Source organism: Silene latifolia, chromosome 4, assembly GCF_048544455.1.
Source record: "Silene latifolia isolate original U9 population chromosome 4, ASM4854445v1, whole genome shotgun sequence".
NCBI lineage: Eukaryota > Viridiplantae > Streptophyta > Magnoliopsida > Caryophyllales > Caryophyllaceae > Silene > Silene latifolia.
Window position 1 is genome coordinate 105,796,510 of NC_133529.1, and position 142,715 is coordinate 105,939,224.

Consider the following 142,715-nt stretch of genomic DNA (forward strand, 5'->3'; position numbering starts at 1 on the left):
TTTAATCCTTTTAGTTTAGAAAACAAATTCAAACCACCCAATTGTTATCGCGACAGACTTAGATAGCAGATAGATATAATAGCCTCCATGTGGAGATCGACCCTACTTCCACTGGCTTCTGTTAGTTGATTTAGGTATTTATTTTTGGTACTAGACGACATGTATCACAAGCCGCGGAAATAATTACTGTCAGACCGGATTCTCGGTCATACTCGGCCGAGTATTCCTGGACAGTAGTGATGACCGGTTTTTGCCGTCACCTCCGGTACCAAAACTATTTGTAAAGTAACCCAATTTAAGTAGTATAAATCGGGGTCGAACCACAAGGATGGTGGGGTTAGGCTACAAGTCTAATGTTTAGTTTCAGTCTAGTCGGTCGATGAGATTGATGTTTAAAATATTCTAAAAGTAACTAAAACAAGAAATGAATGAATAACTAACAAGTAAACAAAGAAAGTAGATATAAAACGACTAATTAAGGGAGTTAGGGGGATTAAGGGGGTTCATGTATCTAATTGAGTTCTCAATGGGGTTTAAAGATTCATTAATCGACAAAGTATAAGTGTTAATTCGAGGTCTTAATACTCTCTCGAGTCACTAAATACCCAACCACCCTATTACTCACTCTCGTGACAATAATAAGAAACGGTCTCACCCTAATGCGCCTAATCAAGTCTCGGGTCTCCCACATCGACTCAATAACAAGGTCAAATAACACTAATCGTCATTAGGGTTACACAACACATTAAAGTACCAATTAAGTGACAAATTAACACAAATGACTTAACGATTAAGGATAAGAATGACTACCCATTAAATGAAATCCCAATTTAATACACTAATCCCTTCCCCCTAACTAATTATTCTACTCTAACATAATTAAGGACACAATAATTAAGCTACCCACTAATAATAAATATGTAATAAACATAATTAAACTAATAAAGAACACACTTAGATTGAATTAACAAGTAAGACTAACATAAATAATGAAATGAAAATGATAAGAACAATAAAAAAGGAGATGAGAAAATTGTACCATATGAAAGGAGATTGCATAAATGGGATAGATCTATAACTTGAATACAAAAAGATTAAACCTTGAACCGAATTGATGAACTAAATTAATATCTAATTAAACTAATAAGGGGGGGAAATAAGAGGAGGTTTTATTTTGAGACCTACTATTCTTCTAACTACAGCCGTCTCCCATTGTTCTCTGCTTCTGCGGGTTGCGTTCTATATTAATACAAGGGTTCCTTTTGTTTTCTGATTTCTTGCGTTTTATATCTCCCCCAACACAAAACGTAAAAATACAAAACTGCCCCTCACTTAAACTCAACAGAATGAGTGATTCCAAGGGCAGCTTTGTCATTTCACGTCTTCTTTCATCAAAAATCACAACTGTTGTGAAATGCAGCAAGGGGATACCGTCTTTTCCCTTTTTCTCATTTCTTTAATCATCAATCAATTAAAGGCAACCAAATTTCTGCGGATTCCATACTCATGAATGGCCCAATTGAGATGATCTCGATGGCTTATGGGCTGTTGAATATTGATGGCCTGAACTCGGGTTTCGAACGGTCGTCGATATTGAGCTTCAGCTGGTCGATTGAATGCAGGACGGAGATGGGTGGCTACCGTGTTAGTGCGGCATGGTGGTTGACGGCATAATGGTGGCATCTGGGTTCAGCCACGGTGACTGATGGTGATGAATGCAGGTTGAATTGATTGGAATTTTGGAGAATTGCTGGTTGTTGTTGTCGATGTTGTTGCTGGGTTTTGACATTGCAGGTGGCGAATGGTGTTGGTGGTGGTGTTGCGTGAATGGAGGAGCAGAGGAGATGCAAAATGATGGTGGCAGGGCACGATAATGGTTATGGTGAACTCAACTCGGGTTTTGGAACGGAGTTGAGGAGCAGGTGAATATGGTGTGTTCCGGGTGTGATTACCGAGCAGATTTGTTACCATGTTAGCTTGTAAAATGATGACTTTGCTTGACTCTTCCTCTCGGCCTCTCCTGAAACAATGAACAAACAGGCGGGGCTTCGGGCGTGCAGATCGAAAGCGAACTCACTCCGACGCTCAAGTCGATAAACTTAAAGGGATTAAGTTGTGTGTTCCTTGGCAAAGTATATTGTAGAGAGATAAGGGAGTATATCACAGGATTAGTATGTTTAATTGATTATTTGCGGATCCTTTCTCAATGAGGGTTGAGGAGTATTTATAGTCTTTCACCTTTTGTCACGTAGTGGCCAAGTGGCCAAGTGAAGCGGTGGAAAGACATTCTACCCTCGGCGAGGAACCCATGGCGGCCGGCGGGCCCTATTGACTCCATGCCGAGGTGTCTTGGATGTGAGTACGCGGATGTATCATTTGGTGATTGACAGTACCGAGACCCAAGTGACAGCCGATAGGGCGTCGGTTAAATTTGTTAATATGTTGACTTCTTTGTCTTTTAGCTTTGACCTTGCTCAATATGTTGACTCGGTCGGGTCGAGAATATGCCCCATCAATTTGCCCCAGCGTAGTCTATGTCGTGGTATGGACCTTCGATGAGTGTTGAGCGTATTCTGCGTAAGTAAAAATTTCGCCCCTGCTTCTTCTACCTCGGCTTGGTTCTCGCTTAGGCCGTACATCAGTATCCCCCTCCACATGGATGTGTAAAGGGCATCAAATGTGGAAAAGAAAATGGCGCCGGCCGAGACCGAGGTTGTGAGTGCCGTGTGCTTTTGATTGCCCCCGGTAGGTCGCCAAGCTTGGTTGAATCGGCGGGCCGTTTTGCAAGTAGATACCAAGGAGCGTGTTGAAGAAGATACGTCGATTGGCATTTTGTCAAGGAGCGTGTTGAAGAAGTTTTGTAACCGTTTGTCGATTGACATTCCATGGCCGCATGCTTGACACGTGGCTCGGCGTTGATTGGTTGACGCTTCATGGGCTTTGCTCTGATTGGTCGGATTGAGTGGGCTTTGCTTTCTATAAATAGGGCGATTAGCCCCTCATTTTGGCCTTCCGCATTTTATTTTCAAAAAATTTTCTCTTGTTAAGCTTTTCTTTTCGCAGAGTTCCTTTCTCTTTCTAATTTCTCGAAGCGTTTACTCGGTGTAACCCTTCCTTCCAAGGTAATCAAACAAATTCTTCAATCTTTTTTCTTGTTAAATATTCATTGTCATGTCTTCGCCGATGTCCGGACCTAGTAATCTGCGTCGGGGGTTCCCCGTCGCCCGATGAAGAGGAGGCACGGCCACCATCCCGATAAGGTCGGGGCCCTAGGCCTCCTTCTCCGAGGTTGATGATTGGTATTTGGATGGTTTCTCGGATGATGATGATGATGTTGATGACGGTGATGATGATGGTGATGATGAGGAAAGGACTCATTCCGACGAGGAGAGGCCGCATCTCTCGGATCACGGCGACGCTGTAAGATCGGCCCGATCGTGCTTGGACCAACAAGTTCGCGATTGTTACGGCCCCGACTTTTTCGAACATCATTTCTCCTTCGGCAGGAGTATAGGATTGTTATTCCTAAAGAGGGAGGGCCGTCTGTTGCCCTCCCAAGTCAGTTGTATCGGCGTATACATGAGACACTGGAGTATGGGCTCGGTTTCCTCTCAATGCATACGTTTTCGCCATAATTAAAGCAATGAACGTCGTTGTGGCACACCGCATCCGTTGGCCATCGGGACGATTGTTGGCTTTGTGTGGCTATGCCAGTTTAAGGGGGAGGCCCCAACGGTGAACCTATTCCGCCGGCTTCATCACCTTCGACTGAATGTTCAAGGTGGCAAGGGGTGGTATAGCATACAGACCGAGCCAGGTTATATCACCGTCCCCAAGCTTACTTCTGCAAGGACCGGAAGGCACGGTGGGTATATGTTGAGGTTCCGGGGATTATCCATCGCCTCGGTCCTTCCAAAGATCTTGTGTCAATTTGCGGTGCGAGAGCAAAGGGGAGCGTGAGAAATATGTCTCCGATAAGCTTAAGACGGATGCCTTGAAGGTCCATCTTAATGCGGACGAACGGCGGGCAATGAAGTCAATTTGAGGCGAGAAGGATGGGACGCCGAAGGGATGGATGCCCCTGATGCAGATCATTCTTCAAGATGAGCCGCTCTGCCACGTCGGCCTCATACCGGCCCTAGCACAGGGTGAGTGGGGTCAGTGTGAGGCCCATCTCTGCTTTTAATGTTTCTGTTTTTTGAACCTTGATTTATTTCTTTTATTTAACTCTTGCTTCGTTTCTTTTATAGACCGTTTTGGCCCGGATCTGTCTGAGGAAATCCTCAAGAAGATGGGACTTGACAAGGACAAGAAAGTTGTTGAGTTGCGTCCGAAGGCCGATACACGTGATCGCAGACCGGCGCCAAATGACCTTATGGATCAGCAGTTGAAGGCCCTAGATGTGACGGCGGCCCAGGCGAAGGTTGCCGGTAACGTTCCGCGCCGGAAGCGAAAAGCAACGTCTTCGGCGGCGACGGCGTCAACTTCAGTTCCACCTCCAATCCCTGCAGTCCAAAAGGAGACGGTGGTGGTCGTCGATATTACCGATGAGGAGACCACCGTGGAAGAGGAATCTCCTCTCTTACGTAAGAGAAAAGAGACTGCTGCTTTGCCGCACAAGCTACTCGCTACCGAGGCCAAACAAAGAAATGGGGGGCCGCCCCTCTGTCTAAGAAGCCCAGGATCGGTACGGATCTAACTCGTGGCTCGATTTATTGGTTCATTAGGCGTTCGATGACAGCTCTCCGCATGTCAATGAATGTTGACATGGATGCTTTGTCCGCATTTTTTGTAGATCAACCGCCGCCGTCTACCGGTCCCTCTGAATGGCGATTAGAGATGCGGCCTGTGCAGACTGATGATAAGAATGCCGCCGTCGTCTCCTCCTCCCCGAAGACTTCCCCCGCCCAGATTAGGAAGATGCTGGCGAAGTGGGCTGACATGACCGGTGCTCATATTATGGAGCAAGAAAAGGTCATGGCCGAAGTTGCCCCACAGCTTGAGCTCGCTGCTGCGAAGAGGGAAGCCGAGAGGGCCAAGGTCGAGGCTGAAAAGGCGGTCCTTGCCGAGCGAAAACTTAGGGAGGACGCTGAAAAGGCGGTCCTTGCTGAGAGAGCCAAGGTTGAGGCTGCGGAGGCTGATGCCGCTAAGCTGCTGGAGGAGCGTGACCACCTTCAGGCTGCCGTCGACTTCACTGCCAAGAAGAGGGAGGAATGGAAGTCCCTGTATACGGCCCAGGCGAAGTCACACAGGAACACAAAAGCAATCCTCACCCAGAGGGAGGAGGACATTGAGACGCTCCAAAGCGTCGTCCTCCCTAACATGTGCGCCCAATACCGAGACCTGGCCGAAGAAGCTGCCAGGGAAGTGATCGGAGAGCTCTTTCCTGAAGGCTTCTTCCCGTGGCAAAGATTTGACGAGCTGTTTGATGATAAGCTTGATGCTAAGGCGAAGGCCGCGGAGGAGAAGGCTGCGGAGGAGGCAAAGGTGAAGAAGGAGGAAGAGGAGGTCTGCGGAGAAGGCGGCCCATGCCGAAAAGGCGAAGGCGGCCGAGGGAGGAAGCGAGATGGCAAAGGGTGGTGAAGCCGCCAAGTCGCCTCACGGGTCGCCCACCAAAGATGATGTCGCGATGTCGCCGGTGGCAGCAAAGAACAGCATCGGGAGACGGGTGGTCGTCACCAGGTTCACCTAAGCATCTCGGATAGCCGGTGTTCGGGGCCAATTATTAAGCCTATCCTCCTGCTATCTTTTGGCACTTCATGTCTTATGTCCGTACCCTTTTGTTGTTCCTTCTTTTTTGTAAACTTTGGTAGGTAGTGTTTAGGCTATCCCTATGGGGACTACGTCGACTTCTTCCTTGTATTTCCGTAAACATTTTCGAAGAGTTTGTTTATTTTGCCTCTGGCTTGGCCGAGGTCTTTTTCTCATTTTTGTCTGAGTTGTCTTCCTTCGTTATTAATTGAGCGCTTTTTTTTCTGTTTCCACCTTCGGCTTTGGCCGAGGCAGTTAGAATGCGTACCTCAACTATACTTAACGTTTTTAAACATGTTTGCGTGTCGGTCGCTTCCTCCACCGCCCGAGGCGGTCAGATTTGCGTTTCCCAACCGCTGTTGTGAACATGTTAGCGTATCGGTCGTTGTGTCCCCGTCACTCTCGGTCTGGCCGAGGCAATCGGGGTTCTGCGCGACAGCGTCAATATCGTAGACGTGTTGATCGCTTCCTCTTTCACTCTCGGTCTAGCCGAGGCGTCCGATTTGCGTTTCTCAACCGTACTTATACGTTCCTAAGCATGTTGAATCAACTGCTGTGGGGCAAGTCGCGTTTCCCTCGTCACTCCCGGCTTTGGCCGAGGTGAACGAGTTTACGTTTTGACTGATGTTGTAAATATCTTGGTATGACTATGGGAGGGACATGTCACTTTGATAGAAAACTTGGAACATTCTTCATTAGATATAATCAAGCGTTGGGGTGCCTACAACGGTCTCGGACACCTCCGCCGCTATACGAAGTATTTTCTAAGATTGTCGGTGTTCCAGTGGCTCATTAGAGGCACTCCCCATGTCTGTCGGCCCGGTATGTACCCGGCCTCATTTCTTCAACCACTTTGTAGGGTCCTTCCCAGTTGGCCGTCATTTTGCCATGGATGTTTCCTTTGTTGGTGGCGGCTGACTTTCTTAGGACTATATCTCCTACTCTTAAGTCTCTTTTGTGGACCCTACGGTTGTATGCTCTTCTCATTCGATTTTGATATACTGCCAAGTTAAGCCGTGCCGTGTCTCGGCTTTCTTCGACCAGGTCTAGGGAGACTCTCAAGCCTTCCTCATTCCCGACTGGGTCAAAGGTTTGCCTTCTGAATGTTGGCACCGATGCTTCAATTGGCAGGACGACTTCAGATCCATAGACCAGGTGGAATGGACTGTACCCCGTCGCTTCTTTCTCCGTGGTTCTAAGGGACCACAGGACGCCGGGTAGTTCATCAACCCACCTTCCCTTTAGATCTTCAACTTTCTTTTTCAGCCCGTTTAGGATTGTTTTATTAGCTGCCTCCGCCTGCCCATTGCTCTGAGGGTGGCAGACGGAAGAGTATGCAAACTTGATACCGAGCTCTTCTAGCCAGTTCATCACTATGTCACTCCAAAACTCTCGGCCGTGGTCAAACACCATGACTTGGGGTAACCCAAATCGAGTTATGACGTTCTCCCAGATTACCTTTCTTACGGCCGCCGTCGTCTTGGCGTGTACCGCGACGCCTTCGACCCATTTGGTGAAGTAGTCGACGGCGACAATCAGATACTTTCTTCCTCCGGAGGCCGTTGGAAATGGCCCCAATAAATCCATCCCCATTTGTGCAAAAGGAAGGGGACTAAGCACCGGTTGCATGTCTCGGGAAGGTGCATGTATCACCGGAGCATGCATCTGACAATTTTTACACTTCTTGGTCTTAGCTCTGGAATCCTCAAGCATGGTAGGCCAGAAGTAGCCGGCTCGGAGAGCTTTGTGGGCTAGTGTTCTTGCCCCCATGTGATGTCCACAGATGCCTTCGTGAATCTCTGTCAGTATGAGCTCTGCGTCACCGGGCCGATACATTTTAGTGGCCTTATTACGGACCTTCTATACAACTCTCCTTCAAACACCAAGTACCTTGCGGCGATCCTTTTTATCTTCTGGGAGAGACTGCGTGCCTCCGGTAACTCATTTGTCAGTTTGTACTTCATTATCGGAGTCATCCACGTCGTCTCGGCTTCTATGTCGCCCACCATGCCGACGGTCTCAGTGATGCTTTTAGCATTCCGATATCCACCAAAGACGGTCCGGTGACATTCTTGATGGTAGAACTCGCAAGTTTTGAGAGAGCGTCGGCTCGGTTGTTCTCAGACCTAGGAATGCATTGGATTTGGAAAGATTTCAATTTTCTTTGTGTCGCTTTTACCCTTTCCGGGTATCTTACCATCCCGTCGTCCGAGCCTCAAACTCTCCTCGATTTGGTTAGTAACCAATAGTGAGTCCTGTCTTCAACACAATGTGTTCGCACCGGCAAGCTCTAGCTAGCTCGACTCCGATTATCACCGCCTCGTATTCGGATTCATTGTTTGAGGCCGAGAAGGTAAATTTCAAGGCGTACTCAAACTCGTCCCCGTTTGGGCTGATGATAAGGATGCGGCTCGAGCCTGTTCGCCGTGGAGGACCCGTCGGTGTATACTTCCCATACTCCGGGGTTTGGTTCTCTTGATATGCACACTCGGCCACGAAGTCTGCAAGTGCCTGCTTCTTTATCGAGGGCCTCGGCTTGTATTGAATGCCGAAGCGGATAGCTCTCTACCGCCCATTTGATGAGCTCACGGATTGTTCAAATTTTTCCAATGCTTTCTCCAATGGTTGGTCGGTTAAGACCGTCACGGGATGTGCATCGAAGTAAGGTTTTAGTTTCCTTGCGGCAACGATGACGAAGAAAGGTCGCTTTTTCAATCGTGGGTAATTTCTTTTCGGCGAGGCAACAATGTATGGTGACAAAGTAGATTAGTCTTCTTGTTTGTCTTCTTCTCGATGATCACGTCACCGACCGTGGCGAGATAATCGCTATGTATAGATATAGCGTCTCCCAAAGATCGGCCGGACGGGGTTGGGAGAGTTTGAAGATGAGCTTTCGATTGCACGAAAGCGTGCTCGTTCCTCCCCGGATGAAGTCTTTATTCCCCTTCAACACTTTGAAGAATGGGGTGCTCTTGTCGGCTGACCGAGAGATGAAACGGGCAAGAGCCGCCATCCTCCCGGTCAACATCATAACCTCTTTTCGATTCCTCGGCTCCGGTAGGTCCAGTATTGCTTGGACTTTCTCTGGATTGGCATCAATTCCTCTGGCACTGACAAGCATGCCGAGGCACTTACCTGCCCGGACACCGAAGTTGCATTTCATTGGGTTAAGTTTCATCTTGTATTTCCTTAGTGAACAAAACGTTTCGCTCAAGTCGGCCAAGTGCTCGCCGTCGGACTTGCTTTTTACAATAGCATCGTCGACGTAAGCCTCGATGTTTCGCCCTTTTGACCTTGAAACACTTTGTCCACCAGCCTAGTGTAAGTTGCGCCAGCGTTTTTCAAACCGAACGACATCATTTTATACATGTATGTGCCGTGTATGGTGATGAATGCGCACTTAGGCATGTCTTCTTCGGCCATGAATACCGATGGTACCCGAAAAGGCGTCGAGCGAGGCTCAAAGATAGTGTAGCTTTGCCGTTGCGTCTATTAAACTATCTATTCGAGGCAAGGGATAACAATCTTTAGGACATGCTTTATTAAGATTTGTAAAATCCACACACATCCTCCACCCCCCAGATGACTTCCTCACCATTACAACATTTGCTAGCCACTCGGGGTAAGTACAAGGCATGATAAAGCCTGCCTCTAATAGTTTGTCTACCTCGGCCTTGATGGCCTCATCTTTCTCGGCCGAGGAGTTCTTCATCTTGTTTGATGGGCGAGCGTTGGAGAGCACGTTCGGCTTGTGAACGATCACCTCTCGGCTCACTCCCGGCATTTCGGCGGCCGAGTACGCGAAGACGTCTTTATTCTTCCTCGCAGTCAAGGAGATCGGCTCGAACTTTGGCTCCGGCCGACAAGCGATTACGGTGCGTCCCGGGTCAATTTCCACTTGCTCGGTCTCGGCCCCCTCGACCATGCTGACGGTGTTGGTGCTCATCGGATCACCCTCCTGTCGTAAGGATGGGCTTTTCCCCTTCTCCGATTTCTTCGCCACTTTGAGGGACTGCATGTTGCACCCTCTGGCGGATACTTGGACATTGACAATTTCGTCTTTCTCGTCCTTTGAGACGAGCTTTTGTGCCTCCCTCCGGTCCGAGACATACATCAATGTCAGGGCCCGGATGGACATTACAGCATCGGCCTCGCTCAGAGTGACTCGGCCTATAAGGACATTGTAGGCAGACGAACCATCAATGACCACGAACTCAGACCAAACATTCTTAGCCGCATATTCTTGGCCAAACATCACCGTGAACTTGATTGATCCCGGGGGCACCAGGCGGCCCCGAGAAGTCTGTATAGTGGGTTGGTACAGGGGCTTAGGTCCTCAATCTTCAGACCGAGATTGAGGAAGCATTCCCTGAACATGATGTTTGTATAGGCGCCTCTATCAATTAGGCACCTCTTAACCAAGTGGTTGGCTATGTCTAGGTGGACCACCAGCGGATCGCTGAGTGGGGCTACGACTCCTTCGTATTCTTTCTTTCCGATGGTTATATCGGGGACGGTGGAAGCGGGGATCGCTGTGGCGGGCACAAAGTTGATGGCTTGGTAAAGCTCATTTAGGTGCCGTTTATGCCCATTAGCGGACCCTCCGTTCTCGTTACCTCCGGTAACCATCTGGATCACTCCTATCCTCTGGAACACCGATTTCCTATTTGCCCCGTCGGAGCTTGATTCCGGGGCCCTAGCTACATACTTGCTGAGGGCCCCCTTTCGGATCAGCTCCTCGATGGCGTTCTTCAGATGCCGACAATCGTCGGTCTTATGGCCGGTCTGGCCGTGGTAATCGCAAAATTGGCTTGCGTCGCCTTCCCCCTTCATCTTGGGGGGTCTTGCCCATTTCTGCCCTTCGTTCTTGCTCAGGGCGAAGACCTCGGCCGGTGATTTGACCAGAGGGGTGGGACCGCTGTACCGCTTATGGGTGTATGGTCCCGAACTCCCCCGCGCCCGCCGAGTTCATTTCTGTTAGATCTTTCAGCCGTGACCTATTACATCGTCACGGCGACCTTCATCGATATTCTCCGCGGCTCCTCCTTTCTTGGTGCCCAGCTTCAATGTGGCCTACCCAGGTCTTGTGGTAATCCTCCACCTTTACGGCTTGGTCCGCCATCCTTCTGGCGGAGTCCAAGTTGAGGACCTCGCACTTGATCAGCTCATTTTTTAGGTCGCCTTTCGGCAGGCCTTTCATTAGTGCGAAGGCCGCCAATTCACTGTTTAGCTCACGGATCTGCTGAGCTTTTGCGTCGAATCTCTTCACGTAGCTCCGGAGGGACTCGTCTTCCCCCTGTCGGATAGTGAGGAGATCGAATGTCTCCACGGCCCTCCTCTTGTTGCAAGAGTACTGGGCTATGAAGTTGTCTCTTAGGTCGGCATAGCAATATACCGAACCATTGGGTAGCCCCTTGTACCAACTCTGGGCCATCCCATGAAGGGTTGTTGGGAAGACTCGGCACCATACCTCATCTGGCGGCTCCCATACCGACATGTAAGACTCGAAAGCCTCGGCGTGGTCGGTTGGGTCACTCTCCCCTTTGTATGACAAGGACGGCAGCTTCAGTTTGGTCGGCACGGAGACGTAGAGGACATAGGCACTAAGGGGCTGTCTGACCACGTGTCGAATGACACGTGGCGATCGGCTCCTCGCAGCCCTAGTCCGGCTTCTCTCCCCGTGGCGGGAAGGGCTTCTTGGTGTCCGACTTTCGAGAGTCGGACTCCTTTCTTCGTTTCTTCGGGGGTGACCTCGTTGACGCGGCGACGCTGTCCTCCCACGAGTGGGGGAAGGACTTTGGTCTGCCGCTGACAGTATGGGCTCCGCCGGTGTCCTAGTATGCACGGCTCCTTGTATCGCCCCAGACAAGTTGTTCGGGGTCACTTTATGGGCCCTGGTCACCTACGGGTGTGTTGCCGTCACCGTCGTTGCGGCGGGGGTGATCGGCTTATTACCCATCAGGTCCAGGAGCAGCTTCAGTTTGGCTGCATCGACCACATGTCCCATGATAGTGACATGGCCGGCGGGCAGCGGTGTTTCTGGTATTATTGGCATCCCGTACGCCGGTTGAATTACTCGGCCGGTGGGGATCGCCCAATGTCGAATTGTGGGTCGTGTCATCCTGATAGAATGCAGTTTCGTCGGTCACAATTGCTTCTTGTTGTTTTGACATCTTCTTAGCTTGTTGGGTGGGTTTTGTTTTGTGTTTTTTTTTTGTAAGGGATTTGACTAGCTTTTAGTATGGCTCTCCACAGACGGCGCCAATTGTTCCGGGTGTGATTACGGAGCAGATTTGTTACCACGTAAGCTTGTAGAATGATGACTTTGCTTGACTCTTCCTCTCGGCCTCTCCTCAAACAATGAACAAACTAAGGGCTCGGCTTGGTACCGAGCGAACTCACTCCGACGCTCAAGTCAGTAAACTTAAAGGGATTAAGTTGTGTGTTACTTGGCAAAGTATATTGTAGAGAGATAAGGGAGTATATACCAGATTAGTATGTTTAATTGATTATTTGCGGATCCTTTCCTCAATGAGGGTTGAGGAGTATTTATAGTCTTTCACCTTTTGTCACGTAGTGGCCAAGTGGCCAAGTGGCGGAGCGGTGGAAAGACCATTCTACCCCGGCCGAGGAACCCATGGCGGCCGGCGGGCCCGTTGACTCCATGCCGAGGGGTCTTGGATGTGAGTACGCGGATGTGTATCGGTGGTGATTGACAGCCGAGACCCAGTGACAGCCGACAATGTCGCTGCGTCGGTTGTTAATATGTTGACTTGCTGTCTTTTAGCTTTGACCTTGCTCAATATGTTGACTCGGTCAGCGGGTGCAGAATATGCCCCATCATGGTGATTAATCTGTGATGGTTGAATGAAATGGGGTTTAATGGTGGCATTGAATGATGGTTCTGGGACGATGGTAGGGTGATGATGAAGGTGGAGGTGGATGAATTGGTTGATAATGTCGGGCTGCTGCTTGATGTTGCTCTTTGTTGAAGATGGAGCAGCAGGCCAGTGTTGGCAGTGATTGATTGGGGTTGGAGGATGAACATGGTGATGATGACGAGTTGACTTTGATAAAGTCAAAGATTGACTTTGTTCTTGCCATTCTTTATATCGTCTCAAACTCCGTCTTGCTTTCCCGTTTCACCTACACATTAAATTAGAATAATAATAATAATAATAATAATAATAATAATAATAATAATAATAATAATAATAATAATAATAATAATAATAATAATAATAATAATAATAATAATAATAATAATAATAATAATAATAATAATAATAATAATAATAATAATAATAATAATAATAATAATAATAATAATAATAATAATAATAATAATAATAATAATAATAATAATAATAATAATAATAATAATAAAAGCTGCTCGCATTTTATAATAATAATAATAATAATAATAATAATAATAATAATAATAATAATAATATTATATAAAACTAATATTATATAAAACCGACTAATTATTAAATATAACTAAGACACCTAATTATTATAAATTAGTTAATAAATGAGCTTTTTAATCATTTAAGCACGCAAAATCGAGTCGAAATAAAGTATAAATGAGGGGTAAAATGTGACCAAAATACTACTCATCAAGTAGCTTGACCAGAAATACACGACGCATACTCGGCCGAGTAAGCCATATTCGGCCGAGTAGCTCGATGTAGGAGGAATACTATAATTTTTATTGCTGATATTTTAATTAGGAGTTTAATAAAGGTTTCCTAAAAACCATAGAACTAGTTTATTTCCTAATTAGATTATTACTAGTTTATTTATTTCCTAGTTTCAGAATAATAGAATAAGGTAATTGTATAAGTCGGGTTTTAGGAAAATATTAACTTGTGAAGCAAGGCAGCACTAGGTCGTTTATTTTCTAGTATAAATAGAAGTCGTTGTATGTTATTTTCAGATAGATTATGATATTGAATTAAAATCAAAGTTGTTGCTTTGTTTATGTTTGCAAGTTCTGTAAACATAGGATCGACGTGTTTCGTTCCGAAACTGTTATTGTTTGACGCGTTTTCAAACTCTAACCCGATTGATAGCAATAGGTCTTGCGATTCAATCACCATTGTTCGATCTATAGGTCTAGATCGCGCAAATATCCCATTGTTTCGATTTCAAGATGATTTGAAGCAAATATCCCTTTTTCATTATTGTTCTTTATCCTTTGAAACCGCTTCCGCGCAAATTTCGTATCATAAGTGGTATCAGAGCTTCGGCTCTTGATTTCCCTAAATCTAGACGGTCCTAGGCGTGTCAAAGCCAAGTTGTTAGTTGAATTTCTGATTGCGATTGGAATTCAAGGGTTAAACTCAAGCAGGTAGTTTGAGGGTTAATCGGTTTTGCATCTCAAGAGCAAGTTTCTAGTAACTTTTGCTACTCAAGGCGTGAAGGTTACAAAAAAAAAAAAAAAAAAAAAAAAGTTACTGTTCACGCGCGGTACTGTTCATCCGAAAAAAAAAAAAAAAAAAAAAAAAAAAATTAAACATGTCGGGAGTATTCTCAAGTCAAAGCACCTACGAGGAGAATGTTAAGTTTGATCCGACATCACCTCCTATCTTTGATGAATATGATCATGAGGAGGCGTGGTACTTTATTGAGATTAAGGAACTTTTGAATTTTAGGATGGTTGATTTTCAAATAGAGGAGCATGATAGAAGTGTTGAGAAGTTGTTCTTTCAAGTTGAATCTGTTATCAAAACGATTCATAACAATCAGGCTGATAGAGAATTTTCAAGACTTGTGCATGGAGGGAGGAGGGGTGGTAGGCACATGCAGTTATGGCACAAGAGGATGCTGAAATTAAGAGGAATGAACGAGATGAGGCTTGGCGTCGAAGGTGTGTTCGTTTTTGATCCTGGCGGATTAAGTTACATGAATTGAGGACAATTCCTTTCAAAGGGGGAGGGGATGATCCGAAAATGGTTAGCTCGATGTAGGAGGAATACTATAATTTTTATTGCTGATATTTTAATTAGGAGTTTAATAAAGGTTTCCTAAAAACCATAGAACTAGTTTATTTCCTAATTAGATTATTACTAGTTTATTTATTTCCTAGTTTCAGAATAATAGAATAAGGTAATTGTATAAGTCGGGTTTTAGGAAAATATTAACTTGTGAAGCAAGGCAGCACTAGGTCGTTTATTTTCTAGTATAAATAGAAGTCGTTGTATGTTATTTTCAGATAGATTATGATATTGAATTAAAATCAAAGTTGTTGCTTTGTTTATGTTTGCAAGTTCTGTAAACATAGGATCGACGTGTTTCGTTCCGAAACTGTTATTGTTTGACGCGTTTTCAAACTCTAACCCGATTGATAGCAATAGGTCTTGCGATTCAATCACCATTGTTCGATCTATAGGTCTAGATCGCGCAAATATCCCATTGTTTCGATTTCAAGACAGATTTCGAAGCAAATATCCCTTTTTCATTATTGTTCTTTATCCTTTGAAACCGCTTCCGCGCAAATTTCGTATCAGTAACAGACTTAGAAAACCGTAGTATTACATACATCCTCAGTCATCATCATCAATAAGGCAATTGGACATACAAGGGTGCTACAAGTCACACGGCACCAATACCAAAGCGTGCTACAAATCACACGGCAATACGTTTTACTCAAATCACACGGCGAACTACCCTCCTCGAATACTAAATTTGCATAGCACCTTTGTGGCGGGCCCACAAGAGGAAACTCCGCGCGGCCCTCTGCGTATGACGGTGCCCTAGGAACTCGGTTACCCGTAGCGATCCCCAACAACAGGTCCAATGCCAACTCAATACCATATCCACCATAATCATCCATAATCACATAATCTCATAGGTGATAGGACACTGTCAAAATCTCAACAATAAATCATAATCATCACATATTGACATAATCCCAGGAATTGAGTAGTGAAAATCTCTACCTTTAGTCAAGATCACCAAGCAAGCAAGATCAAAAGTGCTTCTCTAAAAATTCGGCTCCTAAACAAACATAATAACACATAATCAAAGACTATTTGCAATCAATTTACCCAATTACATACGACTTCCTAAAATTCTTAATTTCTAGGTCAAGATTCAAGAACTCGTTAACTTAAGAAAAAATCCTTCAATTCTTTAGTCTTAATCCTCATAAAAGTGGTTAAGATATGAATAGAGAACAAAATCTCAGAATTTTGGATGAAGATTGGATGCAAAATTACAAAGGATTAATTAAGGATGCAGAATTTCCTTTAGGTCTCAAATCTCCCTTCTTAGTAAATAATAAGATGGTAATAGTATGATAATAGGGTTTTAGGGTGAGTTTCAATGTAGAAGTTTGACAATGATGGCTACTAAGGTATTTATAAGAACCCCTCAACCCTTAGTGTAAAAACAAAAGAAAACCGAATAAACTTTTCAGACCGACGCGACCCGACCAAGTCTCGGGACTCAATCGGCGAGTAGCCCCTACTCGATCGAGTACTACCCTCGTACTCGGCCGAGTGACACAAATCAGAAGGTGCCCAGATTGGGCACTCGGTCGAGTACCACTAACACCCCCACCCCACCCCCCACCCCCCCGATCGAGTCCCACCTACCCGGTCGAGTACTAACCTCGTACTCGGCCGAGTCTGTAACACCCCCATATATCAAGGTGTCTTACCAAGGACCACCCTAGCATGAGAAGCTATTACCATCTTGGTTTCCCGAGGTTAGTATATCAAAAGTAACCATTCCAAAACATCTATTAAAGTATACAGTTAACGATTACATTGTCTCAAAACCAAACCAAAAGAAATGTATATAAATCTCAATACAACTGATATCAAAAACAGCTAAACTCGTAACAGTAGAAGATAGACTCGAAGTGATGACATCCCATCTTGTCCCCGTAGCTAAAGACAACCATCACCTGTCACAATCTGCTCACATCCTCGATAGATCACCACAGTTTTACAAAAAAACAACGAGGTCAGTTCACTGCATAATTAAGATAAGCAAAATACAACAATATCGATAACAACTATTTCACAACCATACTCCATTCCCAATCATGTCACATAACTGACTACACACTTAAGTGTGTAGTCCTGCCAGATTACTGCCGCGACGGATAATCCTCACCGCCAGTGGGGAACCTCAGCCTTGTCCACCTAAGCCCCGCTCATCGCAACGAGCAACAACCCATGTTCCTTAATATGCACATCCCCTCTTGTGGCGGGTTCCACAAGGGGAAAATCAAGGACGTAAAGCCACTCCCGTAAGGGACTCCACTCAGCCGAGGACACACCTCACAATCATAATCAATCCATCACAACTCCAATACTGTAGAATACAATCAACCACAATATTATCATATCAATTAAATCACAACATCACATCTTAAATCAATTACGCAATCAACTGAGTAGGGAATCCCTACCTTAGCACAAATCCGATTACCAGTCAACAAGGAAGCTAGAACTGCTCTTCTACGAATTGTCCACCAAACAACAATCATACAATCCAATCACAACATGCAAAACATCCCTTTTTCCCAATTTCCAACACTAGGTTAAAACTCTGAAAGACAAAACTGACAAAGCTATAAGACTAGTGACTTACCGACGCAAGAGAGAAATGAACAAGGACTCCCGAACAATCGACGATCTTGGGAGAGATTAGAGATGATTAGATTTACGTAGGAATGTTTTAAGTTTTGGTAAAAGTGAAAAGTGAAACTGTTAATCGTAATTTATAACTCTAATCATCTTTAATCAAACCGCGGAAATAATTCCCGCCAGACCGGATACTCGGTCGAGTATTGAGTATACTCGACCGAGTATTCTTGGATAGTAGACTGACCAGAAACACACGACGCATTACTCGGCCGAGTAAGCCCTATTTGACCGAGTAACAGGACATAGAAAAATGTGGTATTACAGAGTCTCCTTAGAAAATACGGATTATTACAATCTTTCCCTCTTAAAATGTTTTGCACACTCATCCTTATAGCCAACAACATAATTTGATAATGCAATGCTCGGTTCTGATCACAACCAACTTCTAATCCCGCAACGACAATACCAACTTGACTATCCAACTATACATATTCATAATACACTTCTAAAAACAACAAGACTAACAAATTTTTTTGCGGTTATTATATCCTAACCCTCCAAAAATAAGATTACGTCCACCGAACATAGATTATACCTCGTGAAAAGATGCGAGAATCGCCTTTCATGGACTCCTCGGGCTCCAAAGTTGCTTCCTCCAGGTCATGATTAGTCCAAAGTACCTTCACCAATATGGTCTCTCCACTCCTTGTCTTCTTCACTTTTCGATCTAAGGTCTCCTTTGCTACCTCTTCATAGGTTAGTGAATTATCCAATTGCACCATTTCCGTCTCTATGATATGCGACGGGTCACTTACATATTTCCTCAGTTGCACCGTATATTGGTGAACCTATGTCTAGAGTTAGGTTCGGCCACACCTCCCCAAAAGTCGACACTCACGACTTACAAAAATGAGTCAACACCGAGAGGCTGTCCACTCTCTTCTCAGTCTACCCTAAGTGTTTTTTTAAAACGTGTATGTCATTCTGTCTATTTTGGCATAAGCCCGTGCCAAGGCCGAGATGTAATGTGAAGTGTTTTCTCCTAGATAATGGCCCCCCACCTTAGCAAGCTCGGATGCCACTATCAACCAACCTAACCAAGGAATGAGCAATGCACAACTAGCTCACTTGCTCGCTCCTCTCAAAGTCACAATCAATCACATGGTGTGGACAGCAGGCCGCCCACGGGGGCGCTTGGTGAGAAACGGGACAAGCGTTTGCATTTTGTATGGAGTCGCCACCAATTTTTATGGGAAATTGGAACCGTTCGAATACCTCGTGTCATGTCAAGACACAAAGTAGTGACATGAACACTAAGCAATCGTTACCCTTAGCATTCTATGTCTAGAATGACTCTCGTGGATGCCAATGAACACGGGTGCTCACGGAGATCTGGAGTAAGGGGTGAGGGTACGTATTAGGAAGCTCTTTTGATCGAACACCTAATCCCGCCCGCCTCGATAGCGGCCTCTACTAATGATTAGGGAAGTTATTCGTACTCGATATATCGTCGGCTATATGCATGCAATGCAACATCCATAGATTAATCCTAGCATGTGAGACCTTAACTAAGTCGGTTGACACGTAATTAGCAAACAATTGGGGTCGAAGTAGGAATTAATGCTCATTTGCATGTGAAAGCATACAAACAATAAAAGAAATACAATAAATTACAATAATTACAATGGAATAGGCGATTTATGTCGAAAATACCGCTAAAACGGATGATTTGAGAAAAAAAGAATTAAAAGAATAAAAGAATAAAATAAATTAACGAACAGGAATCAGAAGGTGATAATACGGATATTAGTTAATTAATACGTAGCATAATTAATTACGTCAAGGCAGAAAAAGAGTTCAGAGGCAGAACTCATCCTGGAACAAAGCAAGAGACCGCGCCCTCGGAAGAGGCGCGCAGACGCCGCGTCTGCATTTCCAAGGGTGAATCTGGCCGTGAAGCCGAATCGCAAACCGTTAATGTCGATTGGTAAATTTAATGATTGATTGATAATATTTACTCGGATGAAAGTGATTAACAGATTAATTACATGTGAATGATGGTCATAAAAGCGATAAAACACGGATGAGACGGAATATGACGAATTAATGAAGCGATGTTAATGAATGAGTCCTCTGTTGAAATCAATTAACTAGTCTAAACATGATGAATATACAACGAATATACGACAAACATGTGAATAAACAAACGAAAACTATATCAATGACGAATCCTTTAAAACCCAATATGAACAAATTGAATCTCTGAAATCCGGGTTTGAATTTAATGACGAAAACCCGTAAATATGGATTATTTAGGATTTAAGTCGGACTTATGATGATTAAAACGAGTTAATGATGATGATTAATATGATACAATATGCATGTGAATTATCAATGGCGATTATATCAAAGAATTAACGGACGAACAAATAACAAAGCGAATTGCAGAGGACGAGGAAGAAGAAAAGAAGCGAGAGCTGCGGCAGCCTCACGAAGAGGCGCAGCAGAATCGCGCTCCTTCAAGAGGCGCGATTCTTTGCGTCTTTTCTCGACGTCAATCGTCTCTCGGAAATCCGCAAAAACAGGTTTTAACAAAGGATTTTAGAAATCGATTTTAACGGTATTTTCGACATAAACCTTACAATGATGATACGATAAATAAAATACAATAAATAAAAGAGGATTATTACACCCTCAGACTTACATGTTGACGAAACGAGAAGAACTAAGATATCGATTAGTGAATGCTCGACGCGAATGCAAAGAGAGTGCCCTCGTAAGAGGAAAACGATTGATTAATTAAAGTTGATTGAGTGTAGTTGGTCAAATTGGTCGGTCATGCAACGGAGAGGGTGGTACCGGAAGATCCGAGCTTACGTGGTCGGAAGTCCAAGCACGTAGGCGCCAATTAGTAAGAACGAAGTCTAGAATGCAAAGGGAGAAGAGAAGGGCAGACACTCGCGTGAGAAATATGAGGAACGAAAGCTCCTATTTATACTAATCACGTGAAGGAATAGGGTTTCGGAGACTCTTTGGAAGTGAATCTCGGAAAGATATGAAAAAGATACGTAAATCATGCAAAGAAGGGCCTGGGAAGAGGCGCAGCTAGCCCATCGCGTCTCTTGGAAGAGGCGCAAAGACTGCTGCGTCTATTCCCGTGGAGGTTTCCTCCCGTCAAGAAAGATTTCCGCGTTTGAGTTATGGTAGGACGGAAATAATTCGATTATCTTATGAATATTACGGGATATTATTTGCCAAAAGATAAAATTTATGAAATATGGAATAGAAATATCCGGAACATTCCAGAATATTCTGACTCGGGATTTAACAGTTATCAGAAATGGAGACGGTTTTTGACCCGGACTCCGAATGTACTCTAATTACTGCCAAAACGACCGTATCAGGACGTAGATGACAACTAAGAGGTCGACATTAATATTTGAGCAAACACTTGACGATAATCTCACGAACTGTCACAAATCGCTCCGCGTATCAAACATGCGGCCCAATCATCACCGGGTGGTTTGCGGGAGGTGCAGAAATGAGGTATCTACACATGGAAACCCATATCAATATTATGGAAAACAAAACTGGTGGAGGACTTGTTCCATCTACTTTGACTGAAACTGAGAAGAGGCTAAAACTTCTTGAAGAGAACCTCATGGCTCAAGGAAACAATATCCAACTGGAGAACAACCGACGATTTAAACCCGTTGGTGATCAACTGTCAAAAAACTTCACCCTCACTTACATTCCTAAGTTTAAGGAGGTCGAAGACCTGCTGAATCACATAATGGTCAAAGATTATATTTCCACTATGGGAGTCAAGCCTAAGGGTTCATCCAGAGCTTCCTGTCATCTCTGAAAGAAATCCCTCATCAATGATTCTATTCACTAGACCTTAAGAAGTTCACCATTCGGAATGAAGTTGTTGTCGAGTTCGCGGAACAATATGTAGACACTTTGAAATTCGAGCCAATACCCGTACGCCGGAGGTACTGACACAAAATGAGAACGAAGGATTTACTGAGTTCTCCACTCGATGGAGGAGGGTGAGTAATCAACCTGTTAGCAAGCCTAGCGATCCCTGGCGTGCCTCCCTTCATCGTGAAATAAGGCGGTTTTGTGGGCGAGTGTCGTCGTGTCCCAGGTGGCGTGGTCCACGATTTGGCGACTTCGCTGGAGATGATACGAAACTTGAACGGGATTGGGGTTTAATTTGTGTTTTAAAATTATCCATTTTCATTCGCGGTCTTCATAATATGTATGTTCTAGCCTTTCTAAACTTCGACTCTACCAGTCTATCTAATTTCACCAATTATTTCGTCTCAAATTCTTATTTTCTCCAAATATTTTGGTCTTGTATACCGAAACTTGGGATTAAAACAGTCCCTAGTGGATTAGTGAGGAAGAGGGGATGAGCGACCAACCAAGAATTGACAAGGGAGTGTGCGGACATAGAAATAGAAATAGAAAAGAAAAGAAAAAGGAAGGAAGATATGAGAAACACAAGGCTGTTCCTGCTTCAGCTGCTGGATCCCCAATTTCACTCTCAACCTGAGTAACACCCTTCTTCCATTTCTCCATCATCATCTTCTTCTTCTTTTTCTTCTTCTCCTCTCTTCTCTCTCTGGTACATTTCTTTCTGTCAATCTTTTTTTTTTCTGAAGTTTGATTTACTAATCCATGTATGTCTTTTTGCAATCTTATATTCTCAGTGATTGTTTCTAACTTTGTATACACATTTTAGTTGGTAATCCACTAATATTATTGTTCAATTTCCATCAATTATTTGCGATTTCATCTGATTTTAAAACAGACAACAGTTTCTAATTTTGATCCCCTACTGATTTGCAGCTTAAATAGACAGTTATGAACCAACACAACATTTCTTGTAACGCATGGACAAACAACTCAATCATAACATCACTAATGTAACACTTTGCTTGACGAGTTGTCAAAGCTCTCACAAATTCTTCCATTTTGATCCTTCAATCCTTAGAGCTAAGAGCAATTATTTTGCCCACCTGCTTTCGTTGCCAAACTCCGCTTCTCGCATTGATATTCACTGCTCCTCCTCTGACTTCAATCATTATGTTGACGTCTTGACTCACCTTCATCTTCCACCTCACTTGCTGCTTGACTCCTGGACTAGTGTTACTTCCGCTATTGGCGTTCTTCAGGTTGCCGTTTCTCTACAATGTCCGGAGATAGTAAAGAGTTGTGTTGATTACTTAGAAGCTTCGCCTTGGGAGGATAAAGAAGAGGAGGAGATACTAAGAGTTGTGCCCATGCTTGGCCATGTAGCTATGCCTATTTTGGCAAGGCTTCAACCTGTAGATTCTAATTCAACTAAAACAGTTTTCCTTGCTGCAGTCCGCTATGCTATGTCCATATCTACCCCTAATCCTCCTTTTGGAGATGAAATTCGAACGTCTGCTCAAGAGCAGATTGAGTACATGCTAGGGGAAGACGATGACACACGCCTAGTAACAGCTGATGAAGAAGTCAAATCTGAGATAAGGATTGGTCTTTGTCGGATGTTTTCCATGTTTCACACAGAGTTATCTGGACTCCTTTTGCAGTCTGACCTGGACTTGGAAACATCCGAGACCAATATACTACACACCTTGTTGGGTTTTGAGTGGTTGTGTAATGTACTCCCAAAAATGAACTTGATGAGAGAGTTTGTGTTCAAATGGGCTGAGATATCAGGAAATATTCAGACGGTGGTTGAACAAAACAAATTCGACTCTGCCATGTGGAGGCTAAAGCTAAAACTAATTGAGATAACAGCGAAAGTATTCGATGCAGTTAGCTATGGGAGTGTGATTGTTGCAGCTGCTAGCAAGGTGCAATTGCTGAAGACATGGCTGCCTTATATTCAGAAAATGAAGCCTGTTTTCGATACTTTGGGTGATGAGGGAGAAGGTATGGTTTACAAGATGGATGAAGACTTATGCCAGATTATACAAGGAGCCATTGTCTCAATGATAGTGACGTTGCCGTCAAATGATCAGGCTGATATACTTGCAGGTTGGATGGAATCTCAGCATTTGGGGTATCCAGACTTAACTGAGGCTTTTGAGATATGGTGTTACAGAACCAAGTCTTCTAAGAGAAGATTGGCAGAGGGGATTGACAGTGTAAGCAATGGCTCTGTCACCTCTGACTTATCTGCCTAATTTTACATTCTGGCTCAAATTTGCCACAAACATGTTCAATGTAAGTTAATTTTTTTTGTTAATTTGTCTGATTCCGTGCAAAACAATAAACTTGGTGTTTAATCTAATTCATATCTGGGATACATTTGATTACCCTTGATGATGCTAGTCGTAATCTTATTTTTGAAGTGGCCAGGGTGGTTCTAATTCCTAACATCCTTTATCTAGATGTATATTGGTTAAATGTTCATGATGTAGGACACTGAGCTAAGAACGTTTTCTTTTTAATCTCTAGAAAAAAAAAGTTACTTGGTCCATCCAAACTATTTGTAGAGAACGAGTCTACTTAGGTCTAGCCAGCTTATTTGTTGCAAAGCTGGTATCGACATTGCCTCGAAGAACGAGAAAAGTGATGTTTTCCTTGAGGTTATAAAACCGTTTTCCCAAGCAATGGTTTTGTCTTCTATAGTCTATACCATAAAACACCTATTCAGTGGTTTGCTCTGCGTGAAGGTGGCAACGGGAGCATTATTTATTCTGGTACAACTAGTTTTTTTTTTTTTTTCGCTTTCACTCCCTTACAGGCTAAAGCTTCTACTATGAAAGACACGCTCAGGTGGGGTATCAAGAAGGGTTTGTATCATTTTTTTTTTTGATTAAAAGGCGGGGTAAACCCCGAGACCTACAGCGAGTAGAGTCCCAAACAAGTTTACAAAATGAAAAACAACACAAAAAAACAAATAAAAAACTTAGCAATTGTCCGCATCAAAACTCAAGTTAGAACTGATTGCTTGGACTTAATTTTGGAGCTTACTGGCTGCACTTCTACTAATCTCAGCGTCAAGTTTATTGCAGAAGATATCCAGGATGTAGTGGTTTATTTCCATTGCTTTGCACTTAGTTTTGTCCTAGGAATCTTATGAGTTGACTAATAATAAAAACCTTGTCAAATCTGGGTTTATCAGCTTGATATTTCATTCTAATTTGAGCTCTTCAAAGATGTTGCTAGATATTGTTAATCATTACTTCTCTTCTGGCCAAAGATCGGTAGACCGCTTCCACCTTTGTCTCCCTTGAGATGCAAGGTAAGTGGAGAGGACATCCTCCCTACACCCAGAGGATTTTACAATATTTAATTCCCATTTTGGTCCTCCTTTGGGTGTAGGGAGGACGTCCTCCGGGAGGATGCGAGTATTTTCCTATGTTTCATGACATTGAATACTTGCCCCAAGTGCTGCCAATGATCCTCCATTGATTTACTATATATCAAAATATCATAAAATAACACTAAGACACACTTCCGCAATAGTGACCTGAATACTTGATTCATCCATCCTTGGAACGAAGTTGGGGCATTTGGAGCAACAGATAAAAGATAGCTGGGACGGTGACTCCGCCCCTTGGGACTCTAGATGGAATTGGAAGAGGATCTGTAAAACTAAAGATGAATTTAGACGGGGATGAAGAAATGGAGAATGGAATGTTACTAGGAAGGATTATACAATCAGAGATGGTTACAAACTTACAATTGAATTGGATCAGGGATAAAAATCCTAAAGTTAATTGGCATGAACAAGTCTGGAATGGATGGGCTTACCCTCAGCATTCCTTTCTGACTTGGCTTATGCTGCAGAATGAACTGAATGTGAGGAACAAGCTGATGCAAATTAGCTGCTGCAGTGATGATAAGATTGCTGTCAGAAACTCAAAGCCACATCTTCTATAACTGTTGCTATAGTTGATGGGGCATATTCTGCACCGCTGACCACAACATATTGAGCAAGGTCAAGGATATCCTTAGCCAAGTAATAACAACTTATCCCTCTAAGTTTACTGACTTGAGCGTCGGAGTGAGTACGCTTGGCACAAAGCCAAGCCCTCAGTTCGTTCATTGTTGCAGGAGGGGCCGAGAGGAACGATAGAGACGAGGAATCCAACTCAAGACATCATTCTACAAGCCACGGGTGGTAACAATACTCGCTCTGGAATTACACCCGGAACAATAGTAACAGAATCATTGAGTTAATTTTCTACTACCTTATTAACCGTCTTTCAGGTTTCAGTTAGTTTTTCAATTTTCAGCTATATTTTTAATTAGTTTTACCAAACTGAGTCATATAGAATGACATGATATCTTGGAACTCAATGTACTATTAGAATGACATGATATGATGATGATGATGATACAAGCTCAAAAATTGGATATTTTGGAACTAATGTATTTTCAATTCCTAACAAAACCCAGCAAATATAGAAAACAGTGTTGTCCTTCTTTTCTGAAGGGTATAAAAGGAGATTCTATAACAGTAGACATACCCAAATGATAGTTTGCCACTCAAAACATGTATAGCAGGCAAGATCCCCCAGTTGTACACAATTACATACCAAAACCTCAAGAAATGAGTGGTTAGAATGTTGTATGTCACCTTAGAGAACATTAGCAGATGGTAAGTTGGTTTCAAAGGCAATGTTGGTATCCTCAACCCAACTCTTGCCGTGCAATTTTGTCACCCCTCTAACTTCCATCAACTTCCTTACGTTCATAGCATCATTCCAACGACCAACTGACTTGTAGACATTAATAAGATGAATATAGCTAAAATGATTACTCGGTTCAAATTCCATCATCTTCCGCGCAATGCGCTCCACGGCAACATAATTTCTGCTGGTTGTGCATGCACCCAATAGTGTTGCCCATAGAGAAGAAGAGTCTTTACATACGGCTTTCTCTATCAGTTCTTCAGCTTCTTTTATCAAACCAGCTCGACCTAACAAATCAACCATACAATTATAGTGCTCGGTTCCTGGTCTGATGCCATATTGTTCGGTCATTGAGGCAAAGTATCTCCTTCCTTCATCGAACAAACCCGTATGACTACAAGCAAAGATGACACCTATACAGTTGATATAATCAGGACTAAAACCTTCTTTAATCATCTGTTCAAATAACCCAATTGCCTCAATACCTCTACCATTCTGTGCGAACCCACATATCATTGAGTTCCAAGATATTGAGTTTCTGATAGGCATCTGAATAAACAATCTCTCAGCATAATCAACGAATCCACATTTTGCATAAAGATCAATCAATGCAGATTCAACAACAACGTGACCTTGACCACCCTTCCTCACGTATTGGCAATGAACCTCCTTCCCATGTCTTACCGCAGTCAAAGCCGTGCAAGCGCGGATAATGGTGCCGAAACTGTACAGGTCAGGATTATCCATTGTCCTGAAAATCCTGAAAACAGACTCATAGTGCCCATTTTGACAGTACCCATTTAACAAGGCACACCAAGAAACCGCATTCTTTTTCCTCATCCTATCAAACACACTTTGTGAGTCTTTAACACGCCCACATTTCCCGTACATATCGACTAGGCTACTCCCAACTACTATATCCCCACCAAGGTCAGTCATAATCACTCTGGCATGCACTTGCTTCCCTTGCTTCAATCTCCCCAAGTTTCCACAAGCAGTCAAAATAGAGCCGTACGTGAATTCATCGGGTACTAGCTTATGTTTCCTCTGCATCAAATAGAAATACGTCAAACCTTCCTCATATAACTCATTCTTGGTCAAGCATGAAATAACGGAAGACCAACAGACCGCGTCTGGTTCAGGCAATTGATCAAACAGATGGCGTACATACATTAGTTGTTCACATTTCCCATACATATCAATCAGTGCGCTAGCAATGACATAATTGAACTCAAACCCACCTTTAAAAACAACTCCATGAAAGCATTTACCAAGCTTAACATCCCCAATCTGAGAACATGCCTTAACACCAGCAGACAAGGTAAAAGCATTGACCTCAATATCATTATTTAACATGTCCCGGAAATAGTCAAGTGCTTTTCTGGGGTTGACTCTTACATAACCAGACATCATTGAAGTCCAAGAAATGACATCTTTGTGAGTCAATTCATCAAACAGTTTGGACGCATGAAACAAACCCGAACCACCGAGTTTAAAATAGAAAGACAATAAGCTATTACCCACGAGACTATTAGCAAGAAGAGAAGATTTAAGGACGTGAGAATGGAGTTGGAAGCCATGATTAAAAGACTTGAGTTTGGTTGCGGTTTGCAAGAGAGAAGCGTAAACCAAGGGTTTAACATTAAGACTGATTTCTGTTGAGTTAGTGATGTTAAGGTGTTTAATGGCTTGGAATAGTAAGCCAGATTTGCAGAAGTTGATGATTTGAGATGAATTGGGTTTGTAATTGCGTTTCATCTAGTCTACTTTTACAATTGTTGTTATTACTTCAATACTTGACATTTTTGTTGCAGCATCGTAGTAGCTTCACTGATGGCCATGTCCAAGAGTGGTGAATTAAATTACAACTCCAGTCATTATTCATGGTGAATTTGAGCTAAATATGACTACTATGACAATTCACACATCAATTTGAACTCGGTCTTTACTGACCGTTACTCAAAGAACCGATGTAAATATGTTAGTCTAGAGCGATCCAAAATTTCGAATATTAAAGCCCTAACTTGAGGACGCGAATTAAACGACCCAACAATGAAATAGAATTACTCTTACCCACTTAGTCCCTCATCCCCTATTTACTAAAGGGTGGTGTTCATTCATGGACGAGTTTTACTCTTTTATGAACGTAAATGACCATAATACCCCTTTTATTTTAATGATTTTTGTTTTAATACTTTTTTTCCTTCTCTCTAACTTCTTCATTTAATCTTTTCTCATCTTAACTACCACCATCTAACCACCACTACCTGTCAGCCACCATTCACCACCCTCACCGCCGCCTCCCTTATACACCGACCGTCTTGACGACCTCCTCAGACAATTTTAAAAAATACAAAACATTTAAAATGAAAAAGAAAAAAGAAAAACGAAAAAATCAAACAAGCAAAAGCAATAATGAGTAACGATGTGTTCATGTACTGCCGATGGGATTCGTACAATACAACTTTAATGGTTTTTAAATTATCACCGAGACTCATTGTTGAATGGTTTTTAAATGTATCACCGATCAGACATTGGACAACAACATTACAAGTATAATGTATCCTCTTTCATGGTCGTCCCTCACCCCTAACGCCGGCGACGGTTTAAACAAACCCTAATTTAATTAGTATAATCAATTCTTTAATTTGATACTTCTATAATATAATTGATAAAATTAAGAATTATTATTACTTGATCAATACGAGAATTAGCATCCATAATTGTCTAATTTGACGGATTTGACTAATTTTGTGGATTTGTTTAGTTTTGTGAGGGAAAGAATTAGAGAGTTCTTTTTTTTTTTCTTTATAGACAAAGGGCATGCTATGGAAAAATAATGAAAAAAAGTCCATGAAAGAGTAAAACTCGTCCATGAATGAGCAACTACGTTACTAAATGAATATGCGAAACTCAAACTTTTCCCGTGTAAAACATATTTCCTAGAATAGTGCTTGGTATTTTTATCATATACTCCGTACTATATAGGTGTGGACATGATAAGTTATAAATGGATACAATCTTTTGTATTTAAATATTTATAACATTTTGTAACCAAAAAAAAAAAATTTATAACATTTAATATTTCACATACACAAATTTATCTCCGATCTTTTTAGGATAAGGAAATTCTTTTTTTTTTTTGAAAGAACTTATTGAGAAAAGTTTATTGACTTTTTATGATAAGAAGTTCCGGCTAAAAAATATAGTATTAGTAAATATTTGTTAAAATTCATTGACTTTTTATAATTAAAATTTGCAGCTTAAAAATATGTTATTAGTAAATATTTGTAAATTAACATCATTAATTTCTCGGTAAAAAAACAAAAAAACACTCATTTTATTACTTCTTACGATTTTAATTTTTATTTATTTCTGTAATCAAAATACATTAAAGAGAAACATGAAAAATAAATGAATTATCAATTTAAATTCTATAAATAATACACTAAAAAGTAAAACTCTATAAATACCGTGTATATATTGCACAGAGTCTATATTAGTAACTGTATAAATACCGTGCATTCATTGCGCGGGATCTAAACTAGTACTATTATCTAACATCTCCCACATTTTCTAAAACGACAAATTTACAAAGATCTTCCACTTTCCTTATTTGTCTATCTGTTGTGGTTATAATAACTTATGACCCCACATTCTCTCTCTTACTTTCATTTATATCCATATATCATCATCCCACTAAATTCTACCCAAAAAACAAATGTGGAATAATATAGAGAATAAAAGGGAGTAATATTTAATTATCAAGGATTTAAGGTTGATTAAAATGAATTCAGAAAAGAATCTCAAAGTCAAAACTAAAAAAATAAAATGAAAATTCTAACCTCCATCAATCAAATTTGGGCCTTCTATCGACTATTGACCGATGGTAAGCTCCCCCAAATAGCTTTATTCATCAATTATTAGTATGAAACTTTATGAATTAATCAATAAAAGCCTCTCTTTTGGTGAGATCTGTTTGTCCGTCTCTATTTTCGGAGTTTTTTCAGTCCTTGTCGTTTTAGGTTTTAGTTCTATTGGAAATATAGATAAGAGCGCCTTGATCGTTCCTCATATGGTGAAGATGCGAAAGATTATTTTCGTAATGGATCGTTATATGGTATTACATATGTTGTCGATTTGTTGGTTGTACTCAATTTGGTTAGATGAAAGCGTCTCTCGTCAAGGCTCAAGATTCTACAATCCTCTTGGGAAAAGCTGTTTGCGGCGATATGATAGAGGATGTGCTTTGGAGCAATTCAAGTTTACAGATCTTTCTTTGAACGAGATTTTATTTTATTTGGTTCTAGTCGAGTTGTATCCGGTCAAATTTGACACATGTTATAAATGTCGTATGACTATTTATTAATGAATTGATCATTTCTTTCAAAAAATAAAATAAAATAAAAACTGAAATTTGACACTCTAATATTACTTATTAGACATCTACAATAAGAACATTGATTTAAAGGAATTCAAACCAACTAATATTATTTGTTATTTAAATGGGTTAACACTTTATAAAAGGTTTAAAAGAAAATAAAACTAAAACTTGTGAAAAGAAATTAAGAAAAGATTTGAAAATAAAATGTAAGTTTGAAACAAAAGAGCCTCGTAATTAGGATGATCCTCGAACAAACATTAAGCGAGCAAGCAAATCGAGACGGAATTTAGAAGGGTAAAACGAATAGATCAGGCTGACCCTTAGAAGACGTGCACCATAATGTGCGTTTCTTCTAAGGAGCGCATCTACCTTTGCGTTCCTTCATTGTGTTAGACAGATTTATGTGTTTAATTAAGACTTAGATTTCACGATTATAAAACCAAAAGAGACCGGGTTTGGAACATGCGATGTACATCACAATATAAACAATAAGAAAACAATAATTACAAGATTAAGGCGGGTTGATAACATCCTCAGACTTACTTGTACGTTAGTGTCGCGAGATTTAACTAAGTCGATTTTAGTGATTATTCGTAACTACGTGGAGAGTGCCCTTGAATTAATCAAGGATTAGTTAACTAGATTGATTGATTGATTGTGAGAGTTGGTCAAATTGATCGATCTAATGCACTATGAAGATACCACAACATGAATTGGGCTTACGTTGATGATTGATCAAGCATGTAATGTCGATGAGTAATACTCACAGCCTAGAATTCAAGAGGTAGAGAGAAGATGAGAGGAAAATCAACTCCAAATGTGTGAAATAATGAAGATCCGAGGCCTCTCTTTATAGCAAAAGACACTACAAGAAAATCTGAAACAGGCGACCGAAATTTGGCGACTGAAATAAGTAGTCGCCAAATTGGCGACTGATTTTTAAATTGGCGACTGAAATTAGTCGCCAATATGGCGACTGACTTTTTCAAAAAAGGAATCAAACTTGGCGATGAAACTTTCAATTTGGCGATCGAATTAGATATAGTCGCCAATTTGGCGATCGAAACTCGATCGCCAAATTGACAATCGATCGCTAAAATTTTTAGTACAAACCATTTGTCATTTTAAAAGGGAATCTTTTTTGATCGACTTATGAAATTTGGCGATTTTTTTCGTCGCTAAATTCAAAAAGTCATCGCCAAATTTTTAATTACTTTCGACCCCCTCTCTCCTACTTTACTCTTTGAAAAAAAAAAAAAAAAAAAAAAGAGTCGAGCAGCGATTTGGCGAACGACGGACGACACCAACCAACAACACCACACAACCACCCTTCCACCGCCATTTCCACCGCCACATCCACCCTCTTTAATTAGGTTTGTTGTTTTTGTTTAATTTCAGTTTATTTAGTTTAATTTATTAGATTAATTTATAGTTAGTTTGATTAATTTGTAGTTAGTTTGATTAATTTGTGGTTAGTTTGTTAGATTTATTTGTAGTTAGTATGTTAGATTAATTTGTAGTTAGATTTAGTTTAATTTGTGTTTGAATTAAAAGGGAATGATTAAGGGGGTTTGTGTTTAGGTTTAGGGTTATGGGTGGGGGTTTGGTCGGCCGTGGGTGGTGGCGGTGGGGGAAGGGTGGCCGTGGGCCACGGTGGTGGCGGTGGGGGAAGGGTGGCCGTGGGTGGTGGCGGTGGGGGAAGGGAATTATTGTTATTATTATTAGTATTAGTATTATTATTAGTATTAGTATTATTATTATTATTGTTATTATTATTATTATTATTATTATAAAATGCGCGCAGCTTTCATTATAATAAAAATAAAAGGTTTACATGAAATTGGTGGGGAGCCGAGAAACAAGCTGGGCTCCCACACCCTTAGCAATAGTAAAGCTAATACGAGTAAAAATGTAAGCGGCTACCCGAGCCCCAAAGATCCGAGATACTGAGAATTTCTGGATCCGCTTGAGCAAGGCAACAGCATCCGAACTCAACTCCCCAAGTGAAGAGAAAGAGAAAGGTAGGAAACCATAACCCGCTACCGCGCACAAATCCCCATACTAATCAAGTAAAACCATAATAATTATTATTATTATTATTATTATTATTATTATTATTATTACTAATTAAACCGCCTTATTATTATTAATGTTAAGCTAAGTGAAACCGTCCTTTGCATTAATGGAATTAGCTAAGTGGAACCGTCTTTTGGATTAAGAGAAATTATCTATTAGCTAAGTAGAACCTTCTTTAGGACTTGATTTTGATAAATTTAGTTTGATAATTCATGTTATTGATGAATTGAGGTAGAATAACCTTGTTATTTTTGTTTTTCTTTTCTCTTTCGGGGTTGTCACCTTGTTTGCTAGGCACCACCGTCACGTGGTAGCTCGTTGCTTCTTGTTTTCTTTTCATTTTTGCTTTTACTTGATTAGGTAACCTTCTCTTACGATTACTTTTTAAATTTACTAATTTTAGTTCAAATTATGTTACGGACTTTAGGATAGAAGCCTTTACTATGTGGTTGAATTGGGCTATTGATTGACTTAATTAATTTAGTACTTGATTGTGTTGTTGTTTGATTTGATGTTGACTTAGTACCCGTTCAAGAATTACTCATTAGGAGTAATTCTTGAATAGTCCCCATTTTGGGATTTGTCTTTGTGCACGTTTCAAGTCATTTAGGTAGTAAACACGTACTTGTGATTTATTAATGAGGAATGAGTTTGGTGGCGATCCCTTTAATGTTCTCCGAATACATGTATATGTGTATTTGGAGAATCAAGGGAATTGTCGCTTAATTTTTCCTCATTAATAAATTACAAGTGTGTTTGCTAGTGACTTGAAACGTACATTGACGGGTTTAGGTTGGAGTGATAAGGACCCCATTCGAAGATGGATTACTTATTGACAATATTTATATATTGTTTTCATATGTTTATTGTATAATGTGGAGTATAATGTTTAAATTTTGTATTTAATATTATTGTTATTTTTTAAAAATGTTTAAATTTCTTTGGGGTCTTCTTTAGATTAAAATGAAGAGATTGGAACGTTCATGGATGTATGAAGGAAGATTAGACCATTCCAATAAGAAAAGACGTCCTACCGCTAGATTTATAAAGGGTGTTAGCGAGTTTATTGAATTTGCTAAACAACAAGATGAATATGACTTGGTAGACAAAAAACTTAGGTGCCCTTGTGCCAAATGCAAAAACCGAAATACCAAACTTGACATTGTAGTAGAAGAACATCTCATTATAAACGGGTTTAAGCCAAATTATTACAATTGGATTTCACATGGAGAAGCATATTCTCCAATTCATGAACAAACTCACACCCAACAAATACAAAATGATGAGAACCCATATAGAGAGATGGTTGTTGATGCTATGGATTCCACTATTTTTAATAGTGATGACCATACAACTATTTCTGAAGAACAACCGCCACACCCACAAGCAAAAGCCTTTCTTGACATGTTAAAAGCCTCAGAAAAACCCTTGTATGAAGGAAGCAGAATGACATTGTTACAAGCCGCTTCTAGGCTAATTACCTTGAAATGTGAGTTCAATATGCCATTTGTTGCTGTTGATGGCATTGCCTCGTTCCTTGAGGAATCTTTCCCCGATGATAATATCATGACCCGAAGTTTCTATACTACCAAAAAAGTAGTTAAAGGTCTTGATTACCGCATGAAAAGATTGATGCATGTCCGAAGGATGTATGCTATTTTGGAAAGATGATGCTTTGCTTGACAAATGTAAAGGTTGTGGGGCGGATAGATATGAGACAAGTGAAGGAGATACAGATTTGGTGTTGAAAAAAGCAACGGTAGTAAGAGGGCCAAAAAGAGTAAGAAACCAATAGCATGTAACCAATTGTTTTACTTTCCTCTCGCACCAAGACTTCAAAGAATCTATGACACCAAAAACATTGCCGAACAAATGAGATGGCACAAAGAAAACCCACGTGCTCCGGGGAAGATGAGTCATCCTAGTGATGGGGAAGAATGGAAACGATTTGATCAGATGTATCCTGATTTTGCCAAGGAACCCCGCAATGTACGACTTGGCTTGTGTACGGATGGATTTGATCCTTTCGGTAATTTTGGGAGGAAGTATTCTTGTTGGCCCGTTATGGTCACACCATACAACTTACCACCTTGGTTATGTATGAAAAGACCATTTATCTTCTTGTCACTTATTGTTCCGGACCAAAAAGCCCGAAACGTAATTTGGATGTTTATTTACAACCATTGGTGGAGGAGTTGAAATATTTGTGGGAAGTTGGGGTGGAAACTTATGATGTGTCTAAAAAACAAAATTTTCAACTTAAAGCTTCCCTTTTGTGGACAATAAATGATTTTCCCGCCTATGGTATGCTATCTGGGTGGACTACACAAGGACAAAAAGCATGTCCTTGTTGCATGGAGGAAAGTAAAGCATTTTGGCTTCCCAATAGCAAGAAAATAAGCTGGTTTGATTGTCATAGATGCTTCTTACGAGAGGGAAATCCACATAGGAAGAACAAGAAAGCTTTCACAAAAGGTAAAGAGGTGCTTGATGCCCCTCCGAAACGAGTGCCTGGGGATGAGATATGGAAGACGGTATGTGATTTACCATCCCCTATTGATGGTACCGAGGAAGAATTTAAAGAATTGAAAAAGCAGAAAAACGGTTGGTTTAAAAGAAGCATTCTTTGGGACCTTCCTTATTGGAAGACAATGTTGATAAGACATAATTTGGATGTAATGCACATAGAAAAGAATTTCTTTGAGCAACTAATTGACATGATCATGGATGTAGAAGGTGAAAAATGTGATAGCATTGCTTCTAGAAAAGATTTGCAGAAATTTTGTCATCGTCCCAAATTACACATTCGCGGCGACGGGTCTAAGCCAACATCCATTTTCACTCTCGACAAAGCTAAGAGAAAAGTATTGTGTGAGTGGTTACAAAATTTGAAGTTTCCTGATGGGTATGCATCAGATTTTAGTCGATGTGTTGATCTTAAGAAGTTGAAGTTGCAAGGCTTGAAAAGTCATGATTGTCATGTATTCATGGAGCGATTATTACCCGTTGCTTTGAAACACCTCGTGCCGACAAACGTTTGGAATGCAGTTGTTGAGATTAGTCAATTCTTCCGAGATTTATGTGCCTCTTCAATATGTGTTGATGACATGATTCGTCTGGAAGAGCAAATACCACGGATATTGTGTAAGCTTGAAATGATCTTTCCTCCTGCATTTTTAACTCCATGGAGCATCTACCGGTTCATTTGCCATATGAAGCCAAAGTTGGGGGACCCGTCAAATATAGGTGGATGTATCCATTTGAAAGGTAATTAAGATAATCTAGCTACTTTTAAATTAAAATTAATAATAATAACTAATCTATTTATTATATGTTAACTTTATTATTAATAAAACTCATCATTAACTTTTATAGGTTTCTTAATCATTTGAAGAAAAAAATTGGTAATAAAGCTAGGGTGGAAGGTTCTATATGCAATGCTTATTTAACGGAAGAGATTGCAAACTTTTGTTCTCTTTACTTTGAAAAACATATAGAAACCAAAGCAAAAAACTTGAATGTTGAGAAACCGGATGAAGTAGACGGAAGTTTACCCGAATTTTTTCAAACTCAAGATGATGAAGGGTGTTCATCAAAGGGGCAAACACGATATTTGGATGATAAAGAGTATAATCGTGCCCACCTTTACGTGCTATCTAATTGTGACCTCTTGGAGCCATACGAAACACGGTTTGTTAATGATTTCATTCAGAGGAATCCTAATATAAGTAAGGATGATGTTTGGGACAAACATGAGGACCAATTTCCATCATGGTTTTAGAAACATGTAATTGAGTTGAATATTCAAGATGATTTGATAAGAAGTTTGGCTTTTGGTCCTTCAAAATGGTAAGAACGTGGAATCGATACTCGGTTAATGGGTTTAATTTTCAAACATTCAACCACGGTAAAGGTAAGGCTAGGTGCAATTGGGGGTTACTATTTCTTCTCTTGATGACAACGAATACTATGGTATAGTTGAAGATATCTTTGAAATTAGTTATAGTGGACGTGGCCGAGCTTATAAAACTGTCTTATTCAAGGTTGACTGGAAGGATAATTTGTGGTGGAATGAGAGTACATGAACAATACAAGCTTGTAGAAGTGAATCGTACTAGAACATACTCTAAGTATGATCCATTTATACTTGCACATCAGGCTCATCAAGTGTATTTTGCTACTTATCCAAGCACAACAAATGATAGAAATCAAAATGCGTGGTGTGCAATCTTTAAGACGAAGGCACGGTCACAAGTTGATACAACTTTTTTCCAAGAAGAAAACGTTTCAAATGAAACGCTTTTGTCTCCACCCGATGAAATCAACTATGAGCATGAGAATAAAGATGGTGAAGACATGGAAGAGGAAGAATTTTATGATGTGGAAGAGAGCGGGGGGGAGGATGAGGCGGAGGAGGAGGAGGAGAGAAGGGAAGAAGAGGAGGAGAGGAGGGGGAAGATGAGGTGAGGAGGAGAAGGGAGGAGGAGAAAAGGAGGAAGGACGAGGGGTTTGGAGATGAAGATGATTATGATGATGATGATGACGATGAGGAAGAGGATGAGGATGAGGACGAGGGGTTTGAAGATGAAGATGATTAAATTGGTATAATTTTGTATTGCTCAAGAGTAAATTATTAAAATTTAGAAGTCTGTATAATTTTCATTTATCATTATTTGTGTTAATTTTTATTTGTATTCTGCAGATGGTCGGGAGCAGGTCGAGGTAGGAAGCGTGGAGGCGGCTCAAGAGGAGGATGAGTACGCGTCCGGAGGGAGGAGGAGTTTGTGCGGGAGGATCCGATGCTGCATGACGGTGACGGTGACGTGGAGTGAGACGACGCTACCGACGAGCCACGGGTGCCGATCGGTACACTTCGAATCATAAGATGATTCTTGAGTAAGCGGGATTATGGTAAGTTTTATTCTTTATTAGTCTACTATTTTGTTTTTTTTGTATTTTTTTTTTTTTAAAATAATAATTGTTTGTAATTTTACATGTTCAAAATAAATGCAGGTTTATGGACGATTGCGTGGTACGAGGTGTCACGAAAAGCACGAAGACTAATTTCGTGGGTCCAATTCCTACATCGTGGACACAAGCTTCTCAAGCACAAAGAGATGCGTGGTTCAATAACTTTCGGGTACATATTTTCCGTAATTCTTTGTTTTAATAACCAAGGTTATACTTTTATAAATACTAATATGAAATTTTGTCGCTTTTTTTTGTAGCAATCATATGCTTGGTCACCGTCTCAAGAACGGAATGTCCGTATCAGGTAACACGCCGTGAACGAGCCTACTCATTTCGCGGGTTCACGATCGTTCTGGAATCGTATGTTGGGGGTAAGTTTGTCTATTATTTCACACTTTTTTTTTGTTTTCAATGCAACATGTTTATTTTATGTTACATTTTTTGTTGATTTTCTAACATGTATGTTTTTTTTTTTCATTCAGAGAGGAAAGAAGAAGTCACGGTACCGATTGCGTCGGTACAGGATCATTTTCGGACACGCATTCCAGGGTTGACCACAAAGGGGTTAGAATTTGGACTAAGCCAAAAGACAAGCAATTATATGTAAGTTTCCGTAACACTTAATTTTTGTTAATTTACTCTCTTTTAAAATGTCGTATATAAGGTGGTTACCATATTAACTTACAACCATTTGTTTAATATTGTAGGAAGCATTTGAACAAGAAAAAACCGCCAATCCAGAAACTCCGGATAATGACATATGGTATAAGTTGGTGGATGGCTTCAAGAAAGGGAATGTGTATGGTACCGGAAGTTCAACACCGGCTTTCTATGAGAAAACGCGTAGGAGATCGACTTCAACAATTCCCAGCAACACGTATCAACCGGGAATTATTAGTCAACTTCAAAGTCAAATAAGAGAGCGTGATGAACGTGATGCCAAACGTGATGAAGAACTTGCCAAACGTGATGAAGAATTAGGAAAATGAAGGAAAGAATGGAAATGTTTGAGAATTGGTGGCAAGGTTGTAACAGGACCTAGATCCAACTACGATCCAAATGATCCGCATGGTCCACATGGGGGAGTGGAGCCGGTGTTGGCTTCCAAGTAAGATGATTTTAGCATGTAAGCTTGTAAGACTTGAACATTTAGACTTGAACATTTAGAATAGTTTAGCTTGTAAAACTTTCATTTTCAATATATGAAATGAAGTTTGAGAAATTGGGAGGTGTTGGGTTGAAATGTATGGTGTTGTGTGTGTTGAAATGGGATGTATGGTGTTGTGGAACATCGGTTTGTATGCAGGTTGTACATTTTTGGCTAGCAATGAAAACGAAAAAATCCACCAAAACTTACAAGTAGCTTTGGCGATCGACATCGATTTGGCGACGAAGTCGACGCCAATTTGGCGATCGATATTAAGGTAGTCGCCAAATTGGCGATCGATTTGTAGTCGCCAAATCTATGAATCGCCGCCAAATGCCTCGATCAAATTGGCTACGTCACCCAAAAATGGCGATCGAATCAAAGATTTGGCGATCATTTCGCCGCCATTATGGCGACTACCTTGGCATCAGTCGCCAAATTGGCGACTACCCTTTCAGTCGCCATTTTTGGTATTTGGCGACTGATTTGCCAGTCGCTAAATTTGGCGACCGACTTTAGTCGCCAAAGCTAAAAAAGGCGACTAAGGTCCGCGACTGACGTTTGGCGACTGATTTCAGTCGCCAAATTGATTTTGGCGACTGATTTCAGTCGCCAAAATCAGTCGCCTGTTTTAATTCTTTTTGTAGTGAGAATAGAAATGATGTGGAAACATACGCAAAGGCAGTGCAACTGACCCGACCCAAAGTAGTGTATATATGTAGAGATCGAAAATGAAATTCAAAATATATCAAAAGTAAATAACTAAATGAAAATTATGTATCACCAAAGTAAATAACTAAATGAAATTCAAAATATATCAAAAGTAATGTCTTTTTGTAGAGATGGAAAATGTAAAAACATTGGTATAATTATACGTATATTTCTGCATTTTCTATTTAGTTTACTTTTTTGTTTTTTTAATTTTTTCGTCTTTTAGTCAAGACCTAGGTTTTATTAGACCTACCTATATATGGACCTGACAAAACTGACTCGACCCGATAAGACCGACCGAAGACCCAAAAATAACCCGTAATGTATGACCCGAAAATGTCTCGATAGACCCGAAGTGACCCGATCCGAAACTGACCCGACCCAAAGTGACTCGGATTGAGTGACCCAAAATGATCTGATTGGCCCAAGATGACTCGAAATGACTTAATTAGGGCAAATCATGGCCTGAAATGACACAAACAATCCATAACAACCCAACCCAAAATAACCCGATCCGAAGTGACTCGAGCCAAAAACGACCCGACCCAAAAATGGCCCAATAAATTATTTACTTGAAAACGACCCGACCCAAAGTAACCTGACCCGAATAACCCATTTACCACCAAGTCGTATAAACATTGTCTAACATGGAGAACTACGAGTATACATTACTGAGTGAGTCCGTGACATACCATTTAAAAATGTTGAATTAATTAATATTGGCAGAGACAAATATTCTCACAATGAGGGCTACTAATTGAATATTAGTCCGTCAAGTTTCTCTCTATCTCTCTTCTCTACTTCAATCCATCATTCTCCCACTCAGACACAGCACATCAAAAGTAGCAAAACTCAGACACTAAGAAAGAGGCCAAATTTTATCTGTTTTTTTCTTGAAATTGAACACTATTAGCGTTTCATCAGCAATAATGGACACAGCTCAATGGCCTCAGGTATTTGGAGACTCAACCAACATCCCACTTCCTTTTTTGTTAGTTCTTTCTTTTGATCCCATCTACCATCTGCATGACATACCCTTTTTTTTCTTTTAAGTTTGGTCTTTTATGTACAATTTTTGTGTTTGTTTGGTTATTTTTATGTAAAATAAACTACTCTATTTTTAAGTGACGAACTAAAGTGTTGAAGCAAGGGCTTCCTTTTCATTTCATGCTTTTAAATTCCTGGGAAAAAGTGTAGAGAAAAGTTAATTACAAGCTAAGGTGGTTGAATTTTGTTCTCTTTGTTATGGACTGGTTTTGTCACACCTATTTTTGTAACTTGTCTTCATATTAATTAATCTGCTCTTTGTTTCTTTGTTTCTTTCTTTGTTTTTGCTTTTGACTTACTTTGTTGGATCTTGAAGTTATATGAATTTTTCTTTTCTTTTGCTTTTTTGTTTTTTCATCTGCTTTATGTCCATTTTCATCTTGCTTTACTTTTTTTTTTTTTTCTAACTTTTGTTTTTTTGTTTGTTGTTACTCCTTTTGGATTTGTTTTTATTAATAGGAGGAGATAATGGTGAAGCCAATAGAAGATAAAGTCTCAAATACAAACTCCAACAACAACAACAACAACAATAATAATAAAGTAGGTTCAACATCTTTAGAGAGAAAAGTTAGGCCAAAACAAGATGAAGGTGCAAACTGTCCAAGATGCAATTCAAGCAACACCAAATTTTGTTATTATAACAATTACAGTCTGACACAACCAAGGTATTTTTGTAAGGCATGTAAGAGGTATTGGACTGCTGGTGGATCTTTGAGAAATATTCCTGTTGGTGGTGCTTCTAGGAAGAACAAGAGATCTTCTTCTTCTTGTTTTACGTCTTCTTCGCCGCCTTCTAGTAAGAGAATTTCTTCTCATGATTTGGTTGCTGCTGCACAAACCCAGTATCTTAACTCAAACCCTAATAATAATAATAATAAGATCCATGCCCAAGATCTCAACTTGGGGTTTCCCACTTCTCAACATCTTCATCAACAACAATTCACAAGCTTTTCTGAGTTCATTCAATTACCATCTATGGTAGTAGCCCCTACAAATAACCCAAAAGAGGAGCCAGTTACTGATAATCATCATAATCAACATTATCATCATTTATCGGCTTTGGAGCTGTTAAACGGGCTTACATCTTCAAGCTATAGGAGTCTGACTCCGTTTATACCAATGGCGGTACCAGATCCGAACAATGAAGGTGAGTATTCATCTGGATACCCAAGTTTGCAAGAGTACAGACCAAGCTTGAATTTTTCCCTAGATGGTATTGGAAATGGGTATGACAGATTGCAAGTGCAAGAACAAGGGCATGTAGAGAACAATGGAGGAAGGCTTTTGTTTCCCTTTGAAGATCTGAACCAAGTGTCAAGTACCACTGTTGATGGTGGTGCTGATCATAATAACACTACTACTACTACTAATAATAATAATAATAATAGTGATAATAATAACAGTAATGAAGAAGAGCAAATTAGAGAAGAGCATGGGGATTCTACTAATGGTTATTGGAGTGGTATGTTGGATGCTGGAGGATCTTGGTGAACAACATGCATCAGCTCATCTTTTGCACAAAGATTAATTATTATTAACCAAGTTTTTTATTTACCTTTTTAACTTTCCCTCTTATACTAGTCTAATTATTATTCTGATCTGTGTTCTTTTTTTCTTTTTTTGTGTGTGTGTGTTTAGATTGGTAATTATATTTTGGGTGGTGATAATTTGGTTTGGAATTAAATTTGAAGTTTTCACAGAACAGATTGGGTTACATGCAATGCAATGCAATGGGTTGTTGGTAATTAAATCATGTTGAGTCTCCCAAGTCAGTTATAGTAAACCTACTAAATGGTGTTTGATGAAACACAGAAGAAAACAAGTAGCCCATGAATTATGGAGGAGTTGGATAATGATGTATGAAGCTATATTCTATTTGTCTTGTATCAGAAGAGGGATTTTTGCAGATGGGCAACTCACCAAAACCCTGTTGTTTTGTTGCTGATTATTTGTTGCTTTGCTATTCATTTACAAAAAACGATAATTACAAATATTAGTTTTGTGATTGTCATTAGAATTATGCTTTGTTGCGCAAAATCAACATGTGCGTACTACTACTACTACCAATTTAGATTCTCTCCATTTCTTCTCCTCTCCATTTCCTATTAATGGTCCGGATTAGATTTTAAAACGATCAAACGGTGCAAGTGAATGATGAGATAAATGTGGAATACTAATATAATATAGGATTGTGAGAGGAAATAGACAAGAAATGGAGAGAAGGAAATGGAGAGGATCCTTACTCTACTACTACTACTACAGAATGATTAGCAAAAATGGAGTTAAATGTGTTAACAGTCTTGATACTCTCATCAAAGCGTCTTGCTTGTGACGGGCTAATCCCGTCACAAAACAAGACTCTCACAAAAAGGAGAGGATAAGGTGGGACCCACGTGTCTTCCCACTCACCTCTCAATGGGTATTTTGTGAGAGGAAATGGTATCTGTCACAAGCTTGTGACGGATATCGCCCGTCTTCAATGAGATTTTGTGTACTCTCATAGTGTCATATACAAGCTCTCAAGAGCAATAATAAGGCGGTAGCCTAGTGGTTAGACGGAGTTAAACTACCGATGATAGAAATAATCCTGTTGTTTATATTGCACTACAAAATCTCATTATAGACGGTAACTATCCGTCTATAATTAAAGACGGGCCAAGTAACATACCACATTACGCATAAGACAAACAACAACTTGCGTGGTGGAGCCCAAAAATGTCACCACTTTAAGAGTATTTGACCCGTCTCTTGTTATAGACGGATATATCCGTCTATAACAAGACTTGCTGATATTGCACTATCCTTCTGCCTTATTTGAGGCTGTGAAAAGTGGTACAAGTTCCATTTTGGGGCCATTAAAACACCATGAAAGAAAGAAATAAAAGAAAAACGTAGACAGGTATGAATGATAACTCATGCTGCATTCACATGGGATTTATAATAAAGAGAAAGAGTTTAGATGTAGGACAGCTCTTCTCTGAAATCAAAGAGAGTAAATAGAAATAGGACGCAGTATTAAATTGCATAGAAACACCGGTTTATCTTTATCTTGTACAGTAGTTGCGTACTCTATACACATTATTCCTGCTGCTGCTGCTTCACCTACTTAATTCCCAAGCATATCATATCATTTGACTTGTTTCTTTGTTTGTTTCCTACTACTAGTATTCCTTGTGTACAGCGTGTGTGCCTCTCACTATTTTTTTTTTTTTTTTTTTTTTTTTTTTTTTATTATGACGAGGGGGTTGAATCCTCCCAGCCTACGCATTCCTCACCACCACACATGGATCATGTAGCCACTCCCTGGGGCTGAGTGGCCAAATGATCATCCTTTTTGTGGTAGTGGAATTCGGGACCTCTCAACTCCTACATTTCTGCAAGCTTTAAGGTTTAACCCGACTACCACTGGACTAACACCACTTGGTTCTCTCACTATTATTTCTCTTTCTTTGTTTAATCGTTTAGTCGGGCGATAGAGATCTGAGACTAAGATCCGACAATGACCTTCCAGTATTTTGGTCTATGAGGTTGGGCCCCACAGGACATTCTCCTAGGCAAGTGTGCTTAGTGGAACAGTCTTGCCCACCTTTATTTGGATCCTTCACTATTTTTACACTAATATAGTCCCTCTATTCAACTTCAAATACACACAACATTTCCTAATGCACCGTTTGTAATTTAAATATTTTTTTGTTTTACATTATGAAAAAATATAAATTTTTTTGTGGGGACGTGTTAAAGACTCACAAAATTGAAAAAAAAAATGATCAATTTCAAAGATTTGGTATCAATACTATGAGAGTGTTTGGTAAACGGCGGATTAGAAAATTTTCAGCATATTCAAGGCTTTTAACATGTTTGACTTACCAATCTACTATTTTGAGTGTTTGGTAAATGACATATTAACAGAGTAGATTAGAGCTCAATCTACTATTTTCCAATATGCTGCTCTACCTAGCATATTCACATTAGTAGATTGTGAAATATGAATCCGTCAATAATTTACACATAAATACAACAATCTATTAACCAAAATCTGCTAATTACCAAACACTTATACTAAATTTGCTAATTGAAATATACTAGTCAAACCTGTTAATCCAATCTGTCATTTATAATCTGCTTGACCAACCTGCTTCTGCTAATATCAATCTGCTGATTACCAAACAAGACCTATATATATTCAGAAACCAAGGGACTTCGATCTAATTAAATAATTGTATACAACTTAATTATACTATATAGTTTTAAATCGACGATACTGTGTGATGGACTCCACCAATGGACTTCAATGTAATATATTATATAATAGTTTTGATTGAAGTATAAATTTAGTGAATATCAAGATATGGTGAGTTTACTTAACATAAACATGCTCCATGATAGGGAAAAGACTAGGTGTCGTAATACTAGAATTAACTACCAAATTAACAATTTATAAGGCTAACTAAACTCTACTAACTTCAACCAATAAAGTAGTAAATTGGCAAGCTACGGTCGAACCCAAGGGAAGGACTTTTGAACCAAGGACTTGAATTTTAACTTTATAGCAACTAATTAGGACTCTATGAACTAATTAAGACACTAACCACAATTAAGACTTACTAATTAAATTTATCAACAAACAATGATTATGAACAATGGTAGTATGACATAAATGGAGAAGGTTTGGTTTTGAAGTAGCATAAGGAAGAATAAAGATGTAATTTTTATCATAGAAGCAAAACAACAAACACTAGATATGCAACAATCAAATATGAGAAAAGGACTTGATGTAATTCTCTCTTAGTAATCCAACAATAATAAAGTTTGACTTTTTTCTCTCTATTATTACCTATCCAATACTATCATCTCAAGAAAATCATAAATTTTTAATTGCTAGTCTTTCACAAATTGTTCTTGTTTACTTTAGAGCTTGTTCGACATTTTTTTGCTCACTCCTAATTAATTAATTAATTAATTAATTACCTTTTTTTTTTTTTTTTTTACAAAATGATTGAGATGGAGGGAGTAATTTGTTAGCGTTTAAAATACGACACTTAGAAACTTAGAAGCTACCAGACATGCATCTAGTCATCTACCAGTAAAGGGTTATTTGTAAAATACCACCTAATATGTTCAAAATTTTACAAATAACCACCTAATATGTTATTTTTTACAAATAACCACCATAGTTTTAACTTAACTAACAAAAGGGTTATTTGTAAAATACCACCTAATATGTTCAAAATTTTACAAATAACCACCTAATATGTTATTTTTTTACAAATAACCACCATAGTTTTAACTTAACTAACAAAATCAACACCTAAATTTAGTTACGTTGACGATTTTACTTAAACCCGACCATTTCACGACTTTACGACTTAAACTTAAGTAAAACTTCCTAAACTACCCTTCATTATTAATCACACCCAACTCACACATACTTCACTTCACTCCCTCAACTCAAAATTCAATTAAACATAAAATCCCCAAATTCAAGTGAGAAAGAACCCTAATTTATCCTCAAATCAATTAAAGCCACTCATACTTCTTCAATCACTACTTCTTCCCTGCTGCATTCACGCATACTCCTTTAGCCCCTTCTAGTTTTTCATTGCAAATCTTGTGGATAAATTAGGGTTTTATGTTTTTTTTATTGGATCTAACATTTTTCTTCTTGAGCATGCTCAAGTATCTCTCTCCAAATCTTGGTTTGCCCAGTTTGGAAAGACAAAGTACAGTAACTAATTTGGAAGTAGCTGCCAATAACCCCTCTAATGATCAATGATGCTTCCAATTTCATTCATAATCCACAAATACAAACAGTTGAGAACAAATAATAGACTAACAGGCATAAGCCAACGCAAGCTTATAGGAACCAAATCAAGCTTTTGTTAAAAGTAAGTTGTACAAAATGAAATTGTTGAAAATCTATACTCAACGAAAAATGGAGTTAAACTATGGCAGGCTGAAAGTCGTATACCTATCGAAGTAAATTTATTTCACTTACTCAACTACACTACTTAAAATAACAATATAATGGTAGTAAGGATCGAACCCACATAAAAGGACAAAGTTAACTAATGTGTATAATAATGCAGAGTAAAGTAACCGAATTGGGAGGAATTTGTTTGTTTGATAAACTAATACTAACTTTACTTTTTTTTTTTTTTCCAGTTAAGGGAGTCAACGTTTAACTTTTACAGTTAAGGGATCGGAAAGTAACACCGTTAACTTCATATATTCATTCACCTAAAATACATGTGTGGGCCAATTTTAACTTCTTTTTTTTAATAAAATAAAGCATCATAAAAAGAACGGAAATTTTCCACGGTACCCCTTAATTTTGTCAGATTTTCCATGGTACCTTGATTTTAAGAATTTGTCTATGGTATCTGTGAGGTTTCATTTTTGTGCCCATAGTACCCCTAAAATGTAATGGTCGTTAATTGGAGGTTATGTTTTGATGACGTGACAATAATTATTAATCAAAAATTACGAAAATTTCTCGTGGTACCCCTTAATTTAGTCAGATTTCTCATGGTACCCCTACTTTTATTTTTATTTCATATTTATTAGTAATTTTTAATTATTAATTCATTGTCACATCATCAAAATTTAACTGTCGTTACATTAGAGGATATCATGGGCACGAAAATGAAACCTCAAGGGTATTATAAATAGATTCTTAAAAACAGGGTACCACAGAAAATCTGAAAAAATTAAGGGGTAACATGGGAAATTTCCGTAAAAAAAAACCTAAATACAAAATCGTTCTCAATATGTTTGTCTTTTTCCATTAAAGCACGGTAGCACTGCTGCACAGGCAGTGGCTAATGCTTCACATTTTCTTCAATTTTCAGCCTATCTATTCTATCTTGGTCATCGTAGAGACCTAGATTACAATGTAAGTGATTAATAACGAACTATGTTTGATTACGATTGTTTTGGTTTTTTTTTTTTTTTTTTTTTTGGCAACCGTAAATAAAGAGTTTTACATTCGCATGGCCCGAGAAGCGAGACCATGTGCTACAAAATTAAGATTTCTAGCAATATAAGCTAAACTTAAACAATGAAAAGACGCATAAAAATCCTTGAGATCCTGCAGAATGCCTTTGATACCATGATGAACTCCTGCAAAACCTGCAATCTGGCAAAGTAAGGGTAGACAATCCGACACTACCTCTAGATGAAAGAATCCCCTACCGACGGCCCATTGAAGAACTTCAGAGATACCTAAGGCCTCCGCTGCAGAGAGTGATTCAGCCTTAGTCTTCGCTTCCGCTCTCAATCATAACCCCATCACTATCATACGCCACCCACCCTATCGCCGCGTCCAAGGTCTTCAACCATCCAAAGATCAACCTTTATCCGTATACCTCTACAATGACCCCGTCTACCAACTATATAAACTGGGTGACCATCCTTAATAGTCTGCATACCATCATCTCCTAACGAATGTGACACTCGTCCTTGCATCTTCTCATTGTGCTCCTTCTCGTTCAGTCTAGATTGTAGATACACCTCAACATTGTTAGCGATTGACTGAAGAAGTACGCACGGCATAACCTGATCTCCTCTGAAGACCACATTGTTACGAGTGGTCCATAGACCCCATAAGGTTGCCAAGAAGACTAAAATTTGACTTTCGCCCCCCTCCAAAGTATCTAAGTACCGGATCCAGTTTATGACCCAATCACCAAGCGGGATCATCGCAGTGCCTTCGACCCGAATCCCAAGGGCCGTCCCTGCCCAAACTCTGGAAGATAAAGGACAATCTCTAAAGATATGCTCAATTGTCTCGCTATGTTGTTGATCCCCTAAGCACATCCGACATGTATGACTCTCTTCAATCGATCGTTTATGAAACTCATAACCTACAGGCAGGGTGTTTGTGACGATCTTCCAGATCAAAACCTTCCATACATTCGGCCCAGGTAAACTCCAAAGGCGGGACTTACAAAAACCCCTCCCTGACATGGTGATCCTGGATTTATCTTTTAGAGTACCATGTTGTTCAAAAAACTCCATGAAGGCAATGCCGTACCCACTCTTCACCGAATAATTTCCATCACTAGTGAGAGGCCAAAAAACTTCATCTAGTCCAAACTAATCGTAGGATTAAATTTGAGAATATCTTTATCATGAGGGGCATTAGGTCATGAGCAATTCAAGATGACAGTGGCAGTGGGTTTCTAGTCGGAAATATTGATGCAATTTGAGTAATCAAGTTGAAGTTTTTGGAGAATGTTTTGGTGAACGATTTGTAATGAGTTGAATTTTTGACTTTTTTTTGTCTATTACTCTGTATGATTTTACGTCTGTGACGAAATTAATCGGTATGTGCTACTATAATTATCTAATTGTTATGAATAATAATGGGTAAGAGGTTCGCATAGTTCTAATTTTATGTTTCAAGTTAAGGGCGTCACTTTCCGATCCTTTAACTGTAAAAGTTAAATGTTGAGTCCCTTAACTCGAAAAATGAGTAAAGTTTGGGTCCTTGTCTTACCCATAACTCAATAAAGATAATAACTTTAGGGGAATTCAGATTACTAAACATGCAATATTAATTCATGTTCCTTCTTAAGAGTAGTCAAATAATCAAGATCACGCCATCCAAAACTCACAAGTTATAATACTCCCTCCGTCCCGGTCATTTGTTGTTCTTTGGTTTTGGTACAAAGACCAAGGAAAGGGAAGGGGCCAATTACTAAACGACAAGTGGAATAAATTCAGTGTGAATTATCAAATTACTCCTCAAATTCATTCTTAAAATAGAAAGGACAACAAATGACTGAGACACCCAAATGTGAAAAAGAACAATAAATGACCGGAACAGAGGGAGTATAAAGCACATATCCATTTAGCAAATTACTTGATAATAAAGCACACAAAAGATGGACTCAGGCCTTCAATTTGCACAAATTCAACCCAATTAACCCCTATACTAAATACGGAATACGTCTTAGTAGAAAAGAAATGAAACAAAACATGCAGCCTGGACGGTCAAATTAAAATGAAGATGTAAATTGGATACATAAGTTTCTTAATTACTCTAACATCCAAACATGAGTAGGTGACGCTCAAAATCAGGCATGCTGTATTATTATTATTATTGTCCATCCTCTTAATTTTGTGGTGTATTTTTGGATAAGTAGCTGCTACTTACTTTGTGATAGCTTGAAGGTGACAATTTGCTCATTTCTTCATCCAATTGTTTTTCGTAAAACTCACAATGCTCGAACCTGTGAGTTTCATTCCATCAGAGATTGAATTAACAAAACAAATAATATCAAATATCAACATGACGACGATATTAGATGTTACCAATAAGCAAGACACTGATATGGTGCATATTTGTCATAAACTTCTTTCACATCTTTTCTCGCACTTCCTTCTTTGCCCTTTTTCTTTCCATGTACCTATATAATACTCCATCAACAAGGGAGCATAATTTGGTATGATTTATGATTCAACTAGACAGAATTACAAGTGTATGTAGAATTTCAGTTTTGAAAGGCAAGAAGATTTTAATTACCAGGCACAAATGATTGATTGTTTCACTATCAATAGGAATGTGACGATAATCCCCTAGACACATAACTATATTTTTAGATGCAAATTGGCCAATTCCCTTAAGCTTCTGAAGCTTTTGAATAACCTTTTTGGACAAAGTTATGTCGAAAACTTCATTCTCAATCTCTTCAAGCTTCAATCGACCCTTCTCCACCATTTCAGCCACCCCAATGATGTATTTTGCCCTATAACCAACATTACAACGACTTCTGAGCATGTTTTCACTTAAGCTCGCCAATTCCTTCGAGGTTGGAAAATTTCCTTCTAGCTTAGATTTATTACCCGTTGGAGTATTTGCCTTTGAAGTACATGTGGTTTTTAGAGTTTTTTCGGAAAAATCATTTCTCGACTCACGCTTTCTTTTACGAAAGAATTCGGCTATGGTTAATTGGCGGCCATCTTGAGCTACGAGTCCATCATTATGGTTAACTGAATAGAGTTGAGCTTGAAGCTCACAAAGAGCTCTGGACATTTGCAGAGTTCTCTCCCACCTGAAAAATACACCACTCCATCTCAATTCTTCTCAAAGAGGAATATAATCAAAGGCGGATCGACCTAGTTATTTTGTTTCCGACACTTAAAACGTTTTATATAAGAAAAATTCTTTGGTACACTGGGTGTACCACGTCAATCGTACACCCTAGCCAATAAAATTATTAGAATTACCCACACTCTCCATAATCTAAAATAAAATATGATTAAAGATTTATCATTAGTTAGGGTGTATGATAATCTTGTACACCCGGTGTACCCAAGAATATATCTTTATACAAATATATTAAGTTGCACTTCCAAATTGAACTATTGGGATACCAATGAATAATTAGCAACGTTAACAAGTTAATGTTACGTTAAAAAGTAAGAGAGACTCGAGTGAAAGCAAGATTGGCTCACGTTGTATTGCATAAAAGGATGCTTTTAATGATATCTTCGAAAACATCAGGGGAACGGAAAAGGCGACCGAAACCCGTTCTCCTTGCCTCGTCATGCATTTCATGGAATTTCTTCACATCGTCTTCATCCTTCTTCGTCATCCTCAACATGCGGACGACTTGTCTCTACGCGTAAAATGAATATGAGATATCACAATTAACATGCAATACTAAACCAATTGGATTTAATGTACTGTAATACAAATACTTGTCCAAAGCGCCGAGTTAAAAATACAAAAGCAAATACCTGAATGGCGTGTTGATCAGATACGTTGAGAGTACGTGCATTTTGTATGTTAATAATAATATTATCTCCGGGATGTGGTTGAGAAATGGAGACGATTACTGAAGATGAACCGTCAGCAAGCCTCAATGGTCTCTCAAGCAACTTGGTGGAAGGGTTCCATTTATTAGGGCTCATCATGAAAAAACCGTGATTACATACTACCTTCTCCAGGTTAAAATCTTGTTTAACTTTGATTTTCAACTCCATTGATTCGTTTTAATCCACTTAATTACTTGAATTAATGTTTATACTGTACTTTACTATAGGAAAATATATGGAACAAAACGAAAAAAACAAACAAATTAAATGTATGGAGATTCTAAAAGCCATTTTTATAAAATCAATTACATAGGTTACGAGTATGTATTATAAATGCTAAATGGAAGTCAAAGCGATGTTTTTGGCATAAACAATACTCTCAACTCTTTCTATTTTCTGGTGCACCAAATTAAGACGGAGTATTTAGGCTTTATTTGGTAAACTAACTGAAAAGATAGTTGAAATATAAAAAGCTAAATGAAAACTTAAAAGCTAAGCTGTTCAGGTAGCTGAAAATTAGAAGCTGATAAGGTAACTGATTATGTAAAAATAATGAGATAGAGTCACCCGGTGGCACGAAATCTCAATACCACCGAGGGCGTTTAAGTAAGGAATTTGTCTGCTATTTTAATTTCCCTCTCTTTCATTTAAAATTCGAAGTTATTCTTCACAAAAGGGCAGTATCGGAACTGTCAGTATCGAAATTGTTTTCAATATGAATCTTGAAGTGAGGAAATCCGTCCCAATTTAATTTTCTAAAATCTTCATTGATTCTGCCCGCGACTATGGTAATTGTTATAAGAATAATTGGATCCTATTAAGTGTTTACGATCTTCAACGGACTAGCAGATTTCCTGTATAATGCATTCGGTGATATGCTTCGACTATAATACAACGAGTCATAATTTTAAGATCCAAAGTAAGTATTAGGGTTCCTAAAATATCATATTTGTTTAGCATTGTTGGATCTTCATTTCCGACTTCAATAAACCATATCAATAATTCACAAGTTTCACATTTCAGAGTCTCTTTGTAAATTGAATCATAAATTTCGTAAGATTTTGAAGTAGAAAATGGACATACTTCTACAGTTTTGCATAATAGAGCATCTATAAATATTATTAAAAGGGTAAACCTTAAAAGCCACGTAGACAATGTCACGTAACATTACTAAATGCCACCTTGCATAACCAAAATTCCACGTCAAATATCACATAATTATACACCATTTATAAAACAATAAATAATTTGTAAATATTAAGAGCAAATAATAACATACTTAACATTAAACATTAATATTGTAATTTTAAAACTAGAATAGGTTAAAAGAAAAATTAAAAATTTACATCACTCTAATTTTAAACTGTTTATATGTGCAACTCCCTCTTAAATCTTATTGAAATAAACTTGCTCAATTTTGTTAAATTTGATAAATAAATAAATAAATAAATCTATAAATATAATTTATAAATAATAGGCAAGGCAAAATATCCACCTCTTTTAGTTTCGTAAGATAACTCCCTAAACAATTCTCATGTAATGTGAATTTTGTAAAAAAAAAAAAAAAAAAGAAAGAAAAAAAAACCTTTTACATTTCTTTCTATTTACTCTATATTTATGTCTATAATAAATATGCTAATAATGAAAACGAATAATGAAAAGTCATGAAACCTTTCTACATATTTATGTATATATTAACTTTGATAATAATAATAAAAAAAGTCTAAAAGTCATAAAATGCATCCTCATTTGGCTATATAAATGTTTTATGGAAAACAACATTTGTGAGCCAAAATTCAAGCCAAAATTGTTTTTATCCCTATTGCCAAAAGAATTGTATCAACATCAAGGTAAGTGTATTAAGGTTTTTAAATTAATACTCCCTCTGTTTTTTTATATATGACTTTCTCACATTTCGAGACACTCCCTTCTCTCGTCAATATCTCTTAAAATATAAGACTAAATATTATGATATGTATACTCATATGAAAGAGTTTTTCGTAAGGAATTTAATGTTACCATTTTTATATTTTTTTGAACAAATATATTTTTGTAAATATTAAAGTCAAAGGCTTACCTCGTAAATGCAAAACGTCATATATAAAAAAATGGAGGGAGTAATATATTTATTTATTTTTAAGTTCGATTGATTTGAAGTAATCTTCACATTTTTAACCTTAATATATATGTAATTTTGTTTTCATTTAGAGACTATCAAGATTTGTGGAGTTTAACTATTCAAAGGTAAATATACTTATATCTTTATAATTCAATGCCTATTTCTTACCTTATTTAAGAGAAAACTTAAATTAATAACGATAAGGTTAATATTACATAAATCAAATTCTACCAATTTATTTGTTATTAATCACCCAGTGGATTTTTTTTGTATGGATAATTAATTGGAGAAAGAAGACTATATGAAGAAGAGAATACTATAATTGCTTAAACAAATACTCCCTCCATTACACCCAATACTATGTTATAAACTAACTACAAGATTGACAACATGAATGTGAATGAGTAATTGTTTTTAGGTTCATAATTTTTTTTTTAATTATTTCAGAAACTTTCCACTGTATGTTTTATTTGGATATGTGTTTTTTTTATTCATCATTTTTTCTTTGAAAAATAGCTCTCGTAGAATGAAATTGGAGTTGTGAGGATCTCAATCGTATTAACAAGTTGGACAAAAAAAACTCTTTTGGTATTGATAATAGCTAAATGTAAATTATTGTCTAATATTTATGCGTACATGTCATATTATCTTGTGTGTATGTCTCATAACACAAATGAGATTGTAATGAGATTTGTAGTAGGCTATCATTTAACTCATTTTATCTTTTATGCAAAATTTTAAAATTTAGGATTTTTGATAAATTGATATAAACGATATATTATCATTTATTAAACTTCATAATTATGCTACTATGAGAAAATATGATTTATGAGAATTAAAAGATTGAGAAGATAAAAAGTCCTATAATTCCATATCTTCTTAACTCCTTACGTTTCGAGATTTATTATTCTCAAAAAAAAAAAGAAAAAAAGGGATCAATAAGTAATTTACTATTTTGTCTTCACGTACTAACTTTATTGGCCTAAATGACAAAGGGACATTCAAGCTTTCACATAGAAAATTTAGTACATAATCTATACAATCTAATTAATAGGTAATCTTAAGCATTTATCATGAATTACTGGACTAATTAAAGGTAATTATTTTTTTAAAACCACATGCTATTAGTATATTAATCAAAATAAACAACTAAAGTACAAATCCTATATAGTTTTGAAAGTAAATCAAAGTTGTCAAAGAAATAAGATACTAACCGACTAACTTTTATGTATTCCAAAACTATATATTTTAAAATGGATCAACTAATTGCTCAGACAAGTATAAATAAAAAGATAAAAATAACAAAATTAAAACAGATAAACCCGTGAATTTCACGGGTCACAAATCTAGTTGTAAAATAATTTGGTAGTTTGACACGGAAGATGAAATCTTTGCAACTTACAACTAGTTTTAAACCCGTGCAAAAAAAAATGCACGGGTCGTAATAATAGACGCTATCATGGATACTGGAGCGTATAAATGAGCCTAATTAAATGTTCAATATCATGACAATACAAATAAGTTTATAATTGAAGACTTGATGTGCATATAATTTTAGTTACTAATTACTGATATCCGATGCAAAGTATGCTACAGATGTATAAGTAATCTAAAACGTTAAAAATACTCGAAAATGCACAGGTTGATATTTAAATTAAATTAATTACGATACTCAAAATATATGTTAATAATAATAATAATAATATTACAAATTAAGGTCGTCCGTTTATAATTGCACGAGATTTAATATACAACAACTTGAGTAAAATAAAAATATAATATAGTAATAAATATATCAGCTGTAATAATTTAGTTACTCTATAATTTAGATAGTCCCATAACTCGGACATAAAAACTCCACATACGTTATATAGTTAAAGCGTATACTACGTGTTTTATATGATGTAGTATACGTGTTTTATTCTCTACAGTAATAATTATTGCATTACTGAAAAATTAGCAACTTATACTTTATAATTTAATATCAATTTTATTTTATTTAATGAAAAAATCATAATTATCAATTTATTTAAAAAATTAGAGTTTATTTATAAGAATATATTCATTGGAAAGATAATAATGTAATGAAAGAAAATTTTATTTATTACCTTATTTAGCTAGATGACTTTTGGAGGGAAAACTAAGAGAATTTTTATTCTCTTAGTAGTAGGGGAGATTAAGAAAATATAGGTATGCCTTACTTATTTGATAAATTACTTGAACAATACATTTCAAATTCACCGGATTTAGGAAGCTCTTTCACAATACTTTAAATTGAAATTTTTAAGCAAATGTATTTTATAACCATGTATACGATAGTCGATAGACATAAAATGTTACAATAAAACACTATTTAAGTTTTATAAACTATATACATTCATCATCATTCATAGTGTTTACTTTATCATGTGCTCTAATTCATCTTCAGATAAATACATTCATATCATTCGTTTGTTTGCTTTGAATTATTTATAGGATACCGCCCAGTTTGAGTTCGAGCACCTTCAGGTTTCTGAGTTCAAGGTTGAGGAGCTCCAGGTTACTCAGTTAGAGGTTACCCAGTTAGAGGTTGCCCAATTAGAGGTTGAGGTTACCGAGTTTGCGGTTCATGAGTTCGAGTTCGAGATTACTGTAGCTACTCGGGTATAGTTCTAATCCAACGTTTTACTTATGTATCTTACTTTGTGATCGTTGTTATATAAACTTATTTGTGTTTGCTCCACTAGTGACTAAAGTGACATTTATCGGTCCATATGTGTATAAGTTTAATTTCTCTATGAACAGTGTTAGAAATTACATTTATTACGTTGTAATGAACGGTAATTCATAATATATAAGTTTTAGATTTAGTACAAAGAGTTTAGAAGACCTAAAATCTATTTGAAAAATTGTTATGGCTACGAAAAAAAAGTTATAAAGAATTTTGTGTATTAATGCCCTTTTAAGTCACGCACACCATAGATAGATGACATCAACATAACAATTTGTAAGGCATTGTTTAAATGATCTGAGGGGATTGTAGACAAAGGGAGGGGAAGGAAAAGAAGGGTTATAAAATATCTTGTTCTGATAACAGAAGTTATAGAGGGAATTGTAGAGGGAGGGAGGGATTTAGGAAAGATTTGGAGGGAAAACTCCCTTTCTCCATTCCCCTTCCCCATTTTGAGTGTGAGGTTTATTTTTGTGTTATGTTTTACTTAATGATATTTAATTTTATAACTAGTTTTATTACCTGTGAAATTCATGGGACTAGCTATGTTGTCACGGTGGTGGTTTTATATAAGGTCGGATTTGCGATAACATTGGGCCCTACGGACAAAAGAGACTCGTAAGAATAAAAAAAATTATTTACCAATATGTATATTGTCATACGTATATTGTGTATAATATATCATCAAAATATATTTATTGTTATGTATATGGCCACAAGTTACTAAACTTTTGTGAAAGTTTATTATTATTTTGTCACGAATATGGCTATGTTTGTGTTTCTGTTTTTGTTTTTGGTTGTTGGTGCGTAGTGAAGTCTTGTGTTATTCTTTCTATATTTTACTTTGTTATTCTATTTTTTTTTGCACGTGATGTGTTTTTTCTTTAATTTTGTACATTTTACATTGTTTTTCTATTTTTCTTTTTATGGGTCACATGATGTGTTTGATATTTTATTTTCTTTGCTTATTATTTTTTCTTCTTGCATTACAGTGCATTTTTTTTGTTTGATATTTTTTTCAGTTATTTTTATCTCTTCGTTTTTATTTGTCTTTATCTTATTCCAATAATAAGCTTGGAACTATAAAATTTAGTATGTATTTTAATTTTTGATTATTGTTTAATTTATTTTAAAATTAAATGACTAAAGTTTAATGTTTATTATGTTATTTATTTGCATTTAATGTTTACAAATTCATTTTTGTTTTCTTTTTTCTTTTCAAAATAAGAAATGGTGATGTGGCTTAATAAATTGTTCTTAAATAGTTGAATGGTGAAATGTAATGCTTTTGATTGTCTTTTTATTATATTTATAGATTAAAATGTTCAAATTTCTTAGTTGCCAAACAGAAAAGTCGCCTACAACTCATAATTTCATAATTAATATATAAATAAGAAAAATATAAGAATGTCGACCTATTTGATGAATTATTTCAAAAATACAATTCAAAGTATCCTGAATTTATGAAGCTCTTTCACCATATTTTTTTATATTGAAATTTTTAAGCAAATGTATTTTGAAACCATGTATACGATCATCGATAGATATAAAATGTTACAATAAACACTCATTAAGTTTTGTTAGCTTATATACATTCAACATCATTCATAGTGTTAACTTTATCTTGTGCTCTAGTTGTGAACTTAAAAAATAACTTGAGATAAATACCCTCATATTATTTGTTTGCATTAAATTATTTGTAGGTTACCACTCAGTTGGAGCAGCAGTTCCAGGAGTTGGAGCAGCCCGAGGAGGAGGAGTTGGAGCAGCCTCAGCCCGTGGAGGAGCCCGATCCTGAGGAGGAGCCGACTGTGGTCAAGCCCGAGCCCGAGCCCGAGCCCGTGGAGGAGGTTGAGGCTGAGCCCATAGAGGAGCCCGAGGAGGCTGAGGCTGAGCCGGAGCAGGCTCAGGACCCCGCGAATGCGGAGGCTGAGGCTGAGGCTGAGCCGGAGCAGGCTAAGGAGCCCGAGGAGGAGCTGGAGCCCGTTGAGGCTGAGGAGCCCGAGGAGGAACCCGAGCCCGAGGAGGCTGAGGCTGAGGCTAAAGCTATTGAGCCTTACACTGGAGCTACTCGAGTATAGTTATAATCCATCTTTTTATTTATTTATCTTAATTTTTGATCACTCGGGTTTTATATTTTTATTATTATAAAATATTTGATTGATAAAAAAAAAATAGTATACTACAGAAATAAACATAATTATTTGTGATGAACATGGGCGGTTATAGGGGCCTGGGTGGGCAAATGCCCACCATGAACTCCTACAAATAAATATTTATGTGTCTTTTAATTGTACAACAAGCTGTGGTGGTTTAGTTGGTAGAGGTGTGTTCATGCAGTTGGAACCTGGAAGGTCTCAGGCTCTTTCATTACTAAGCCAAAAATTGTTAGTAGCGAGAATTGAACTCTTGGACCTCACAATAATATACCAACAACATATCCATTGAACCACTTGTGCTTATTGCTTATATAATTATTAGAACTAGTTTTGTACCCGCGAAAATCGCAGACTTGTTCTATTTGTCCCATTTATTTGCTTTTGTTGACCTCCATCTTTAACTAAAATATAAAATATTTTTTTTTATCGCGAATAAGCTATAAACCAAACATTTGTAAACATTTACTTCTTTTACATTATTTTACAAATCATACTAATATAGATAGAAGTAAATTAATTTGAATTTTATTTCCATATATTTTAATACATGTTAATATTATTCATGAATATTTTGTAGTCAACAATTTAATGTAGCTAAATTTACAACTATAAATGTTTGTTTAAATCTTTTACAAATTTGTTATTTTTATGTATTTATGATGTACGTCATAAATAATTATGTAACACCCGCGAATTTTCCATTTTGACATTTTAAATATATTAAACTGTTCGATTACTTTATTTCATAATTTTGAATTATTCAATTTAAATAATTTTTTGTCAAACACGATTTTTATAAAAGTAATATATAAAAGCTCATTTATATGAAAATACATAATATTAAATTATATTCTTGAGACATAATTTATATAAGAATTTATGTATACATATTTTTGGTCGGTAATAATAATGACAGTAATAATAATAATTTCCGTCTAGCTATAGACCGTCACATTTCTACTTGTGAGACTAATCTTTTCTCGACCTATCCTATATCGATAACACATGTACCTACCCTCTTACACTCTACTTTTATATATATATATATATTTATATATTATTATTATTACTATTATTATATATTATTATTATTATTACATTATTACTACTACCCTACCCGTGTGTCCCCATCCCCACACCCTCTTTCCTTCTTCTTCTTTCTTTTCGAATGAGCAACAACAGCCACAACAAACAAAACAACAGCAACAACCAACAACCATTTCCGTCTTCTTCTACCTCCATTTCCTCCCTTATTTCTCAACCAAACTCCATTATTTTTGTACCATTAGCTTCCTCGTCCCTTCCTCGTTCTTTTAAGGTAAGAAAGTTTCTATTTTGTTGAGGTTTCGAAATACCGTCTTAAATGACAACTCGATTTCTTGTCTTAAACAACTCGTCTCTCCTCCTTTTTAGTTGAAGACCTCGAATACTGAAGAAAACCTCGTGCCTTGGACGTTTTCACTCGGGAATTCGAGAGTTAAAGGTAACGGTGATAGGTTACTCGACAAACATGTCGAAAGTTCCGTCTTACTTGTCGTTCTCTGGTTCTTGTTTAATAAAGTTTAATTCTTTACTCCTTTTATCGTTTGTATAGTGAATTTGTCTCGAATGGGTGTCTGAAATGGACGGTATCGTTCCCTGTTTCTCTGACCGTGATAAGTGCATATTTTATATACTTTCATCCCCTATATTAGCTCCATTTTATTTGATATTTAGCGATTATCATAGTGTCATAAGCTAAAATTTGTTGTTCTAGTGTATTTGCTTGTCTTAATATGTTTTTGTAGGAATCTAAGCATTTAGAGTCTTTTTCTTATCATTTGTACACTAAGTCCACTAAGCTAAACAAGACCTAATATTGGACTAGCATGGAAGTGTTTGAATGGGTGTTTGCATGAAGATTTGTTGGATTAAAGTGAGAATTACAATTGAAGCCTAATGCAAAAATCAAGCCCAAAATGAAGGTCCATAATAAGGTGCAAGCATTGGATACCAAGAAGCTTAGGATGCTAAGAATTTAGAGGATTACCGGGTGATTAAGGAGAATTAAAGCACGAGCATAGAGATTCCTCAAGCAATTAATCAAGAAATTAAGGAATTAACCCGGAAACACACGACCCCGATCGGGGTTGCATGCCTCTTGGTGATTTACGTTTCACTCTCCTCTCCTATAAATAGGAGAGGTATTCCAAGGCTTTGATCATCCAATTTTTACGTCCCATTTCCACTTTACAATAGCCTTAAGCTTTATATTTCTCTCATTAGTTTTCTCATTTTTAGTTTACAAGTTGTTAAGCTTTCCTTAGTTCAATCCTTCAACATTTTGTTCTACAAGTTATTGTTCAAGCATTTCTTATTCAAGCATTTGGTTATTATTTGTTCTTCCATACAAGTTCATCTCTTTAAGGTATTTCTTTTTATAGTTTACATTTCTATTTAGTTTATATTTAGTTTATAATTAAGCACTCCTTTTAGATTACTTTAGTTCTATTTCTTTTACATGTTAAAACATTTAGTTCATATAAATCACTCAACCATGTTTATCATTTCTCTTTATATAGTTTACAATTTACACCTTAGCACGAGTAGCTAAATCTCTTAGTCTAAGGGCTAGGGGAGCCATGCATGCAAATCAAGTATATAACGTGATAAAATAGGTTGATAATAATATTGTTTAAATTGCTTCTATCACATGCTTGTGCCATAACGTTTAATCTTTGTTTAAGGCCTTATTCAATTGATTAAGTTTGTTCATTCGTTCTATAAGTCGAGAGGCACGGAATTGAATTAGACTAAGCATGTATAGTAGGACGACCTAGTCATGGACGAGAGTTTCTCTAGGACCCGGTCTATGGTTGACACTAATATCGTAAGATGGGTGTCTCTAAGCCTAAGCAATTGACAATGTTATTAGTACCGAATTTATCATGATCGTATATTTACCCTTGCATGTGTGACCCGAACCCCTTAGACTCTCCTTTTAATTATATAATTTATATCATAATTTATATTAATCATCAAACCAACAAACCAAAGTAAAATCGAAATCGACCTTGATAAGAATCTACCCATAGCAATTCACGACGTAATTCCCGTTTCCTTGTGGTTCGACCCCTATTTACTACATTTATTTGTGTTTAGGGAATTTATCTTTGCACAGGTACGCGATAAGCCTATCAAATTTTGGCGCCGTTGCCGGGGAAACGGTTTTATTGCTTTTTGAATTGTCGATTTTTATCTTGTTTTCCTTTGTCTTGGGGAACACTTGTTCCTTAAGACCGTTACTTATCATTTTCCTAGAAATTGTTGTCTTATGCCCAGGTCCTCTCGTAGTGGAGAATTGCTTTCACCGGATTCCGATCCCGAGAAAACCTTTAGGAGAAGACGACGTTTTTGGAAGGAAGTGAAAGAAGCCACTTCTCCCGTACAAGTTGAAAGTGCTAGAAAGTCTTACTTAGACGATCTAGAAGCCCTTGAAGAGGAGGAGGTCTCAAGTTCATCATCTCCACCACCATCACCATCTACTACCAAAAAGATGGTGAAACTTTCTGATCATTCAAAGCCCACCGCGGCCATGCTTTCGGCCGGAATGACAACTACTCAAATTACTGCGCCGGAATTCAAGATCAAGCCGGATTTCATTAGCCTTGTGGAGAGGAAGCAATTTGGGGGAAGTCCTTTGGAGGATCCCAATTTGCATGTGCAAAACTTTTGTGACTATTGCTCCATGATTCGTCAAACGGGTGTCACTCAAGCCCAAATAAGGGAAATACTTTTCCCTTTCTCTTTGAAGGATAAGGCCAAGCTTTGGATCAATAGCCTTGACCGCACCGCCATGGGAATCACCAATTGGGAGACTTTGGCTCTAGCCTTCTATCAAAAGTTTTTTCCACCGGAGAAAACTCAAACTTTGAGGAGCCAAATTACAGGATTCCGTCAACAAGCTCTTGAGAGCTTATATGAGGCTTGGGAGAGGTAGAAAGAGCTTCAAAGACAATGCCCACATCATGGGCTAGATGATTGGTTTCTAGCAATAACATTCTACAATGGATGTTGTGCCGAGTCCCGAAGGATTCTTGATTTCGCCAACAATGGGCGGTTTGATCAAATTGACACCGACCTTGCTCATGCAACGATTGAATCTATGGCGGTCCATGCTGCCCAACATGTCAATTCCCGAGTTGTGCCATCCAAAGGTAAAGAAGAATCCTCCAACAACTCCGTTTTACTAGCTCAAATTGCCTTGCTTCAACAACAATTGGCGGAGAGAGATGCTAAAGATTCCCTTCAACAACTCAATGTCGTGTCTTCAACAAGCCAAATCGTTGTTTGTGATGGTTGTGGAGGTTCGGGTCATTATGCCGTTCATTGCCGAGCTCCTATCGAAGAGGTAAATGCTTTTCAAGCTCTAAGACAAAGTTCATATCCACCGGGTACTTTTTCCAACACTTACAACCCGAATTCAAAATTCCATCCGAACTTGTCTTACACTAGCAACAATGTGCTTAATCCTCAACCCCCACCACAACAAAATGCATATGTTCCTCAACAACAAAAGTATATCCCTCCATCAGGTTATCAAAATCAACAAATGCCCCCACAAAACAATTACCAACAAAATCCACCACAAAATACCCAACAAAACAATCAAGGAGTTGGTAAGCTCGAGGGCATGATAATCCAAATGCAAAGGGAACTATTGGCTTAAATTCAAAAGAATGATCAAGCTCATAGTGCCGCGGTCAAGATGTTGGAACAACAAGTGGCTCAATTAGCCGCTTCTAATTCTCAAAGGAAGAATGGTTAACTACCTCCCCAAGGTGAGCAACCACACGAGACCGTCAATTCTATCTCCTTGAGAAGTGGTACTAGCTACGATGGGTCGTCCATGACTTTGGATGAAGAAGTGGTTGTTAAAAAGGCCAAGCTTGGTGGAGATGACGAAAAGAAGGCTAGTGAAGAGCCTCTTGTTAAGGACCGTGTACCATTTCCCCACCGGTTGTTGATGCTAAAAAGGAATAGCAAGCTTGATGGCAAAGTTGTTGAGCACCCTATGCCCGAGAAAAGTGACAAGGTGATTGTTGAAGAAGTCTCTCCTAATGCTAAGGAGAGTAATGCCGTTTCAAAGATGGTGAGTTTTCCCAATGAGAATGAGAATGATAAAGGTGTGGAGGATGCTCCCCCAAGGAAGTTGTTCAAATACCATTTCCTCATCGCCTCGCAAAGCACAAGGACGAAGGTAAGTTCGGTAAGTTCATGGAAATGTGTAAGAATTTACAAGTCACCGTCCCATTTTTAGAATTGCTTACCCAAGTCCCCTCTTACGCAAAGTTTATGAAGGAAATCCTCTCAAAGAAGCGATCCTTCAATGAGGTTGAGACCATTGCTTTCACCGAAGAGTGTAGTGCACTCTTACAAAATAAGTCTCCCCCGAAACTTAAGGATCCCGGTAGCTATTCTATTCCTTGCACTATAGGCACATATACCATTGATAAGGCCCTTTGCGACCTAGGTGCTAGTGTAAGTGTCATGCCTTATTCCCTTTATGAAAAACTTAACATGGGTGCTTTAAAATGCACAAGTACGACATTGCAAATGGCAAACCGTTCTTTAAAACGACCCTTAGGTGTCTTAGAAGACGTACCCGTCAAAGTTGGCAAGTTTTTCATACCCGTTGACTTCCTCATACTTGATATGGCCGAGGACTCACAAACCCCAATTATATTGGGTAGGCCATTTTACTTTTTGCGGGTGCGCTAATTGATGTGAAAAACGGGAAGTTGACATTGGAAGTGGGTGATGACCGGGTCTCCTTTAGCAAAAACAACACCATTAGAAGCCACAAGAGTCTTGTTATTTATTTAGCACTGTGGACTCTTCTCTTGCCTCTACTACACTTGGCTCCTTACTAATGGATCCGTTGGAGGACGATATGGGTGTTGTTTGTTTTGTAGGTGACGATGCTAAAGGCACTATTGCTAAGAGTGCCAAAAAGAAGAAAGGGAAATTTTATTTGAAAATTTTCAAATGGTTGCGGAATGCTAAAGGAGCTATGACATAGAGCTTGGTTGGTGGCAAGCTCAAGAACAAAACTTGAATCAAATAGCTTCTTACGTCGTGCGGGACGTTAAACCAGCGCTTCTTGGGAGGCAACCCAAGCTTTTTATTGCTTTTATTTATTTTTGTTTTTAATTTTCTGCAATTTATTGTTTTTCGTATGATGGGGCATATTCTGCACCCGCTGACCGAGTCAACATATTGACCAAGGTCAAAGCTAAAAGACAACAAGTCAACAAGAAGGACGGCCTAGCCGACGAAGCCTGCCGGCCTGTCACTTGGGTCTCGGTTCGGCAACTAGCCGGCCGAGAGACATATCCGCGTACTCACATCCAGTCCCCTCGGCATGGAGACAACCAGGCCTGCCGGCCTGCCATGGGTCCCTCGGCCGAGGGCAAGACGGTCTTTCCACCTGCTACGCCACTTGGCCACTTGGCCACTACGTGACAAAAGGTGAAAGTCTATAAATACTCATCATCTCTCAACGAGAAAAGGATCTGAAAACTAATCAGAAAATCATCTAAATAATCTCACAATCCAATAATCTAGTATAAACTCCCTTATCTCTCTACAATATACTTTGCCAAGTAACATACAACTTATCTCTCTAAGTTTACTGACTTGAGCGTCGGAGTGAGTACACTTGGCCCCAAGCCGAGTCCTCAGTTTGTTAATCTTTTACAGGAAAGAGTGAAAGGAAGAGACAAGCAACGACATCATTCTACAAGCTTACGTGGTCACAACACTGCTCCGAAATTACACCCGGAACAATTGGCGCCGTCTGTGGGGACACTTACTAAAAGCTAGTCACCTACCTTAAAAAAAAAACCATTCAAAGAGCTAAGAAGATGTCAAAACAACACGAAATTGTGAGTGTAGAAACTGAATTCTACCAGGATGACACAGTCCCTCATTCTGCGATCGGGCAGTCCCCCACCGGCCGGTTCACTGAGCCGGTGAATTACGGGATGCCGAAAGAGCCAGAAACACCGCTGCCCACCGACCAAGTCACTGTCATGGGACATGTGGTTGATGCAGCCAAATTGAAGCTATTCCTGGACCTAATGGGTAGTACGCCGATCACCCCTGTCACGACGGCGGTGACGGCAGCGCACCCAAAGGTGACCAGGGCCCATAAAGTGAACCCGAACAACTTGTCCAGAGCGCTACAAGGAGCTGGGCATGCAAGGACGCCGGCGGAGCCCGTGTTGCCAGTGGCAGACCAGAGTCCGTCTCCCACTCACGGGAGGACAACGTCGCCGCGGCCACAACGAGGCCCGCCCCGAAGAAATGAAAGAAGTCCGACTCACCAAAGTCGGACAAGAAGCCCTTCCCGACAGAGGGAGGTAAGCCGGACTAAAGGTGCGAGGAGCCGATCGCCGAGTGTCATTCGACACGTGGTCAGACAGCCCCTCAGTGCCTATGTCCTCGAAGTCCCTGTGCCGACTAAACTGAAGCTGCCGCCCCTATCATACAAAGGGGATAGCGACCCAACCGACCATGCCGAGGCTTTCGAGTCGTACATGTCGGTATGGGAGCAACCCGATGAGGTGTGGTGCCGAGTCTTCCCAACAACCCTACATGGGATGTCTCAGAGTTGGTACAAGGGGCTACCTAATGGCTCGGTATACTGTTATGCCGACCTGAGGGACAACTTCATAGCCCAGTACGCTTGCAACAAGCGAAGGGCCGTGGAGACATCAGATCTCCTGACTATCCGACAGGGGGAGGACGAGTCCCTCCGGAGCTACGTCAAGAGATTCGACGCTAAGGTTCAGCAGATCCGAGAGCTGAACACTGAACTGGCGGCCTTCGCGCTGATGAAAGGCCTACCGAAAGGCGATTTCAAAAACGAGCTCATCAAGTGCGAGGACCTCAACTTAGACTCCGCCAGAAAGATGGCCGACCGAGCCGTAAAGGTGGAGGACTATCACAAGACCTGGGTAGGCCACAGTGAAGCTGGGCACCCAGAAAGGAGGAGCCGCCGGGACAACGTAGATGAAGGACGCCGTGACGTTAATAGGTCACGGCCCGAGAGATTCAATAGGAAACAGCACTCGGCGGGCGCCGGGGGGAGTTCAGGACCATACACCCCGAAGCGGTACAGCGGTCTCACCCCCCTGGTCAAATCACCGGCCGAGGTCTTTGCCCTAAGCAAGAATGAAGGGCAGAAATGGGCAAGGCCCCCCAAGGCGAGGGGGGACGGTGACCTTAGCCAGTTTTGCGAATACCACGGCCAAACCGGCCATAAGACCGACAACAAGCGTCGGCATCGAGGAACGCCATCGAGGAGCTGATCCGAAAGGGGGCCCTCAGCAAGTATGTAGCTGGAGGCCGAGAAACAAGCTCCGACGGGGCGAATAGAAAATCAGTATTCCAGCGGATGGGAGTGATCCAGGTTGTCATCGGAGGAAACGAGAACGGTGGGTCAACTAATGGGCACAAACGGCACCTAAATGAGCTTTACCAAGCCATCAACTTTGTGCCCACCACAGCGATCCCCGCTTCCACCGTCCCCGATATAACCATCGGAAAGAAGGACTACAAAGGAGTCGTTGCCCCGCACAGCGACCCGCTGGTAGTCCACCTGGACATAGCCAACCACTTGGTCAAGAGGTGCCTTATTGACACAGGCGCCTACACGAACATCATGTTCAGGGAATGCTTTCTCAATCTCGGTCTGAAGATTGGAGACCTGAGCCCCTGCACCAACCCGCTGTACTGACTTCTCGGGGCTCGCTTTGGTACCCCAGGGTCAATCGGGACCGCTCGCCGGTGATGTTCGGCCAAGCCGATGCGGCTAAGAATGTTTTATCTGAGTTCGTGGTTATCGACGGTTCGTCTGCCTACAACGTTCTCATAGGCCGGGTCACTTTGAGCGAGGCCGATGCTGTGATGTCCATCCGGGCCCTGACATTGATGTACGTCTCTGACCGGGGGGAAGCACAAAAGCTCGTCTCAAAGGACGAAAGAGATGAAATCGTCAACATCCAAGTATCTGCCAGAGGGTGCAACATGCAATCCCTCAAAGTGGCGAAGAAGTCGGAGAAAGGAAAGAACCCATCCTTACAGCAGGAGGGCGAGCGGATGGATACTAACGTCGGCATGGTCGAAGGAGCCGAGACCGAGGAAGTGGAAATTGACCCAGAGCGCACCGTAACTATCGGTGCCGACCTGGAGCCAAAATTCAGAGCCGATCTCCTAGACCTGCTGAGGAAGAACAAAGATGTCTTCGCATACTCAGCAGCCGAGATGCCAGGCGTGAGCCGGGAGGTGATCGTTCACAAGCTGAACGTACTCTCCACCGCCGCCTGTCAAGCAGAAGATGAGGAACTCCTCGGCCGAGAAGGATGAGGCCATCAAAGCCGAAGTAGACAAACTATTAGAGGCGGGCTTTATCATGCCTTGTACTTACCCTGAGTGGCTAGCAAATGTTGTAATGGTGAGGAAGTCATCAGGGGCGTGGAGGATGTGTGTTGATTTTACCAATCTTAATAAAGCGTGCCCTAAAGATTACTATCCCTTGCCTCGAATAGATAGTTTAATTAACGCCACGGCAGGTTACACTATGCTGAGCCTGCTAGACGCCTTCTCAGGGTATCATCAGGTATTCATGGCCGAGGAAGATATGCCTAAGTGCGCATTCATCACCATACACGGCACATACATGTATAAAATGATGTCGTTCGGTTTGAAAAACGCTGGCGCAACTTACACTAGGCTGGTGGACAAAGTGTTCCAAAATAAAAAAGGGCGAAACATCGAGGCTTACGTCGACGATGCTATTGTAAAAAGCAAGTCTGACAGCGAGCACTTGGCCGATTTAAGCGAGACATTTTGTTCACTAAGGAAATATAGAATGAAGCTCAACCCAAAGAAATGCAACTTCGGTGTCCGGGCCGGCAAGTTCCTCGGCGTACTTGTCAGTGCCAGGGGAATTGATGCCAATCCGGAGAAAGTCCAAGCAATAATGGACCTACCGGAGCCGAGGAATCGAAAAGAGGTTATGACGCTGACCGGGAGAATGGCGGCTCTTGCCCGCTTCATCTCTCGGTCGGCCGACAAGAGCACACCGTTCTTTAAAGTGCTTTGAAAGGGAATAAAAACTTGGTGGGGGGAGCAACGAGCACGGCTTTCGAGTGCAATCAAAGCTCACCTTCTGACACTGCCGACCCTGTCCAGGCCGATGCTGGGGGAGACGCTATATCTATACTTAGCAGTTACCTCGGCCACGGTCAGTGTCGTGATCGTCAGGGAAGAAAATAAGCAATAATGCCCAATTTACTTTATCAGCCATACACTGCTGGCCGCCGAAAGAAATTACCCACTGATTGAAAAAGCAGCCCTCGCCGTCGTCGTTGCCGCAAGGAAGTTAAAACCCTACTTCGACGCACATCCCGTGACGGTCTTAACCGACCAGCCATTGGAGAAAGCCTTAGAAAAATTCGAAAAATCAAGCAGACTTATCAAATGGGCAGTGGAGCTATCCGGCTTCGGCATTCAGTACAAACCAAGGCCTTCGATAAAGGGGCAAGCGCTTGCAGACTTCCTGGCCGAGTGCACTTATCAAGAAGAATCACATCCCGGGGTGTGGGAAGTATACACCGACGGGTCCTCCACGGCGAACAGCTCAGGAGCCGGCATCCTTATCATCAGCCCAAACGGGGACGAGTTTGAGTACGCCTTGAAGTTTACCTTCTCGGCCTCAAATAACGAATCCGAATACGAGGCGGTGATAACTGGAGTCGAGTTAGCTAGAGCTGCCGGGGCGGAGCATGTTGTGGTGAAAACAGATTCACTCTTAGTGACTAATCAAATCAGAGGAGAGTATGAGACTCGAGACGATGGGATGATAAGGTACCTGGAAAGGGTAAAAGCTGACACCTCAAAATTGAAATCCTTCCAAATACAGTGCATCCCCAGGTCTGAGAACAACCGAGCCGACGCTCTCTCAAAACTTGCCAGTTCAAGCATCAAGAATGTCAGTCGAACCGTGCTGGTGGATATCAGGAATGCTAAAAGCATCACTGAGACCGTCGGCATGGTGGGCGACATCGAAGCCGAGACGACGTGGATGACTCCGATAATGAAATACAAGCTGACAAAAGAGTTACCGGAGGACCGCAGTCTCTCGCAGAAGATAAAAAGGATCGCCGCAAGGTACTTGGTGTTCGAAGGAGAATTATACAGAAGGTCCGTGATAAGGCCACTCTTGAAATGTGTCACGGCCGACGCGGAGCTAATGCGACAGAGATTCACGAAGGCATCTGTGGACATCACATGGGAGCAAGAACGCTAGCCCACAAAGCTCTCCGAGCCGGCTACTTCTGGCCTACCATGCTTGAGGATTCCAGAGCAAAAACCAAGAAGTGCAAGAATTGTCAGATGCATGCTCCGGTGATACATGCTCCTTCCCGAGACCTGCAACCGGTGCTTAGTCCCCTTCCATTTGCACAGTGGGGGATTGATTTATTAGGGCCATTTCCGACGGCCTCCGGAGGAAGAAAGTACCTGATTGTCGCCGTTGACTACTTCACCAAATGGGTCGAAGCTGTCGCGGTACCTGCCAAGACCACGGCGGCCGTAAGAAAAGTGATTTGGGAGAACGTCATAACTCGTTTTGGGCTACCCCAAGTCATGGTATTTGACCACGGCCGAGAGTTTTTGAGCGACATGGTGATGAATTGGTTGGAGGAGCTCGGTATCAAATTTGCATACTCCTCCGTCTGCCACCCTCAGAGCAACGGGCAGGCGGAGGCAGCCAATAAAACAATAATGAACGGGCTAAAGAAGAAGGTTGAAGATCTAAAGGGAAGATGGGCTGATGAACTACCCGGCGTCCTGTGGTCCCTCCGAACCTAGGAGAAAGAAGCAACAGGGTACAGTCCATTCCACCTAGTCTATGGGTCTGAGGCCGTCCTGCCAATTGAAGCATCGGTGCCGACATTCAGAACGCAAACCTTTGACCCAGTCGAAAATGAGGAAGGCCTGAGAGCCTCCCTAGACCTGGTCGAAGAAAGTCGAGACACGGCACGGCTCAACTTGGCAGTGTATCAAAACCGAATGAGAAGAGCCTACAACCGTAGAGTCCACAAAAGGGACTTAAGAGTAGGAGATTTAGTCCTTAGAAAGTCGGCCGCAACCAACAAAGGAAACATCCATGGAAAGATGACGGCCAACTGGGAGGGACCCTACAAAGTGGTTGAAGAAATGAGGCCGGGGACATACCGGCTGACAAACATGGAGGGTGTTCCTCTGATGAGCCATTGGAACACGGACAACCTAAGGAAATACTTCGTATAGCGGCGGAGGTGTCTGAGACCGCTGTGGGCACCCCAACGCATGATTATACCTTATGAAGAATGATCCAAGTTTTCCATCAAAATACTTGTCCCCTCCATAGTCATGCCAAAGTAGACGCCACGGCCAAAGCCGGGCAGTCACGCCAAATGCAGTTGATACTCGCGAAAGCGACCAACATGCTTAGGAACGTATAAGTACAGTTAAGACGCAAATCTGACTGCCTCGGCCAATCGGGGAGTGGCAGAGGAAGCGATCAATATGTCTACAGATACGAACGCTGTCGAGCCGTAACCTCGATTGCCTCGGCCAAAGCCGGGAGTGACGGGGACACAACGACCGATACGCTAATAAGAACGTATAAGTACAGTTGAGACACAAATCTGACTGCCTCGGCCAATCCGGGAGTGGCAGAGGAAGCGATCAATATGTCTACAGATACGAACGCTGTCGAGCCGTAACCCCGATTACCTCGGCCAAAGCCGGGAGCGACGGGGACACAACGATCGATACGCTAACATGTTCACAACAGCAGTTGGGAAGCGCAAATCTGACCGCCTCGGCTAAGACCGGGAGTGGAGGAGGAAGCGACCGACATGCCAACATGTTAAACGTTTAAGTACAATTGAGATGCGCCTTCTAACTGCCTCGGCCAAGCCGAAACCAAAAACGAAAAAGCACTCAATATGTTGAAACGTAAGAAGACAACTGAATGGAGGATCAAAGCCTCGGCCAAGCCGAGGGCGAATAAACAAAACTTTATTGAAAAATGTTTACAGGTGAGGCAAAACAAAGTCGACGGCCGTCCCCATAGGGATAGCCTAAACACAACCTACCAAAGTTTAACAAAAAAACAAAAGGTACAACAAAAGATTACAACATAAGACTTGAAGCGCCAAAAGGATGGCAGGGAGGAAAGGCTCAATAGTTGGCCCCCGAACAGCTGAAGCTGTCCGAAGGGCCGGGTGAATCTGGTGACGACCGCCCGTCTCCCTATGCATTTACGCTCGCCACCGGCAGCAGAGCAAGCATCACCAATGGATGGGCGGCCCAGAAGCCGACTTGGCAGCTTCACCTGCCTTTGCCCTCTCAGCCTCCTCCCTGGCCTCCTTCACCTTAGCATCCCGGGCCGCCTTGGCCTCAGCTTCCTGATCAGCCTTCGCCGCCTTCGCCTCATCCGCAGCCTTGGCCTCCGCAGCAGCCGCCTTCTCATCAAGAAGCCGGTCAAACTCTTGCCACGGGAAGTTACCTTAAGGAAGGAGCTCTTTGATTGCATCCCTGGTAGCATCTTCAGCTTGGTCCCGGTACCGGGCACACATCTCAGGGATGATGACAGTTTTAAGCATCACAATATCCTTCTCCCTCTGAGCAAGGATAGCCTTTGTGTTCTTATGCTCCTTCGCCTCGGTGCCATGCAGGTCCTTCCATCTTCCCCTCTGCTCAACCATGGTCTTATAGCCGCCGTCAAGCTTGTCCTTCTCCTCCCGCAGCTTAGCGGCGTCAGCCAACGCAGACTCAACCTTAGCCCTCTCGACCAGGAACCGCTTCTCTGCTTCCTCCTTAAGCTTTCGCTCAGCGAGGAAGTCCTTCATGGCGGCCTGGAAGTCTTTCTTCGTCGACGCGGCCTCCTTCTTAGCAGCGGCAAGCTCAAGCCTAAGCCGTTCGAGCGCAGGGGCAGATTGAGCCATGACCTTTTCTTGCTCAATAAGCTGATTGCCGGCGGCTTCAGCCCACTTCATCAGCCTTTTGGCCAACTTTACGCCGTCCTCCCTGAGCTGAACACAGGAAGCCTTCTGGGATGAGGAGTCGGCGGTGACATTTTTATCGCCCGTCGGCGCAGGCCGCTTCTCCAATTGCCGTTCAGTGAGAACGACAGCCGGCGACGGTTGATCTATAAAAAACCCAGACAAAGCATCCATGTCAACATTCATTGACATATCAGAAAGCCTGTCATCAGGAATGCCTAAAGAACCTGCTAAATCCGAGCCATGGGTTAGATCCGTACCAGTCTTGACCTTCTTGGATAGAGGGCCGGCTGAGTCCTTCTTTTCCCCTGCCTCGGTAACAGCGGCAGCAGGCGTTGTTTCTTTCCTCTTCTTTGAAGGAGGAGGACCCTCCACAATGGTGACCTCCTCTTCAACATCGACGACCACCTGTACCTTTTGGACTACGGGGATTGAATATTGAGTTGGAGTTGACGCCGTGGCCACCGTAGACGTTGTCTTTGGTCTCCCGCGCGACACGTTACCGCCAATCTCCGCTTGAGTCGCCGCCACATCCATTGCCTTCATCGCCTGCTCCATAAGTTCGTGAGGGGCCGGTCTGCGATCACGTGGCGCGGCCTTAGGATGCAGCTCAACAACTTTCCCGTCCTGGTCAAGTCCCAACTTCTTGAGGATCTCCACAGACAGATCCCGGCCAAATCGATCTGCAAAAGAAACAAAGCAAGAGTTAAACAAAAGAAGTAAACCGAGGCTAAAACATCAAAGCATAAAAAGAGGGGCCTCACACCGACCCTACTCACCCTGGCCGAGGGCCGGTATGAGGCCGACGTGACAAAGCGGCTCGTCTTGAAGGACGATCTGCGTCGGAGGCATCCACCCCTTCGGAGTGCCATCCTTCGTCGCCTCGAACATGCTCATAGCCCGCTCTTCGTCATCCTTAAGATAGACCTTCTTGGCGTCCATCTTAATTTTATTACGGGAGACGTATCTATCATGCTCCCCCTTACTCTCACACCGCAAATTGACGCGGCTCTGGAAGGACCGGGGCAGCGGATAGTCCTCCGGAACCTCGACGTATACCCACCGCCCCTTCCAGTCCTTGCAAGATGTCAGCTTGGAAACGGTAACATAACCCGGCTCGGTCTGAATTAGACCTGGCAAAATGGGTCAGACCCGAATGACCCGACCCGAAATGGCTGACCCGAGACCCGAAAATAACCCGAACTTGCTTGACCCGAATACGACCCGAAACCCGCATTGACCCGACCCGACCCAGACCCGACCCGAACATTGTCTGACCCAATGTTAACCCGACCCGAGGTGACCCAATCCGAAAAGACCCGACTCATAACTGACCTGATCCCAAATGACTTGAAGTGACCCAAAATGACCCGAAACGACTAGTACTAACTCATATTAATACTATATATATCAAAATAAAGTTTCATTGGTTACAATAATCCCTAATAAATAGTTACTTTTGCAAAATAGTATTTCTTAATCAAAATAGTATTAACTTAAGTGCTTAGCCATTAACTCAAAAGCAACCCGACCCAAAATGACCTATACCCGAAAATAACCCGACCCGAAATGACCCGACAACAGGCCACCCGAAATTGACCCGAAACCCGAAAGTGACCCGACCCAACCCGACCCGACCCGAAATATGTGACAGACCCGAAATGACCCGACCCAAACTGACCCGGCCCATACCCGACCCGAGTGACCCGTTTTGCCAGGTCTAGTCTGAATGCTGTACCACCCCGTGCCACCTAGGGTGGTCGGCCGAAGATGGTGGAGCCGGCGGAACAGGTTAACCGTTGGGGCCTCCCCCTTAAAGAGACATAGCCACAGAAAGCCAATAATAGTCCTGATGGCCAACGGATGCAGTTGTGCCACGGCGACGTTCATAGCTTTGATTATGGCCACGACGTGTTCATTTAGAGGAAACCGGAGCCCATACTCCAGGTGTCTGATGTACACGCCGATACAACCTTCGGGAGGGCAACAGACTGCCTGATCACCCTCAGGGACAACAATTCTATACCCCCCGCCGAAGGAGTAATGGTCTTCAAAAAGGTCAGGCCCGGAGACAGAGGCGAACTTGTTTGTCCAAACGCGATCAGGATTGATCGAGCAGGCATCGCCGTGCCACAAGAGATGCGGCCTCTCTGAATCAGATTGGGTCGCCTCATCATCATCATCCTCAAAACCCTCGAGATATTTCTCATCAATTTCCGGAGAAGGCGACTTGGGACCCCCAAACCCTATCGGGGTGACAACCAGTGGCTCCTGCTCATCAGGACGTGACGGTTCGCCCCCCCGGCGCAGAGGTACTGGGTTGAGCATCAGCAGAAGACATGGTGACAATAAATACTTAACAAATAAAAGTTGAAAAATTTGTTTGTTTACCTTGGAAAAAAGTGTTACGCCGAGTAACGCTTCGAAAGATAGAGAAAGAAAGCTCTTCAAAAACTAGAGAGAGAAATTTTTTTGAAGAAATGAAGTTTGCAAGTGAAAAAGAGGGGCACACTGCTCTATTTATCGAGCAAAGCCCATGAAGCGGACCAATCAGAGCAAAGCCCACGAAGCGTCCACTAACCGACACCAGGACACGTGTCAAGCATGCAGCCACGGAATGTCAATCGACATAACAGTTACCAATCTTCTTTGACACGCTCCTTGGTATCTACTTTCCAACGGCCAGCTGATCAACCAAGCTTGGCAGCACCGGCCGGGGGCAATCAAAAGCACACGGCACTCTCAACCTTGGTCTCGGCCAGCGCCTATTTTCTTTTCCACATTCGATGTCCATTACACAACAATGTGGAGGGGGGATATGGTACGGCCTGAACAGAACCAAGAAACAGAACCAAGCCGAGGAAGAAGTTCAACTTGCGCAGAATATACGCTCAACACGCATCGGAGTCCATACCACGGCATAGACTACGCTGGGGGCAAATTGAAGGGGCATATTCTGCACCCGCTGACCGAGTCAACATATTGACCAAGGTCAAATCAAAAAGATAACAGGTCAACAAGAAGGACGGCCTAGCCGACGAAGCCTGTCGGCCTGTCACTTGGGTCTCGGCTCGGCAACTAGCCGGCCGAGAGACATATCCGCGTACTCACATCCAGTCCCCTCGGCATGGAGACAACCAGGCCTGCCGGCCTGCCATGGGTCCCTCGGCCGAGGGCAAGACGGTCTTTCCACCTGCTACGCCACTTGGCCACTTGGCCACTACGTGACAAAAGGTGAAAGTCTATAAATACTCATCATCTCTCAACGAGAAAAGGATCTGAAAACTAATCAGAAAATCATCTAAATAATCTCACAATCCAATAATCTGGTATAAACTCCCTTATCTCTCTACAATATACTTTGCCAAGTAACATACAACTTATCTCTCTAAGTTTACTGACTTGAGCGTCGGAGTGAGTACACTTGGCCCCAAGCCGAATCCTCAGTTTGTTAATCTTTTACAGGAAAGAGTGAAAGGAAGAGACAAGCAACGACATCATTCTACAAGCTTACGTGGTCACAACACTGCTCCGAAATTACACCCGGAACATCGTAGATTAGTAATAAAATACTCGACTTCATAATGTTCCTTTTTGTCTTTTATAGGTAAAAATGGAGAAAAGGGAATCTGGCACGCAGCCCCATGCAAGATCCCCGTTCGGGGACGTGGTTTTCGAGAAACGAGAAGGAATTAAAATCAAATGCGGAAAAGAGTCAAAACCCGAAGAGGAGGTCAACCCCGATCGGGGTTGCCAGCCCTGATCGGGGTTGTGGTTCCGTGAAATTTTGGCCTTTCTTTCTTATGCGGGTAAAGAGTGAATCATTTTATCATTCTTATAGAAACCCGATGGTACCTCCATTCTCTTTCTCTACCATTTTTCTTCACTATTTTTCACCTTTATCACAAGGAAACATCTTCATCCCCCGAGTTCATGCTAGCTTGGGGGAGGCTAGCAAGTCGAGTAAGTTTTTCATTGCTTTGCATATTAGTTTAGATCTTGCAACCCATTAAACGTAATCTCTAGTCCTTCTTGTTTTGTGCTTTGAGCCATTTTTATGGTTTGATTGGGTAATTTGAATTGTTGACTCATTGAGGACAATGTGATGTTTAGCTTGGGGGGAGATATTGCATTTGCATATAGTATAGTTTGCATGTAGTGTAGAAAATTTGAAAAATTTTGAGAGAAATTTTTGCTTTGTGCTTGCTTATAGCCTACTTTCCTCTTTGCTTATCCTAATAATGGCTTATTGCTAATGATTTATTCTTTCATGTTGGGATATTAGCTACATGGGGATGTCTTGACATAGTAGGTGGGAGATGGAGAATGAACCGAATAGGCTTGATCTTGACTTTTGGCAAGCTACAAAATTGGTAAGGTAGAACCTCCTTTAAGGCCATTTCATCTTTATTTGGTCTCTCTTAGGTGAGTGTAGGTGTCTCCTTATAATGTGTGTTTCATCAAAATGCACAAGTATGGTTCTCATGTCATCTCTTGGTAAGCATGCATTGTTTTGTTAAAGCATTTTGGAGCCATTCACATGAATATATTTGCCTTCTTGACCCCTTCACAATCATTTTTTCCTAGCTACATTATAACTTGCCTACCTGGTTGAGCTAGTAGCTTTGTTTTGTTTTGTTTGGGTGCTCAATTGGGATTTGTTTCAAAGTTTGAATATCATGTGAGCTTGGTCTTAATGCTCAAGAAAAAAAAGAAAAAAAATGAAAAGTTGAGAAAAGAAAAGAAAGAAAAAGGAAATGAAAAAAAAAGCATGAAAAAAAATGAGAATGAAATGAAAAAAGAAGAAGTAAGAATTGAAAAGAAAAGAAAGAAGAAGAAAAGATGTGGGAAACTCTCATGCATTATTCACATATTTTGGAGAGTTTTCTTATGATTTGAATTGCAAAATTGGGTTAGAATTGGGATTGGGCATCCTTACATTTGGTTGTTGCTAGCTTGACATTAGCTCCACAATCCATAATTCATTTGTTCCCCCTTCTTACCCATTTGGCTTCTTTATCATGCTTGCATTTGATTGTTTTGGCTTACTAGTTTTGATTGATTACCATATTAGTTTGCGGGCACATTATTATAAGTCGAGGATAGTTGAGTTTTTTTTCACAAAATTGTCCTTTCACATAAAAAGAGTTTGAGTGCCCCGTGAGAGTCCATAAGTCAAAAGATCATGCAAGAGCTTAAAGGTTCATTCAAAGTTTTCTATGCTACGCCGTCGTGTAAATCTCTTCCATGTCTTGCTTTATTCCTTGCCCATGTTGTTTCGGGTTTTTAAATCATTATGCTTACCTTGTTTGGATATTGCAATTGATGAGATTTGGTTTCTTGCTTGGGGACAAGCAAGGGTTTAGCTTGGGGGAGTTTGATAAGTGCATATTTTATATACTTTCATCCCCTATATTAGCTCCATTTTATTTGATATTTAGCACTTATCATAGTGTCATAAGCTAATATTTGTTGTTCTAGTGTATTCGCTTGTCTTAATATGTTTTTGTAGGAATCTAAGCATTTAGAGGCTTTTTCCTATCATTTGTACACTAAGTCCACTAAGCTAAACAAGACCTAATATTGGACTAGCATGGAAGTGTTTGAATGGGTGTTTGCATGAAGATTTGTTGGATTAAAGTGAGAATTACAATTGAAGCCTAATGCAAAAATCAAGCCCAAAATGAAGGTCCATAATAAGGTGCAAGCATTGGATACCAAGAAGCTTAGGATGCTAAGAATTTAGAGGATTACCGGGTGATTAAGGAGCATTAAAGCACGAGCATAGAGATTCCTCAAGCAATTAATCAAGAAATTAAGGAATTAACCCGGAAACACACGACCCCGATCGGGGTTGCATGCCTCTTGGTGATTTACGTTTCACTCTCCTCTCCTATAAATAGGAGAGGTATTCCAAGGCTTTGATCATCCAATTTTTACGTCCCATTTCCACTTTACAATAGCCTTAAGCTTTATATTTCTCTCATTAGTTTTCTCATTTTTAGTTTACAAGTTGTTAAGCTTTCCTTAGTTCAATCCTTCAACATTTTGTTCTACAAGTTATTGTTCAAGCATTTCTTATTCAAGCATTTGGTTATTATTTGTTCTTCCATACAAGTTCATCTCTTTAAGGTATTTCTTTTTATAGTTTACATTTCTATTTAGTTTATATTTAGTTTATAATTAAGCACTCCTTTTAGATTACTTTAGTTCTATTTCTTTTACATGTTAAAACATTTAGTTCATATAAATCACTCAACCATGTTTATCATTTCTCTTTATATAGTTTACAATTTACACCTTAGCACGAGTAGCTAAATCTCTTAGTCTAAGGGCTAGGGGAGCCATGCAAATCAAGTATATAACGTGATAAAATAGGTTGATAATAATATTGTTTAAATTGCTTCTATCACATGCTTGTGCCATAACGTTTAATCTTTGTTTAAGGCCTTATTCAATTGATTAAGTTTGTTCATTCGTTCTATAAGTCGAGAGGCACGGAATTGAATTAGACTAAGCATGTATAGTAGGACGACCTAGTCATGGACGGGAGTTTCTCTAGGACCCGGTCTATGGTTGACACTAATATCGTAAGATGGGTGTCTCTAAGCCTAAGCAATTGACAATGTTATTAGTACCGAATTTATCATGATCGTATGTTTACCCTTGCATGTGTGACCCGAAACCCTTAGACTCTCCTTTTAATTATATAATTTATATCATAATTTCTATTAATCATCAAACCAACAAACCAAAGCAAAATCGAAATCGACCTTGATAAGAATCTACCCATAGCAATTCACGACGTAATTCCCGTTTCCTTGTGGTTCGACCCCTATTAACTACATTTATTTGTGTTTAGGGAATTTATCTTTGCATAGGTACGCGATAAGCCTATCAGACCGTCGTATTAATGGCCACGGGACTGGTGTCGTACGATGGTGGTAGTCGAAATAGTGGCTGTGGGTGACCTGTTACGGTCTCTGTTGGGTCGGGTTTTTTGGTTTTGCAGGTTTGTCCCTCCATGACCGTGCTTGGCACATTTTGGGTGGTTGTTTTGTGAACCCGTTTTGTCTGTCGTGGGTGGCTTACATATTATGCATCAACGACGGGTTAGGGTCATATTAATGATAACAATTCCGTCTAAATTTCGTCTCCAAATGAGCGTCTGTGTCGGGTTTAAGAGAACCCAAAACGGAACTGTTTGAGTCGTGATGGTGGCCGTCTTGCTTAGGTGGTCGTAGGAGGTGGTCGTGGGTTGTATTGGTGGCTGTTTGGGGGCTGAGTGACGTCGTGTGGTCTGGGCAGCGGCTGCCTGGCCTGGTCGTGCCCTGCTTGGCCTAGGTTGTGGCTTGGATGGGTGTATACATATATGTATAATATCCGTCTTAAGCCTGTTCTTATGTCCGTCTTTTGGTTTACATGTGGGTTATTTTGGGTGAGTTGTGGTGGTTGTGAGGAGGCCGGGCAGAAACTGGCCGTGAGCTGTGATGCCGGCCCCGGTTGGTTGGGCGTAATGCTAACCACGGTTGGTGACTCGGGTAGTTTGTCACAGTTGTAATGGGTCGTCTTACTTCCTTTGTCTTCCCTTATGGTAATGGTGTTTATTTGTGATTTGAGCTTGGTGTCATGCTTTATAAATGGGTTGGTTTACATGTTTTATTGTTGGGCCATAGTTTATTGTCTTATAATTGGACTAATTTATATTCTTTTGTTATTGGGCCAACCTCATAGGATGGTGTAGAATTACGAGTGACCCAATTGTTATTAGTTACATTTTATCACGCATATTTCATATAATGTAAATTATTCATTATCATTTATTATATTTTATTTAACCGCCATGTTAAATTAGAAAATGGAATATCTATTAATATAGGACAAGTATGGGTTATTATTATTAAACAGTTATTTGTGAAGCGTCATATTCTTGATCTTATCTTGTATTGTTCTGTTGTGAGAGTCTTGACCCTATCGGATACTAGGGGTGAGCTATAAGCCCTCTAGTTGCGATATGATCGTTGGGATTAATGTTCCCATCTGTACTTATGGTGAGATGCAAGCCATAAGTATGAATGTGACATTAGTAAATCCGTGATATATGACATTCTATGGTGTTTATATTCGCATGATCATTCTTACTCTTATTGTGACTCAAGTGTGACGTTTTACATTGTATGACGACTTGACATTCCTTATTTACCGCTTTCGGACCTTTGGTCACGAGTGTGAGCCATGTTTCCGGATTGGGTTATCTTTCCCCTTTCGGACCTTTGGTCACGAGTGTGAGCCATGTTTCCGGACTAGGATACCCTTCCGCCTTTCTTCGGACCTTTGGTTACAAGTGCGTGCCATGTTTCCGATTAGAGGTTACTCGACCTTTGGATACGAGTGCGTGCCATGTTTCGAGTCTTGGATACGATTTGGTATCGTATGTCGAATCGGTTGTTGCCCATCCCGAGAGTCTGGATCCAGGTTTAGACTAGGACCGTGTTGGAATATGTGTCCTCCGACAATAATGCGATCACGACTGTTGATCATGATGATCACATGTTTAAGTCTCATTATAAAGAATACAATTGGGAAGTAATATTTTACTGTCAACTGGTCCACACATATCGGTAATGATTGGCTAACTAGAGTTTGACATTACTGTCGTGCGACGGTGGTGATCAGTTGATCCCCTAGGTCATACATATAGGGCAACACTCTTAATTGATCATTTAATTGATCGTATGAAGATACGGGTCAATTAAAATTGTTCCGGGTATAATTCCAGAGCAGATATTTGTTACCACTCGTAGCTCGTAGAAAGATGTCCTTGCTTGAATCCTCCTCGCGGTCTCCTGAAACGATGAACAAACTGAGGGCTCGGCTTTGGCCGAGCGTACTCACTCCGACGCTCAAGTCAGTAAACTTAGAGAGAAGTTGTTGTAACTTGGCTAAGAGTGTATTGTAGAGAGATAGGGAAGATATTACCAGATGAATAGTGGTTATTAGGTCAATTTGTGGATCCTTTCCTCAATGAAGGTTGAGGAGTATTTATAGACTTTCACCTTTTGTCACGTAGTGGCCAAGTGGCTAGCAGGTGGAAAGACTGTTCTACCCTCGGCCGATGGACCTATGGTAGGCCGGCCGAGGGGTCTTGGATATGAGTACGCGGATGTGTGCCCCGGCTGGCTGGTTGCCATGCCGAGACCCAGGTGACAGGCCGATGGGATGCATCGGCTAGGCTGTCTAAGTCATTGACTTGCTGTGGATATCTTTGACCTTGCTCAATATGTTGACTTGGTCAGCGGTGCAGAATATGCCCCATCAATTTGCCCCCAGCGTAGTCTATGCCGTGGTATGGGCTCCGATGTATGTTGAGCGTATATTCTGCGTAAGTATTTTTGCAAAAATTTCTGGTATCGGCTTCTTCTGTTGCATCGGCGTGGTTCTTGTTAGGCCGTGCCATATCCCCCCTCCACATGGATGCGTAAAGGGTATCCGATGTGGGAAAGAATGTGACGCTGGCCGAGACCAGGGCTGAGAGTGCCGGTTATTTTTGGTTGCCCCCTGCCGGTGCTTCCTGGCTTGGTCGATTATGTGGCCGGCGGAGAGCAGGTACCTAGGAATTTGTTGAGGGAGATGAACAGGCGAAGAGATGTGAATGGGCGTGTTGAATACGCTTGGTTACTGTAGCATTGATTGACATTTAACTGTTGCAACGATTGACATTCCGTGGTTGCATGTCTGACACGTGTTTGTTCGCTGATTGGTTGACGCTTCATGGGCTGTGCCCTGATTGGTCCTTCTTTGTGGGCTTTTCCCTATAAATAGGGCAGTTATTCCGTGATTTTGGCCACCAAATTCATTTTCTCAAATTTTTCCTCCAAGATCTTCATCTCTTAAACTTTCAAGGGTTTCCATTTCTTCTAATCTTCAGAGTTTTTGATCCGGCGAGTGTATTTCTTCAAGGTAATCAAATAAATTTTCTTTTATTTCGTTAGTAATTGTTGCGAACATGTCTTCTGTTGATGCTGGACCTAGTAAACCTGCGTCGGGGGGCCCTAGGTCTCCTTCTCCTGAAGTTGATCCTCAAATTTTGGAGGAATGGGAGGATGACGATTCCTATGGTGATTTTGGTGATGATTTCGGTGATGAAGTGGAAGGGCCTCGTCCTAATGAAGGGAGGCAGTACGTCCTGGATCACGGCGGCGCCTGTAAGGTCCGTCCTGACCGTGCTTGGACTCATAAGCTCGCCAGTTGTTCAGGCGAGAAATTTTTCGAGGGCCATTTTTTCTTCGGTAGGGGATACAAAATTTTTCGAGGGCCATTTTTTCTTCGCCAGTTGACCGTGCTTGGACTCATATGCGGCATTTGGAGTATGGGCTCCGGTTTACGCTGAATGGGTACGTTATGGCCATTATTAGAGCCATGAACGTTGCCGTTGCACAACTGCACCCGTTGGCTATGAGGACCATAATCGGCTTTGTCTGGCTCTGTCTCTTCAAGGGAGAGGCCCCAACGGTGAATTTGTTCCGCCGGCTTCACCATCTCAAACCATTCTCTGGCCGCGTCGGATGGTACAGTGTGCAGATGGAGCCGGGTTATGTCTCTGTCGACAAACTTTCTTCTTGCAAGGGCTGGCAAGGCCGGTGGGTGTACGTTAAGGTGCCGGATGACTATCCGCTGCCCTGCTCTTTCCAGCACCGAGTTAACTTGCGGTGTGAGACTCAGGCGGAGCACGATAGATGGGTTTCCCGGAAGAAGCTCAAAATGGATGCCAGCAGTGTCTATCTTAAGGAGGATGAGAGGCTGGCAATGAGGCTCTTTGAGGTGGACAAGAGTGGGATGCCGAAAAGATGGATTCCCCCGACGCAGATCATCCTTCAGGATGAGCCGCTCTGCCATGTCGGCCTCATACCGGCCCTAGCACAGGGTGAGTGGGGTCGGTGTGAGGCCCATCGCCGCTCTTAGTGCTCCTGTTCCTCGAATTTTGATTTATTTCCTCTACTTAACTCTTGCTTTGTTTCTTTCGCAGACCACTTTGGAAAGGACTTGTCTGAGGATATTCTCCGGAGAATGGGGCTGCACAAAGATGGGACCGTTGCTAACTTGCATCCCAAGGCTCTAGCCCACGACCGCAGGAAGTCGCCGAGTGATCTTATGGAACAACGGCTGAAGGGCTTGAGCGTGGAGGAGGCTCAGGCGAAGGTTGTTAGCGGCGTAGTGCGTCGGACGCGGAGAACAAAGTCTTTGGCGGCGAAGGCGTCGACGCCGGTTCCAACTCCCACCCCCCCACCTAAAAAGGAGACGGTGGAGGTTGTTGATATTCCTTCTGAGGGGGACTCCGATGCGGAGGAATCTCCCCTTATCCGAAAGAGGAAGGAGACAGCCTCTACCGTTGGCAAGGAAGTGCCTCCTCCGGCCAAGAAGGCCAAACACGGTACCTATTCATTCTGTGGCTTAAATTTAGCCGAGTCATTGGGTGCTTCTGATGACAGGCTTCCTGACATGTCGATATACGTTGATACTGATGTCTTTATTAAATTTTTGCAGACCAACCGCAGTCGGCTTTTGCTCTCGTTGGGCAGCAGGTGGAGGGGTCCTCTGCGCAGGTTGGTGATCAAGGCGCCACCGTCAACCCTTCATCCCAGAAGGCTTCCTTCTCCCAGCCGCAGGATGGTGGTCAAATTGTTACCACCGTCCCTTCATCCCAGAAGGCTTCCGTCTCCCAGCTTATAGAGGAAGGCACGAAGCTAATTAGGGAGCTGGCAAGGTGGAACGTGGTTACCGGTGCTCGTCTCATGGAGCAGGAGAAGGCCGTGGCTCGAGCCGTTTATGAGCGTAATGCCGTTAAGCAGGTGGCTGCGTCGGCGAAGCTGGATCTCCTCAATGAGCGGACGCTTAGGGGAGATGCTGAGAAGGCGCTCTTGGCTGAGAGAAAACTCAGGGAGGACGCTGAAAAGGAGGTCCTTGCTGAGAGAGCCAAGGCCGAGGCTGCGGCGGCCAGAAGGCTGCGAAGTCTTGGAGAAGTGTAAACTTGTTCGGGCGTGCCGACCTCTATCTCCATGAGAGGGACGAATCCAAGGGCCTGTTTAAGGCCCAGGCGGAGGTGATTCGGGGCAAAGAGGCCATCATCAAGCAGAAGGAGGAGGACATTGAGATGCTCCAAACCGTCATGCTCCCCAATCTGTGCGCTGAATTCCGGGACTTGGCCGAAGGAGCTGCTAGGGAAGTGATCGGGGAGCTTTTCCCTCTTGATGGTTCCTTTCCGTGGGGCAAGTATGACGAGCTGCTTGATGACAAGCTTGATGCTAAGGAGAAAGCCGTGGCGGAGAAGGCCAAGGAGGCTGTGAGAGCGAAGATGGAGAAGGAGGCGGCCGCGGAGAAAGCTGCTCTTGCGGAGAAGGCTAAGGCGGCCAAGGAGGAAGCTGAGAGAATGAGGGCGGCTGATGACGCCGAGGCCAAGGCTGAGGCTGCTAGGAAAGCTGCTGGGTTGCCTATTGAAGAAGATGCGGCTACCGCTACTGATGGTAAGCAGCACCAGGCATAGGTTGCTTGATGAGAACAAGTTTACAGCAGATCTGCTTCAGCTCCTCACACACCATCATGTGCTGCTTGATGAGAACAAGTTTACATCAGATCTGCTTCAGCTGTTCGGGGGCCGATCATTAATCCCTTCCTCCCTGCCATCTTTTGGTGCTTCAAATGACATAATTGTAGCTTTTGCTTTTCTCCTTGTATTTTGTACCACTTTGGTAGGTTGTTTTTTTTGGTTTATCCCAATGGGGACGGCTGTCATCTCCATTCTTTTCGCCTGTAAACTGTTATTATTAATAAGAGTTCGTTTCTTTTGCCTTTGGTATGGCCGAGGTCTTTACCTTATTTCTTTTGAGCGTCTCAACGGTATTTAGTGTTTCCATTTTGCCTCTGGCTTGGCCGAGGTCTTTTCTCGCTTTTGTCTGAGTTCCCCTTTTACGTTTATTTAATTGAGCGTCTCTTTTTGTTTCCACTTCGGTTTGGCCGAGGCAGTTTAGAGTGTATCTCAACTGTGTTTAACGCTTCTAATGTATTTTGTCTGTTTATCAACTGCGCTGGCCGCGATCAAGCCGCGTGTGTCGCTTTCTCGATGGAGCTGCCGCTCTTGTCGTCTGACGATAAGAAGAGTCGGCGTCTGGATAGCGTGTTACGCGGCGTCTACCACTTTAAGTGACTGCCGAAGCGTCTACTATTTGGGGTGACTGCCATAGCACTACATTTCTTCATGGAGACCACCGCTCTTGTCTATGACAGTGTGAGCTGGTGTCTGGATAGCGTGTTACGCGGCGTCTACCACTTTAAGTGACTGCCGAAGCGTCTACTATTTGGGGTGACTGCCACAGCACTACATTTCTTCATGGAGACCACCGCTCTTGTCCAATTGACAGTGTGAGTCGGCATCTGGATAGCGTGTTACGCGTCGTCTACCACTTTAAGTGACTGCCGAAGCGTCTACTATTTGGGGTGACTGCCACAGCACTACATTTCTTCATGGAGACTACCGCTCTTGTCCAATTGACAGTGTGAGCTGGCGTCTGTTCCTGGATAACGACCGCCGCTCCTGTCGATGACAGTGTGAGCCGGCGTCGGCTTCTTGGTAGAGACTGCCGCTCTTGTCTAGTTGACAGTGTGAGTCGGCGTCTGTTTCTTCATAACTAGTGACTGTGGAAAAAGAACGTTTTGTTGGGAGACTTGGTCGATTTTACATTTAGATATAAAAGTGCGTCGGGTGCCCACAGCCATTTTGGACACCTCCGCCGCTACACAAGGTCTACTAGTTCCCTAACGTTTTTTTCAGCGGCGCTCCTTCCCTGTCAGCCGTTAGTTACGTCCATGGGGTTGCCTTCCTGTTGTAAGGATGGACTTTTCCCCTTCTCCGATTGCTTTGCCATTTTGAGGGATTGCATGTTGCATCCTCTGGCAGATATCTGGACGTTGACCACCTCGTCCTTCTCGTCCTTGGAGACGAGCTTATGCGCTTCCCCCCGGTCCGAGACGTACACCAGTGTGAGGGTCCGGATGGACATCACTGCGTCGGCATCGCTTAGAGTGACTCGGCCTATGAGAACGTTGTAGGCAGACGAGCCGTCAATGACTACGAACTCGGCTAAGACATTCTTAGCCGCACTCCCCTCGCCGAACATCACCGGTAATCTAATTGAACCCAGGGGTACCAGGCCAGCCCCGGAGAAGCTGTATAGTGGATTGGTGCAGGGGCTCAAGTCCTTGATTCTTAGGCCGAGGCTGTGAAAGCACTCCCTGAACATGATGTTCGTGTAGGCACCTGTGTCAATCAGGCACCTTTTTACCAGGTGGTTGGATATGTCCAAGTTGACTACCAGTGGGTCGCTGTGAGGGGCGATGACTCCCTCGTAGTCCTTCCCTCCAATTGTCATATCGGGAATGCTGGAGGCGGGGGTCGCTGTGTTGGGCACGAAATTGATGGCCTGATACAGCTCGTTCAGGTGCCGTTTGTGCCCATGAGCCGACCCACCGTTCTCGTTACCTCCGATGACTACATGGATAACTCCTATCCGTTGAAAAACGGATTTCTTATCTGGCCGCCGGGCGTCGGTCTTGGCCTTTGGCCACATACTTGTCGAGGCTCCCCTTCCGGATTAGCTCTTCAATGGCATTCTTCGATGCGGCGCAGTTGTCGATGAGGTGGCGGTGCTACCGTGGTACTCGCAGATCGGCTCGAGTCACCGTCTCCTTTTGGCTTGGGAGGCCGTTCCCACGCCCGGCCCTCGCTTCTGCTCAGGGCGAAGACCTCGGCGGCCGATGCGATCAGAGGGGTTTTGTCATGGTAATGCCTTTGGTAAAACATTCCCGAACTCCCCCCGGCGCCCGTCGAGTCCTGTTTCTTGGCAGATCTATCTGACCGTGACCTGTTATTGTCACGGCGTTTCTCATCGGACCGTGACCTGTTATTGTCACGGCGTCTCTCATCCGGGCCGTCATCCCGCGGCTTTTTCTTCTCGAGGGCTCGGCCTGCTGGGCCTACCCAGGTCTTGTGGTAATCTTCCACCTTGATGGCCTGGTCGGCCATCTTCCTCGCGGCGTCTAGGCCCAGGCCCCCGTGCTTGATGAGCTCGTCTTTTAAGTTTCCCTTTGGGAGGCCCTTCATTAGTGCGAAAGCCGCCAGTTCGGGGTTGATCTCCCGAATCTGCTGTACCCTGCCGTCGAACCTTTTCACATAGCTTCGCAGAGACTCGCCCTCCTCCTGTTTGATAGTTAGGAGGTCCGATGTCTCCACGGCCTTCCTCTTGTTGCAAGAGTACTGGGCTAAGAAGGCGTCTTTTAGGTCGGCGAAACAGTATACCGAACCGTCGGGAAGCCCCTTGTACCAACTCTGAGCCATCCCATGCAGAGTCGTCGGGAAGACCCGGCACCAGACCTCATCGGGTTGCTCCCATACCGACATGTAAGACTCGAAGCCCTCGACGTGGTCGGTTGGGTCACTGTCTCCTTTGTACGTGAACGCCGGCAACTTCAGCTTAGGTGGCACGGCGATGTCAAGGACATAATCACTGAGGGGTTGCTTGACCACGTGTCGGATGACACGCGGCGACCGACTCCTCGCATTCCTAGTCCGGCTTCTCTCCTCGTAGCGGGAAGGACTCCTCCTCCGACTTGGACTTCTTCTCCGACTCTCCTGAGTCGGGCTTCGCTGGTTCCCCCGGGGCGTGCCTCGTCGGTGTTGCGGCGACGTTGTCCTCTCCCGAGTGCGAGAAGGACTTATGTTTACCACGACCACTTTGGGCTCCTCCGGCGTCTTGATAGGGTCTGCTTCTCCCAGTGCTCCGTTCAAGTTTCTTGGAGTCACGTTCTGGGCCCTGGTCTCCTGGACGGCTTCCGCCGCTCGTGTCGGCGTGCCCGTGTGAGCTGGTGTACTCCCAATTAGGTCCAGGAGTGTCTTCAGTTTTGCTACGTCAACCACCTGTCCCATGATGGTGACCTGGTTGGCGGGCGGCGGTGTGTCCGGTATTATCGGCATTCCGAATTCCGGTTGGACTACTCCGCCGGTGGAGGGTTGCACTACTCCAGAATGGTGAAATGTATCATCTTGGTGTAGCTCGGTTTCGTCGGTCATGACTACTTGTTGTTTTGACATCTTCTTAGCTCTTGGGGTGGGTTTTTTCTTGTGTTTTTGTTTTTGTTGTTTGGGAATGAATGTGACTAGCTTCTAGTGTCTTCCCCACAGACGGCGCCAATTGTTCCGGGTATAATTCCAGAGCAGATATTTGTTACCACTCGTAGCTCGTAGAAAGATGTCCTTGCTTGAATCCTCCTCGCGGTCTCCTGAAACGATGAACAAACTGAGGGCTCGGCTTTGGCCGAGCGTACTCACTCCGACGCTCAAGTCAGTAAACTTAGAGAGAAGTTGTTGTAACTTGGCTAAGAGTGTATTGTAGAGAGATAGGGAAGATATTACCAGATGAATAGTGGTTATTAGGTCAATTTGTGGATCCTTTCCTCAATGAAGGTTGAGGAGTATTTATAGACTTTCACCTTTTGTCACGTAGTGGCCAAGTGGCTAGCAGGTGGAAAGACTGTTCTACCCTCGGCCGATGGACCTATGGTAGGCCGGCCGAGGGGTCTTGGATATGAGTACGCGGATGTGTGCCCCGGCTGGCTGGTTGCCATGCCGAGACCCAGGTGACAGGCCGATGGGATGCATCGGCTAGGCTGTCTAAGTCATTGACTTGCTGTGGATATCTTTGACCTTGCTCAATATGTTGACTTGGTCAGCGGTGCAGAATATGCCCCATCAAAAATATTTAAAATTGACGGACAATTTTGGAAGTAAAATTTACGTATTTCATTATAATATGATTAAATGAGATACGGTCTGAGTAATCGAATTGTTTCATTATTCAGATGAAATTATATTTTAAGGAAACAATTGAAATTGAATGAATTATTATAAATACAATTTATTGTGATTTATAATTGGTAAAATATTTTGGTACAAGTAATTGCGAATTACTAAAGTCGATTTTTGTATATGACGTATTTTTATTAATACGTTGATTTTTAATATGTTAAAAATACATAACAAATTTATGTAACATATGACATGTGACATAAGACAAAATTGACATTTTGACAAAGATAATATGGAGTCCATATTATCCAAGTGTGCCGAAAATATGAGAAGGATTAGGCTAATATTAAGTTGCTTTTATTAGTGGTAAGCACCATGATTACCTACTAAACTAGCCATGCATACCTATTGTTCATTGTGAAGAACAACTCAAGCATGCATTGACTCCCTTTGCCCTCTTCTTCCACCCGGTTTTGGAGAGGAAAAACCACCTTGGTTTTTCCTCTTATTTTACCCATATACACAATAATGTAATGGTTGTTCAATTAATTCATTCATTCACCCCAAATATTTTAGAAAGATAAAATATCTCACCTTCCTTTCTCCTCTCTCTCAACCGGTTTTGGGAGATAAACCAAATAATTTTGGGTCAATTTTTCTTACAAAATTAATATTGTCTAGTATACATAATATTAATTTTATTAAGAGTGTGCTTTGGGTATTAATCCTTGGGAGAGATCTTATACTTGGGTCTTTGTTCATCCATAAAGGAAATCACAAGAACAAGAGAGAAGGAGATCTCTCTTGTGCCCTAGAAACCGAAATTCCAATGTAAGGATGAATGTTTCTTCTTTATTTTGTTTATATGTTTGCATGCATAAGATCATTTATTAATTTATGACAAATTAAGATAAAACATATATGAATATGTTAGTATATAGATCTACTTTTCCTTCAATCGGTATCAAGAGCCATGGTTGTTTGCATGCAAATCGGTTAAAAATTTTTCCGAGTTATACGATTAACATATAAAACTTGTTAAATTTGTGTTATTATGAAATATCACGAAAATCATTATGCATGTTAAAATTTCTGGTCCTAAAATGTTTTTAGGATATTTTGGTTAATTTATGGATTTTTATTGTTCATTTTGTATAATAATGGCATTAAAATATGATTTTATTAATAAAATGTCATTTTCGGACTAAAATTAGCTAAACTTCGAATTTTCTAGTGATTTTTGGATATTTTATCACATATATTATTTTGAGATGAGCTGTATATTTTCATAATTTTTGGACTTCTTATGCTCGAAAAATGGATTTTTCATTATTAAAATCGGATTTAAGTGAAAAATAGGTTAATATGAGATAAATTTTGAATCTGGTCATAGAAATTTAGTATGTTGTCACATGCAATTTTACAAGATGTGTGTAAAATAATAGGCTATATTGAAGTCTTTGTGCATGATTTATGATTTTTTGAAGAAAAATAGCATAAATAGTGACATTATTAGTGAAATATTAATAAAACATACTCTATGACTAAGGAAAAATTTCACATGTTGCATTTTCTTATCTTTTTCAGATCTAAAATTGAAAAGTTGGTGAATATAATTTTTTCTCATGTTTTTATGATTATTTAGTTAAAACCGATAAACCGCAACATTGTTTTTCCGGATAAATTTCGAAATTTTTAACCTTAGTTTTTGAACATTATGAGTGTCATGGTATTTTTCCAGAATGTTCATGAGTTTAAATTTCAAATTTCAAATTTATTTGAAATTTTGTGATTTATTTGAAGATTATAGCTTATTTTTATAATTTTAAGTCCATTAATGAACAAATTTTAGAAATATGAGTTAATTATGGTCAAATAATTAGTGAAGACTAAATTTTGAGTCCTAAGAGGTTAGGGTAATTAACTTATGCATAAATATGAATTTATGTATTTTTGTGATTATAAAATGTTGAAATCACGCAAATCCGTAAAAACCGAGTAATATACGATATTGGCTATTTAAAGGCGATTTAGCATATAATTGGGCATGTTTATACATATTATAATGCTGCATTTTCTTTATGATTGTCATAATTTTATTTATGTAATTTTTGAATTATGTAATTTTTACTTAGTATGGCCTTAGTTTTTAATTGGTATTACCCGAAATGTATGGGAATATCGATTCGGTTGTAATTTTTGTGATCTCGTATCACCGTTTTGTAATTTAATAGATTTATTTTATTTTAGTTACAAATGTATAATAGGAAATTATGTAATTTGTTATGTAATTTTATTTATTTCGGAGTTCCCAAAGACGGATTTCTTCATGATGGTGATACATAAAGACGGTGTTACCTCGAGATGCGTGCCACAACCGAAGTTCTAGGGACCAATGGAGTTGGTTTCCGAATTTGTAATAGTTAAATAGTTTTTCTATTTTAGGAAGGCCATACTAGGATTTATTTTATGTTTGCATTTTATTTATATGTCACATGAATCGCTAAATCGCCATAACTTAAACTTGCATCTTCTTTCATCGAGTTTATCGACCGTGTCAATTACAATTATCGTAGTTCAGCGCTTAGTTCACTTAAAACGTGATAGATAATAAATTGACATGACCTCTCGCTAAAACAATCAATTGAGACATAGCCTTACCAAATAGTAGAAACCATGAAAACCTATTTCGTCACTCGGCCACACCGGGGTACAAACCTTGTTACGTAGGGGAAGTGGGTGATAAATGTCTATCCACCGAATTCATGTTGATAAGGGATGAATCGGCCACACCGTGCCCAAGTTAATGTGGGTTTGGATCATGGACACATTTATTCGAAATTTGGATTGAACTCAACAAAAGTTTTTCGATAAGGGTTTTATCGGCCACACCGTCCCCTTGTTGAATGTGTTTTGGGCTAAAGATAAATGTTAATGTAATATTATCGACCAAGAGTTCTAAAAGTAGAATCGATTAAACTTTAATCCACCGAGTTATATTGATAAAGGATGAATCGGCCCCACCGTGCCTAAGTCGATATGAATTTGGGTCTTGGAATCATTTATAATAGTTGGGTAGAGGTCACTATATAAATGTTCATATCTTGTTAATTATTTACAAGTATGATATTAAAAGACAAATGTTAATATTTCTTTTTCCTCCATATTTGTAGTTCATTACAATGAATCCATCAAATGCTACCGCACCGATAACTATTGAGTCTTACCACAATGTTTTTGACGACGTTTGCTCCAACAATGATTTCGACACTACTAGAGAACTTCATTTTGGGATAGGTTCGGATGGAAACCTTAACTTCATCACTTCTTCTAAACCACCTACTACTACTAGATCTCGTGTGAGCCCGTCTAAGGAAGACTACCTCATACAATCTATAGGGTCTTTGTCTCTGGAAGATAAAGATACCAAAACTAGTGGGAGCTCAAGCAATCAAGTTCTTGCTTCCAAGGGCAAAAAGTTCAAGAAGAAGGGAAAGAAAATCAAAAACTTCAAGCAAGTTAATGATGAGTGCCATTATTGCTATGGCATGGGACATTGGCTTAGGAATTGTCCCGTGTATTTGCGAAATATAAGGGAAGGAATCATCACTCCAAAAGGTAAAATTCCTAAGGAAATTTATGTTATTGATATAAATTATACTTCCACTACGACATGGGTACTAGATACCGGTTGTGGTTCTCACCTTTGTAATCATTTACAGGGTTTAAGAGATGTGGAGAGGCTTAGCAAGGGAGATGTGGATCTACGCCTTGGAAATGGAGCTCGAGTAGCGGCCGAATCCAAAGGAACTTATGTTCTAGCTTTGCCTAATGGATTTGAGTTGTATTTACATAATTGTTTTTATGTGCCTACACTCTCTAAAAACATTATTTCAATCGCCATGCTAGACATGGACGGTTTTTGTTTTGTCATTAAGAACAATCGTTGTACTATTTCAAGGAATGATTTGGTTATAGGCCAAGCTTCTTCCATCAATGGCATTTACATTTTAGAGACCTCAAATCCGTCTAATGATATTTATAACATTCAATCAAAGAAACTCAAATCAAGTGACCCAAGTGAAGCGTTCATTTGGCATTGTCGATTAGGTCACATAAACGAGAATCGCATCAAAAGATTAATTTCGACTAATGTGATTACACCATTTGATTATCAATCATATGGTACATGCGAATATTGCCTACTTGGCAAAATGACTCGTAATCCTTTTAGTGGTAAAGGGACACGAGCTAGTGAACTATTGGGACTCATACACACCGATGTATGTGGACCAATGAGTATCACCGCTCGTGGTAATTATGACTACTTTATAACCTTCACCGATGACTTGAGTAGATATGGGTATATCTATTTAATGAAGCATAAGAGTGAAGCGTTTGAGAAATTCAAGGAATTTCAAAACGAAGTAGAGAACCAATTGAACAAAAGGATTAAGGCACTACGATCCTATCGTGGTGGAGAATACCTTAGCCTTGAATTTGATTCACACTTGAAAGGTCGTGGTATTATATCACAACTTACTCCACCCGGAACACCAAAACTTAATGGTGTTGCCGAAAGGATAAATCGAACCCTACTTGATATGGTTCGATCCATGATGAGTCAAACCGAGTTACCAAACTCGTTTTGGGGATTTGCGATTCAAACCGCAATTAGATCTTTAAACAATAGTCCCACAAAGTCCACTGAAAAGACTCCATGTGAGATGTGGACGGGAAGGGTTCCCAATATATCCTATATAAAGATTTGGGGATGTGATGCTTACGTCAAGTCTAAGAGCGACAACAAGCTTGCCCCAAGATCCGAAAAGTGCATCTTTGTAGGTTACCCCTTAACCTCACGAGGTTACTACTTCTACAAACCTCAAGAAAACAAAGTGTTTATGTCTTGCGAGGCTGTCTTCTTAGAAAGAGAATTTATTTCTAAGAGACAGAGTGGGAGAAATTTTGAACTTGATGAAGTTCAAGAGCCACAAACCGAGGTAGAGACGCAAGAAGATGTTCCTTCGTCGTCTAATGCGGTTGTCCCTCCTCCACTTAGAAGAACGGGCCGAGTTATACGCCACCCCGATCGATATGTGGGACTTATCGAAGAAGATGGAACACTCGATGTATTGCTTATAGAAAGTGACGAGCCCACCACCTACAAGACTGCAATCTCTAGTCCAAATTCCTCCTTATGGCTTGAAGCCATGAAGTCCGAAATGGATTCTATGCATGAAAACCAAGTTTGGGACTTGGTAGATTTGCCTAAAGGGGCAAGACCCCTTCAATGCAAATGGATATTCAAAGTCAAGAATGGCATAGAAGGACATGACGATGTCTACAAAGCTAGGCTAGTGGCAAAAGGATTTACCCAAGTCCAAGGTCTCCATTATGATGAGACCTTCGCCCCCGTAGCCAAGCTAAGATCCATACGGATTTTGTTAGCGATTGCCGCATTTCATGATTATGAAATATGGCAAATGGATGTCAAAACCGCTTTTCTAAATGGGCATTTAGAAGAGGAGGTGTACATGATACAACCCGAAGGTTTTGTTGAGTCTAAAAATCCTAACAAAGTGTGCAAGCTTAAGAGATCCATTTATGGTCTTAAGCAAGCATCTAGAAGTTGGAATCATCGATTCAATCATGTTATAAAGGAAAATGGTTTCACTCGAAGTGTTGAGGAACCATGTTTATACATGAAATTTAGTGGGAGCAATGTTGTGTTCCTAATCTTGTATGTCGATGACATACTACTCATTGGAAATCATATTCCAATGTTGTCTTCTGTTAAGAAGTGGTTAGGTAACCACTTCCAGATGAAGGATTTAGGAGAGGCACAACGCATATTAGGTATCCGGATCCATAGAGATAGATCCAAGAGGATATTGGCACTAAGTCAAGAGTCTTATGTTGATAAGATTCTTCGACGGTTCAGCATGGACAAATCCAAAAGGGGATTGGTACCTATGGTAACCGGGACGATATTGAGCAAGACTCAATCTCCCTCCGAACCCCATGATGTTGAACGCATGAAGACGATCCCTTATGCTTCCGCTGTTGGATCAATCATGTATGCCATGATATGCACACGTCCTGATGTCTCGTATGCTTTGAGTATGACGAGTAGATATCAAGGAAATCCAGGTGAGAGTCACTGGATTGCCGTCAAGAACATCCTTAAGTACTTAAGAAGAACTAAGGATTCTATCCTAGTGTTTGGAGGAGACACTGAGCTGCGTGTTAATGGATACACGGACTCAAGTTTTCAAACAGATAGAGATGACATGAAATCACAAGCTGGTTTTGTTTTCATGCTCAATGGTGGTGCCGTAAGCTGGAGAAGCTTCAAGGAAGTCAGAATCGCGGATTCTACAACGGAGGCTGAGTACATTGCAAAGCATCGAAGTCGCTAAGGAAGTCTGTTTGGATCAGGCAATTCACGGAAGGTCTAAGAGTAGTACCTACCGCCAATGATCCCATCACTCTCTATTGTGATAATAGTGGGACGATCTTCCAAGCTAAGGAACCAAAGTCTAGTAATAGATCTAGACATGTACTTAGAAAATATCATGTAATAAGAGATTTCATTGAAAGAAAGGAAATTGCGATTTGTAAGGTTGGGACGGATGACAACATAGCCGATCCGCTCACCAAGCCTTTATCGCAGGCTAAGCATGATGGACATGTTGCGTCCATGGGACTTAAACGTGTACCAAGTTTTTTGTTAGATTTTGAAATGAAATAAAAGTGTTGTTTTGTTCATATTCATAATCACATTTGTCTTTTATCTTTAATTTATACATTGTTACATCCAAACGGGTTGTAGTGACAATTGAACGCCGTTAAAGTGAACACGGATTAACATAGTATTTGCCCATAGTCACTTGTATGAGGTGACGTCTCGAAGTGACTAGAGTGTGATGCGATTGATGGCAAGTTCAAGTGCCATAGAGTCATGTGAGATGACTAGTCAATCACGTAGGCAGACTGTTAGGAACATTTTGTCGGGCTTAATGACCGCTTATAGAGTTCTGGCAAATTTATATAGCGTGGTCGTGGCGAGAGCTACTATAGTATTCAAATGAGTCGATTCTTTTGACTAAAGACTATTCGCCTAAGATGGCACAGTTTCAGATTAACTTTGATTTATGTTACTACGACCTTCGTAAATGGGGTCAAATGGGCATATTTTGGGTTATGATGGCTGTGGCTAGTTGAAGGGAATGAGTGCGATAGGAATTGTCCAACCCCTTGTCAGGGTTATAAAAATATCTCAGGGCCACTCGAGGAGTAATGAACTGGAAATGCGTGGCCACGCTCGGAATGTATCCATGGTGGATAAATCCGGTCAATCAGTTATTCTCCAGATCGAGGAAACCACTCTCGATATGATCACTTGCAAGTACGACCTGAAAGACACCTTGCATTGAGTGGGAGATAATAATAGGACAAGAGAATTGGTGACGCACACTTGTCGAGGACAAGTGGGAAATTGTTGGAATATGTGTCCTCCGACAATAATGCGATCACGACTGTTGATCATGATGATCACATGTTTAAGTCTCATTATAAAGAATACAATTGGGAAGTAATATTTTACTGTCAACTGGTCCACACATATCGGTAATGATTGGCTGACTAGAGTTTGACATTAGTGTCGTGCGACGGTGGTGATCAGTTGATCCCCTAGGTCATACCTATAGGGCAACACTCTTAATTGATCATTTAATTGATCGTATGAAGATACGGGTCAATTAAAATATTTAAAATTGACGGACAATTTTGGAAGTAAAATTTACGTATTTCATTATAATATGATTAAATGAGATACGGTCTGAGTAATCGAATTGTTTCATTATTCAGCTGAAATTATTGTTTAAGGAAACAATTGAAATTGAATGAATTATTATAAATACAATTTATTGTGATTTATAATTGGTAAAATATTTTGGTACAAGTAATTGCGAATTACTAAAGTCGATTTTTGTATATGACGTATTTTTATTAATACGTTGATTTTTAATATGTTAAAAATACATAACAAATTTATGTAACATATGACATGTGACATAAGACAAAATTGACATTTTGACAAAGATAATATGGAGTCCATATTATCCAAGTGTGCCGAAAATATGAGAAGGATTAGGCTAATATTAAGTTGCTTTTATTAGTGGTAAGCACCATGATTACCTACTAAACTAGCCATGCATACCTATTGTTCATTGTGAAGAACAACTCAAGCATGCATTGGCTCCCTTTGCCCCCTTCTTCCACCCGGTTTTGGAGAGGAAAAACCACCTTGGTTTTTCCTCTTATTTTACCCATATACACAATAATGTAATGGTTGTTCAATTAATTCATTCATTCACCCAAAATATTTTAGAAAGATAAAATATCTCACCTTCCTTTCTCCTCTCTCTCAACCGGTTTTGGGAGATAAACCAAATAATTTTGGGTCAATTTTTCTTACAAAATTAATATTGTCTAGTATACATAATATTAATTTTATTAAGAGTGTGCTTTGGGTATTAATCCTTGGGAGAGATCCTATACTTGGGTCTTTGTTCATCCATAAAGGAAATCACAAGAACAAGAGAGAAGGAGATCTCTCTTGTGCCCTAGAAACCGAAATTCCAATGTAAGGATGTATGTTTCTTCTTTATTTTGTTTATATGTTTGCATGCATAAGATCATTTATTAATTTTATGACAAATTAAGATAAAACATATATGAATATGTTAGTATATAGATCTATCTTTCCTTCAGACCGTATTATGATCGTCGTCCTACCAGGAGGTTGGAGTCTAGGATGTTGTCTTGTGTATGGTATCTCGGACATGCTTTAAAGGTAGCCTCTGAGCCGGATACTCCGTCTACACTTTGTGTCGGTCTTACACTTGTTGAGTCGGTCAATATGAGTTGGTCGACTTGGTTATTCTATTTCCTTGAATGCATATTCATTCTAATGTATCATGTTTATTCCATTAAGAAAGTATTATGCCTATCTCATCATGATTATCGATTATATTTCCTTGTTCTTCATTGTTCGAATATGTTGTATGATCAATATATTTAATTAAGTGGTTGTTTACTTGCATTTCGACATATTGTGGCTGGGAGAACCTTGAGTTACTCCCCACTGACTGTGGCGTTCATGTTTACATGAATGACAGGTTGTGAAGATGCTTACGTGGGGAAGACGTGTGGGCTAGCGAGAACTAAACCCTTGGACCTTAGTTGCTAGTTTAGAAACCCCTTATATGTGTATTCGTGGGATATCTTTTCCCCGCTTTCTAGACTTGGGTTGTAATAACCTAAGTTTGTCTATTGTTGTATTTGTTTCATCTCATTTTGGCACCCCGCGTGTTATTATTTAACTAGCAATTTAAATGTTTTTAAAATATCCTAAGTTTCCGCTTTAATTTATTAGTTATATTTTCCGCTTTATCGCGGGGTGTCACAGTTGGTATCAGAGCATATGTTGCTCCCGACGCACACACGTGTACCCCAAATTTAAATTGAACTTGACCTTGAATAATGAATGAGAGATGGGTAGACTTAAGGACCTAAGGTGGTAGTCTGTAGTGTGTTTGCTCTTTGTTAGGTTCTAACATGTTTGTTGATTGTCATTTAATATTTGTGGTGCCCTTGGATCAATAACCGTAAACCTACCAACGCGAAGATCAAATTTGGTGCCTATTGCCGGAAATTGAAGATTTGTTCAACTTTGAAGAATGCTTCTACTTCCTCGAAGATGTTTCTCATTCTTTGTGTACCTTGCCTTATTCTTTATCTCTTGGTGCCTATCCTTCTTCTAAACTCTCTTCTGTTCTACTTTGAAAGTTACTCTTGTTCCCCTAACTTGTCCTTTGATCCTTGCTTATCCTCCCTTAACGCCTTTTGTTAGTACCCCTTCTTTTGGGGAATGTTGACCTTGGTTGGAAAATTTGAATTTTGAGGAGATTGTCGTGTTTGACCCTTAACTCTGGTTTTGAGAGGTCGTGGTGTTAGAAAGACTTAGGTTGTGTGATGAGACATACTTAGTGATTCTTACACCTAGATCCTTGATAAAGTGAGTATATTTGATTGGTGGATTTTGTGTGTCAAGTGTGAGTTGCATTGGTTACTAAGGTTATAGAACTTGGCTTTGTTGGTTATGTTTGGGATACTAGTGCTTAGTACTTGACTTAAGATGAATGAAATTGAATGGTGGATTTGAGGATGTAGGATTGACTAAGTAAGTTGAGTTTATGATTGGCTTTCGTAATCACTTTGGACATGAGAGTTTGATAATGTATACGTTACCATATGAGAAATGCTAATTTTGGGATTATTAGTTGGTCTAAGTGAGTGATCTTGATTACGACTTGAGGTATGGTATGAGAGTGAGAGTGAGCTACATTGTTGGGAAGTATTAGCACTCGTTTCCGTAACTAGAAAGGATAATGGTACGGTTGACACCAATTGTTAGGTTAAAGAACATAGTTTCAATTTATGGTTTTAGGAATTTTTGAGGTGGTAAAACGTTGTTACAACTAAGACCTTGTTTCTTGAGAACTCGATGGTAAGTAAAGTTCTAGGATGTCAGATTTGAAAGAATACATTTTGGGATGTAGATGACTATAATGGATTGGCGATGTGATTTGGTATTAGTTGGCTCTTGAGAGTTCTTGAGTTGAGAGAGACTTAGTATTGAGAAGAATTTGTTAACCCTATAATTTTATAGACCCTGAAGTTGCATTGAGTACTTGAGATGATGGGATGATGTTGTAGTTGAGTGTAGTTCCGCTTTTGGGAATCCTTAATAAGTAAAAGGATAGAGAGACTCGAGATCTCATTGATTTTTCAGACTTTGGGTTGACATGTTGCTACCTTGCCTTATAGGAGAACCTTGTGGAATAATTGAGGAACCCTTTCTGGGAATTTAGAGCTTAGTATTCGGATCCTTGATTGGGGATTTTACCATTTTGAGAAACCCGTGGTTGACACTAGTCGGATATGAGTATAGCTTTGTTGGAACCTTGACCTTGATCTTGTGGAAGTCGTTTGTAGATGTTTGAGGTTTTGCAGTAGTGAGATCACACTTATAGTAGAGTACCTTGTTTCATGGAATTGCTTAGGGTGAAGTAACATAAGTGATTTGAGGAAATCCTTGGAAGTGTTGCGATTATAAGTTTTGTTACTAGGAATTTTTCAGAATCGTTTAGGATGATGTTGTGGTTTGAGGTTGAGTACCTGGCGTTCCCTTGTTGTCTAATTTCCCTTTTTCCTTGATCACGAGCGTTACCGTTCATACCTCTCTTTCCTCGCTTCATCTTACTCCTCCCTTGAGTTTGATGCTAGTGACCTGTAAAACTCTACCTTTGACATTATTAGTGACTTGACTTCAATTCTTACCCCATGAAATTCCTCATAGCTCTGTTGATTAGTTAAGTTTGAGTCCTTTTAGCATACTTGCACCTATGATGTCTAAGTTACTTTTCACTTCGTAAAATTTCAAAACATTTCAAGCTACCAATTTTGATTCGTTGTTAAAAGTTTATGTTACTTTTCCAAAACCTACCCTATTTTAAAGATTTGAAAATGAAAATTTGATTCAGTTCCCTATTCTTTCCTTGAGTATAAACTCATTTATCATGATTTTGATTGCTAAACTCGAGATTTCTTTAAATTTTTACCCAATTTCTGTTAACTTTGATCTATTTATGACTTCTTTGCCAAAGTTTAATACTGTATTTACAGAAATTGACTCCTTTTTGAAAGTCAACAATGAATCTTTCGACTTCCATTTGACTTTTGCAAAAGAAAATTTGAGTGAATTACCTTTTTCTTTTGATTTTGACGTTGATCGGATGTTAGAACTCGTTATTGAAGACGTTTGATAACTTGTTCTACGCTTGTCGACGAATTGATTTTTGTTTTAAATTTGTCTCTGACTTGGAAAGTTAGCGTTCTTGTGTGCACGACAAGAGCAATTTCGTTCCATGAATGAGACTTACACTTTTGAAAACTCTTCATTAATGCTTTTGAAAGTATTTTGGTTTTGATTTATGCAAATAATTTAATTTTCGATCGGGTTCTATCGGAAAATTTTATTTGATACTTTTGAAAGAATTTTGATTCTTACGATAAGTAACCTTTAAAATGTTTTGGTTACCGATTCCAGTTCCAGTTTTATTTTAAATAACCTTTCATTTCTACTTTCAAGTTTCGAGGACGAAACTTTTTAAAAGGTGGGGTGATTGTAACACCCGCGAATTTTCCATTTTGACATTTTAAATTTATTAAACTGTTCGATTACTTTATTTCATATTTTTGAATTATTCAATTTAATTAATTTTATGTCAAACACGATTTTTATAAAAGTAATATATAAAAGCTCATTTATATGAAAATACGTATTATTAAATTATATTCTTGAGACATAATTTATATAAGAATTTATGTATACATATTTTTGGCCGGTAATAATAATGACAGTAATAATAATAATTTCCGTCTAGCTATAGACCGTCACATTTCTACTTGTGAGACTAATCTTTTCTCGACCTATCATATATCGATAACACATGTACCTACCCTCTTACACTCTACTTTTATATATATATTTATATATTATTACTATTACTATTATTATATATTATTATTATTATTACATTATTACTACTACCCTACCCGTGTGTCCCCATCCCCACACCCTCTTTCCTTCTTCTTCTTTCTTTTCGAATGAGCAACAACAGCCACAACAAACAAAACAACAGCAACAACCAACAACCATTTCCGTCTCCTTCTACCTCCATTTCCTCCCTTATTTCTCAACCAAACTCCATTATTTTTGTACGATTAGCTTCCTCGTCCCTTCCTCGTTCTTTTAAGGTAAGAAAGTTTCTATTTTGTTGAGGTTTCGAAATACCGTCTTAAATGACAACTCGATTTCTTGTCTTAAACAACTCGTCTCTCCTCCTTTTTAGTTGAAGACCTCAAATACTGAAGAAAAGCTCGTGCCTTGGACGTTTTCACTCGGGAATTCGAGAGTTAAAGGTAACGGTGATAGGTTACTCGACAAACATGTCGAAAGTTCCATCTTACTTGTCGTTCTCTGGTTCTTGTTTATAAAAGTTTAATTCTTTACTCCTTTTATCGTTTGTATAGTGAATTTGTCTCGAATGGGTGTCTGAAATGGACGGTATCGTCCCCTGTTTCTCTAACCGTCGTATTAATGGCCGCGGGACTGGTGTCGTACGATGGTGGTAGTCGAAATAGTGGCTGTGGGTGACCTGTTACGGTCTCTGTTGGGTCGGGTTTTTTGGTTTTGCAGGTTTGTCCCTCCATGACCGTGCTTGGCACATTTTGGGTGGTTGTTTTGTGAACCCGTTTTGTCTGTCGTGGGTGGCTTACATATTATGCATCAACGACGGGTTAGGGTCATATTAATGATAACAATTCCGTCTAAATTTCGTCTCCAAATGAGCGTCTGTGTTGGGTTTAAGAGAACCCAAAACGGAACTGTTTGAGTCGTGATGGTGGTCGTCTTGCTTAGGTGGTCGTAGGAGGTGGTCGTGGGTTGTATTGGTGGCTGTTTGGGGGCTGAGTGACGTCGTGTGGTCTGGGCAGCGGCTGCCTGGCCTGGTCGTGCCCTGCTTGGCCTAGGTTGTGGCTTGGATGGGTGTATACATATATGTATAATATCCGTCTTAAGCTTGTTCTTATGTCCGTCTTTTGGTTTACATGTGGGTTGTTTTGGGTGAGTTGTGGTGGTTGTGAGGAGGCCGGGCAGAAACTGGCCGTGAGCTGTGATGCCGGCCCCGGTTGGTTGGGCGTAATGCTAACCACAGTAGGTGACTCGGGTAGTTTGTCACAGTTGTAATGGGTCGTCTTACTTCCTTTGTTTTCCCTTATGGTAATGGTGTTTGTGATTTGAGCTTGGTGTCATGCTTTATAAATGGGTTGGTTTACATGTTTTATTGTTGGGCCATAGTTTATTGTCTTATAATTGGACTAATTTATATTCTTTTGTTATTGGGCCAACCTCATAGGATGGTGTAGAATTACGAGTGACCCAATTGTTATTAGTTACATTTTATCACGCATATTTCATATAATGTAAATTATTCATTATCATTTATTATATTTTATTTAACCGCCATGTTAAATTAGAAAATGGAATATCTATTAATATAGGACAAGTATGAGTTATTATTATTATTAAACAGTTATTTGTGAAGCGTCATATTCTTGATCATATCTTGTATTGTTCTGTTGTGAGAGTCTTGATCCTATCGGATACTAGGGGTGAGCTATAAGCCCTCTAGTTGCGATATGATCGTTGGGATTAATGTTCCCATCTGTACTTATGGTGAGATGCAAGCCATAAGTATGAATGCGACATTAGTAAATCCGTGATATATGACATTCTATGGTGTTTATATTCGCATGATCATTCTTACTCTTATTGTGACTCAAGTGTGACGTTTTACATTGTGTGACGACTTGACATTCCTTATTTACCTCTTTTGGACCTTTGGTCACGAGCGTGAGCCATGTTTCCGGATTGTGTTATCTTTCCCCTTTCGGACCTTTGGTCACGAGTGTGAGCCATGTTTCCGGACTAGGATATCCTTCCGCCTTTCTTCGGACCTTTGGTTACAAGTGCGTGCCATGTTTCCGATTAGAGGCTACTCGACCATTGGATACGAGTGCGTGCCATGTTTCGAGTCTTGGATACGATTTGGTATCGTATGTCGAATCGGGTGTCGCCCATCCCGAGAGTCTGGATCCAGGTTTAGACTAGGACCGTATTATGATCGTCGTCCTACCAGGAGGTTGGAGTCTAGGATGTAGTCTTGTGTATGGTATCTCGGACATGCTTTAAAGGTAGCCTCTGAGCTGGATACTCCGTCTACACTTTGTGTCGGTCTTACACTTGTTGAGTCGGTCAATATGAGTTGGTCGACTTGGTTATTCTATTTCCTTGAATGCATATTCATTCTAATGTATCATGTTTATTCCATTAAGAAAGTATTATGCCTATCTCATCATGATTATCGATTATATTTCCTTGTTCTTCATTGTTCGAATATGTTGTATGATCAATATGTTTAATTAAGTGGTTGTTTACTTGCATTTCGACATATTGTGGCTGGGAGAACCTTGAGTTACTCCCCACTGACTGTGGCGTTCATGTTTACATGAATGACAGGTTGTGAAGATGCTTACGTGGGGAAGACGTGTGGGCTAGCGAGAACTAAACCCTTGGACCTTAGTTGCTAGTTTAGAAACCCCTTATATGTGTATTCGTGGGATATCTTTTCCCCGCTTTCTAGACTTGGGTTGTAATAACCTAAGTTTGTCTATTGTTGTATTTGTTTCATCTCATTTTGGCACCCGCGTGTTATTATTTAACTAGCAATTTAAAAGTTTTTAAAATATCCTAAGTTTCCGCTTTAATTTATTAGTTATATTTTCCGCTGTATCGCGGGGTGTCACAATTTAAGCTAAAAACGGCTGCGTCGTTAGGTCGATAAACAAAGGACTCCAAGATCGCGGTTACATATCTGATAGGTTTTTTTAAGAAAGTTAAATAGATACTATTAATTTAACTTTTCCTCAAAATCTATATTTTTTGATCAAAAATATACATGTAAAATAGAGAATCTCGCCGATGATGAATGGTGATGCTTTGTAAGCCAACTAAAAGAGTAAAAAATATGTTTTCATTTTTCACATTTAGATCCAAACATGTAATCTCCACTTTTTAATATCCTCCTCAGAATCAATAATCTGCAAATTGAGATAGTTAAAGTTAAAATTAAAACTAAAATTAAATAAGCATCATCTTAATTATAAAACTAATTATACAACTTATTAAACGTTTAAAATTTTAAAATCTTAAAAGATAGGAATATGGAGTACTTTTATGAAGACTATGAACGTTTGAATCACATGCACATATACACCTTATTTTTCACTTTTTCGCAAGTGTGCTAATTACAATATTTAAGATGGTTTTGAAATAAATCAAAAGTAACAATTTGACAAATTGTGAAGCTTTATAATCCAAGTAATTTGAATTTTAATTTACCACATATAAGACCTTTTAGCTACTATCTTTATTACTAATGAGGAATTATATGGATAAATTTTACGATTTAATTTAGACCTGGCAAAAAGGCCGGGTTCGTGTCACATGTAAACGGGTCATAAACCCTCCAACCCAAACCTGACCCAATTAAATATCGTATCGTGTTCGTGTCGACCCACTTACATAAATGGGTCATCAAGCCTCAACCCTAACCTGTTAATTTCGTGTCGGGTTCATGTCGTGTTTTCATGTCATGTCCATATTTGAAAAGTTTAAGTATATTTATGTGATGGAGGATCAAGAAAAAAAAGAGTTAATTTAGTAAACAGGTCATTCGTGTCGGATTCGTGTTTAGAGAGCTCAGCCCAAACCCAATCTAAATAGATATTGTGTCATGTTCGTGTCGACCCACTTACATAAATGGGTCATTAAGTCTCAACCCAAACCCGTTAATTTCGTGTCGGGTCCGTGTCATGTCATCGTTTGGCAGCTCTAATTTAAATAATGAGAGTAAATTCTTAATTTATTTTTGTAATTTAGTACATGATCTTATGGTTTCCACTAAAAAATATTATTAGTAGCTTTATAATCCAAATTATTAGATTTTATATTTACTACATATAAGACCTTTTAACTACTATCTCTATGGTTAATGAAGAGTTAGATGGACAAATTGTACGATTTAAATCATGAGAGTAAATTGTTAATTAATTTTTATAATTTAAATCATGATCGGTATTATGATTTCCATCAAAAAAATATTAGTAAATCTTATGAAGAATTTTAATAAATAAGTCTGATGTAGCCTTAATATTAACCAATATAAAAATGACATGTGAATTAAATTTAGATGTTTTAAGTAGCCTTTTAACTATATTGTATTTTTTTCTACAAAAACAGAGTTATAAAAAAAACAATTTACTAAGATCCTCCAATTTCGAATTAAAAACTAAAAATGTTTTGTTTTTATATTAAGTGAGACAATTACGTACCAAATAAGTTTTAATATCATTAGAACATGGTTCAAGGACGGATATCAAGTTTTTGTTCAACTAAATCCTTCTGTTGCCTACACATTTCCCATGTAGTTTTTTTTTAACACACTATGTTAATATTATGAGGAGACAAAGGAAGCATCACCTACAAAAATAGAATAAGAAACAAACATACATTTAACGATAATTCAATTAATCTTGTAAGAGGGTTTACATAAAGATAGTATAACATAAATCTACCACAAAGCGATATTAGTGGATAAATTACAAAAAAACTGTACATTTTACAATAAGCTTATATAAATTACACAAACAAAACTCGTAGAACATACCTTATGTATAACGTAATTAACTGCACAGTCCAACTTTGCAATAATAAGAAAATTGTACCATTTCATCTGCAAAAATAAATCAAGGTGAGAAATACAAATTGACATCAATAAAATCTATTTAAACAATACCAAATAAAACACAAATCTTATGTATGATATAACTATTGTTTTTTCACAAATGCAAATGATTAATAAAAATTATATGCAATGGAAAGTTTCAATACACTACTACAGATACAGGCTATAACAACGGGTAAAAACCGTTGTTAAAACAAAAAGCGGACGTTGTTAAAGCGGCCGTTGTAACAGGTATTTACAACGGTTAGGACCGTTGTGGAAATTATTCACAACGGTTAAAAGCCGTTGTTGTTGCGAGTAAGTCGTTGTGGAAAGTTTGACAAAATTTTGGTGGGAAAGATATAACAACGGTTATAATATAAAAAACCGTTGTTGTATCTTTCCCACCAAAATTGTGAAGACTTTTAACAAGGGTTATATTTAAAAAAACCGTTGTTAAAAGTTTTATGCACTAGCACAACGATTTTCTCAAAATATTAATACCACAATTCAAACATCCATTTACATCCGAGAGTTACGACTCCACTACTACGCATGCACATTTTAGTGAATAAAATATTCAACAATACAACTCCAACAAACTTACATCAATCTCGCATCACATCCAACATAACAATAACATCTTAGTGAATAGACTATTCAATATTACGTATTCCCTAAATAGTTTGTAAGCCTACACCTCATTAACATCCCTCATCTCCTCAATTGACACTCTCAAATTTAAATCTGCAATGATACTTTTAAGTTAAGAAGATGGAAATAAAAAAGGGAAACCTACGTAGATATGAGAAGTGGATGGAAGCAATAAGTTGAGGAAAAACAAAGGAGGAAGATACCTGAGGAAAATATATGAAAATCACCAAAAGTCTAACCTACAAATAGCATAAAATGAATGTTTACTAGCAAAAAATCAAGGAATAAAGCAGAAATTAAAAATGAAGGAGAAATCAAAAAGAAGAAAGTGAGGTAGCACAACATAGAAATTTCACAAGTTTAGCCAAAAATGAGCATATATTGCATCTTTAGCCATAAAACTAAAAGTCGTGAACCCAAACACTTGAAACTGAAGTAACACAAACAACATTGATCCATCTTAACTTCATAATATTTGGAAGAAGATTCAAACCATAATGGATATTGTGGGTGGACTAAATTACCGAGTCAAATTAGTTATAGTTGAAAGACTTGTTGATATGCAGCAAATAAATTAAACATTTCTATAACATTCCAAAGACAAAATATTCTGAGTCTTGCGAATCCTTAGCAATTAAAAACTTTGCACTATATGTAAACTATATATGAACAACATAATTTCTAGTGAAAAAAAGTAGTGATAATTACCAAACGAAGTGGCTTTCGTCCGCTTTGTCGATCGAGTTGCTCCGACAGCAGTGATTACTACCTGCAGGATCAATTTCTCTAAAGAAGAGGTCAATTTAAGATGTTAACCTGAATAAGAGCATATATTACAATCCCAATGCTAGGTAATACCGCTGAAATGGGGAAAATGAAGAGGTCACAGGTTAGTATCTTCGTGAAAAAGGAAGGAATACATAACATTTCACGCACCTCTGAAATTAATCATCTATAATCGAACAATAGTATACAAAGAAGCATCATGTCCACCAAACAATATGATCATTAAATAAGGAGCCCATATATTGAGCGAGATTACCTGATAAGAAAGATGGTAAAAGACTACAATGTACAAACTTCCACCATGTTTGACCTTCTAAATCAGCTGAGCATATTAGCATACTACCTCCAAGACTCCAAGACTACAATGTAAAAATTTCCAAGTATAAGAATAATGCGAGACGGTAAAAAAAGTACAAATATCAAACGAAACCTAAAATTCAACAAGGCACCAGAGATTTTAAAATCAAAATAGGCGAAGCAATTACGGTTAGAAAGAATACCTCTAGATCTGAATCCCTTCATGGATACTCTGAAAGATGAGATCCTTATGAAATCAAACAAAACCCTAAAATTTAATAGGGTAATTGATAGTGTAAAATGAATAATTGATAAAGGGGAGAGTGATGTCGATGGTGAGATAAAGAAGGGTTAGTCACACAACAGTAAAATGGGAAATAAAATAGATGTGCAATTATTAAGATTTTGTGTTGACAAATAAATCGAGTAGATAAGTATTTCATACCTAACAATCGAAGTAATAAGGCGAAAATCAAACAAAAAAATCAATTTCTTGCTCTCGTATTTTTAAAACCCTAGGTTTCTAAAAGTCGATTTTGAGTGATTTTGGTAGTTTTGAAGGTTGGAAAATGGGTTATAAGTATGTAAATTGAGTTTGGGAGAATTTTTGAGTGTTTTAGGGGTGATTTGGTGGGTTTTGAGTGAGTATTGTGTGAGAGGTTTTGTTTTTGAGTGTGAGAGAGATGAAGATGCGAAGGTTGAAGATAAATAAAGAATAGAAAGGGAAAGAAACATAAGGGATCCGGTTTGTTCCACAATGAAAATATTTTGGTGCGAAAGTAATAACAAGGGTTATATGTAAAAAAACCGTTGTTAAAAGTAATAACAACGGTTATATGTAAAAAACCGTTGTTAAAAGTAATAACAAGGGTTATATGTAAAAAACCGTTGTTAAAAGTAATAACAACGGTTATATGCAAAAAAACTGTTGTTAAAAGAAATAACAAGGGTTTTAAATAAATAACCGTTGTTATAACTTTTCAACTATTAACAACGGTTCTAAAATGAAACCCGTTGTGATTACTAATAACAACGGTTTTAAAGAAATAACCGTTGTTATTACTTTTCATAGAATTGCGCCAAAATATACTAACCTGATTAACAACGGTATTACATATAAAACGTTAATATGCGTTGTTAATGGGGCGTTGTTATTGCCTATATTTGTAGTAGTGATAACATATGAATATGCCAAAAGGTTAGAAAAAAGAGGATAAAAAATAAAAGTGCTTATTTTAAAGACTTTACTTATATTAACTTAGCATCAAATAAGGAGTTAAATGTTAGGGGGAGAAAGGAATCATCAAAAAGGAAAAGGAAGACCTAAAGAGAAAATGAAGAGTTAGAGATGAATAAGGGGTCATAAACGTGATAATAAGTATTCTATCTTAATTCTATGAATGAATATTATTAATTAGTCACATATTATCAAATGAAAGTTTCTTATTAGTGATTCTACGCTGTCACATGTCTTATACATATGCTCAAGGTAGCCTTTTTATATTATTGTATAGATATGACATGTAGATTATGATAGGTAATTTAGCATGCCTTTAAGTTAGATATATAGATTTTGTATTTAGATTATAGAGTTATTGATTTTACATACATAAATATACAACAAGGAGAAATGTAATGTAAAAGATTTGCATGAGAGTGGTTTATAAATTATCTTATGAAATTAAAATAAGACATATAGTTGATGGTTGATAGTTTGGCTTACTTTTTAATTATATTTATAGATTATTATTATTATTAAATCTACTTTGCATGAGAGTGATTTAAAAATTATCCTATGAAATTAAAATTATCTAAATTTAGTTTTTTTTACCATTAATTATGAGAGTAACTTTTAAATGTGGAATTGATAATTTTTTTTTTTCATGTGTACTACTATGCTAGTATTTCCACGTGGACCACGTCACAATTAATTGTTGCCATGTCACATTTGTCTACGTGGCGTTTAATATCTAGCCTTTTAATAATATTTATAGATTTGCTTACAAATTGTAGATATTCGTATCTCTCAATATTTATAACTTCCGACAAAAAATTAAAGGAACAACGAAAATGAAAAAAAAAAGGCTGAACCACAAAGCCTTTCCAGAAGGTCACCTATCCTAGTACCACTCTCGCCCAAGCACACTTAGCTACGGAGTTCTGATGGAATCCGGTGTATTAGTGCTGGTATGTGATCGCACCCATATATTTTCATCACAAATTTGCTTATATTACTTCAAATCTAGCTTTTATTTAACATAAACTCAGCTCCGATCGTCCTCTCAATATACCGTCATGCCTCTGTGTCTTTGACCGGCCGTAACTTACTCTCGGAGTGTACGATTAGGACAGATTATTTTTATAAATTTATTATTTCGACGATATCTACGCAATTTATTCGGTTAATAAATAATGGGAAAAAAGAAAAAACAATTTAAAGGAAAAACGAAAATTAGAAAAAAAAGGGTGCAACACGAGGCTTTCTCAAGAGGTCACCCATCCTAGTACTACTCTCCCCAAACACGCTTAATTGCGGAGTTCTGATGGGATCCGGTGCATTAATGCTGGTATGATCGCACTCATACACTTCCATCACAAATTTGCTTATATTACCTCATATCCAGCCTTTGCTCAAAATAAACTGAGCTCATGTCGTCCTCTCGATATCCCGTCACGCCTTCGTGTCCTCGACCGGCCGTAAGTTTCTCTTGGAATGTCCGATTTGGACGGATTTTTTTTGAAATTTATTATTTCAAGATCTACGCAATTTAAGCGGTTAATAAATAATGGGAAAAAAAGAAAAAAACAATTAAAGGAATAACGAAAATTAGAAAAAAAAAAGTTGCAACACGAGGCCTTCCCAATGTTGGATTATGTGTCCTCCGACAATAATGCGATCACAACTGTCGATCATGATGATCACATGTTTAAATCTCATTTTAAGAATACATGTGGGATGTAATATTTTACAGTCAACTGGTCCACACATATCGGTAATGATTGGCTGACTAGAGTTTGACATTACTGTCGTGCGACGGTGGTGATCAGTTGATCCCCTTAGGTCATACCTATAGAGAAATACTCTTAATTGATTATTTAATTAATCGTATGCCGATACGAGTTAATTAAATTGCTTAAAATTGACGGATGATTTTGTGAGTAAAAGTTAACGTGTCTTATTGTAATTCGATTAAATTAGATACGGTCTAAGTAATCGAATTGTTTTATTACTTGGATAAAATTATTGTTTACGAAACGATTGAAATTGAAATTCAATGAATAATTTATTATAAATACAAGACGTTGTAATTTATAATTGATAAACCGTTTTGGTACAAGTAATTACGAATTACTAGTCGATTTTGTATATGACATATTTTATGAGTATGTTGATTTTTAATATGTTAAAAATACATTACAATTTCACATGTCAAGTAACATGTCACATTTGTCACAATTGACAAATGACAAAATAAAATGGACTACCCATTTTATTTTAAGTGTGCCGAAATAATGGAGGGAGTATAAGATTTATATTGTGTTTTTATTTTAAGTGGAAAACACAATGATTAAATCTAACTAGTAGCCTTGCATACCTATTCTTTCTTGGGTAGAGTAACAAGCTCATGCATTGGCTCTACTCTCCCTTGCCAATCGGTTTTTAGAGGTGAAAAATGCCAATGGTTTTTCTTTTAATCATTCACTACTTCACACATAATTTCTAGTGTAAGAAATTATCAAAAATTCTCTCTACATCTTAAGAAAAATTAGAGAAATAAAATCTCCAAAATCCTTCCTCTCTTGGCCGAAAATGACAAGAGAAAAAAATTAATTTTTGTGTCATATTTTGAGTAAAACTTATATTTTTACTAGTTCATAAATATATAAGTTATTAAGAGATTTCCTTGGGTATTCACTTTTGGGAGAGGTTATATTTTGGACCTTATTGTTCATCCATTATTAGGAAAGCTCAAGAACTAACAAGAAGGTGATCTTGTTGGTGCCCTAATATCCGAAATCATATAGTAAGATTGATGATTTCTTCTCTTATCTTATTTATGTTTGCATGCATAAGATCTAGCTTTTATTTTATGACTAAATAAATCATTTCATATATGAATATGTAAATTAATGAGATTAATATTTCTAACAAGCGGTATCAAGAGCCTTAGGTTGTTTGCATGCAAATCGGTTTATAGTTTTTCCGAGTTATATGATTAACATACAAAACTAATTAATTTGGATTTATGAAGATAAACCTAAAAATAACTTTGCATGTTAAAAGTTTCTGGTCCTAAGTGATTTTTAGGACATTTTGGTTTATTTATGGATTTTATTGTTCATTTTATATAGTATTGGCATTAAAATGTGATTTTTATGATAAAAATGTCATTTTTGGACGAAAAATAGCTAAACTTCAAATTTTTAAGTGGTTTTTGGATATGTTTTCACATATATTATCTACTGATGGCCTGTATATTTTCATGATAAAATGAGTTGTTTTGCTCGAAATATGGATTTTTAAAGTTAAAATCGTATTTAAATGGGTAAATAGGTTAATATGAGTTATATTTCGAATCTGGTCATGGAAATTTAGTATGTTGTCACATGAAATTTTACAAGATTTGTGTAAAATATTTGGCTATAATGAAGTTTTTATGCATGATTTTTGAATTTTTGATGAAAAATCACATAAATAGTGACTATAATTAGTAATAATGCTAAAACATACTTCATGACTAAAGAAAAAACGTCAAATGTTGCATTTTATCATATATTTCAGATCTAAAAGTGATAAGTTGATGAATATAATTTTTCTCATATTTTTATGGTCATATTTGTTAAATCCGATAAACCGCAACATTGTTTTTCCTCAATAAAGTTTCGAAATTTTTAACCTAAGTTTTGAACATTATGAGTGTCATGGTATTTTTCCAGAATGTTCATGAGTTTAAATTTCAAATTTCGAATTTTTTGAAATTTTTATAATTTAATTTGAAGTTTATAGCATAAATTTTGTATTTTGGGTCCATTTATGAACAATATTAAGAAATCAAGTTTAATTATTGTCAAAATGTTAGTGGAGACTAATTTTTGAGTCCTAAGATTGTACATAAATATGATTTATGTAATTATTGTGATTTTAACAAGTTATAATCACGCAAATCCATGAAAACCGATAAATATACGATATTGGCTCTTTAAAGGCGATTTAGCATAAAATCTAGCATGTTCATACATATTATAATGCTGTATTTTATTTATGATTGTCATATTTTAATTTTATGTAATTTTACTTAGTATGGCCTTAGTTTTAATTGGTATTACCCGAAATGTATGAGAATATCGATTCGGTTGTAATTATTGTGATCTCGTATCACCGTTTTGTAATTTAATAGATTTATTTTTTTTTTTATTTTAATTACAAATGTATAATAGGAAATTATGTAATTCATTTTGTAATTTATTTATTCCGGAGTACCTTGAAGACGGTGCCACTCGAGAAGGCGATCCATCAAAGAAAGTGTTGCCTTGAAATGCGTGCCAAGACCGAAGTTCAAGGGACCAAAGGAGTTGGTTTCCGAATTTGTAATAGTTTATTAGATTTACTATTTTAGGAAGGCCATACTAGGATTTTATTTTTTATGCTTTGCATTTTATTTATATGTTGCATGCATCGCTAAATCACCATAACTAAAACATGCATTTTATTTAATCGAGTAAATCGACCGTGTCAATTATAATTATCTTAGTTCACCGCTTTAGTTCACTTAAAACGTGATAGATAATAAATTGACATGACCTCTCGCTAAATAAACAATTGAGACTTAGCCTTACCAAAAATTAGAAACCATGAAAACCTATTTCGTGAGGGAGTGCGCTCGGCCTTACCGGGGTACAAACCTTGCTACGTAGGGGAAGTGGGTGATAAATGTCTACCCACCGAATTTATAAAGATAAGGGTTGTATTCGGCTTTACCGATGCCCAAGTTGATGTAAATTTGGATCATGGACACATTTATTCGAAATTTGGGTTGAACTCAACGAAAGTATTCTCGACGGTTGCCGGATGTGTTTCGGGCTAAAGATAAATATTAATGTAATTTTATCGACCAAGAGTTCTAAAAGTAGAATCGATTAAAGAGTTAATCCATCGAGTTATATTGATGAGGGTTTGATATATGATTTATTTACACCTTATTTCCCTCTTTCTTTTATGCATTCCGACTCATATCGAGTCGGTTTCGTGTGCCTTTCCTTGCATTTTGTGCCCAATCCCCGTACTTGTTATTTTGTGTATCCTTTTGCAGGAACCGAGTCGAGTATAGAGGAATTGGGGCAAGAAAGGCATTTTAATGCCTTTACATGAAGAAAGGGGAGATGAGGAGCTGAGGACAATCCTCTGCCGGCAGGCCGGCAGCCGGTCCACCGGCAGGGGATGTTGCTGTGAGGAGAAAAGGAGGAAAACTAGCTGAGAGGTGTTCTCTGCCGGCAGGCCGGCAGCCGGCCCACCGGCAGGGAACACAAGTCCAACACTCAGGACTTTTTGAAGAAGTTTTTGGGCAAGAATTTGAAGAACGCTGCCAAGCATAGGGAAAAAATGGCGGCGGGCAACCGGCAGAGGGCAGCTCTTCATGAAGAAATGGAAGAAAATCTTAAGAAGGAGAATTCTCTGCCGGCAGGCCGGCAGCCGGCCCACCGGCAGGGAAGTACGCAACATCTATTTCTTCTCAGTTTTTGGCGAACTCGCTGCCGGCACAGGAGCCCGGCAGCCGGCCCGCCGGCACAGGAGTACGCAGCACGCAAATGGGCTTTTTCTCTTTTCCTCCCTTAATCCATTGAAACACTATATATACCCCTCCCCTAATCAATTGAAAGACAACCCTAGATCTGAGAATTTTCCATAAATATTTGTAATCCTTCCTTAATCAAGCTCTAATCTTTCCTTAATAATTAGTAATTACTTAGTGAAATTAGCTAGTATTAGTAAGAATCAATTGTTTACACTTGGTTTTTGAAGATTGTATTGGGGGATTTTGAAGGTTTTCCTTCTTATTATTCAATCAAGCAATCACCTTTACTTTTGTTGGTATAATCTCCTCTCTTATTTACTTGTTAATCATTTGTTTACATTTCTCTTGTCTCTTATAATTGCTATAATAATCATCATGTTTTCTCTTTATGTTATTTGTTTTTCTCCTCTTATTAGCATGATTATCCCCAACATGAGTGAGTAGTTACCCTTCTAGGGTTTAGGGGGAGCCTAAATAGGATTAGTGGGCATGATTAGTTGATAAGTTTTGAGTCTTTGGTGTAGGATTTTGCCTTTCTTAGCATGCATACAAGGTGTTTGACGAATTGTGTGAGTGAAAGCTTGTATCTTTTTGTCTTAATAACTTAATTCCTCCTTTGAATGAAAATTTGTTGGTGGTCTTGTTGCTTGTTTTGAATTAGTTGTTGCTCAACGAAAGTTGGTAACCGCCTCTAGGACAAACCCTCACCTTAGACTATTTTATCGACTTATCGCCCTTAGTTCATTTAGGTGACCCCGAAGACCCTAGTCTCTTAATCAATCGTATTCATCTTTATTCAATCGTTTATTTAGTTGCTCTAGTAGTTAAAATCAAAACCCTTTCCTTCATTGTTGACTAGACTTGACTCTTAGTTGGACTTAGCAGAAACCCCCGCCGTCTTCGCGTTCGGCCCATACTAAATACTACATTTAATTGGGTTTTTATAAATTGTTTTGATAAAGGGAAAAGACGACAAATCCTTCATTATCAAATGGCGCCGTTGCCGGGGATGGCGTTAGGTTATGCTTAGTTTTATTTAGAGTCTTTGCTTTAGTCTTATCTCAATTGTTAGTTTGTTTTAGTAGTTGTGTGTTCTTTGTAGAGTGTGTGATTTCTTGCCTTCCCCTAGTGTGTAAAAACACTAGGAGACTAACGATTTGTCAAGTGTATGCCTAGAAGGAACCACCAAGCTCTTCTCTTCAACTCCGACCCCGAAAGGCTTTTTAGAACCTTGAGGACAAGGACTCTTGAGAGAGTAAGGAATAATTCCCCACAAGCAAACCTTGACCAACCAAATTCACACATCCCACAAGATTTTGATACCACAACTACAATTCAACCAAATATCACAATTGAGACTTTAATAGAAAACCCCTTTCATAACTTCCCTAATTATAATAGCCCACCTCAAACACCACCACATCAAATACCAAATCCACCACCACAAATGGCTCTTAGAGATCATAACCGGCCTAACCATAATGATTCATGTAATCCCATCAATTTTGGCACTTTGGCCCCAAACAACTTTGAAATGCATCTCGCCCAAGTCGGGATGGTTGAGAAGGATTTGTTCGGGGGGCATATTGAAGAGGATGCCCATGCTCACCTCCGGAAGTTCAAGAGGAAAGTTTCAATGATGAAGAAGAATGAGGTGTCCTAAGACACCTTGAGAATGATGTTGTTTCCGTTTTCCTTGACGGGTAAGGCGGACCGGTGGTTGAACATTCACCCACCGGATACCTTCACGACATGGGATGCTTTGGCTAAAGTATTTATGGCTAAATATTATCCTTCGTCAAAGACCGCAATGCTCCGTAATGAAATTCATACATTTCAACAAGAGGACGGGGAGTCTTTGGGTGAAGCTTAGGATCGCTACCAAGACTTGATAGCAAGTTGCCCCCATCATGGAATACCGGAATGGTATATCACTCAAACATTCTTTCAAACTTTGCTACCAAGGACTAAGGAAATGGTAAATGCCTCCGCGGGGGGAGGATTTGATCATTTGAGTGATGAAGAAGGGATGACGTTGATCAAGAAAATGGTAGATTCGGAAGCAAACTATGGGTCTAGAGGAAACATGCTAAGAAGAAATGGGAAGTTTCCTAAGGAAAACTCATCCAACTCCGAGACAAATGCCAAGCTTGACTTGCTCACAAAACAATTTGAGAAGTTTCAAAGAAATCAAGTGAACCAAGCCGCGACCTCACATGGACCACCCATGGAGGAAGTGGTTCAAGCTTCTAGTTGTGAGCTTTGTGGAGGGAGTGGTCATACTTATGAGTTGTGTGCCAACAACTATAACGGTGGCTATGAAGAGAACATTCAAGATGTTAATGCTTTCCAAAGCTATAACAACAATCCTAGACCACCAAGGCCACCCTACAACAACCCCAATGTGTATAACCCCAATACCAACTTCTATCATCCCGGTTTGAGGAACCACCCCAACTTTAGCTATAAAAGTACCAATGTTCAAAACCCACAACACCTTCAACAACAACCCCCAAACAATCCACCCGGTTTTGCTCAACCAAGAGGAATATTCCCCAACCCAAGAACTAATCCCCAAAACCAAAACTATGGCAACCAACAACAAGGGTACCAAGATTTTGGTGGTAACCAAAGCAACCAAGGATTTTACCAAGGGAATCAAGTGAATCAAGCAAATCAAGGATTTGGGCAAGGGTATGCTCAAGGGTTTCAAGAACAAGGTCAAGGATCAAACTTCAACAACAACGGTCCTAGAGCTAACTTCCAAGGGGGACAAGGCAACAACAATCAAGGTTCCAATGCTCGGTATGACTATGGGTTCCCTTTACCCATAGCCAACCAACCTTATCAAGAACCCCAAGGTGAGCTCTCTCAAGTTGAGCTTTTGAAGATGATAAAGAACATGCAACTTCAACATAGTCAAGAAATGACAAATTTTGCTAAGGCAACTCAACAAGAACAAGCAAACTTGAGGGCTACCTTCCTTAAGGACATGAGAGAAATGGAATCTCGGATGGCCTCTCTTGCTATGGCTAACCCTCAACGCCCGCCCAGTGGACTATTGGCTCAAGGACAAAGCTCCAAGGATGCCTCAAATAGCCACCATGCTCATGCGGTGGTGTTGAGGAGCGGTGTAGAGCTTGAGGACCCTTACAAAGACCTTGAGTTGAAAGTTGATGAAGATCCCAAGGGAAATGGGTTGGAAATGGATGGTGAAGAGGAAAGCTCACCCATTGAAGCGTCGGGTAAAGCTAGTGAAGACAAGAAGGGAAAGAAGGCTTGTGAAGATTTGTCTAGACGGGGAATTCAAGTGGACAAGGATGTTGATGGATATGTGGAAGACCTCCCTTATGAGGAAGAAGCTATTAAGGAAGTACCTTTGCAACATTCTAAAAAGGTAACAAAGAATTCGGCTCCTCCAAAGGTATCTTCTAATTCTCAACTTGTTCCTAAAATCCCTTACCCTTCAAGAGCCATAAAGAGTAGGGAAAACCTTAAGTATGCCAAGTTTTGTGATATGCTTGAGAAACTTGAGAAACTTGAGGTTACCCTACCCTTTACGGAGGTGATAATGAACATGCCAACCTACTCAAAATTTTTGAAAGATATTTTGACAAAGAAAAGAGTTTTGGGTGACCAAGAAATAGTGGCTATGGAAGAGGCATGTAGTGCTCATATCCTAAATAAAATGCCTCCTAAACTTGGTGACCCGGGAAGCTTTTCAATCCCATGTGTAGTTGGTGGTGTTCCTATATCAAGAGCTCTTTGTGACTTGGGAGCAAGTGTGAGTGTTATTCCTTTGAAAGTTGCAAATAGGATTGGCATTCAAGCCCTTTCCCCCACCACTATGACTCTCCAATTAGCGGATAGGTCCGTCAAGCGCCCTATGAGGGTGCTTAAAGACGTACCCGTCAAAGTTGGAAAGCTTTTGATACCAACCGATTTTGTTGTCCTCGATATTCCGGAGGATAGCCACACCCCCATCATCCTGGGTAGGCCATTTTTGGCTACCGGAGGAGTTCTCATAGATGTGAAGAATGGGCGGCTAACCTTCCAAATCGAGGGCAATAATGTCGAGTTTAACCTACCTAGTTTGATGAAAGGACCTAAGATGGAAAGGTTGAGCACAATTGAGTTGGTAGATGAAGTGGTACAAGAGGTAACCCGTGAAGAAGCGGAAATGGAAGAAGTCTTTCAAATCTCCTTGCATGATGAGGCCATGAAGGAGGCCCATGAAGTTGATGAGGAACTATTGAAGAAAGTGGAGGGATTTCTCCCTCCAAAGGTACAACTCAAAACTCTTCCTCCCTCCCTCAAGTATTCCTTTCTTGATGAGGGAGAGGCTTTCCCGGTGATAATTAATGCTAACCTAAGTGAGCCCCAAGAAAAGAGGCTTTTGCAAATCTTGAAAAAACATAGAGGGGCACTTGGGTATAGCATTGACGACATCAAGGGTTTAAGTCCGAGTTTGTGTATGCACCGAATAGTTTTGGAAGAGGGTAGTAAATTCAAGGTTGACGGTCTTAGGCGGATTAACCCAAAGATGGCCGAAGTGGTAAAAAGTGAAGTGTTAAAACTTCTAGAGGCCGGTATCATATACCAAATAACCGATAGTAAATGGGTTAGTCCGGTACATGTTGTACCAAAGAAAGGGGGGGGGGGGTGCAAATGGTTGAACACGAGGATGGCACCACCCTACCTACTAGACCCGTGACCGGGTGGCGAATGTGTATTGACTATCGCAAGCTCAATGCCGCCACCCTCAAAGACCACTTCCCAATTCCCTTCATTGACCAAATGCTAGAAAGGCTCGCGGGCCATGCATACTATTGCTTCTTAGACGGTTATTCCGGGTTTTTCCAAGTTCCCATCCACCCGGATGACCAAGAGAATACGACCTTCACTTGCCCAATAGGAGTTTATGCCTACCGTAGGATGCCATTCGGGCTTTGTAATGTGCCCGTCACCTTTCAAAGGTGCATGATGGCAATCTTTTCGGACTTTCTAGAGAAAAGCATGGAAGTCTTCATGGACGACTTTAGTGTACATGGAGACTCATTTGATCATGGTCTTGAAAACTTGACAAATGTGTTGAAAAGATGTGAGGGGCACAACCTAGTCCTCAATTGGGAAAAATGCCATTTTATGGTAGAGGAAGGGGTTGTAATCGGTCACATTGTCTCTAGTAGGGGTATTGAAGTTGATGGTGCTAAGGTTGCCGTTATAGAGAACTTGTCACCTCCTTCCAATGTAAAGGGAGTGAGAAGTTTTCTAGGCCACGCCGGATTCTATAGGCGTTTCATCAAAGATTTTTCAAAAATAGCAAAACCATTGACCTCATTACTGAAGGAAAAGTAGATCTATATACTTACATATTCATATATGTTGTAATTTAATTTGTCATAAAATTAACTAATGATCTTATGCATGCAAACATTAAAAGAAAATAAGGAAGAAACATGTTCTTACATTGTGATTTTTGGTTAATAGGGCAGAAGAGAGATCACCTTTCTCTCTTGTTCTTGAGCTTTCCCTTTTGGATGAACTAAGATCCAAGTATAGGATCTCTCCCAAAGTATTATACCCAAGGCTTACTCTTAATTAAAATTAATACTATAAATACTAGATAATATTAATTTTGTAGAAAATTGACCCAAAATATTATGGAACACTTAATATTTTCGGTTTTGGGAGGTGGAAGAATGGGAGCTTTTTATCTCTCTAAAACTCAAAGAATTAGAATAATGAAGAATGAATTAATCACACAAAAACATTTTTGTGTATATTAGATAAAATAAGAGGAAAAACCAAATGGTTTTTCCTCTCTCAAAAACCGGGTGGAAGGGGGGCACTAAGGGAGCCAATGCATGCACTTGTTTATCTTCACAAGGTAAACTAGGGTTGCATGGCTACTAAAGCAAGTAATCATTATGTTTACCACTTATAATATAAACACAATATTTAGCTTAATACTCCTCCAATTTTCGGCACATTGGATAATATGGATTCCATATTATTTTTGTCAATTTATCAATTTGTCACATGTCATATGTAACATGAATTTGTTATGTATTTTTAACATATTAAAAATCAACGTATTAATAAAAATACGTCATATACACAAATCGACTTAGTAATTCATAATTACTTGTACCAAAATATTTTACCAATTATAAATCACAATAAATTGTATTTATAATAATTCATTCAAATTCAATTGTTACCTTAAACAATTATTTCATCCGAGTAATGATACGATTCAATTACTCAGACCGTATCTCATTTTAATCAACTTTAATGTGATACGTAAATTTTACTTCCAAAATCGTCCGTCAATTTTTCAAGTAATTTAATTAACTCGTAACGTTATACGATTAATTAAATGATTAATTAAGAGTGTTGCCCTATAGGTATGACCTAGGGGTCAATCGATCACCACCAAATCGCACGGCAAGTAATGTCAAACTCTAGTCAGCCAATCATTACCGATATATGTTGACCAGTTGACAGTAAAAATTACTTCCCAATTGTATTCTTTAAAACGAGACTTAAACATGTGATCATCATGATCAACAATCGTGATCGCATTATTGTCGGAGGACACATATTCCAACAATCTCCCACTTGTCCTCGACAAGTGTGCGTCACCAATTCTCTTGTCCTATTACTATCTCCCACTCAATGCAAGGTGTCTTTCAGGTCGTACTTGCAAGTGATCATATCGAGAGTGGTTTCCTCGATCTGGAGAATAACTGATTGACCGGATTTATCCACCATGGATACATTCTGAGCGTGGCCACGCATTTCCAGTTCATTACTCCTCGAGTGGCCCTGAGATATTGTTATAACCCTGACTAGGGGTGGAAAATTCCTATCGTACTCATTCCCTTCGACTAGCCACAGCCATCATAACCCAAAATATGCCCATTTGACCCCATTTACGAAGATCGTAGTAACACAAATCAAAGTTAATCTGAAACTGTGCCATCTTAGGTGAATAGTCTTTAGTCAAAAGAATCGACTCATTCGAATACTATAGTAGCTCTCGCCAAGACCAGGCTATATAAATTTGCCAGAACTCTATAAGCGGTCATTAGGCCCGACAAAATGTTCCTAACAGTCTGCCTATGTGATCGACTAGCTAGTCATCTCACATGACTCTATGGCACTTGAACTTGCCATCAATCGCATCACATTCTAGTCACTTCGAGACGTCACCTCATACAAGTGACTATGGGCAAATACTATGTTAATCCGTGTTCACTTTAACGGGGTTCAATTGTCTCCACAACCCGTTTGGATGTAACAAAGTATAAGGTGAGTTAATAATAACTCAAACGACAAATGTCGACATCACACCCGGGTAGTCAATATCATATTACAACCTCGTGATGTATATCGTAAGTGTAAACACTTATTGATTGCAATAGAAGTTTAACATGCCATGTGTCCATGTGTTCAAACTTCTTACACTTGCATTTTCCTTTACATTCATGTTCTCTCTCATAGCATGAATCTTACCAAGTACACATCAAGGTTCCCGACCTTGGTTTCGGTTCTTTATCTTGAAAGAACTTCCTTATCTATTATCACATAACGAATGAATTTGTGGTGATTGATATAACTTGTACTGATCAAGTACTCCATTCACTCACAATGCACTAGGTATATGTTTTGTAGAGTCTTGCAACAATTTGTCAAGATGATTAGCCTAGCACTTCTTACAAGTCCTAGCATATTAGGAAAGATTAGTTTTGAGCAACTTATTCTCTAACTAAGTATCTTTCCAAAACTTCTTATTTCTCTTTCTAGCTTGAAAGGTTTAGGATTCTCATAAATCCTTACATGTGCTCGAATTTTCTATAATATGTGCAACCTCTTGACACTCAATAGAGCATTCCGTCAAACACCGAAATCGCTCATCGGATTCTCCTCGAGAATTCATGACGTTTCTATTATGGCTCACCAATGATCCATCATGCTCTTATGCATATGATTCATAATTGGACATGTGCATGATTATTCTAATGGCGGAAACATTAGTCACTAATAATCATGAGATCAACCGTTCTAAGGTTCAATGAACGACCATGACTGCTAATGGTAATTCCATTTTCATTCACATGAATAACCTATGTGTATGTTGATTCGATGTGTATCTCTTAATACTAATCCAACATCCCTTGATGTAATTGGATTCATCATAGTCCATTTTTATCCAGAATTGAAAACTCAAATCTTCCTCTATGAAGGAAGGTATTAGCTCGTCATTCTTCAATGAGTGATGAGTTATAACCTTTTACAAGAAGATTGCTCCCACTAGATTCCATGTCTTCACATGATAATTGCCTAACTCCCACTCAATTCCACATGTTTCGAAATTGACTTCTCAATCGAAACTTTTCAAGAATTGAAATATAAATTGCATTTGCCAAGTTATTAAGATAGAACCATATATGTTCCCATCATATCCTTTCAAAATACCTATTTTGAAGCGGTCTCATCTTAACCTTATTAAAAGAGATTTTAATCTCTAACTCACACATATCATAATGATGTGTAGCAATGTCATTATATAAATATAAATAATATTTAGAATACGTCCTTCGAAACACCCTTTTGGAAGGAGGTTTAACCATTTCATTTTCATAATGAGGTTAAAATGACATTTGCGTGGTTAATGCTTAACTTAGCTATTGAGGATATCGGTATATCAATCCTTGCAATTTCTAGTCATAAATCTCGTATATATATACTAGAATGTTACTTTGATTCATTTAGGCTCTTAAGTAAATCTCGGTTGAAACTATAGGTCAAAATACATCACAAAAATAGTCTAAACTTAGTCAAAACTCATGTTAAGACTTTGCATTAGTCATTTGTATCCAAAAATTTTCTTTTGGTGTCCTCACGTAGTTATCTTAAGAATATATTCTTTCGATTACTTCACGTGGTCTCTTTAGTCATATAGAACTTTCTTGAGACCATAGATCTCATCTATTGGGTATACTATATAAATAGATATACCTCCATTCAAATCATTCTTCCTTGCGTAGATCTCATTTACACAAGCATGCAAACTTATCTTGGTTGTGTCCTCATTCTTCTCCCACTCTATCTTTAGAATAAATACACTATAGATTCAAAGATAGCATATGATACACAAATAATGATTTTGAAGTATAAGGAGAACTACCTCATAGGTTGACTAATAGTTTTAGATTTTGTAAGTGTACTTGGTGATTGACATCCTTTAAGAGAGTTCATAGACTCAAAATCACTTTATAAATGATCATACACAAGCCTTAAGCATGTGGACATATAATGAAACCCGTCATTATATTTGTCTATTAGATCATTGTGACACCCTTGAATTAGCGTTAAATAAACACGTAAAATCTACGGAAAAACTGACAGGATATGTTTGTAATTGGTTCAACTAGACAAAACCTGTAATTTTTAAAATTTTTCCCAAACCATTCACAAACGTCTCCAACTTAAGAGTGCCAAAAACCCGCAAAAGCTAATAAACTAATTTACATAACTAAGCTAAAGACAAGGAATTATAGTGGTACAACCCAAGGAAAAAGAGGGAGACATATGTCCCTTCAAAATATATACAAAACCAAAAGTTAAAGGTTTCTACAAAATAAAACCAAACTAAGTCCAATGTTCTCTTGCTCACTAGCTCGTCCGTGAACCCCAACTAAGCATCATCAACCTGTCAATCGCATTTTATACAAACACGAAAGCCACAATTCAGTGGGGAGTAACTTCGAGTCCTCCCAGCCACGAATTGTCATATTTAATGTAACATGTAGTGTAACATGTAAACAATATGATAAACAATGTAACTAACAAGTATTCTAACCTATGAATACTAAACTGACCAAATTAAACTATCATGTGAGACATATAACAAGCAAGATAATCCAAACTTTATCAATTGTAACCGGACTTACATCTCACCTATTACAATTCATAAAATCACCATACAAGAAAGGGCAATATATCAAAGACAGGCATAAGTTCTTAGCACCGTCAATAGTCACTCTGTAACTCGAGTCTATACCACGAGGTAGGGAAGGTAATCGAACCGGTATCTTGGCTCAGCGGTTAATATTAATAAAACATGGCCAAGACACAACACAACCCTAGCCTAAAATCTGCGCAGACCTAGACATGCGGATACACACCACCGCACCCAAGACCCACAATTTTTCTAAAACAAAGTGAGTACCCTAAGGAGTCCACCAAAGGGTTGGCTAGTACTTAAGCTGACCACTTACTATCAAAATAAGTAACGAGGTCATGCCCCAACTTGGATATAAACCCACCAAGTCAGGAACACAAAGGCTACTAAGCAGTGAACATATACTCGTCAAAGACTATAAAGGCCTATCTATGACAAACACAACAACCTGCAAGAAGTATTCAATACCAATTCTAGCAATATTAACAATATTAAAGGCTTCAGGGAATCTAGGGCCGTTTCTACAATATAAGAAACTATTCAAATCAATTAACTACACATGTGAAATAAAAATATAATAAATGGCCTAAAACAAGAAAAAGGCCGATTATCTAATTCATATAAAATTTCATCCAACCGAATTTTTACCCGCAACCCCAGCCCTGCGACAGATACGGGTTAAATTGCGGCTGACCAATCACTCAGTTGACTGACATCGAATCAGTCAAAGGGACTAAGGCTCAGTTTTCGGCACAATCAACAAAACATTACAATTATCACTATAAAATTCATTTTGAGCCTATTCATTACAATTTCATTTTATAATCTATCCTAACATGTGATAACTATCAATATGAGCATAATTTTACCAACCTCATTATCTTTACTACTAACATTATTCATTTCAAAGGTTTAACCATATGATACTTATTCTAACTATAACATTAATGAACCTAAAATGATGAACAAAGCATGAAAAACCGCGAAACAAGCAACGGGCTGACCCGGGCCAGCCGTGGGCCTGCCGTGGGCCTGCCGGGCCTGCTGCCGCCACCCCCACTCCTCCATTTCTCCGTTTTTGTTCATTTTAACTCCATTTTAAGCATTATCTAATCATTCCTATACTAATATGTTAACTTAAACTAACAAAAGACAAGCATTAGACATGCATGCAACCCATTTTAACATGTGCAAATTTACTACTCAAACAAAAATCACAAAAACATACAAAAACAAAGAATGTGACGATTATTCGTCGAGTAACTCGAAATATGTTACCTTAAGCTAGAAAATGAGCAATTAGCACCTTGAAAACCAAACCCTAACAAGCAACTAGCCACTATCTTCGACAATATACGAGTCCCCAAACTCGTCCTCCAAATCTTCACCTAAATAAAACAATAAAACACAAAAATAAGCATAAAAACCGAAATTGTGCCAAATTCGTCTTAAAACAAAATCAAGAAAACTGAAATTAAAACATACTAGGTTGTAGATCTCGAAGAGAGGATTCCGAAAATGTAAATTTTGCGAAAATCCGAGTAGAAATGAGGAAGTTATGATGATTTTAGCTTGAATTTGGATAAAAATGGTGGTTTTTATCTTTTGGAAGGTTTTAGAACAATAAAGAAGATGAAGATAGATAGAAAAATCAGAAAAAGGAAGGGGGAAGGAGGGGGTGCCGCGGGTAAGGGAGAAAGGAAAGGAAAGGTGCGGGTTTTAGTCGGGATTTTACGAGTCGGTTTTGGCTCGTTTCGATAATAATTAGAACCGTTTGTCAAACGCAAATTCCGACAAGACCAAAGTTCTTAAACACGAGATTACAAGAAAATTGAATACTCATACGACCCATTTCCAAAACCGTTTGCCCAATTTTCAATAGAATTGTCATTTTCCTCCCGATATGCCCTTATTTCGAAATAAAAGTTTTTACACGGTTTAAACTATTTTTAAACGTTTCAAAACTATCAAAATAAATACTTTACCTCAAAATATAATAAAATTATATTTCTTTGAATTATTTTTACTTCAAATACGTTAATATTAAATTCAACTTGATCAATAAATTTCTTTCGCAATATATTAACGGTCCGAAATTACGGGGCGTTACAATCACCCCTCCTTTTAAAAAGTTTCGTCCTCGAAACTTAGAAGGAGAAATTATAGTAACCAACATCTTCATAATATAGTTATAAGAAAATATAGGTATCTTTTCAATGAAACGGTGATACTCTCGTTGATCAAACAAGAACATCCACATTCATATCAAGATATAAAAATATTTCTACACCAATAAATGAGAAAACCCATTATTGGGACGTCACCAACAACGAGATTAAACATTCACTAATGTTAAAACCATTAAAAATCATAAAATCATTTTCAAACTTTTAGTTTAAAATTCTATAATAAGAATAATATCTTTACTAATTATGATTAAACATGGCTTAGTAACTCGGAAAAAGAGTAAGAAAAGGAATACCTTACGAGAATAATTCAGGATATTTAGCTAACATAGAAGCTTCAGTCTCCCAAGTCTCTTCTTCGACATTTCCACAACGCCAAAGAACACGGACTAGAGGTACAACTTTGCTCCTAAGTTGCTTATTGGCTTTTTCAAGAATCCGAATTGGCCTTTCTTCAACCGCCAAGTTAGGCTCCAATTCAAGGATCTCTTCTTGGATGATATGGCTAGGGTCACCAATGTACTTCCTCAATTGAGAAACATGGAAGACATTGTGAACCTTGCTCAGATTTGGGGGCAATTCTAAACGGTAAGCAGCAGGACCAATCTTTTCAATCACCCGAAAAGGTCCAATATATTTAGGGCTCAGCTTCCCTTTAACGCCAAACCGTTTCACCCCTTTCATAGGTGACACTTTAAGGAATACTTGATCATCAACCTCAAAGGAAAGTGGTCGACGACGGACATCAGCATATGATTTTTGACGGTCCTGAGCGGCCTTCATCCGCTCCCGAATGATCTTAACTTGTTCAATGGACTCGGTCACCAAATCAGGTCCTAACATTGGAACATTTTGGGTTTGATCCCAACAGACTGGAGTACGTACGGCATTTTCTACCGTACAGAGCTTCATATGGTGCCATTTTAATGGAGGCTTGATAGCTATTATTGTAAGAAAACTCAACCAGAGGTAAACATTTCTCCCAGGAAGTTTGGAAATCTAAAGCACAGGCACGAAGAAGATCCTCTAAAGTTTGAATTGTTCTCTCAGTTTGACCATCAGTGGCGGCGTGAAAAGCAGTGCTCATCAATAGTTTACTACCCAAGGCCTCCTGTAATGCAGTCCAGAAACGAGAACAAAATCGAGGATCCCGATCTGAAACTATATCTTTAGGAACCCCATGATAGCGCACTATCTCATCCACATAGACACGAGCTAGAACTTCTAAACTCCAGGTCTCTTTGATGGGAATAAACCGAGCACACTTAGTCAATCGGTCCACAACCACCCAAACAGCATTCTTCCCAGTGGAAGTTCTGGGTAAAGCCATCACAAAATCCATGGAAATAGACTCCCATTTCCAAAGAGGAACATCCAAGGGTTGAAGCAAACCCCCGGGCTTTTGATGCTCTATCTTTACTTTCGGCGGTGAGGCATTTGACCGACATACTCCATAACTTCAATCTTCATCCTAGGCCACCAGAATTGTAATCTCAAATCTTTGTACATTTTGGTACCTCCCGGATGAATGGAGTAAGGAGAGAGGTGTGCTTCATCAAGAATTCTTTTTCTCAAATCAGCTGCACTCGGAACATAGATTCTATTATGATAACGAAGATACCCATCATCATCAATCTTACAATCCTTAGCTTGCCCAAGTTGAATTTTAGCTCGAATGGATTTGAAAGTAGGATCATCGGGAAGGCGAGTACGGATCTCACGGTAGAAGTCAGGTTCGGCTGACATGGCATCAAGATGATGAGAGCCCCTTTTTACAAGGCTTACTCCTAATTTTTGAAGTTCTAAAGCAAGTTCAGGAGGTAATTCTCGAAAAGAATTCAAAGAATGACAGGATTTTCTGCTAAGAGCATCAGCCACCACATTAGCTTTTCCTTCGTGATAAATTAGATTGGCATCATAGTCATTCACCAATTCCAACCATCTTCTTTGTCTCATGTTCAGCTCTTTTTGGGTAAAGAGATATTTCAGGCTTTTGTGGTCGGTGTAGATGTTGCAATGGACTCCAATGAGGTAGTGTCTCCAAATCTTTAAAGCATGCACCACCGCAGCTAATTCAAGATCATGAGTCGGGTAGTTAACTTCATGAACTCTAAGCTGTCGAGAGGCATACGCAATGACTTTCCCCTTTTGCATCAAGACACAACCTATACCATGCTTAGAAGCATCACAGTAAACATCAAAGTCCACTCCTTCTTCAGGTAAGGTCAACACCGGAGCGGTAGTCAACCTCTTTTTCAATTCCTGGAAGGCATTTTCACACTCCTCAGACCACACAAACTTAGACTCTTTCTTCAGCAACTGAGTCATCGGCCTAGAAATCTTTGAAAAATCTTTCACAAATCGCCGATAGTAACCCGCCAAGCCAAGGAAACTACGGATTTCAGAAACATTGGTTGGACTTTTCCAATCAACAACGGCTTCAATCTTGGCAGGATCTACCATAACACCCTCTTTTGAAATGACGTGCCCAAGGAAGGTCACTTTAGATAACCAGAATTCACATTTAGAGAATTTAGCATACCATTTTTCACGGCGCAAAATCTCTAAAATAGCACGAAGGTGTTTGGCATGATCATTTTCAGATTTAGAATAGATCAAGATGTCATCAATGAACACTATAACACATTTGTCGAGGTGTTCTCTGAAAGTACGGTTCATCTGATCCATGAATACTGCTGGAGCATTGGTCAAACCGAATGGCATCACCGTAAACTCGAAATGACCATATCTCGTACTGAAGGCGGTTTTAGGAATGTCACTTCTGATTGGAATTTGATGATAGCCCGAACGAAGATCAATTTTAGAAAAAGTAGAAGCACCACGGAGTTGATCGAAAAGATCATCAATTCTAGGAAGAGGATATTTATTCTTAATAGTAACCCGGTTAAGTTCACGATAATCTATGCATAATCACATAGATCCATCCTTCTTTCTTACAAAGAGAACAGGAGCACCCCAAGGTGAAGAGCTAGGTCGGATAAAACCTTTGACAATCAAATCATCCGGTGAGCCTTGACTCTTTCATTTCAGACGGTGCCGACCTATAAGGAGCTTTAGCAATAGGGCCGGTACCAGGGAATAAGATCAATAGCAAATTCAACTTCCCTTTCGGAGGAATTCCCGGCTCATCGGGAAAAACATCGGGAAATTCACATACTACAGGAATGTTCTCTTTAAGAGGCAGAGAGGAAGAATCAGAAGGAGTCACCATACACAAAAAGGCTTGATGACCCTTTTTCATCGCATTGACAAACTTCATAGCAGAAATTAATTTAGTACCGGTTTGTCTTTTAACCATTTGATAAGACACACGGTGACCTGAAGGGCTTGTAAGAATTATTTTCTGATCTCGACATTCAAATCGAGCATGATAAGTACGTAACCAATCCATGCCCAAAATGACATCAAATTCTTCAAGTGGAAATTGGAAAAGATTTGCTGGAAATATAGATCCCGCAATAGAAATAGGGACTTCCGGATAGATTTTAGAACAGGAAAAGACATCCCCAGAGGGTAAGGATATAGATGTGCTTTCTTCATGTGATGATTCAAGTGATAATTTATTGGAGAGTTTTATTGAAATAAAAGATAAAGAGGCACCCGTATCAAATAGTACCAAACAAGGAACATCAAAAATAAAAAATGTACCAGTAATGATATCAGGATGTGCCTCAGCTTCTGCTCGGCTCATGACAAAAATCCGACCCTTCGGCCTCACTGGCCTCACTGGGGCGGCAAGAGTAGTAGGAGCCGTCACCTTCCTCTCCGGGCAAACATTGGCCTTGTGGCCCGGTTTGTTGCATGAAAAGCATATGATAGGATCAACGAAGCATTTACCAGGGTGTGCTGGTTTCTTGCAGTTATAGCACACTCGGTCTTTAGTACCTTTATTGTCATTAAAAGCTGAAGATTGACCACCCCGGTTAGCTTGCACAGTAGAAACAAATTTCCTCTTGTTTGGGTCAGAGGGAGAAGAGATGAACCTAGGTGAAGAAGTATAAGGCCTAGAAGATGGATATAAAGGTCTCTTGCCAAGATTAGAACTGGTTGCACGAGCTTCATTTTCAATCTCTTTCAATGAATTCTCAGCCCACAAAGCATCATTGTAAATTGAAACAAAGCTAGTGGAGTCTCGGCGGACCATGCTTTTGATTTTAGGAGAGAGCTTTTCAAGATAAAAGAAGGCTTTTTCGTTGTCATCCTTCACCAATCTAGTTGCATAATGAGCCAACTCGTTGAATTTATCGGTGAAGGTCTGAACTGGAAGGCTTCCTTGCTTTAATTCCATGAATCCCTTCAACTTCTGCTGCTTAAGTTCTTGCGGATAGAATCGGGCCTCCACTAATTCCTTGAAACGTTCCCAGTCAAATCCTGGTTCAGCTGAAACGGTAGGCCCAGTCATGGACCACCATCGATCTGCTTCTCGTACTAAGAAGTGAGATGCCAGCTTCACTTTATGTTCCTTCTTGACATCATACAATGTAAAGCTTTTCTCCAACTCCCGAAACCACCCTCTAAGAGCAACTGGATCAATCTCTCCACCATAAGTGGGAGTGTTGATTCGGGTTAACTGATTAGCCCCCCAAGTATAGGTGCCTGGAGTACCCTCAGCAGGCGGAGGAGGAGGAGGAGCTTGTTGATTCTGCTGATTTTGTTGGTTTTGGAGAATTTGAGTAAGAACTAGTAAGATAGCATCATCAATTTTTCTTGGCGGAGCCATCTTACAAAAGAGAAAATTAATTAGTACCTAACAATTAGCAATCACAAACAGACTACCACATAAAATCCTAAATCTACCCATCCTACCCATCTCTCTAGTTTATTATTTAAAGGTCAAGTGATTTTAAGTGGGGTGCACAAACGTGCGTCGGGAGCAACAAGCTCTGATACCAACTGTGACACCCTTGAATTAGCGTTAAATAAACACGTAAAATCTACGGAAAAACTGACAGGATATGTTTGTAATTGGTTCAACTAGACAAAACCTGTAATTTTTAAAAATTTTCCCAAACCATTCACAAACGTCTCCAACTTAAGAGTGCCAAAAACCTGCAAAAGCTAATAAACTAATTTACATAACTAAGCTAAAGACAAGGAATTATAGTGGTACAACCCAAGGAAAAAGAGGGAGACATATGTCCCTTCAAAATATATACAAAACCAAAAGTTAAAGGTTTCTACAAAATAAAACCAAACTAAGTCCAAGGTTCTCTTGCTCACTAGCTCGTCCGTGAACCCCAACTAAGAATCATCAACCTGTCAATCGCATTTTATACAAACACGAAAGCCACAATTCAGTGGGGAGTAACTTCGAGTCCTCCCAGCCACGAATTGTCATATTTAATGTAACATGTAGTGTAACATGTAAACAATATGATAAACAATGTAACTAACAAGTATTCTAACCTATGAATACTAAACTGACCAAATTAAACTATCATGTGAGACATATAACAAGCAGTAATCCAAACTTTATCAATTGTAACCGGCTTACATCTCACCTATTACAATTCATAAAATCACCATACAAGAAAGGGCAATATATCAAAGACAGGCATAAGTTCTTAGCACCGTCAATAGTCACTCTGTAACTCGAGTCTATACCACGAGGTAGGGAAGGTAATCGAACCGGTATCTTGGCTCAGCGGTTAATATGAATAAAACATGGCCAAGACACAACACAACCCTAGCCTAAAATCTGCGCAGACCTAGACATGCGGATACACACCACCGCACCCAAGACCCACAATTTTTCTAAAACAAAGTGAGTACCCTAAGGAGTCCACCAAAGGGTTGGCTAGTACTTTGTTTCGACCACTTACTATCAAAATAAGTAACGAGGTCATGCCCCAACTTGGATATAAACCCACCAAGTCAGAACACAAAGGCTATTGAGCAGTGAACATATACTCGTCAAAGACTATAAAGGCCTATCTATGACAAACACAACAACCTGCAAGAAGTATTCAATACCAATTCTAGCAATATTAACAATATTAAAGGCTTCAGGGAATCTAGGGCCGTTTCTACAATATAAGAAACTATTCAAATCAATTAACTACACATGTGAAATAAAAATATAATAAATGGCCTAAAACAAGAAAAAGGCCGATTATCTAATTCATATAAAATTTCATCCAACCGAATTTTTACCCGCAACCCTGACTGCGCTGATGACAGATACGGGTTAAATTGCGGTGACCGATCAATCACTCGGTTGACTGACATCGAATCAGTCAAAGGGACTAAGGCTCAGTTTTCGGCACAATCAACAAAACATTACAATTATCACTATAAAATTCATTTTGAGCCTATTCATTACAATTTCATTTTATAATCTATCCTAACATGTGATAACTATCAATATGAGCATAATTTTACCAACCTCATTATCTTTACTACTAACATTATTCATTTCAAAGGTTTAACCATATGATACTTATTCTAACTATAACATTAATGAACCTAAAATGATGAACAAAGCATGAAAAACCGCGAAACAAGCAACGGGCTGACCTGGGCCAGCCGTGGGCCCGCTGTGGGCTCCGGCTTCGCCGCCACCCCACTCCTCCATTTCTCCGTTTTTGTTCATTTTAACTCCATTTTAAGCATTATCTAATCATTCCTATACTAATATGTTAACTTAAACTAACAAAAGACAAGCATTAGACATGCATGCAACCCATTTTAACATGTGCAAATTTACTACTCAAACAAAAATCACAAAAACATACAAAAACAAAGAATGTGACGATTATTCGTCGAGTAACTCGAAATATGTTACCTTAAGCTAGAAAATGAGCAATTAGCACCTTGAAAACCAAACCCTAACAAGCAACTAGCCACTATCTTCGACAATATACGAGTCCCCAAACTCGTCCTCCAAATCTTCACCTAAATAAAACAATAAAACACAAAAATAAGCATAAAAACCGAAATTGTGCCAAATTCGTCTTAAAACAAAATCAAGAAAACTGAAATTAAAACATACTAGGTTGTAGATCTCGAAGAGAGGATTCCGAAAATGTAAATTTTGCGAAAATCCGAGTAGAAATGAGGAAGTTATGATGATTTTAGCTTGAATTTGGATAAAAATGGTGGTTTTTATCTTTTGGAAGGTTTTAGAACAATAAAGAAGATGAAGATAGATAGAAAAATCAGAAAAAGGAAGGGGGAAGGAGGGGGTGCCGCGGGTAAGGGAGAAAGGAAAGGAAAGGTGCGGGTTTTAGTCGGGATTTTACGAGTCGGTTTTGGCTCGTTTCGATAATAATTAGAACCGTTTGTCAAACGCAAATTCCGACAAGACCAAAGTTCTTAAACACGAGATTACAAGAAAATTGAATACTCATACGACCCATTTCCAAAACCGTTTGCCCAATTTTCAATAGAATTGTCATTTTCCTCCCGATATGCCCTTATTTCGAAATAAAAGTTTTTACACGGTTTAAACTATTTTTAAACGTTTCAAAACTATCAAAATAAATACTTTACCTCAAAATATAATAAAATTATATTTCTTTGAATTATTTTTACTTCAAATACGTTAATATTAAATTCAACTTGATCAATAAATTTCTTTCGCAATATATTAACGGTCCGAAATTACGGGGCGTTACATCACTTTAAGTTAATAATCATATGTTTCTTATGAGCAAGCAATTAAATACGAATTTTTTAGAACAAAGGATAAAATGATAAAACGGGTGACTTGGGTTGCAAACCAAGTCACCATTATCCAAAATACAACCCATTATCCAAAATACCTTTCCATGTCAAACACGGAAACTTAAGGTTCTAAAAATCCAAAGCATAATTTAAAACAAGACAATAAAAAAGCGAAGCTCCATGAAAGCTATTCCTAGCTCCTTGATGGTATCTTAAGCTTGCTTTTCTTTTCCTTTGTCTTTGCTTGGTGGAGGCCCTATTTACAATAAAAATGGAGATACATTATCACAACTTTGCATCATAATACCATAGTTGAATTAGAAACATAAAAGAAAGGATAGTCATTTACCTACTGGAGTAATCTTTCCAGCCTTAATATCACCAAGGTATTTGGAACAATTTCTTTTCCCCCCATACCATTACAATAATGGCATTTATCAAGAGGACCCTTCTTGATTCTTGAAGTGCTAGCATCATTAGCCCTTGCTTTGGTGAATGTGGGAGTTTGCTTCTTACCCTTCCTCCCATTCTTCTTGAACTTCCCCTTACTCTTAGTGCTTATGTTAAGCACATCTTTTGGTGGGTTTACATTTAACCCCATGTCCCTCTCGGCTTGCACAAGTAACTTGTGCAATTCTTCAAGAGACACATCCTTGTCTTGCATGTTATAATTCACCCGGAATTGAACATACGCTTTGACTTTGGACAAGGAGTGTAGAATCCTATCTACAAGGAGTTCTTTGGGGATTTCAACCTTTTGAATTTTCAAGGTCTCGACAAGCTCCATAAGTTTGAGCACATGAGGGCTATCCTTTTGGCCCTCTTTGAAGTCGAGATCAAAGAATGCCGCGGCCGCCTCATATTGCACGATCCGCGGAGTTTGTGAAAACATTGTCACAAGCTTGGAGTAAATCTCATTAGCATTGCCCATTTTAAAGGCTCTCCTTTGGAGATCCGCCTCCATTGCAAATATCAAGACATTTTTCATTGCGGCGGACTCCTTTTGGTAAGCCTCATATGCTTCCCAAGCGGCGGCGGTCGACCTAGTAGTAGGTTCGGATGGAGAGGCCTCGGTAAGGTAACGAAGCTTGTCGTCACCTTGGGCGGCTAATTTGAGTTGGGAATCCCAATCGGAGAAATTCGACCCATTCTTTTCAAGTTTACATCGATCCATGAAGGATCGGAGCCAAGATGTATTAGCGAGAGGCGTGGCATTAGGGGTTGGTGTTGCCATTTGTTATGAGAAAAGAAGTGGTCTACAAAACAAAATAGAAGGAGTAAAACAAATGTCGTTTTAATAATACTCGTAAAATGTATAATTTAAACAAGTTTTATGCATTTTTCTAGTGACCTCTACCCAACTAGATAAATGATTCCAAGACCCAAATTCATATCGACTTAGGCACGGTATGGCCGATGAAACCCTTATCAATATAACTCGGTGGATTAACGTTTTAATCGATTCTACTTTTAGAACTCTTGGTCGATAAAATTACTCGAATAATTATCTTTAGCCCAAAACACATCCGACAAGGGCACGGTATGGCCGATGAAACCCTTATCAAAAACTTTTGTTGAGTTCAATCCAAATTTCGAATAAATGTGTCCATGATCCAAATCCACATCAACTTAGGCACGGTATGGCCGATGAAACCCTTATTAACATGAACTCGGTGGATAGACATTTATCACCCACTTCCCCTACGTAACAAGGTTTGTACCCCGGTAGGGCCGAGTGCACTCCCTCGCGAAATAGGTTTTCATGGTTTCTACTATTTGGTAAGGCTATGTCTCAATTAATTGTTTTAGCGAGAGGTCATGTCAATTTGTTATCTATCACGTTTTAAGTGAACTAAAGCGGTGAACTACGATAATTCTAATTGACACGGTCGATAAACTCGATGGAAGACAATGATGCATGTTTTAGTTATGGCGATTTAGCGATGCATGTGACATATAAAATGCAAGCATAAAATAAATCCTAGTATGTCCTTTCCTAAAAATAGAAAAACTATTTAACTATTACATATTCGGAAACCAACTCCATTGGTCCCTTGAACTTCGGTTGTGGCACGCATCTCGAGGTAACACCGTCTTAATGTATCGCCTTCTTGAAGAAATCCGTCTTTAGGAACTCCGGAATAAATTAAATTACATAACAAATTACATAATTTCCTATTATACATTTGTAACTAAAATAAAATTAAATCTATTAAATTACAAAACGGTGATACGAGATCACAATAAAATTACAACCGAATCGATATTCCCATACATTTCGGGTAATATCAATTAAAAACTAAGGCCATACTAAGTAAAATTACATAATTCAAAATTACATAAAATAAAATTATGACAATCATAAAGAAAATGCAGCATTATAATATGTATGAACATGCTCAATTTTATGCTAAATCGCCTTTAAATAGCCAATATCGTATATTACTTCGGTTTTTACGATTTGCGTGATTCAACATTTTAAAATCACAAAAATTACATAAATTCATATTTATGCATTAGTTAATTACCCTAACCACTTAGGACTCAAAATTTAGTCATCACTAATTATTTGACCATAATTAACTCATATTTCTAAAATTTGTTCATTAATGGACTTAAAATTATAAAAATAAGCTATAAACTTCAAATAAATCATAAAATTTCAAATAAATTCAAAATTTGAAATTTAAACTTATGAACATTCTGGAAAAATACCATGACACTCATAATGTTCAAAAACTTAGGTTAAAAATTTCGAAATTTTTCCGGAAAAACAATGTTGCGGTTTATCGGTTTTAACTAAATAATCATAAAAACATGTGAAAAAAAAAAATTTTCATCAACTTTTCAATTTTAGATCTGAAAAAGATAATAAAATGCAACATATGATGTTTTTCTTTAGTCATAGAGTATGTTATATTAATATTTCACTAATAAAGTCACTATTCATGCCATTTTTCTTCAAAAATCCATAAATCATGCAAAAAGACTTCACTATAGCCTATTATTTTACACACATCTTGTAAAATTGCATGTGACATCATACTAAATTTCTATGACCATATTCGAAATTTATCTCATATTAACCTATTATCACCTAAAAAAGATTTTAATAATGAAAAATCCATTTTTCGAGCATAACAAGTCCAAAAATTATGAAAATTTACAGGTTATCTCAAAATAATATATGTGACAACATATCCAAAAATCACTGAAAAATTCGAAGTATAGCTATTTTTAGTCCGAAAATGACATTTTTACTCATAAAATCATATTTAAATGTCATTATAATGTTATATGAACAATAAAAATCCGTAAATTAACCAAAATATCCTAAAAACATTTTAGGACCAGAAATATCAACATGCATATATTAATTTCGTGATATCTCATAATAACACAAATTATTCAAGTTTTATATGTTATTCTTATAACTCGGAAAAACTTTTAACCGATTTGCTTGCAAACAACCATGGCTCTTGATACCGATTGAAGGAAAAGTAGATCTATATACTTACATATTCATATATGTTGTAATTTAATTTGTCATAAAATTAACTAATGATCTTATGCATGCAAACATTAAAAGAAAATAAGGAAGAAACATGTTCTTACATTGTGATTTTTGGTTAATAGGGCACAAGAGAGATCACCTTTCTCTCTTGTTCTTGAGCTTTCCCTTTTGGATGAACTAAGATCCAAGTATAGGATCTCTCCCAAAGTATTATACCCAAGGCTTACTCTTAATTAAAATTAATACTATGAATACTAGATAATATTAATTTTGTAGAAAATTGACCCAAAATATTATGGAACACTTAATATTTTCGGTTTTGGGAGGTGGAAGAATGGGAGCTTTTTATCTCTCTAAAACTCAAAGAATTAGAATAATGAAGAATGAATTAATCACACAAAAACATTTTTGTGTATATTAGATAAAATAAGAGGAAAAACCAAATGGTTTTTCCTCTCTCAAAACCGGTGGAAGGGGGCATTAAGGGAGCCAATGCATGCACTTGTTTATCTTCACAAGGTAAACTAGGGTTGCATGGCTACTAAAGCAAGTAATCATTATGTTTACCACTTATAATATAAACACAATATTTAGCTTAATACTCCTCCAATTTTTAAGACATTGGATAATATGGATTCCATATTATTTTTGTCAATTTATCAATTTGTCACATGTCATATGTAACATGAATTTGTTATGTATTTTTAACATATTAAAAATCAACGTATTAATAAAAATACGTCATATACACAAATCGACTTAGTAATTCATAATTACTTGTACCAAAATATTTTACCAATTATAAATCACAATAAATTGTATTTATAATAATTCATTCAAATTCAATTGTTACCTTAAACAATTATTTCATCCGAGTAATGATACGATTCAATTACTCAGACCGTATCTCATTTTAATCAACTTTAATGTGATACGTAAATTTTACTTCCAAAATCGTCCGTCAATTTTTCAAGTAATTTAATTAACTCGTAACGTTATACGATTAATTAAATGATCAATTAAGAGTGTTGCCCTATAGGTATGACCTAGGGGGTCAACTGATCACCACCGTCGCACGACTGTAATGTCAAACTCTAGTCAGCCAATCATTACCGATATATGTTGACCGAGTTGTGAAAAAAATTACTTCCCAATTGTATTCTTTAAAACGAGACTTAAACATGTGATCATCATGATCAACAGTCGTGATCGCATTATTGTCGGAGGACACATATTCCAACAATTACTCCTCAAAGATGCCCCCTTTGTGTTTAATGAATCTTGTCTTGAGGCTTTTCATAGGTTGAAGAACGCATTGGTGACGGCTCCCATAATCCGGGCACCGGATTGGAGCCTTCCTTTCGAGATAATGTGTGATGCTTCGGACTTCGCGGTTGGAGCGGTACTTGGGCAAGTTGTGGATAAGAAGCATCATGTGATTTATTACACAAGCAAGACTCTTGACCAAACACAATGTGGGTATGCTACAACCGAAAAGGAGATGTTGGCAATTGTTCATGCCGTGGAGAAATTTCGACAATACCTTGTTGGGTCTAAGGTGGTGGTTTACTCCGATCACACCGCCTTGAGACAATTGATGGTGAAGAAAGATGCAAAGCCCCGACTCTTGAGATGGGTCCTACTTCTCCAAGAATTTGATTTAGAGATTAAGGATAAGGCCGGTTCGTAAAATTTTGTAGTCGACCACCTATCAAGATTGACCGTCGAAGATCATGGAATACAAGACAAGAGTGGACCCATCAATGAGTGGTTACCGGATGATGGGCTCATGGAAGTTGGCATCAAAGCCTCTTGGTTTGCGGATCTTGCAAACTACATTGTGAGTGGTTTCTTGCCGGATGAAATGGAACAAAGAGAATGGCGGAAGTTGAGGAATGATGCTAAAAGATACTTTTGGAATGACCCACATTTGTTCCGCAAGTGTGAGGATGGAATGTTCCGGAGATGTGTTTCAAGAGAGGAGGGCTTGGAGATTGTCGACCGAGTTCAAAATTTCGCCTATGGGGGACACTTGGCCACCTCTAGGACCACTGCCAAGATCCTTCAAGGTGGGATTTATTGGCCCTCCATGTTCAAAGACATCCACTACTTGGTTAAATCTTGTGATGCTTGCCAAAGGATTGGGAACATTGGGAAGAGGAGTGAAATGCCCTTGACTAATATATTGGAAATTGAGCTTTTCGATTGTTGGGGCATAGACTTCATGGGACCCTTTCCCAACTCTTGTGGAAACGAATACATCTTGGTCGCGGTGGATTATGTATCCAAATGGATTGAAGCGGTAACCGCCCCCACCAATGATAGCAAGGTTGTGATGAAGCTTTTCAAAGGCACAATTTTCCCAAGGTTCGGAACACCAAGAGTAGTCATAAGTGATGGTGGATCTCATTTTCGCAAAAGTACTTTCAAAGCTCTAATTGAATCACATGGAGTGCGGCATAAAACCGCCCTTGCCTACCACCCTCAAACTAGTGGGCAAGTGGAGGTTTCTAACCGCCAAATTAAAGCCATTTTGGAGAAAGTAACAAACAAGAGCCGGAAAGATTGGTCCCAAAAGCCCTCGGATGTCTTATGGGCATTGAGAACCGCCTACAAGACACCCCTTGGCACCACCCCATATAAGCTTGTGTACGGGAAAGCTTGTCACTTGCCGGTCGAGCTATAACACAAAGCTTGGTGGGCTCTTAAAGAAATGAATTTTGACTTTGATGCCGCCGGAGAGATACGTTTTCTCCAAATGAATGAGCTTGAGGAATTGAGATTGGAGGCCTATGAGAGCTCCAAAATCTACAAAGACCAAACAAAGAAATGGCATGATGGCAAGATCATGAAAAAAGAGATAGGTGTTGGAGACCTCGTTCTCCTTTTCAATTCCAAGATCAAGGTGTTCCCGGGCAAGCTCAAATCAAGGTGGTCGGGACCCTTTAAAGTGATGAGGATATTCCCCTATGGTGCCTTTGAGCTTTGGAGCGAGGAAGGAGGTACATTTCGGGTCAATGGTCAAAGAATCAAGCGCTAGTATGACGGTGACAACAAAGGTCAAATTGAAGTGCTCTACCTCGGGGAACCCCTCCCCGAAGAGAGGGCAAATTGAAAATCTTGAAAGTGATTTGGTTTGGTGGAGTTCCTCAAGAACCACCACTTGTACATAGCATGCATGTAGATAGCATTTGAGATAGTTTGGATTAAATATTCTTGAAAAATTTGGATTGGAAGGCGAGACCCCTAGCCTCGCCCAAAATCCCGACACGAGCCGTCGGTTTGAAAGTTGAAAACTCGAAAAATGGGCAAGTATAGGAATTGGAAATTGATTGTTGATTCGATAGAGATTGTGAAAATCTTGAATTTGAGCTTTGTAACTCCCTGCCGGTGGACCGGCAGCCGGTGCCCTCCACCGGTAGCGAGTTGAAATTTTTGATTAGAATTTGAAGGAATTAGGCTGAGGAGAAATCCCTGCCGGCAGGCCGGCAGCCGGTCCACCGGCAGGGAGATCCACACTTGCTGAAATACAACGAAATGTTGAAGGAGGAAAATCCTCTACCGGCAGGCCGGCAGCCGGCCCACCGGTAGAGGAACACTTTCTTGACAGAAGAAGGAAGGAATCAATGAGAGAAGGATTCCCTACCGGCAGACCGGCAGCCTGCCCACCGGTAGAGAATCGCATATTACGAAGAAAAATGGAGAATTGAAGAAGAGGAGATTCCCTGCCGGCAGGCCGGCAGCCGGCCCACCGGTAGGGGAAATGCTGAAGATCTGAAAAGGGACAAGGGGTACGCTCTGCCGGTGGACCGGCAGCCGGTGCCCTCCACCGGCAGCGAGTTGAAACTCAATTGACGAAATTCGATTTTTTTGAAAAATTTGGGCAAATTCCCTGCCGGCTGCCGGTTCGCCAACCGGCAGGGAGACTCATTTAGCGCACAAAATTAGCCCGTGTAACCCTTATTTCCCCTATTATTTTCTTTTCCTTCTTCACTCTTCTCCCTCATTCCCCCCCTCCATTACCCCCAAACTCACCCAAATCACCATCAATCCCCCTCCATACCTCATCGTCCTTCGTTCCTTTCCTCCTCCTTCCCTTTTAATCCTTCATTCCTTCATCAAAAATGGCAAACAAGAGGACAAGGGCAGAAATGGCGCAAGCACAACAGCGTTTGGTCGAGGCGGCGGCGAGTGACACTAACCCGGATCCCGACTTCCCGGATGTCGAGTTCGTCACACAAGAGCAA

At 39.5% G+C, this 142,715-nt stretch overlaps 5 protein-coding genes, 3 non-coding genes and 1 pseudogene across 8 annotated transcripts; 3 read left to right on the forward strand and 6 right to left on the reverse strand.

The window, feature by feature from the left end:
* The first annotated feature begins 21,764 nt into the window (after nucleotides 1-21,764).
* On the forward strand, nucleotides 21,765-23,671 carry LOC141653726 (BTB/POZ domain-containing protein At3g05675). The gene has a single exon (XM_074461572.1). The coding sequence runs from the start codon at nucleotides 22,256-22,258 to the stop codon at nucleotides 23,537-23,539; it is 1,284 nt and encodes a 427-aa protein (XP_074317673.1). The 5' UTR covers nucleotides 21,765-22,255; the 3' UTR covers nucleotides 23,540-23,671.
* Nucleotides 23,672-25,695: 2,024 nt separating this feature from the next.
* Nucleotides 25,696-27,887, reverse strand: LOC141653727 (pentatricopeptide repeat-containing protein At1g03540). The gene has a single exon (XM_074461573.1). It carries the CDS (start codon nucleotides 27,755-27,757, stop codon nucleotides 25,946-25,948), a length of 1,812 nt encoding a protein of 603 aa, XP_074317674.1. The 5' UTR covers nucleotides 27,758-27,887; the 3' UTR covers nucleotides 25,696-25,945.
* A 12,068-nt stretch (nucleotides 27,888-39,955) lies between these two features.
* Nucleotides 39,956-42,034, forward strand: LOC141653728 (dof zinc finger protein DOF1.8-like). Its single transcript, XM_074461574.1, has 2 exons — nucleotides 39,956-40,241; nucleotides 40,795-42,034. The coding sequence occupies exons 1-2, from the start codon at nucleotides 40,218-40,220 to the stop codon at nucleotides 41,824-41,826; spliced, it is 1,056 nt and encodes a 351-aa protein (XP_074317675.1). The 5' UTR covers nucleotides 39,956-40,217; the 3' UTR covers nucleotides 41,827-42,034.
* A 7,396-nt stretch (nucleotides 42,035-49,430) lies between these two features.
* Nucleotides 49,431-50,384, reverse strand: LOC141652384 (uncharacterized). The gene is made up of 3 exons (XM_074459847.1): nucleotides 49,862-50,384; nucleotides 49,651-49,745; nucleotides 49,431-49,568 (listed from the first exon to the last, which is right to left on the reverse strand). Exons 1-3 carry the CDS (start codon nucleotides 50,369-50,371, stop codon nucleotides 49,451-49,453), a joined length of 723 nt encoding a protein of 240 aa, XP_074315948.1. The 5' UTR covers nucleotides 50,372-50,384; the 3' UTR covers nucleotides 49,431-49,450.
* Nucleotides 50,385-62,051: 11,667 nt separating this feature from the next.
* On the reverse strand, nucleotides 62,052-62,158 carry LOC141654460 (small nucleolar RNA R71). The gene has a single exon (XR_012548019.1). It is a non-coding gene; the product is annotated as a small nucleolar RNA R71 (small nucleolar RNA).
* A 48,239-nt stretch (nucleotides 62,159-110,397) lies between these two features.
* LOC141654108 (5S ribosomal RNA) lies at nucleotides 110,398-110,516 on the reverse strand (annotated as a pseudogene).
* Nucleotides 110,517-110,778: 262 nt separating this feature from the next.
* Nucleotides 110,779-110,896, reverse strand: LOC141654438 (5S ribosomal RNA). The gene has a single exon (XR_012547998.1). It is a non-coding gene; the product is annotated as a 5S ribosomal RNA (ribosomal RNA).
* Nucleotides 110,897-116,919: 6,023 nt separating this feature from the next.
* Nucleotides 116,920-117,026, reverse strand: LOC141654561 (small nucleolar RNA R71). The gene has a single exon (XR_012548117.1). It is a non-coding gene; the product is annotated as a small nucleolar RNA R71 (small nucleolar RNA).
* A 23,231-nt stretch (nucleotides 117,027-140,257) lies between these two features.
* On the forward strand, nucleotides 140,258-141,508 carry LOC141651876 (uncharacterized). Its single transcript, XM_074459569.1, has 2 exons — nucleotides 140,258-140,888; nucleotides 141,180-141,508. Exons 1-2 carry the CDS (start codon nucleotides 140,258-140,260, stop codon nucleotides 141,506-141,508), a joined length of 960 nt encoding a protein of 319 aa, XP_074315670.1.
* The last annotated feature ends 1,207 nt before the right edge of the window (nucleotides 141,509-142,715 follow it).

Coding starts and splice junctions, on each gene's coding strand:
- LOC141653727 (XM_074461573.1), bottom strand. CDS start 27,757: ATGAAACGCAATTACAAACCCAATTCATCTCAAATCATCAACTTCTGC.
- LOC141653728 (XM_074461574.1), top strand. CDS start 40,218: ATGGACACAGCTCAATGGCCTCAG. Junction 40,242..40,794: donor ACACAGCTCAATGGCCTCAG/GTATTTGGAGAC, acceptor TTTTATTAATAG/GAGGAGATAATGGTGAAGCC.
- LOC141652384 (XM_074459847.1), bottom strand. CDS start 50,371: ATGTCCAGAGCTCTTTGTGAGCTTCAAGCTCAACTCTATTCAGTTAAC. Junction 49,746..49,861: donor CAATCAATCATTTGTGCCTG/GTAATTAAAATC, acceptor AGTATTATATAG/GTACATGGAAAGAAAAAGGG. Junction 49,569..49,650: donor TATCAGTGTCTTGCTTATTG/GTAACATCTAAT, acceptor TGAAACTCACAG/GTTCGAGCATTGTGAGTTTT.
- LOC141651876 (XM_074459569.1), top strand. CDS start 140,258: ATGGAAGTTGGCATCAAAGCCTCTTGGTTTGCGGATCTTGCAAACTAC. Junction 140,889..141,179: donor TGGATCTCATTTTCGCAAAA/GTACTTTCAAAG, acceptor GGGCTCTTAAAG/AAATGAATTTTGACTTTGAT.
- LOC141653726 (XM_074461572.1), top strand. CDS start 22,256: ATGGACAAACAACTCAATCATAACATCACTAATGTAACACTTTGCTTG.